The 136,103-nt window shown below is 40.2% G+C and overlaps 8 protein-coding genes across 10 annotated transcripts in view; 3 read left to right on the forward strand and 5 right to left on the reverse strand.

Annotated features, from left to right (window-relative positions):
- The first annotated feature begins 10,199 nt into the window (after positions 1-10,199).
- On the forward strand, positions 10,200-28,449 carry pan2 (poly(A) specific ribonuclease subunit PAN2). 2 transcript variants are annotated; one of them, XM_033629786.2, is made up of 26 exons: positions 10,200-10,317; positions 10,775-11,080; positions 11,190-11,359; positions 11,504-11,624; positions 11,762-11,839; positions 11,927-12,197; positions 12,460-12,805; positions 17,166-17,262; positions 17,499-17,618; positions 17,708-17,827; positions 17,941-18,069; positions 18,623-18,822; positions 19,514-19,662; positions 19,813-19,919; positions 20,047-20,145; positions 20,263-20,351; positions 21,788-21,932; positions 22,052-22,189; positions 22,319-22,378; positions 23,215-23,305; positions 23,389-23,546; positions 23,885-24,028; positions 25,853-26,032; positions 26,179-26,272; positions 26,447-26,650; positions 28,127-28,449. In XM_033629786.2, the coding sequence occupies exons 2-26, from the start codon at positions 10,793-10,795 to the stop codon at positions 28,159-28,161; spliced, it is 3,633 nt and encodes a 1,210-aa protein (XP_033485677.1). In that variant the 5' UTR covers positions 10,200-10,317; positions 10,775-10,792; the 3' UTR covers positions 28,162-28,449. The 2 variants fall into 2 exon arrangements, with proteins under 2 accessions (XP_033485677.1, XP_033485678.1); XM_033629787.2 differs by having other exon boundaries at positions 26,447-26,638.
- A 13,285-nt stretch (positions 28,450-41,734) lies between these two features.
- On the reverse strand, positions 41,735-65,578 carry spats2 (spermatogenesis associated serine rich 2). Its single transcript, XM_033629006.2, has 13 exons — positions 65,458-65,578; positions 62,269-62,564; positions 61,077-61,156; positions 58,513-58,621; positions 57,925-57,974; positions 56,563-56,785; positions 55,734-55,916; positions 54,585-54,720; positions 49,908-49,966; positions 44,973-45,082; positions 44,636-44,738; positions 42,214-42,359; positions 41,735-42,131 (listed from the first exon to the last, which is right to left on the reverse strand). Exons 2-13 carry the CDS (start codon positions 62,291-62,293, stop codon positions 41,877-41,879), a joined length of 1,479 nt encoding a protein of 492 aa, XP_033484897.1. The 5' UTR covers positions 62,294-62,564; positions 65,458-65,578; the 3' UTR covers positions 41,735-41,876.
- A 2,297-nt stretch (positions 65,579-67,875) lies between these two features.
- Positions 67,876-73,336, forward strand: pym1 (PYM homolog 1, exon junction complex associated factor). The gene is made up of 3 exons (XM_033627945.2): positions 67,876-68,888; positions 71,626-71,719; positions 72,270-73,336. Exons 1-3 carry the CDS (start codon positions 68,858-68,860, stop codon positions 72,769-72,771), a joined length of 627 nt encoding a protein of 208 aa, XP_033483836.2. The 5' UTR covers positions 67,876-68,857; the 3' UTR covers positions 72,772-73,336.
- A 3,515-nt stretch (positions 73,337-76,851) lies between these two features.
- On the forward strand, positions 76,852-81,377 carry LOC117257785 (matrix metalloproteinase-19-like). The gene is made up of 9 exons (XM_033628108.2): positions 76,852-77,112; positions 78,919-79,007; positions 79,120-79,250; positions 79,342-79,554; positions 79,955-80,200; positions 80,284-80,382; positions 80,485-80,649; positions 80,761-80,888; positions 80,968-81,377. Exons 1-9 carry the CDS (start codon positions 76,996-76,998, stop codon positions 81,205-81,207), a joined length of 1,428 nt encoding a protein of 475 aa, XP_033483999.1. The 5' UTR covers positions 76,852-76,995; the 3' UTR covers positions 81,208-81,377.
- A 1,806-nt stretch (positions 81,378-83,183) lies between these two features.
- Positions 83,184-93,815, reverse strand: LOC117257786 (transmembrane protein 198-like). Its single transcript, XM_033628109.2, has 5 exons — positions 93,592-93,815; positions 90,837-91,127; positions 84,850-85,425; positions 84,041-84,168; positions 83,184-83,885 (listed from the first exon to the last, which is right to left on the reverse strand). The coding sequence occupies exons 2-5, from the start codon at positions 90,982-90,984 to the stop codon at positions 83,736-83,738; spliced, it is 1,002 nt and encodes a 333-aa protein (XP_033484000.1). The 5' UTR covers positions 90,985-91,127; positions 93,592-93,815; the 3' UTR covers positions 83,184-83,735.
- Positions 93,816-118,076: 24,261 nt separating this feature from the next.
- Positions 118,077-124,524, reverse strand: LOC117258671 (thyrotropin-releasing hormone receptor-like). Its single transcript, XM_033629755.2, has 3 exons — positions 124,450-124,524; positions 120,511-121,344; positions 118,077-118,787 (listed from the first exon to the last, which is right to left on the reverse strand). The coding sequence occupies exons 2-3, from the start codon at positions 121,285-121,287 to the stop codon at positions 118,389-118,391; spliced, it is 1,176 nt and encodes a 391-aa protein (XP_033485646.1). The 5' UTR covers positions 121,288-121,344; positions 124,450-124,524; the 3' UTR covers positions 118,077-118,388.
- Positions 124,525-127,680: 3,156 nt separating this feature from the next.
- Positions 127,681-131,426, reverse strand: ocstamp (osteoclast stimulatory transmembrane protein). The gene is given in 3 exon segments (XM_078170435.1): positions 127,681-128,739; positions 128,787-129,786; positions 131,354-131,426. Coding segments are annotated over 3 exon segments (1,419 nt in total). The 5' UTR covers positions 131,392-131,426; the 3' UTR covers positions 127,681-128,358.
- A 3,086-nt stretch (positions 131,427-134,512) lies between these two features.
- The window catches only part of slc13a3 (solute carrier family 13 member 3), a 16,777-nt gene continuing 15,186 nt past the window's right edge, over positions 134,513-136,103 (reverse strand). For both annotated transcript variants that reach the window (XM_033628316.2, XM_078169824.1), the window contains exons 12-13: positions 135,352-135,489; positions 134,513-135,266 (exon numbers count right to left, since the gene is read on the reverse strand). In XM_033628316.2, the coding sequence (XP_033484207.1) occupies positions 135,084-135,266; positions 135,352-135,489 (321 nt within the window). In that variant the 3' untranslated portion in view covers positions 134,513-135,083. The remainder of the gene's footprint in view (positions 135,267-135,351; positions 135,490-136,103) is intronic.

Raw genomic sequence — 136,103 nt, forward strand, 5'->3', positions numbered from 1 at the left:
TTTTTGTCACATTCCTCGGACCATTCCTGAGCAGTTTTTGTGGTGTGGCATGGCGCATTATCCTGCTGGGGGGCCACTGCTACTGAGGAGCACCGTTGCCATAATGGGGGTGCCTGGTCTGCACTGGTGTTTAAATGGATGGAGTGTGTCAGGTGGCATCCACATGAATGTCAGAGCCCAAGGTTTCCCAACTGAACATTGCACTGTAACAAGATGATCAGTGATGTTCACTTCACCTGTCAGTGGTTTTAATGTTTTGGCTGATTGGTGTACATTAAATTAGGGATGGTCATTATGGATCAACTCTACTATCACAGTGGGCTATTTTTAAACTCATATTAATTTCTATTTTTATTTTGTTAGATAATATTGATATAATCATGCTGTATCACGTTTTCTTGGAACTTAATTGAGGAAGTAACCAGATGGGAATGTTTGTTTTTGTTGGTTCAGCAGGTGAAATAAGTACCTGAAAAATCAAGATCACACTGACAATGCAACCCTGTTAAACCAGTATTTCCACAAAGCAGACCTGCTCATTCATTTTCAACATGGCCTGATAGAAACCCAGATATTAATGTATACTGTATACACTGCAGACTGTTAACACCTCATCCAGTCGACTGAATGTTTTGTGCACCAGTTTTTCACCCTGTGTGGCTAAAAACCACAAATCTAATCAATCTACACTTGAACATCACAGTTCATAGTTAATATAGCAAAAGTATGGAATCAAAATGCTGCTGTGTAGATCGTTGTTGTGGAACTCATGAACAAAAATGATGCTGGATGATGTGTTAGTCTTTGAGAAAACTTATCCTAAAGTACAACTAGACTGCTTTTTTCTAGAATAAAAGTTGGAGTACTGAACTGAACTGAGGTTTAAGTTTGTGCAGTGACTGCAGAAAACAGTATACTCAAGCATAATTTGATTTATGACACAAGGGATGTCATGGATGGGGAAAAATGAGTCATGCACAGGAGGCAGGGGAATGAAAACAAAAACACACAGGCTGTTACCGGCACGCTCAGCAGATCGCTTCCCCGTAACACGAGCGCTGTGTAAAGAAATTAAATAAGGAAGTGACCTCATGTATGACCCACAGATTACATGTGCGGGACATCCTGAGGAACTTAGGTTTGCTGAGTCAAGTTATTTATTAAGACACTTTTTTAATGGATATTTTATATTTTATGCATATATTCATTAAAAAACACTGATGGTGTTTTATAATGTACACACATTACAACCAGTAGCATTCTAAGTTTAATCAATTTATGGTGAATTATTCAAAAGCTGTATTTTTGTTTTTTTTACATAACTTATGACATCATAAAATCTCACTAGTGACTTACTGTCAAAATCAGGAACAGGTTTGCTGCCAGGATGGTTTTGACTTGGCTTTGCCTCTGTGTTTTGTGCTTACACAAACACATTTAGAGGAAATAAAAATAAAGGAAAAGTACTGCAAAAGTCAAGAACATAAAAATAGAACAGACGATGACAATTAAGTATGAAAAAGATACTGTCAATATACTAAAACAAATACAGGTGTTTTAGAATGACAGCTGTGCAGGATGTACTTGGAAGCGTTTCCATTTTACTCCACTACATTTATTTGACAGCTTTAGTTACGCTGTGGATTCAGATTATTAATACAAAATATAAATCAACTTAGAAATTATGATGCAGTATTATAAGTTATGCCACTCAGCAGTGAATTAGGTACTAAAGAAATTACGGAATGTAACATTAAAGTGATGAACATATGAATCCATCCATCCATTTTCATCTGTGGGTTGTGGGAGCAGCACGCTGAGCAGAGTACTTTCCAGGCCAGATGAGATATATAGTCCCCAGCGTGTTCTGGGTCCCTTGGGCCTCCTACCAGTTGGATGTGCCTGGACAACCTCTAATGGAAGATGCCCAGGAGGCATCCTGATCAGATGCCCGGACCACCTCAACTTGTCCCTTTTGACACAAAGGAGCTGCGGCTCAACTCCGAGCTCCCTCCAGATATCTGAGCTCCTCACCCTATTCTGAGGCTGAGCCCATCCACCCCACAGAGGAAACTCATTTTGCCATTTGTATCCGTGATCTCGGTCTTTTATCATTCACTACCCAGAGCTCATGACCATAGGTGAGGGTTGGGACGTAGATGGACCAGTAAATCAAGAGCTTTACCTTCTGGCTCAGCTCCCTCTTCACCATGACGGTCAGGCGTATTGCCCGGAGAAGTTTCAGTTGGTTGCAATCTGCAATCTTTACCACTAGAGGCCACTAAATCCTACACGCTGCTTCTTTAAGTAAGATTTTAAAGGCAGAGCTTTTACCGGTAGCAGTTTTTTTTACACTGTGGTGGTGCATCAGAATACTTCCTGGACCACTGCTTACTGTAACCTGTTGATCATCCTGCTTGCATCATCCTCACACAGATGTACAGTAACACTACGCTGCACATCACTGTTCATAGTCACAACATGATATCAGAATAGTTATCACTTCTTACTGTAACATGTTGACTGTCCTGCTTACATCATCCTTACACAAACGTACAGTAACACTACACTGCACATCACTGTTCATAGTCACAACATGATATCAGAATACTTATCACTTCTTACTGTAACATGTTGACTGTCCTGCTTACATCATCCTTACACAAACGTACAGTAACACTACACTGCACATCACTGTTCATAGTCACATCATGATATCAAAATACTTCTTCCCTGCTTACTGTAACCTGTTGATCATCCTGCTTGCATCATCCTCACACAAATGTACAGTAACACTACCCTGCACATCACTGTTCATGCTCACAACAAAAATCGACTCTGACCTAAAGATGGACAAACAGATAAATGATGTAGTGGGAAAGAGCTTCTTCTAGCTCAGGAGGCTGTCCAATGTTAAATCTTTTCTATCACATTCTGTTTTTGAAACTGTAAAGCATGCTTTATGACATCCAGACTTGACTACTGTAATGCCTTGTATGTTGGTGTTAGCCAGGCCTCCATCTCTCGCTTACAGTTAGTCCAGAACCCCGCTGCTCGTCTGCCAACAGGTACACGTAAGCAAGAGCACATTAGCCCTGTACTTGCCTCCCTCCATTGGCTTCCTGTGCGCTATAGGATTGATTTCAAAATTCTGCTGTTTGCTTTCAAGTGCCTTAACAGCTTGGCACCCATCTACCTCTCCTCCAATCAGCTTCTCCTGGCTGTCCCTAAATCCAGGCTGAAGCTCAGGGGAAACCGGGCTTTCGCAGTGGCAGCCCCAAAGCTTTGGAACGAGCTGCCTCTGCATGTTAGGCAAGCCCCCACTCTGCAGGTGTTTAAATCACGCCTCAAGACACATTTTTCTTTGGTTTTTTCAAGCACAGCTTGAGTGATTGGTGTTCTTCATGTGACACTGTGTATGTTTTTTATTTATGAGTTGCGATTGTGAGTTGTTACCTGTTTTTTCTTTTACTTGTAAAGCATTTTGGTCTCAGCTCTGTTGTTTTAAATGTGCTGTATAAATAAATTGGTATGGTATAGTATGGCACAACATATTGAACCCTCCTCATGTAGGTTGCCATATACCTTTATTCTGATGCATTTACTTCATGATGACTGCCAAAAATCATTATCAAATGTAGGACAGCTTGTTTTTCATAACAGTGAGCAATACAGCGTCACACTGCACCTTGCTACATGCCTACATTGATACTGCTCTTTCCTTCTGTTTGTGCAACTTACTTGAACATGTCATTATTCACTTACCTTTCTTGTAAGTACTTTGGAAAGTCTGTGTTTAGATCAGGTGCTAAATACGTTATTTGTGCTGTGACAGGTGCGCTGACGCTCTTCCTGCAGATCTAAGCAGTAGACTTTGGAGTTTTTACCTTCAAAGACAGGATGAAAGGTTGAATGAATTCTGGCTATTGAGTCACTCTGATAATAAACTTCCTTGTTGAGCAACTCAGTACCTTTACGCTGAGCTCACTGCTACTTCCTCTTCCCCTTTAAACATGACATCTTCCTGTTGTTTTTTTTTTTTTTTTGCATTGTATTACTACTTGCACATTCACATTGCATCATCAGAGTGTGTGAGGGAACTGAAGTGTGCAGTATAATAGACACACTGACTGGGAGGAAGTATGCAGGAAGTTGTGGATGTCCAGAGAGCGGCAGGAGTGTTTTAGGAAAGCACAGCTTCCTTCTAATATCAACACATTTGTCTGGTTGTTGTTTCGGAAATTCATTCACAGAAAAGTGCAGTTATTACCTAACTTTGCTTAATGAGGCTTTGTTTATCATGACTGTTTTCAGTGGAAGGAACAAGCCAGTGACATCATTTATGAACCTCAACACATGATGATGAAAGTCAGGTGGTTTGATATGAATATTTTATTGATTCTGCATAAAAAATTACATAGAAATAACAACTGATTCCAATAAATATCAATAAATAAATGCAATAAATATGATTAGTATAAATATGTTAGATAATAATCCCATTGGAAATACAGACCCATGTGTACATGGGAGAAACAAGAGTGAAAACACTGTTGTCGATGCATCATCAGCCACAGAGAGCTGTACGAGAGACTTTGATCAATGTGATCACATAGAGGATGCTTGTACGATTTACAGCTGCACATCAGCAAACATTTCACGCTCTACATTTCTGAGCCACAATGTCTGTGTGATGAGCCGGATCTCCAACAGCAAAGACACGAGCGGCGAGGATGGAGAAGGAGAAGAGTCTGTCCATGGTGTACTGGCACAGATAAATCTCCTTCCAGTGACCTTTGGGCCATGTCTCCCCTTTATTGGTGCTGGACTCCTGTAGAAACGGAAAACAACAGTAAACTTGTGTCCAGTTTTATCTGATAAATGCTGCACACACATTTTTATTTATTTTTTTTTGCAACATTCATTCAGGCGACCGAGCTTACTTTCTGGTGATGTATCACTGCTGTGGACTTCACACAGGAGCTCATGTCTTTGTGCAGTTTGTGTATCGGCAGCTCCACTTCTTTGACAAATTTGGAGCAGCTTTCAAATCCAGCGACCCTCTCCACTGCAGAGATGTAGCTGGTCAGGACGTTGAACATCTTGCCAAGACATGTCTGAGGACAGAGGAAGTGAAAGACAATTAGGAACCAGTTCTTTTATAATGTAAATTGAAGTCTTTTGTAGTTTTCCCTATTCAGTTCTCCTATCACTGCCACAGCAGACATGTAATGACATTAATTTGATTGTTTATGCTCACCGCAGGTTGCTGTTTGAGAGTCTCGGGGTCACACATGTCTTTCGTCTCCATCCAACCAAGGGCGGTGGTGAAATTTAGAACATCTTTGGATCCATTTCGTGCCTAAAAAACAATTTGAAGAAAACATGCTCAGTAACAGTGTCACATTATGTTAAATAAAAGACATTAAGCAGTGAATGCAAGATAAGAAAAAGAGAAAATTTAAAGGCAATATAGCTAAATAAGTACATTTGATTTAGGAAAGATGGTAGTTTCAAGTGAGTAAAATCTGCCCAGTCAACACTTCTTACTTTAAAATTTTTTGTTACTAATAAATTGCTGTTAATAAACACTTCAATATGTGTTACAGACATGCATTATAGTAATATAAAGCACAATTTGAGTTCCCTAACTTTTTCTCTAGGTGCTGTATGGAAAAGTTGTTAACATTATTTTGGGTGTAATCTCCATTAATAATTTCAAATAGTAAATAATTAATAAAAACTACCTTTATTGATACAGATCTGGCGATGTCATTGAGCTCCAGAGAGCTGCTCCGCACAGCCCCGCATGCATCATGCAGAGGGTGTCCGGTCGGAGCGCAGGATGCAGCCCCTAGGAGCACCAAAACAGCAGCAAAAGTCGCGAAACAAAAATCCATGGTGTTGTTTTCTGTGTTAGGTAAGCTGTGTCCGGTCAGTGTGTGTCCTGCTATGAGGTCGTCCCTGGGACTGGTGTGAGTGTTGAGTGGCGTGGAGTCCTTTTAAATGTCGTTCATGCGCGGCAGACCGAACCTGTGACTCAGCAGGGTTTTCCTCTGGGCATCCCTCAGCCTTCAGGTGAGTTCATGACGAGTGCATATCAATATTATCACAGACAAGCAGACTGGGCGTGATGAGGTCAGTCATTACATCATATTAGGTAATTGTCGGTTAACACTGACAAAAAGAGAAGAAAATGACCACAGTGGAAGAAGTACTCATGTTTCCTTAAGCAGGAATATCACATTATTATAACAATAAGTTTCATTATAAGAGTATAACAAGTGAAATACACATCATGCAGAGTGACTTTTACAGTATTATGACATATACATACATTTTTAATGACGGAAACATGTAAAAGTATTTGAATATGAATGTTTTAGATACTTTATTAGTGGTATAGTTCTGCATCATATCATACAAGTCTATCACATGACTTCATATTCCAAAAAACAGTGCAATATTTCCCTCTGAAATGTAGTGGCGGTGTAAAATATCAAAAATCTGAAATATTCAAGTGAAGTACAAACAGTGTTGAGGAGTAATTAGTTAAATGTAATGGAGTAACGTGATTAAATTACAAAATAAATGTGATCTATTACAGTTACTGAGGAAAAATATGATTAAATTAAAAATATTGGTGATGAAGAAGGGGTTACAAACAAATATTTTCTTTTCAGTAAATGCCTTACATGTAGAATATAACAATTTATAATCTCCATTATATTAAATATAACTTTTAATAAAAGTTTGTCACTGTTTTTAGCTTTATTGCACACTTTAAAACGTTTGCAAGAAAAGTAATCAAAAGTAATCAATTAGTTTCATTGCTTTAAAGAAGTAATTAAAATAGCTACATTACTTACTAGCTACATTTCTAACAGGGTAACTTGTAATCTGTAACTTGTTGATTTTAAAAGTTCTCAACACTCAGTAAAAGTACGTCAAAACTGTACTAAAGAGCAGTACTTGAGTAAAGGTACTCAGTTACTTTCTAACACTGTCAAAGACAGTGCTTCTCTGTTGTAATCACAATATTTAAAGTTGAACTTAAATTGCTGTCAGGCTAAAAACAAGGTTATTTATTCTGGTGTAACATATCTTTTTAATTTAATATTTTCCCTGTTTTCCCTTTATCAATGGGGCTGCTTTAAAAACTCATATATTCTTATCTCAAATTATTTAAAGTCATACCGTAATACAACTGACTGTGTGTGACAGAGGAGCATGACACACCAATTAACCTACATGTGTCCTAATCAAGTTTCACATCTATGGCGGCGTCGAGGAAGTGAGATTAACCTTTACGTTTCAGGGCGATAATGAGCTGAATTCTCCTTACAGATTGGACAAACTTTCCATTTGTGTCTGTGATCTGCCCCTCTTCTCTACCAGAGAAAAACCTCTGCCTTCAACTGAATTTTTTTTTTTCAAAGAAAGGAAATGATGATGGGAAGGCGTAACATATTTTAGAGCTTCCTTAATCTTTCCCATGTTTTAGTGGCCTGTGACTAACTCATTTTGCACACTAAACAATTTGAGCAAACAAATTAAGGAAGCAGACTTGTTTGTCATTTATATATTTATTTAAAATGTTTTTGAGGTTGGGAACAGTCAACAAGCTGCTGCTCATTTACTTCTATGGGAAAATCTCTTAAATTCTGTGCATCAATTGTCGTAACTACAAAGGTATAGGTGATTTTTGTACTGTTAAGAGGGGGCTCATTTATAAACGTGGCGTACGCACAAAACAAGGCCTGAATAAGGCGTACTTCTCTTTCCACACAAAATTCATGACCTGATGGGAGAAACTTTGACCCATGCTTATGAACATTTTGGATATGGGAAACTGGCGATGCCGATGAAGAGGTGGAAGCCTGATTGTAGAAATTGTAGAATATTTTTTGTCCCACACCATTTTTGGCTTTTGTCCATACATAAATTTTTAGTCTAGATTCTAGGCACTGTTTTATGAATGAGACCCCAGGGCTGGATTCATCTGGTAGGGGGTTGTGGGGCAAAATTGAGCTGTGGGCCCCTATTAACCCCTCCTTCACATGGCCCTCTGTGTTGCCTTTAATTACCTATCAGTGCACATGGCAGACTCACACTATCACCAGATTAAAGTGTCAATGTTGGACAATTCTGCAAAGTCCTGGGGCCAGATGCATATATAGATTCACGACTAAAACTGTGTGTACAAAGACAGAAATACGCATACGCATTCTTTTCAACAGATTTATAAAGCCATGCATATGCCTGATTCTGTGACTCTGGGTGCACGTGCACGAGCCTCATCACGTACCTGCTCCACCACTCCTTGGATCTGTCAGTGAGAAATATGGCAAAGAAAGGGTGAGGGTTGTGTCACATTGGTGAGGTTCTCCAAAAGGTGCCAGGGCAGCTGTCATTATGAATGGCAGTGGATACTTGTAGCATCTGTACCACTAATGGTGGGAGGCCCAGGGGCAGACCCAGGACATGCTGGAGGGACTACATGTCTCACTTGGCAAGGTGATTGCGCAAGGTGCACACATGCTCACTACACATCCTTCCTCTATGAATACCAGTTGTGTGGGATAAGGTGTACACATGGTTTTTGTGTGTATCTGGCCCAGTTCTGCTTCTTTATGTCCACTGCCAACACTTTTAAAATTCTCTCTTTCTGTAATATCTGCAAATGACGACTCAGGTATGGTTGAGGTTACAGGGAGAAATCATTGCTATGTCAGATAAAATTGCCTATAGGCTCGGTATGATTAGGGTTAGGCAACAAAAGCACTTGATTGAGGTTAGGGAAGGTATTGTGGTTACAGTTAATAAAAACGTGAATGTTTATTGCAGATGACAAGAATCAAACTCAGATCTTCTGTGTTAAAGTCAGATGTTCACATGCTAAATGTCCATTCACCACCTCAACCTCCTCACCTTCACTTCCTGCCTCACTACAAAGGGAGCACCTTGTCCTGTGTTGACACACTGAAGAAGACTTTCTGTTGAAACGTCTGTGTTTCTGGTAACGCCACCCAAGTTGGTTTATTAAATTTACCAAAAGGACATTTGTGAGTGCTGGCTTCTTTTCTTTGTTCTGCTGCTTTTGGCCGTGCACCTGTTGAGTGGATTTATTTTGAGAGTGCTTGCTTCTTTCCTACGTGATTTAGCACAGAAAGTATGGACATACGCTGTGAGGCACAGAATTATCAAATATGCATGTAATTCCTAACTTATGGGCTGCAGGTGACGTGACAGATTCCTTATGTTTTGCCCAATGATATAGGGAACACTACTCTGCCCCAGGTTTGTTTTGTGCAAGTTAGTTTGTGATATTGATTAGAAGGAATAGAACATGCACTGTGTAAGCACAGTTTTAATTTAAATAACAAAGGTTTCAAAACAAGACTGTGACACAGGGCCCCTCCATTAAGCTGTTATCATTTCAGTTTATTTGACGCTTTCATGGTGGTTTCATGCCCAAATATTTTCTCAGTCAATCAATACTGTTACAATTTCCTAAAGCCTATACGGTATATAAATAGGATTTAAAAAATCTTTGATATTTTTGCTTGAAAACTGACTTAAATACCAAATAGTTGGTGATTAATCATCTTTTGATTAACTAATCGATTAACTGATTAATTGTTTCGACTCTACAAATTTGCTTTTCTTCAAATTAACAAATCACCAGTGGTGGAAGAAGTACTCATATCTTTACCACAGTATAAAAGTACTCAATAACGCTTTCTTAGTACAGAGTAGATAGATACACAGACAGACAGACAGACAGATAGATAGATAGATAGATAGCTAGCATACTCTGTAGGAGTAATAATATATATATATATATATATATATATATATCTATATATATCTATATAATGTCTCAGTATATACAGTATAAAGAATAACATGTACATGTAAACAGAACTTTAATGTTGTCAGGGTGGAGTTAATTTTAACAACTTTATATTTTTATCTGTAACAATATATAGTGTATCCTACAAATTGCTCACGTTTTAATCATAAAATCTTAAACTGAAAATTAACCAGCACCTAATACTGTCAGATATCATAAAAATGTCTTCCCTCTGAACATTAGTGCAGTACAATTACAGATAGTTATAAATATAAATAAAGTACCAAAAAATTGTTCTTAAATAGTCTGCTGCGCTTGAGTAAACCTACTGAGTTACACTTAGAAACACTGGAGCTCTTGAACGCACCCTGTGTGCCTCGGAAGTGATTTGTCTTTAGTGTATGTTATTGTTGTGAATGACGCCAGCATGGACTCTGCAGTGAATCGCATGATAAGAAGAGGTCGGTGCAAACTTTCAGTGACATTTCAGTGTTTCTGAAACGCACACTCTTCATTAAAACATATATTTTGGGTGCAGAAACGGAAACAATGTGCACTGCAGCCAAAATAGTGTCTGTCTGGTTAATGCTAACGTTAGCTAGCGTTAAATTAGCTAAGCGCAATTAGCTGATCAAATACAAAAGATGATATACTGCAGCTGTGACCGATGAAACTTGAGCTTAACTTTCTGCTCACATTTTACCAATGAATGCTTAACTTTGGCTTTACATGCTGTTGTTAACAATTAGCCGCAGTCAGCTAAAACGTTAGCTTCCGGGGTTAGCTACTGATAGCAAAGCTAATGCCAACATGAAAGTTAGCTTGAAGACATAATGTAATAAAAATAAATTAAAAATTGAGATATATTTATTAGCTGTGGTGGTCTTATTGTTGACAGCAGTTGTGATTCCTCTGCAGGTTGATTTAACTGTACTCATGATGAACTTTGACGGTCTCGACCCTGGGATGGGTGAGTACCCACCCAGCCTACACGGGACTCTGGAGGCGGGTATGGAGCCCTCTATGGACCCCCATCTCAACCCCAGCTTGCTGCAGGGTGTGGAGCTTGACCCAGAGGGCCTGGCAGTGACAGTGCCCGAGCCTGTGCACCTCATGGAGGGGATGTTTTCAGAGCTCCACAGTGCAGTTTCAGAAGTTGGCATCCCAGTAACTGCAACACATTTTGATCTCCAGGAGGAAATGCTCTGGATGGGAAACCACAGAGTAAGAGCCTGGATTATGATGGAGTATAGACTGCTTCTGAAACATATGCAGGTTGCTTCCAGTATATTGAAAATGCCAAATACTTAATTACTTTTATTATCCTGTGTAGGGCCATGTAACCTCGTTCTTTGGACCTACAATGGGCCGCCACTCTTCTTTCCAAGCACATCCAGCAGATGACATCCGACACATTCAGAGTTTGGAAACAGGCGTCCTGTTCCTGTCCAAGTGTAACCTCAAATGCCACACTCGTGGGGGGCTTGTTATGTTTGATTACCCGTAAGTGTTACAAAGTACTGACTGGGACAAATGTCCTTGTGCTGAGATTGATTGCTGACAACTGCAGCTGTAACATTATTTTTTCTTTCATGAAATTTAATGATTCAAATCTATGATTATTGATAATATCTGTGTGTGTTTCAGGATGGAGGAAGGAGCTGATATGCACAGTCTCCTCATGACTGATAACAACACTTTGCTCATGGGTGGATTACAAAACTATGCTGTTGAACTTGACTTGAATACTGTGCAAGAAACTCAAAAGGTGAGAGATTATCAGGACTCACAACCATTTATACACGCAGCACAGGACCACATGACATCATCTGACACATGACATAAGAATAATATGCCTCAGAGGTAGTGATTGACTGTATCCTTTCTTGTCACGTGTAATTGTAGTTCAGTGTTGAGATACCCGGAGTGGCGATAATGCGCCAAACTGGCCGTTTCTTCTTCTGTGGGCACACTTCTGGCAAGGTAAGGACGACTTGATGAAATCACTTTGTGTAGAATGTTTTTTGTGGTTTACGCAACACTCACCTTCACCCTCTGTTTAAACAACAGATAACTCTTCGGGACTTGCGCACTTTCAAGACAGAGCACGAGTTTGATGCGTTCTCTGGCAGCCTCTCAGATTTTGACGTTCATGGAAACCTTCTGGCTGCGTGCGGCTTCTCCAGCCGAGGACTGAATGGGTTGGCCTGTGACCGTTTCCTCATGGTGTATGACCTCCGTATGATGCGAGCTGTAACGCCACTTCAGGTGCATGTGGACCCCCTCTTCCTGCGCTTCATTCCGACCTACACGTCACGTCTGGCGATCATCTCACAGACAGGTATCATTTGAGAGTTTTGTCAATGAATGTGACACATGCTTTTCATCATAATAACATCAAGATTTATATTGTTGCCTCACACTTACACACCTAAGTGACTACAGTGGAAGTGTTGACTGAATAGTTGTAAATTATTGTCTAAGCTACACGTACCAGCATTCAGTAACATTTCCACCTTACTCAGGTCATTGAGTGAAAATGTTCCCGAATACCAGCACATGCAGCTTTGAAATAATACCCCACTTCCTGTATCTTTGTCCAGGTCAGTGCCAGTTCTGTGAGCCCACTGGTCTTGCCAATGTGGCGGACATTTTTCACGTCAACACTGTCGGCCAGCTGCTCATGAGTTTTGACGTATCGTCCAGCAAACAAGCCTTGGCCTTTGGGGACTCTGGGGGATGTGTGCACCTGTGGTCTGACGCCCCAGAAGTTACATTTAATGACTACTCCAGAGAGACAGAGTTTGCTCTGCCTTGTCTTGTGGACACGCTGCCTCAGCTGGACTGGAACCACGACCTGCTGCCCCTCTCGCTCATCCCCATGCCACTCACCAGTACGGAGCAACTGCTGTCGGACTGGCCTGCTACTCTGGCTACACCCAGCCCAAGGTAACAACCTCACAAGAACTAATGCAAAAATGTACTTGCAAGTAGTGTTGTCACGATACCAAAATCTTTGTTTCGGTACCAATAGCAATATGAATTTCGATACTTTTCGATACTCTTCGGTACTTTTCCTAAGGAAAAGTCCTTTTGGATACAAACCTTTAGAACAATAAATAGTAGGGGTGTAACGGTACCAAAAAAAATCATGGTTCGGTAAGTACCTCGGTGCAGACGTCACGGTTTTCGTAACTCAAATGTTCCACCAAGTTTGTGTTGTCTCGTGTTGTCTCCCTTTGCGAGGCAGACTTTCTCTTGTCTTTTTTCACATGTGCCAGCTGCAAATGTTGATACAGGTGTTGTCTTACACACCACTTGTGCAATCTGTGCTCCAATAGGAACAAGAAAGGCGTTTGTGTGCATAAATGAGTAAAATAAATTAACTAAATTAATGAATTGAATCAATTTCAAAGTACCGGTATTTTCCAAATGCAGTATAGTACCGTTTGGAATACTCTAGTACCGCGGTACTATTTTAGTACCGGTATACTGTGCAACACTACTTGCAAGCATCAACACTAACAAGTATTGTCTTTGTGTCCAGAGATTATTGGGCCTCTTTCACCTCACCTCATTCTCATTCAACTGTTCTTTAGAGGAAGAACAGAATCTAGTACGCAGACACAAGAGCACACTTTCGCACATTCAAGTGCTGATGTGGAAAATGGCTATTGTATTTAGAGCTTTGATTCTCTTCTCCAATCTGATTAGGCCTGACCTGACCTGCAGGGTTCAGGCCAACCAGGCTGTAATTTCTCAGAATTCCATCAGGCTTAAACGGGGTCAGGTTTGTGCCAGTTTCCAGCCTTCTTTTTAAAAGCAGGCATGATAGTCTGTGTAATGTCCCGCATAATGTATGGGGTGTGTCACCATCAACCCATTATAACTAATGAAAATATCAAGATTTATAATTAGATTCAAACTGACAGAACATTAAAATTAGAGGGTCAGTTGCTCACATGTTCGCTAATAGTTTTTATCCTTGTGTTTCTTACAGTACAATGATCATTTTTTACAAAACCTTATGGTCTTTGAAAATAAACACTACACTAACATTTTAGTTCACGTCGGATCATGACTAGAGGGTGACAACACGGGAGTGAATTTTCAGTCCCATCCCGTCCCAATCCCACAAGAATGACTCCTGTCCCATCCCACTCCCGTGTTGTGTTTCAGTTACAGTAAAAAAAAAAAAAAATATATATATATATATCTATCTATAGTACATGGATCACACAATGCCTACCTTAGTTGAATATAAACCCAAATATGACATCTAATGTTGTGTTTTGATGTTTATTGCCTAATTATTTTAGCATTCACTCCACCTTGAAGCTGTTCAGAATGACAAACACATTTGATTTCTGATGTGGTCAGACAACACCTCATAAGAACCAGTTCTGAGAGGGAAAATGTAGTTAAAGTATTACAGTAGAAGTAGTGTTTGGTTCCTCTGACTGATATTATTATATATGGCATCATTAGATTATTAATAGTGAAGCATCAGTGTTAGAGCAGCATGTTACTGTTGTAGCAGGTGTGCAGTTAAGTTGGTCGTATTCGCTCTTTTTGTTGAGATGGTTTTAGAACAACCCCGGTACACCGGCTCGTCCAAATTACTGGGCTGCCCTCTGTCATTTGGTTTAAATCCAAAACATTCCCACACAGGGGCCGTGGCATTTGGTTTAGGAACAAGTTCTATGTCTTTCTCTTAGGTCAACTCTCTGTTTTCTTCTCCGCCTCGTCTCCCCCTCACAAGATCGCACTGTGTGTGTGTGTGTGTGTGTGTGTGTGTGTGTGTGTGTGTGTGTGTGTAGCCCATAGCCCCGCCTTCCCCACAGAGACAAAGACACTCGATGACAAGAGCTTTGAACCAACTCACCTGGCTGCCAGACGGTGCATGGAAGTGAACGCTCTTGTCGTCCAGTCTCTTTGGTGGAGAGAGACTCGCATATCGCGACAGGCCTAATTATGATTCCCAGTCCCGCCCGCTCCCGTTGACTTTTTTCCCATCCCGTCCCAATCACGTGAAGAATAGTGAAACTGATTCCCATCCCGTGGGAATCCCACGGGAATCACGTGAACCGTGGGACTCCCGAAAAAATGTCAGCCTCTAATCATGACATCTGTTAATAGGTGATTGATCATGTTAGAAAATATAAAGGGATGCGATCTGCCTAAGTTGTTAATAACTTAAAGAAGCATTGTGTGAAATAGTCCACCTTCTGTCCCCTTTCTGTCACTCTTTCTCTCTCTTAAACACACACACACACCTTGGAGAGCACAGCGTCACTCGTCTCTGGTCCTGACAATTGTGCTATTATAATATATAAAGTTAGCGGTTGCTGAACTTTGGGGTGGTTGATTAATGCATATTTTTTTTCTTATATCCTATTCTGACGCTACTAAATATGACAGCTCATTTGGTGTTCACTTCGTGTAGAAGCACCTCCACTTACGAACTGTTGGGAGCTTTTTTTAAGTTTAAAATCTGGTGTTCGGCCGTCTTTCAACTTTAATTTGACCATAAATGACTTAAAACTCTCACCTCTTCCTCTTTTGCTTCCTGTTCTTTGGATTTCTTTTTCTTCTACTACCTCTATTTACGGGGCATCTATGCTCTTTCGGATCAACTGGCACACGCTTTCAACTTAAGATAACAATGGGATTTGTCATTATAAGAACACAGGTGCAAACAATTCTGAGGTTTAAGAACAGGTCATAAATCTGACAGAATTTTCTTAGAACCTTTCTTTAGAGCTAGTTAAAGAAAAAATTAGGAAGATATTGGCGAATGAGACCCACAAGAACTTTTAATTACACGTCAGTGAGCCACACTGTTGCACTGTTTGATATGTTCCTTCAGTATGATGAACATGGACACTGTAGTTTATTTTGAGTCCACCCAACATGCACCTTCCTACTGCTGGAAATACTCATCAGTACCACAAATCTGCAGCTGAAAATTGTTCCCAGCAAATACACTATTTACTCACAGCTGTTTTTAGGAAATGATTAAGTCCTTGTTAAAAATGAAACCATATGTTTGTGCCCCAGTTTGAACGCTTTTACGTCTTCAGTAGGAAGCAGTAGGCTTGGGACTCTGTGCCACAGACAAGATAGGGAAGTTGGAAAGTATTTAGGGACTAATGAATGCATTGTGGGTTTTGGTCTTTCCATGAAATTTGATGACAATAGCAGAAATAAAGAATATCAGCTGCTTTATCTTTAAACTGATGATGTGATTTCACATAATGAAACCAAAACAATAAAATGGGATTCATATTCTCACTGCACACCGTTAAAATATTTTAGGCCCAGTGAGAAATGTTTTTATTTCTCTTTACTGCACTCACTGTTGGCTAATTCTCTTGAATTCTCTTGGCCAATTTGGCCCAAATATGAATGTCGACTGCTCCTAACATAGCAAATGATCTAAAAAGTATCTCCTTATTTGATTGTGCTGTCTAACACAATCAGATGATGCTTAGCAGTTTTTGAGAGTCTCCATAGGTTTGCCAGTTTATAATGTACCACAGTCCTGCAATAAATCCTCCCTTCATGAAGGCTGTAAGTCTCAGTTTAGGCTGAAACCATTGTAGATAGCTGTTGCTTCAACTTTTTGGTCATTTGCAGGCTGTAGTTTGTGGTGCTGTTGAATTTCATTGCATCCAGAGGGTTTTCTAATATGGGGTTCCCCTCATTAATGTGAATGGACAGACAAAACATTACAAACACCTCTCAGTATCAGTAAAGGCGGCATGGCTGTTGTATTAAACGGCATATGTTTAAGCTGGGTGTACCTAATAAACTAGCAACTGAGTTTCACTTACAGCATTTGGCTAGCACTTCCCATTCTCTTTAAGGTTTACAATGCAAGGTGTTCCTAAAACTCAATGTATAGACTGATAGAACTTCTCTCACACATTACCTTTGACTGACTAGAAATGTGTGACGGTGTGTTTATCTGCAGAGACTCTGCTCTGTGCTTGGATTTTCTTCTCATTGTGCTTTGTGTGGGACCTTCCTGAGCACAGCATGCAGGTAAGGTGGGGACTTTCTACAAGGTAGCTACCAGGTGCCAGACCGTAAGCAGCACACATCTTAGAGGAAGCTGCGAAAATTGCGGAGACAGTGCCAAAAGACCCAGACAGCAAGGCAAAAGCCAACCAGACACGACTTGGCTTCGCTTTTACTTTTACTTTTGCTTTGTCTGGTGATGTTGTTGAACAATAGCCAACAATTACTGCAAAATATGTCTCCAACTCCTCCCATTATCACGTACAAACACTGTTCTTTCCAACAGACGAGCTCCACCCGTGGACCCTGAAATCCTGCGCACCATGAAGACTGTTGGCTTCATCGGTTATGCAGCAAATCCTCGTACCCGCCCTCGAAACCAGGCATGTCAGGAAACATACACTGTAGATCTTACACTGCTCTACAACAGCCTTGTGTTGCTGTAAAAGCTGTCAAAACACTGAATAGTTAAAACACATATGTTGTTAATAGCTTCATTATCATTAGTGTCATTTTCACTATATTCAGAAGTGGAAAACAAACATTTTTTGTTGTGTCCAGCTTCACATTCATGCACACATTTCAACGATATGAAATCTATTTTCTGTTTTGGTTTCAGGTTCCTTACAAACTTAAAGACGTGGAGCTGGATTATGATAATTACAACCAGGTTCCTGAGTCTCCAATCGGACGTGATGAAGAGCCGCACCTCTACATGGTGCCCAAAAAGTACAGAAAGGTTGGATTTATTTTATTATGTTTTGCTAGTTTATTTTTATTTTGCTGCTGTGGTGTATGAAAATAAGTTTTGATTTTGTGCTGCATCAGGTCACAATTAAATACTCTAAACTTGGACTGGAGGACTTCGACTTCAAACATTACAACAAAACCTTGTTTGCTGGCCTGGAGCCTCACATCCCCAATGCCTACTGCAACTGCATGATCCAGGTAAGACACAAGGACAGTTTTCAGTACAATTTGTTTTTCAGAGATTATATAAAAGTTGTTTTCTCTGACATGTGCAGTGTTATTGTTCTCTTGTTTCTCTGTTGACACATTAGGTATTATATTTTCTGGAGCCAATCCGCTGTCTAGTGCAGAATCATTTGTGCCAGAAGGAGTTTTGCTTGGCCTGTGAGCTCGGCTTCCTCTTCCACATGTTGGATTTGTCACGTGGAGATCCATGTCAGGTAGCTATTTGTTCTTGTTTATCTAAATAACTTCAGGCTCTTGGTCCACATTGTGTTGGAGTTAAGGATGGGATAATATCTAATTTTATAACAGGTTGCCATAAAAAACACAAGAAATTGATCATGATGAATTTGCATCATTTGAATAAAAGTGAATATTGTGTAAAGTGGCATCCAAGGAGACTTCTGGGCAACCAACAATAAAAGAGATTAATCAAGCATTGGCATATTTCATATTTAAAGATAGGATGACATTTGAAATACACTGTTTGAATGTTTGTTTTTCACTAAAAAGAATGCTTACTAAACATGGATGTCTGTCCTATCTGTGATGCAGTAAAATATTTGATTCATAACAAAATGAATGTAAGGTAAAGTGATTCCAGTATGTTTTAATGTCATTTGAAGAGTTTTAAGCATATTTGAATCACAATTATTTTGGCCAGAATCATCATGACATGAAATTTTCATATGGTCCCATGCTCAGTTGCAACTACACATTGCCTTCCATGTAGATTTCCTAATCCAACCTCTCCTATCTCCTCTTTTCAAGGCCAGTAACTTCCTGCGAGCATTTCGCACCATCCCTGAAGCCTCAGCGCTCGGTCTGATCCTCGCCGACTCAGATGAACAAACAGGAAAGGCCAGACTCGGCCGCTTGATCCAGAGCTGGAACCGCTTCATCCTCACTCAGCTCCACCAGGAGACACAGGAGCAGGAGGGCCCGCAGGCGTACAGAGGAGCCAGCAGCAGGTCAGAGCAGCCAACAGACATAAAACCAGCATTTGACATGTCGTCTCCAGGGTCTGGAGGGATGAATCTTTGTAGAAAGAGTAGGGCAGTGTTGACAAATCTTTTCCATTGAAAGTAGTAGGGGTTTAAGTATGTTTACGTTGCATAAATTACATGTAACGTTATTATTTTTCTTACTAACCATTGGTTTAAGTCACTGCATCTCACGACAGAAGAACGCAGCTGAATTTCAGCCGATTTTCACCAAAATCCAAAATATTTCCACAGTGCTGATTTATCCCTTAGTACATATTCATCATCATTCCTCTTGGCTGCTTGTCATCTGCCTACCGCTATCTGATGGTGACACAGACTTCCAAAATTAAAGTAAGGTTATGGACCGATGTTTGATGACACTGGTCATTGATGACTACTGCATGTTGCAGGAGGAGGGGGGGGCGCTGTGGTAGAGGAGCCTTGGACTGCGATTACTCAGAGCACCATTCACGAGAATGAACAATGTATTTCTCGCCTTTTTCCTGTTGGTATGAATAAATCATCAAATTTGTTGCTGGTTGCTTTTTGAAAATAAAATCACTAAGAGAGTCTGAAAAGTCACAAAATCGAATGAGAAGGTAGTCAAGTTGGCAACACTGGTTTAGGGAAGATATTAAGCACTTCTTTGTTTGTGTTGTGCTTATGTTTGATACAGTTCTCTGGGTTCCTCTGGTGAGTCTGCCATCGGAAAACTGTTTGGAACTGAAGTTGAGAACAGCAGTTTGTGTCGCTGTGGCAAGGAGACGGTGCGCTCCTCTCTCACGCTGCTCTTCACCATGCATTACCCTGAACAGAACTCTCAAGGTGAGTTTAAAGTTCACACTGCTGTGCATGGAGTGTCTGTCAAGTACCAAAGCTCTGAGAGACAAATGTTTGGATAAACCGTGGCAGATAAAAGACTGAAGTAGTTAATGTATTCATTGATAACATCCTCATTTCACTTTGACTCATCAGAAAAGATAATTAAGGAATATGACTTTGCTGAAATCTTGAAGAAAAGCATCTGTCTGGAGCAGAGCACTCAGGCATGGTGTGAAAACTGTGAGAAGTATCAGCCCACAGTGAGTTACAGCTCCCATTCACACACATCAGCAGCTCATATTCTCACACACACACACACACACACACACACACACATACATAAGTAGTCTGATTCCACTCTGTGAAACTATCTGTGTGGCTCTTTAGGTGCAGACACGCAACATCCGCTGTCTCCCAGATGTTTTGGTCATAAACTGTGAGGTGAACAGCGCTAAAGAGGCCGAGTTCTGGAAAGTCCAGGCAGAGGTAAATTAATCATTTTGCTTTTATTTCCCTCCTGGAAGTTTTCAAACACACTTTGAAGAATATTTCATGACCTGCCTGTTGTTAGTTACATAAACTGATTTGGGGTTTTCTTCACAGTATGCTTTCAATAAGGCCATGCAGAAGGAAGCAATGGAGCCTGCAAAACCTAAAGAACCCCCGCCCATGCCCACTGAGTGGTGCTTGGAGTAAGAACCCCTTTTAATATCAAATATATAGAGTTGCATTGTTGCAACTCTCCACTTTTCCAATATCGTTTGTTTGTTTACAGTCATTTTATCCTCTCTAAACATGGGCTGCTGGTCCACCACTGCCTTAGGGTGCTTTCAGACCTAGAGTTGTCTTTCTTTGGTCTGAATCAGGGACTAATTTTGTCACAAAGTTGTATACTTGCCTAGAGTTGGTTCGTGTTCTCACAGCAGCATTTACAAGCGGACCAGATAAAATGTCTTGTGCGAGAAAGCTGCTCTTGATTGGTCAGAATTTCCATGTGGGAAAAATCCAGGAAGTAAAGCAAACGTTGAAGAAGAGTACACTGGCAAGATAAATGTGACACTTTCTAATGTCACAATGGAGGGACAACTACACAGGTTGATTTTAGTGCTGCTCATCGTGGACTATATTGCTGTCATTGTTCATTTTAGTCAAACCATACAGTTTGAAAACGAGGCGCGGCTCCAACTAGAAAACAATGTTTTGATGCATTGGATGTGCTGAATGTGCATATTAAAGCAGTACAGGAGGAGGTGCACATTAATAATCCTCCAGGACTGTAACATGCTCATGTTTAACCCAAACAATGTGTCATGTGACTGCAGTTGTTTCAGATCCAGGTCGGAACACATTCTCACCACAAATGAACCGCACTAGAGTTCGTTTGTAACCGGACTGAGACCACCTCTTCAAGAAGGTCTCGGTCTGGTTGTTTTGGTGCGCACCTGAGTGTGATTGCTGTGTTCACACCTGCCCAAACAAACTGCACTTAGGTACCTTACCTAGAGTAAGTTCAGATTTACCAAAGCCACTCAGTAACAGAAAAAAACTACAGATCGAGGTGGTGGACCAGCAGCTTCCATGTTCAGCGAGGTGAAATAACTGTTTTTGTCCGTGGAGTTTGGCTTTGAAGAGAGCATAGATAAGATTTGTCGCTGTTGAGTTCCCCTTCAGGAACAACTGTCTGTTTGGGAAGTGCTGAGCATACCACTGGAAAATGAGACTTGGGTATACTGCATGAGTTGTGTAATTGCGAGAATTTGCAAATTTATGCTTTGATATAGTTTTGCTGTTGTTAAACATGGACCCCTATGAATTTAATTCATCAGAAGTATTCTCAGTTTTTGGATTCTTTGTTCATGGCATGTGTATGCATATTTATATTTTTCACAAATTCAGTGTAACATCGGGTCAGTAATTGATATAGAAATGATTGTTTGGGGGGTGAAGTATTCCTTTAATATTCTAGAACTGTCACGCTTGGCAAAAATTGATTTAAACACTTACCACATAATCAATTTAGTTCATGATTAATTTTCCGTCTTTCAACTAACTTGTTTCAACTCCACAGATTACATAATTTGCATCAGTTGAATGTGTCTCAACACCACTTTACTGTATATCTTTGTAGTGGGGAGGACATATGCAACATGGAGGGCTTCACCTTTGACACGCGGGCGGAGGACCTGCGACACGTCTGGATCCCTCTCACTCTCAAGATGTCCATCAGCAAAAGTCAGGGACTAGAGATCAACAGCTTGTCTGAAGGAGAGGAGGTGAGGGAGGAACATTTTCAACTGATTTCTGGATTAAAACGCTGATTTTGATTCTTTATTTTGGCCTGTGTGTCAAGATTTACATAAAACTAATGAGTCTTTATATCGTCTCTTATCAGTTAAGTGCTGCTGAAGAGGCGGAAGGTGTTTCCCTCTATGATTTGGTGGTCACGGTGCCCCACATCCTGGATGCTCGCACAGGTGGAAACTTGGTTGCACACATCAAAGTGGGAGAGACCTACCATCAAAGGAAAGAGGTGAGTGCAGCTTAGAATAGAAATATGGTCTGAGAGAGAGAGAGACTTCCTTCTGCAGTGCTCATACAAAGTGTAGTTAATGTTTTATACTCTGTGTTTGAAAACTGACATTTAAAATGTTTGTTTCAGGGAGTCACACATCAGCAGTGGTACCTCTTCAATGATTTCTTAATCGAGCCAATTGATAAGGTAAGTATTTGACCGTATTTAAAGAGGACGTTTTGTGCTTTTTCTTATTTTCTGCAATATATATTAAGTTCCAATGTCAGATGTTCATATCAAACTTGGCTTTCAAATAATGAGGTAAACGTATGTAATAGTAATCCATGTGAGCAAAACCTCAGGCTTCAGTCTGAATACCCTGTTTCCTGTTTTGTCTTGTGACAGATTTCGTATGTATGGTTGTCTGTTCCAGGCATGCTACTGCAGATGTTTACATTGTACACTGCTACATGTAGCTACATGCTAACATCAGAGAAGCGTGTAATCGTGGCTGCCAATGTTGTTAATTTCTCCCCAATTTGAAACCGTTTTCCTGCTGGAACACGTGTGGTTGTGTTTAGCAGCCTCCTTGGTGATTTTCAATGGGAGAAAGTGAAGCTGTACACAGCCACACCCCAGATGCAAGTACACTGCTACATGTAGCTATAAGCTAATGTCAGGAAAACCGGTAATCTTGGTTGCAAGTTGAGTTCAGAGACTTTGGTGATTTTTCATGATAGAAAGTGCCACTATTTACTGCTTCAGCCATTCCCCAGCAGCAAGGATGGTGCTCCTAGATACAGAAGATGTGGAAACGCTGACCAATCCGCCTTGGCTTTTTGGCAGGGGTGTATCAGGAGGGACAGAGAGTGAATACAGGTGTTCCAGCACAGACAGTGTGAGCACAGTAAAGTGATTACTGGACAATTGAAGCAAGTAAACGTGTTCTAGGAGAAACCTTAAATACAAGTATGAACCTGAAAATGTGCATAATTAAATACCATGTTTGTAGACATAAGAATATTATGTGTTGTTTGTTAAAGACTGAAGCTGCTCAGTTTGATGTGAGCTGGAAAGTGCCAGGCATTCTGTATTACGCCAAGAGGAACTACCATACCAAATACGACCTCCGCAGTAAGTTTAAGGACGTTTAATCTGGAGACTTTAATTGTAGGTTTGTATTTATGTACCTGCTCATACTTTGCTGCTTGTCTCAGTTAAAAATCCCATAGATGCCAGCGTGCTGCTGACAGAGGCCTCGTTGGCTCGGAAGCAGAGGAAAAGTCACGCCACTTTCATCCCCCTCATGGTCAGCGAGATGCCACAGGCCGGTGACTTGGTGGGGCTGGATGCTGAGTTTGTCACACTCAACCAGGTGAGTGTGGATTGTTATGACACTGTCTGTTTGCCTCAGTCTGTCTCACAGGATGTTTACATGCACACAAGAAATCAGATTTCTCCTGTAATCCAGATTGTAGTTTTGAAACAGGTTTTGCTGACTTGAACTCTGTTAGAAGATGCTGCTTCCTGTTGTTCAGCAGGCACAAACATATTCAGACTTCTAGAAGCTACTTTGTGAAGATGTGAGCTTACTTGTCCTTTACTCAGCGTGGAATGCACGGAATAAAAAAGTGATATCTGTGGTTCTGCTCAGTCGATTTTCATTTCATTTTGATCATTTTTTAATTGTCCATCATGACTGTGTGATTGCAGGAAGAGGCAGAGCTTCGCAGTGACGGCACCAAGTCAACCATCAAGCCCAGTCAGATGTCTGTGGCCAGGATCACCTGTGTGAGGGGTCAGGGGCCCAACGAGGGGGTGCCCTTCATCGATGACTACATCTCGACTCAGGAGCAGGTGGGAGCAAAAAATACATCATTGACATTACCTTTAAAGGAAGTATTAAATGTTGAGGAAACAGGATACACTCGACTAAACTATTACACAGCAATGACACTGTTTCTCGTCATGTCCTCCATCATGTTGCCTTTGCTGTCATTAAACACTGTGTCAGTGCTGATAATACACTCATACACATACAGGACAAATGAGCAGAGAGGTTGATCTGTGTTCAGTTAGTGATGCAGAAGCAGTGAGCATCGCAGACACACATCCTGATCTTTTATTGTACTCAGATCATTATCATTGATCACTTGTCCCTTGTTTGTCCAGTTAGGCTGGATACCTTCTGCTGACTTGACTGAAAAATCTTTAGTCATTATTTATGATGAAAGCTGCAAAGTCAAACATTAAAGCCCTGTGTCCACCAAAGTGGGTTTTTCTTTTCGCAGCTGAAAATGCCAGGTGCTCGTAAAGAAACACCCAACTGGGAGCATAAGAGAACGCTTTTTCAGCTGAGACGCTTTGGTAGCGTGTGGTTGCTATGATTCGGATACCTGCAGAAATAAACATGTTAGTACAAGGTTGAGTACTTGCTTTCCTCTACTGGGACTGAACTTCTGAAGTGACGGTGACGAGCGCAATGTTTTTACCCAAAGTTGAACATTTTTTAACTCTATGCGCTTAGAAAAATAACGCCCAACTTGCAGTGCTCAGCACAGAATTTACACTCAGCGTTTCATCATGCTGCAGGTGTTTGTAGCGCTGTGTACAGACCAGAAATTAACTTTTTGACTAAAGCCAAGGTGACTGGTAGATGAAAAAAATCCACCAGCCAAGTATATTTTCTTATAAGCCAAAATAATAAATTTTCTGTTTGTTTCATTTGTTTCAGTATATTTTCAATGAGATAAAGTATTGTAAGCAAAATTATTTTACAATATGGAACAACATCACTACAGCCTCAGCATGTACTTAAGTTCCCTCTGGTAAGCAGCAGGGTTGGAAATTGGCATCAGCGCCCAGTCAGATACTGGTAAAATATGCAAACGGCTGCTTGATTTGCTTCACTTGCCAGCTGAAAACAATTGTGATCCATTGAGTGGCTGCTAGATTTTAATATCCACCAGTCGCAGTGGCAGGTAAACAAAAAAAGTTCATTTCAAACCCTGGTAAGCAGCGATGCAGTGTAGGGCTTTTATTGTGAAAGAAAAAGTGGAGTGACAGCATGGGAGGCAATTAAGAGCTCACTGTCTTGGTTCAGACTATGGGCTCCCTGTGTTATGATTTCATTACATTTATAAGTATAGGCGCACTGCTAGAATTGTGGCAAGTGATTTTTTAGCACATCAGCTGGTGTCCTGTGCGGTAAACAGTGCCGCAAAGCTGAGTGCTTGAGATGGTTAGTTTCACGGCACCATTTAGACGCATGGAAGTCTGTGTGTGTGTGTGTGTGTGTGTGTGTGTGTGTGACTGTGCCTGACACAGACAGCACAGGAGCAGCAGAGCAGTGGGCCCCTAAATGATACCAAAATGCAGCAGAGACTCGCAGCATAGTGTTTTTTATTACACAACAATTTTTAACCTGCCAGTGTGGCGGATAGCCTTTCAAGATTTACTCGCCAAATGGAAAATCTACCTGCATTTGGCGCTTGGCGGATGTTAATTTCAGACCTGGTAAAGACGCGTTGCTCCAATTGCAAAGCATTAAAAAATGCTGCCTCAGATAAAATACTTTGACGGACACGGCCCCTAACCTTGAAGAACAATGGTGCTTTTTCAAACTTAATCCTGTGAAACTGCTGCTCATGCTTTACCCTTTCTGAATGTTTGTTCTTCCAGGTCGTCGACTATCTGACACAGTATTCCGGCATCAAACCAGGAGACCTGGATGCAAAGATTTCTTCAAAGCATCTGACCACACTGAAGTCCACTTACCTAAAGCTGCGCTTCCTCATCGACACTGGAGTTCGTTTTGTTGGTCATGGTCTGCAGAAAGACTTTCGGGTTATTAATTTACTGGTACGCCATTTCTCAACCTGAAGTCAGATTTGTTTTGTAGATGGATAATTAAAGTTCACAGTTGACTGTGTAGTGCGTGGGCGTGCACATTTAAAAGCAGTGTAAGGGAAACACAGGTGACTTTACTGTTTCTTTGTTGTTTTTAGGTTCTGAAAGACCAAGTCATCGACACTGTCTACCTGTTCCATTTACCCCGTAAGAGGATGATTTCTCTGAGATTCCTTGCCTGGTACTTTCTAGGTAAGTTAAAGTGGCTGTAATCAATTTTGTTTTTAATGACGCACCTGCAACAGCCATGGCAGGAGGCATTATGTTTTTTGGTTGTCCGTCCAAGATCCCCAGTTGAGAGTCAGCTGTAAGAATCATCGTGACTCGTCATTCCTGACTGTCCTTTTTCCTCTTTGCGGCTCCCAGACCTCAACATCCAGGGGGAAACCCACGACAGTATAGAGGATGCACGCACCGCTCTGCAGCTTTACAGGAAGTACCTGGAGCTGAGTCGCGGAGGGGGCAACGACGAAGTGAGGAAGATCCTGAAGGGACTTTACGAAAAAGGTCGCCAGCTGGACTGGAAAGTCCCGGAATCGGACACAGGAGATGGTCAAGGTAGCCCAAAAAGTACGACGTAACGCTGCATTAGATGCAGGCTAATGATGTAATCATGTGTTTAGAGCAGAGCGGGGATACTCAACATGCTTTGCCCGGGGTCCACTTTTGCAAAATGACAGGAGGCCAGTGGCCAGTTGATAAACATACACTAATAATAATTATCATGGCGCTCAGTGGTAAGAGCGGGCGTCCCATGCAAAAAGACATTGTCCTTGCTGCATTGGCCTTGGGTTCAAATTCAGCTTGCAGCCCTTTGCTGCATGTCAACCCCTTCCTCTCCCCTTTTACTTTTAAATCTGTCCCGTCAAATAAAGGCAAAAGTCAAAAATATTCATCAGTTTATATATTAGGGCTGCACCCAACTAAGAATTTTCCCCGTCGACCAGTTGTCGTCATTTAGGGCCATTAGTTGACTAGTCGCCCGCATGTTTATGATATTAATTTAATCATTAAATGATATATTTTGGGCAGGGCAATACAATGGTTTGAGTTGAAGGTGTGAGAAAGAATAGTATCAGTAACATTGTTTACACTGTGCTACATTACAGAGAAATACAAAACCATACTAATGAACCTTCATTAACAGGCCTATATTTTATCTACAAGTGCACGTCACACACTGAGTGAGCCGCCTGTTAATGACGCTGTGGGCTAATGGGCATGTAGCTACTTCCATGTTTCAGATGATACGTCATGTTTGTAGTCGACCAGTGAAGATGAGTTTACATATCACCTTGGGTTCGTCCTTCACCTTCTCAAAATGATCCCACACTTTGGATTTCCTGCCCAACATGTTATTAACTAGCCTGTGGAATAACCGCAGGTACCAGCCCTGGAAATTAACCTGACAAGGACACTTCCTGTGTCTGTCCTTTCAAGTTAAATTCCCACATGGTCCAGTCATATAGGTTTTGGTGTATTTTGACAAGGTGCAGCTCCTAATAGAGTTTCATGTTTGCTTTGCGACTAAGTGACCAATGAAATTTTGCCAACTAATGACCTTTCTGGTTGACTAACATTTGGTCGACTATTAGGGGGCAGCCCTAATATATAATTAATTGTTGTCAACCTTTTGATGTTTGCCATTCTCACTCATCTTTGCCAAGAGGCAAATCCAGCCAGAGCCAGTCACAGGTCAGGTGGTCACCAGGGGTGTTCCTAGGATTTAGGACATTCAGGTTTCAGCCTGTATAAGGGGTCGGGGAATACCCTCCTACCACTTTTTTTTTTTTTAAACAAGCTCTATTTTCATGGGTTTTTTATGTACTCTGGCACCTTACTTACATTTAAAGTACCAAAAAACATCCAAGTGTGAATCTTTTTTTTTGTCATTGTTACTTACAAAATGGTCGGTGGGCCACCCAGCACCCTATCTTGGAGCCATATTTGGCCCCAGTGTTTTAAGTTGAGTATCACTGGAGTAGAGGCTTTACAGGAAACTGAAACTGTCTGAGTGGACTGAAAGCACTCTCCTTCCTTCAACAGGTGCTGCTGTGTTTCCCTCTGTGATGGGCCTGTGAGCTGCACCCTGATACCTCCCCGCCGGAGAGTCTCGACTGACATCTGCTTTAGTCCGTGTCATATTTTGTACTCATTTGCATTTCTATTTGCATTGTGTACAGTCAGTGTATATGGAGGTCTTTGTTGCCTGTACAGTCCACTTCATCATGGTCACCAAACAGTTTTAATCATGTCAAAATTTGTACTTTTTGTCCAGGAGAGGTTTTCAGAAAAAGGAAATTTGTATTTTATGATTTTGGAGGTTTTTTTAAAAAAAAAAGAAAATAAAAAACACATCAACAACAAAACCCATGCTTTTTTGGTGCATGTAAATAAATAAATGTATCATGAGCACTAAAAGATGCATTGTTTAAAACCAGGAAGTTACATTATTAGCATGAGCATTCTGAAAAGTCTGTTCAAATTGAACAATGTATTTTGAACGTCTGTTTCACATCATTCTGAGAAACGTTTTATGTTATGAATCCTCAGGTACAAATTTGCCTGCTGATTTTCCTGAAAGGTTTGATAACATTTACTGGCAGTGGGTCGTTTCCAAGTGGCGTGATAAAGGCATTAGCATATAAAACACAGACACCCACAGTACAAAGACATAATTTCTTAGTTATTTGCAAATCATTTGGTTTCATCATTTAGTTCAAATGTAGGAAGTTAATGCCACTTCTTTCTTTATTTGGTTATTTTTCACATCCTCTTCTACATCAGAATTATTTCAACATAGGTTGAAAGTTTACAGGGTGTAACAGAATTTATAAGGTCTAACATATCAGAACAATACAACATGGAAATATGCAGAAAAATAAAACACTGAAAATAATTAATGTGAATATCAGCATATCAAAATAAAACTAAACATGGGTTATATAAACAGTAAATGGAAACCAAAATGAGGGCTGGATTCAAAATCACACTGAAAATTAAAGTAAAATGTTTAAATCACAGACGGATCTAGCTGCATGAATTTTATCATGGCAACTCATAATGTGACTCAGTAGCGTGTATGGCCCCTGTGTGCCTGTATGCACTCCCTAGTGTCCTGGGGGATCTCCCAGATCTGGATCAGGGTATCCGTGAGCTCCGGGACAGTTTGTGGCGGTACTTGGCGGCGTCAGATGCACTGATATGTAACGTTCCATAGGTGCTCGACTGGATTTACGTCAGAGGAACGAGAGGGCCAGTCAATGGTATCACTGCCTTCGTTATCCAGGGACTGCCTACTAGGGATGCTGCGATCCGGATCGCGGATCGAAAATATGCTGCGATCCAGCCAAAAAACATGGATCGGATCGGATTGCACTGCAGGGGAAAAGTGCGATACTAGCACTGCGATACTAGCACTCCATTCCACAAATCCGCTCCAGCTTTTCCATCCAGCACTTAAAACCAGGTGAAAAACAGCGTGGATAGTTGAAAAAAATGTCAGTGGAGTGGTTTCCTTCTGAAAAGCGAAAAAGACTGGACTTCTCATCTCGGGAAGTATGTTATTCTCATTTTGAGTAATAGGAGTTGATCAAGCCTTTTCTATTATTCCACATTACAAAATAAGTACTAAATAAAGTGAACCTATTGGTCAGAACAGAGAGATAGAAATATGCACTGGTATTGGCTGTGGTATCGGTATCGGATCGAAAGTGAAAAAGTTGGATCGCAGCATCCCTACTGCCTACACACTCTGGCCACATGAGGCTGGGCATTGTCCTTCACCAGGAGTTACCCAGGGCCCCCTGCACCAGGAGGAACCCAGGGCCCACTGCACCAGCTTAAGGTCTCTGAGGAGTTCATCCTGGTATCTCGCAGCAGTCAGGGTACCATTGGCTATGACATGGAGGTCTGTGCGACCCTCCAAGGATATGCTTCCCCAGACCATAACTGACCCACCACCAAACCATTCATGCTGGATGATGTTACAGGCAGCACAACATTCACCACATCATCTCCAGACTCTTTCATGCCTGTCACATGTGCCCAGTGTGAACCTGCTTTCCCATGTGAAGAGAACGGAGCACCAATGGTGGTCTGGTGTTCTCTGGTGAATGCCAATCAAGCTGCATGGTGCTGGGCTGTGAGCACTGGTCTGACTAGAGGATAACAGGCCCTCATGTCACCCTCATGGAATCTGTTTCTGACAGTGTGGTCAGAAACATGCTCACCAGTAGCCTGCTGGAGGTCATTTTGTAGGGCTCTGGCAGTGCTCCTCCTGTTCCTCCTCACACAAAGGAGCAGATACCAGGTCTGTTGGGTTGATGCCCTTCTGCGGCTCTCAACCAGCTCTCCTGGTGTAACGGCCGGTCTCCTGGTATCTCCTCCATGCTCTTGAGACTGTGCAGGGAGACACAGCAAACCTTCTTGCGACCGCACGTGTGGATGTGCCATCCTGGAGGAGCTGGGCTACCTGTGCAACCTTATTGGGCTGCAGGTACTGCCTTATGCTACCAGTAGTGACAAGGACACTAGCAGAACACAAAGCTAGAGAAGGATCAATCAGGAAGGATAAGGATAGATCAACTGTCTGTGGACACCACATGTAAAACCATTCCCTTTTTGGAGGTTGTCTTGCTTTTGCCTCTCCATTGCACCTGTTGTCACTTTTATTTGCAGCAAAGCAACTGAATCTGATTCACAATCACTTGTGCTTCATAAATAGACAGATTGATATCCCTGAACTGATTTGGTGTTGGACTGTAACCATTAAGTGTTAATTTTTTTGAGCAGTGTACATTTTAGAATTGCTAACCACTAAGCATAGGTGAAATCCTTTTTAAGCCATTTTGACAATTTCAGTTTTGCATCTTTCACAATGTGAGAACGCATTACTGTTAAAGTGAATAACCCTCTCAGGTGAATAACTAACACTTTGGATTTAAATCCTTGTTTTGCACACTAAAAGTAGATATTTTATAATAACTTGGCTCCCATTTTCACTAACCAGAGCCTCTTGTGAGGATTATAAATCATGAAAATATCTCTTGCATCTATTGTTTACTATCAAGCGATGCAGAGTTACTGGAAATGATTTTCATACATTTGTATTCAGTGTGTCCAGAATCATTTGGATCTCGGGGGGGGGGGCAATCGTCTATCCAGCCGTGAATTCCCCTCCTGGTTCTGATGAACTCGATGTGCTTTCCGTTTGCAGCAGCTCTTGCGAAGAAACTTCCTCCTCAGCATTTTGCATCTTTGACGAATTTTTGCATCAGAAATGTCAGATGTCACTTTGTGTTATTCAGTTTCATTTCTGAACTACTGTGCACGCGGACATGTTGCAACATGCATTCAGAACTGATCAGATTGCTGATATATCTGTACAAAGGAATGTGAAAGTTCATGTTTTTAAGCAGCCCCACAGCTGTGAAACACAGGTGAAGAACCACCCAAACTCTGTTTTAAGTAAATGTTGATTGCACAATGTAATGGCTGTAGAACAATGACACTGTTGATGTTTAGATTGGTTTCGTATTAGCCTCAGTTTCAGTATGCAATTCTGTTTGCCACCGGGTATGATCTCCCAGGAAGATGAAGGCTTGATTTATGGCACAAAGGAAGTGCATCAACCACTGTGTAACCAAATCAGGAGGAGGACAGTGTTTTGTTTTCCCAGACAGCTGTCAAGCCTCCAGGCCATGGATGTCTTAAGAGAACTGAACAGTGTTCACGGCGAGGCCTCGTTCATTCCTATGAAGCCAAAGTTCGACTTCCCGGATTGACTACATGAATCTTCCGCATCGTTGGGCCCTTGTAGTAAGCACAGTAGCGACTTTTGTGAGCCACTTGTAGGAAAAGTCTTTTTGGGCCCCACGGCATCATGTGACGGACCTGGCAGTTGTGACTCCACTGTTAGGCCACTACAAAAATTGACCTCAAAGCCTGGCACTTCCTTGTGGTCTGGGAACAGTGGCCAAACCGTGGATTCCCAACTTCTAGGTCCATCACGTGATGCCATTGGGCCCAAAAAGACTCCTCCATAGAATTACATAATGAAAGACATGTTTGTAAATTAGAGGATCCATTTCTTTGAACGTCATATCCCCCACCTGAAATGACTTGTTTCACTATCAGGATTTGATTCATTCAGTTCTCTCAAGTGCTATATCGCCGGCAACTGGACTTGTTTGAGTTTTTTGAAGACCTTTCGCTTTTCATCTTCAGTTCAGGACAGTTCTTCAGAACTGACGAAGCTTCTTGGATGAAAGGCAAAAGGTGTTCAAAAAACTCAAACAAGTCCAGTTGCCAGCGATATAGCTTGTAAGATTACCATGACCTGGATGACTGAATTTTCACCAACATCCATTCAGTTCAATACATTTTAAGTCTTGAAGAGCCGAGTAACTAAATGAGTTTATTCCCCATTTAAGTTAGCGGCGGGCTAAACCAGAGGTTGGCTGTTCAGCTGGCAAAAGTCTCAAGTGCACTTGCTCTCTGGGCCCTTCGAGAAAGAAGATTGGGGTAATGTTATACTCTGTAAGTCCAACTTTTTTGGCTTCATGTGCCACTGAGCAACTTTCATAGGAAAGAGCAAGGCCCCAGCTGCAATGCTATATCCATAGACTGTATAAATAATGGAAGTAGCTGCCGTGAAGGTTTGCAGACTCTGTTTTGAAGCCTCAAGTTCAGAAATTCAGCCACCATCTTGGTTTTTTGGAGCCAGAAGTGACCACATTTGGACGAGAGGGTGGAGGGGTGGATCTGACTCTTAAGACTGTGGCAACACCTCACAGACAGCCTGTCACTCAAGCATGTTCTTTAAAGACATTTATAATTTCCATTCGTTTTCTCATCTCATGTTCTGCACACAGAGTACAAGCTGCTGCCCAATTCATTCATACCTATGTCCTTATTAAAGCTGTTAAATAATGTCAGATGAAGCCAGAATTGGCCCTGAATTATTTTGATTTGCATTTTTGTGCAGATATTTTTAGCGCTTGATGTTATTTATTTTGGTGTAAAATGTTGATTTGTTTATGTAATATGTGGCGTGTTGTATTTTTATGGGTGCAGTATGGGTGTTGAGCCCAAGACAAATTTGCCACTTTGTGGGACAATAAAGTCAGTCTTGATCTTGATCTTGGTCTCAGTGCTACTTTCTGCTGTTAGGCAGATTTATTTCTATTTCATGATACTTAATTTTTCTTGTCTACTCCATTTCTGAGAGAAATACTTTTACTTTACTCCACTACATTTATTTGACAGCAATAGTCATTAGTTACTTTTCAGATGATGTCACATGATGGACCACTGGACCAAACTGTATATAAAAATACATAAAATTACCTCTGCATTAACCAGCTACATCTGTAAAATACTGCTCATTCATTATCATTAACAATTATGTCATATTTAATAATAAGTTTGGGGACCTATTTGTTTTCATGAGTACTTTTACTTTTGATAACTAAACACTTCTGCCCTTTTGACTGGATTATGAATGCAGTACTTTTTTTTGTAACAGTACGGGTAAACAAACATCATTACAACATGTATTATTGAAACTGTAACTTATGTAAAAGATCTGAGTAGTTCTTCCACCACAAACCGCCCTCTCAAACATCATGTTTTAATATTTTCTAAAGGTATTGATGCCCTCTGCTGGTTGAACAGCGGTTGTGCACATGAGTTTAATGTTCACTAACAAAGTTCTGCATTATAGCATTACGACTCTATTTAAAAATACATTTTTTATGTCTGTGTTGTGACATTTTTATGATATTTTTTCCAACATACTGTACTATGACGTTTTTATGATATTTTTTAAACAACATACTATACTATGACTTTTTCTGAAATTTTTGACGACATGCTATAATATGACATTTTTATGATATTTTTTAACAACATACTACACTATGACATTTTTATGATATTTTTAACGACATACTATACTATGACGTTTTTATGAAATTTTTAACGACATACCATACTATGACGTTTTTATGAAATTTTTAACGACATTCTATACTATGACATTTTTATGAAATTTTTAACGACATACTATACTATGACATTTTTATGAAATTTTTAACGACATACTATACTATGACATTTTTATGAATTTTTTTCCGACATACTATACTATGATGTTTTTCTGAAATTTTTAACGACATACTATACTATGATGTTTTTCTGAAATTTTTAACGACATACTATACTTGGACGTTTTTCTGAAATTTTTAACGACATTCCATACTATGACGTTTTTATGAAATTTTTAACGACATACTATACTATGACGTTTTTATGAAATTTTCAACGACATACTATACTATGACATTTTTATGATGTTTTTTCCGACATACTATACTATGACGTTTTTATGAAATTTTTAATGAAACACTATACTATGACGTTTTTATAAATGTTTTAACGACATACTATACCATGATGTTTTTATGGAATTTTTAACGACATACTATACTATGACATTTTTATGAAATTTTTAACAACATACTATACTATGACATTTTTATATTTTTTTCCGACATCCTATACTATGACGTTTTTATGAAATTTTTAACGACATACTATACTATGACGTTTTTATGAATTTTTTTCACGACATACTATACTATGACATTTTTATGAATTTTTTTTATGACATACTATACTATGACATTTTATGATATTTTTAACGACATACTATACTATACTATGATGTTTTTATGAAATTTTTAACGACATACTATACTATGACATTTTTATATTTTTTTCCGACATACTATACTATGACGTTTTTATGAAATTTTTTCCGACATACCATACTATGACGTTTTTCTGAAATTTTCAACGACATACTATACTATGACGTTTTTATGATATTTTTTAACAACATACTATACTATGACATTTTTATGAAATTTTTAACAACATACTACACTATGACATTTTTATGAATTTTTTTCCGACATACTATACTATGACGTTTTTCTGAAATTTTTAACGACATACCATACTATGACGTTTTTATGAAATTTTTAATGACATATTATTCTATGATGTTTTTATGAAATTTTTAAAGACATACTATGTTTTTCGGAAATTTTCAACGACATACTATACTATGACCTTTTTATGACATTTTTTCCAACATACCATACTATGACGTTTTTCTGAAATTTTTAACGACATATTATACTATGACCTTTTTATGATATTTTTTCCGACATACTATACTATGACGTTTTTATGAAATTTTTGACGACATACTATACTATGACATTTTTATGATTTTTTTTCCGACATACTATACTATGGCATTTTTCTGAAATTTTTAATGATATCCTATACTATGACATTTTTATAGTTTTTTTTACGACGTACTATACTATGACATTTTTATGAATTTTTTTCCAACATACTATACTATGATGTTTTTATGACATTTTTAATGACATACTATACTACTGACATTTTAATTATATTTTTTCTGACATACTATACTCTGACATTTTAATGATATTTTTAATGATATCCTATACTATGACATTTTTATAGTTTTCTTTATGACATACTTTATACTATGACATTTTTATGAATTTTTTTTACGACATACTATACTGTGACATTTTAATATTTTTTACGACACATTATATCGTTTTTATGTTTAATGACATACTATACTTTGATGCTTTTCTAGTTTTTTACTACGTATTATACCATGACCATTTTATTTTTTACGACTTACTATACAATGACTTTTTTTGTGACATTTTTTATGTCATACTAAAACTATGACGTTTTTGTATTTTTTACGGCACAATATACTGTGCCTTCCTCATGAGGTCTTTTATGACATACTATACTATGACTCCTCTATGACATTTTATGACAGTATTGGTGTTTTGATTTCATGTTATATAACATGGTACACTAGGACTGTTTTTTTATTCCATTCTTTATGACATACTACACTATGACGTTATTGTTCCTTTGTTTTATCAAATGATGGAAGTACTTTTTTATGCCATAGTATGTCTTTTCTTTTTTTTTTTTTTTTTACATTTTTCATGACATGCCATATGCTTACTTTTTAAAATTAAATTCATGACAGTATACTATGCAATTTGTATTACATTTTTTGTGAAATGTACTTTGACTTTTTAAATTACATTTTAAGACATACCCTGGCATTTTTTTAAAATCTTTTTTTTCAAATTACATATTGTGCTATGACTTTTACAGTTCCTTTTTTTTTGACATTTTATACAATTACATTTTTATTAAATGAATATATCATACAATATACTATGACATTTTTCCATTAACACAAAACTGATAGATTTTTAATGACATTTTTAGATCTTCTTCTACATCAAAGTATGGTTACATGAAGTCATTGTATAGTATATCACAAAAAAATCACAATGTAATATGCCATATCATTTTGCTCTCAAAGTCAGCTCATCATGAGCTCAGACAAACAGACCTGTCTTCAGCTTTGTGACGAAGCATTTTCCGGTTGATCCAAGAGTGTTTTTTAAAATTGTTTATTTATCTTAAGAAGTAGGAGATTTTTCAACGCATATAGAAATGTTGATGAATCACTGCAGCTGTATAAGTTGATAGCAGCTTCAACTGCTTGTTCACATGGAGTTTCATGAATAGAAACTCTACCTTTACATGTCAGTGTAACTAAAAAAAGAAAAACCCATACACAGTCAGTATTGCAAACTGTTTATTCGTAGTAAATGAAAAGTGTGCAATTCAGTGAATGGGGAGAAAGAGAGGAGAGGGGTGTCGGGGACGGTCGATGTCTTTGGTCCGTACTCTGGTGGAGGGGATGTCAATGAATTGGTGGGAGACGAGAAAAGGCACTTGAGTTTACAGTTGTCTCAGAAAAGTTGTCTTGAGAAGGACACATGGTCTACTGGAAGAATGAATGACCTAGATGTTTTAACCTCCATTTTGCCTAATATGAATATCACATACAAAATGCCCCATGTGAGCACAAAATTATATAGCTACATATATGTATGTACAGTAAGGAATCAGAAAATAAAGTAGGTGGGAAGAAGACGAAGAAAAGGTGAACTGTTGGATTATCCCCTTTGGAATTCTTTACAGGCCGAGGAAAGAAAAAAAAGGCAGCAACTTTAAAACAGGACGAAATTATTTCTTTGGCGATAACCTAATATTCCTACAGTTTGGAATGTAAAAAAAAAAAAAAAGTGGTTTAAGTGAGGCAGACAGAATCTACTCTCTCCGAATCTCGACTGAACAAGTCCAGCACCTCTAACAGTAGAAACATGCTGGAATAACTGTTTCATCATCTGTCCTGCTGCTTTGATCAATTCAAACTGCAGCCCCAAAAACGCCAGTCAGTAAAAATCTCTGACATTACGACATTACCACCTCTGAAAGAATTAAATGAATAGTTTTTATGGAAATACATTTTTTCTCTTTCTTACTCAGAGTTACATGAGAACAGATATCATGTGTCAAGAAACTGCCACCAGCCAATTATTTTAGCCTTAAGACTGGAAACAGGGAACAGCTCACCTGGCTTTGTCCAAAGGTCACACAATCTTCCTACCAGCACTTCTAAAGCTCACAAATTAAGATGTGATATATTTTTCTTTAATATGTACAATATCAAAAGTATAAAAATGACAATTTGCTGTTTTATTGGGGGTTATGTGCCTGACTATTTCTCTGCTTTCAGCAGGTGTCAGGCAACACAAGTACAACTTGCTGCAGACTGTGGGGAGGCGAAGCTCAACTATCCAGTGTTTACAAGTGGGAAAGCTTGCCATTGTCATGTATATTAAACTTGCTTGAACTGTAGTATTTCGTCATGTCCTTCTTTAATTTACAGTGTTGTTATGTAAGAAACAAAAATATGGCAAAAAGAGGATATTCTGGGAGGTTACTGATTGTGGGCAAGAAATAATCTGACACATAAAACCTATTGTAAACAGGAAATTGTCATTTTTGTGCCTGATTTTTTTTTTTAAATTGAGCAACAAATGAAAATTAAACTTTTAATTACTGAGCTTTAGAAGTGCTGGTGGTGTATTTTCTAACATGAGCGGAAAACAAAGCTGTTTCCTAGCCCAGTTTGGGATGCATTTTTCCCCCCTACTATGGCAAAGACATGACCTGTCTTACTCTCTTCTTCTCTGCCTGTGATTAGCTTACCCTGATATTCTTACAACGACCAATCTCATTTCTCATGTCGTAACCTAACAAACCCAACCAACAATGGCAATGTGTACCGGCTTATCAGAGGCAGTGTAGGTCTGGTCATGCCTTTGCCATAGTATGAAAAGAAAATCAGCATTGAGGACTGTCTGATCGGAGACAGTTCCCTTCTTTGAGATGGGGCGGTGAGGTATACATTTGCCAAAACAAGCAGTTACTCTTCATTGTTGAAGTCTTTGTCCTGTAAAACTAGAAAAAAATGTTTGAAAACACTTCTAATAGAGCAGAAATCTCACCTTTTTTTGCTTGTTCAAGTTTTCTAGCCATAACGGGCTGATTATAGTGCTGATGTTTTTCCCCTCCTAGTGACCACAAGGTGCAACAACAAGCCCCAACAACGTTGGAAAATAGACTTCTTACAAGCGACACAAAAAAGATAAAAGTTTCTTGCTTCATCAGAAGTGTTTTCAAACTGTAAGAAAGGGAATAAGTGTACTTCCAAAAATATCAAACTATTAATTTTAGTTGAAACCTACTGATGACAGCACAAATTAACCAAATACTACAAACAAGTCAACACTCCTCTCTCCACAATATCAACTAATATAATAACTGAAGTAAAGATTTTCTTTTAAATCTCAAATAAGAAGAAAAATCTCCCTATGATCAGAAAACCCACGAGGAAACAAAAAGGGGGGATACAACATAATATAAATTCATTGTTTTTCCAAAAGTCTGCTCAAAGGAAGACGACACGTTATGAAGAAAATGCAGCAATTATGTAACAATCAGTCTTACACTACAGCCTTGCAGCTCCACATACTGTATGTACATAACTACAAGAAGAGATGAGGAATCACCAGGGGGTCCCTGTCCCTTTAAATGAGAGCCCACTGCGAGAAAACGACTCGACAATGGGCTGCGTCGAAACATCAGCGATGAGGTATTCACCAGCTTTTTGTTCACAAGCTGTGGACACTACGATGAGACTTAACCCCAACAACAAACAGCCGTGAAGCGTCTACTTGGCGACTGTAGGAGAAAAAGAAAATCTGTGATATCAATGCAACCCTCCAACGCATTCATCAGTTTGATCAGTTTTACGTTCACAGACGGGACAAAGTGAGAATATAAAAAGGGGAAGAAAAGATCTAATTCTCATACATATATTTGTAAGTCGCACATCCGCTCTACAAGTATCGTCTGTTTAGAAAGCCGTCATGATGCAGACATCCATGTCTCTAGAAAGGCAAGTGTGAAGTCTCTCTGTGACTAAAGGCAAGCACGTCATTAATATGCCATCCATGTGCATATAACAACACAACAACACAAGAAAATCCATCTGAATAAACGTCAAGGAGTAAATATAGAACAGCATGTGGACAGTTTCCTTTGTCGTGAGTTTTAACATGTCATATAACAGTATTCTACAAAAAGATAATGAGCCCTCTCTTTGTTATAAAATAATGGACAGCGAGCCAACAACAGCGCACATGATAACCGTTGGCCAGCGGGAGGGCGATACATCACTGCCTTAGGCAATAGTCAAAAGGAAAAGCTCGACATTTTGGGAAATGCTCTTTGTTGAATGAGAAGACTGACACTACTCTCATGTCTGTGTGGTAAATATGAAGCTACAGCCAGCAGCCGATTAGCTTAGCATAGCATGAAGACTGGAAACAAGGGGAGCAGCTAGTTTTGCTCAGAGTCACAAATTAACCTGCATGTTTTTGGACTGTGGGAGGAAGCGGGAGGACTGGGAGAACATGCAAACTCCACACAGAAGAACTTCCCCACCACAGGGTTTGAACCCCCCACCCTGGGTTTGAACCAGGAACCCTCTTACTGTGTGCTAACCACTGCACAAACAAGACAGAAAGTGTTAATTAGTGAACTTTGGTGAGGCTGATTTTGTGACATTACAACTGGAATCAAAGCTGTTTCCAAATCCAGTCTTTGTGCTAAGCTAACTGGCTGTTGGTTAGGGATGGGAATTGAGAAGTCTGAGCCACTGGAATCATATGCCTCTGGGTGCATCAATTCCTTTCATCAAAGCCTGCATATTTTTCTGACAGTTGTGCAAAACAATGATGTCAACTCATGCGCCTACGCTGCTGGAAACAAGAAGGAGTCATAGCGGAAAGGAAGAGCGGTCCAAAGCGTGACTTCATTTCACAAAGAAAAATGACGACGGTGCTGCTTGTAATGTCAAAAAACTATAATTTCAAGTAACTGGAAAAAACAGCAACATGCTGAAACGTCTTTCTACGCAACATGGGTAAATCCAGGAATGCCATGTATTTGACACTCTCCACACGAGTGTCACTACTTCCCAACTGAGCAGCACGTCTGATACAGAGGGTAAATATCCTGTTATAATAACAGCGGATGCAGGCAAGCTTAGCAAATTTTTTCTTTGGCTATGAAGCCTATATGAGCAAACATTCTTTCATTTCATCCACTGTAGATGATGATGACAGAGAGACTGCTCTCAGGCTACAGCCAGTTTGACTCGTCCATCAGCTCCCCCTTTCATGCTTACTGCACAGGGAAGGAAAATGAGCTAAGAAAGGGTGATCGAGTGTCACCGGTACATTGACGCTGAAAATCTGTCGGCCTACTTTTTTCCCCCTCACGTAGTGCTCATCAGGAATCAATAATTGGACCTATAAGCAGAATTGAGGATAGTATTGGTATGAATGAAATCTCATTAATTCCCATCCCGACTGCTGTTGACAGGTTTAATTTAGCACACAGACACGAGCCTGGCATCCTTCATCTTATCCAACTCTCTGCAAGTGGAAATGAGCCAATCCCCACATCGAACTCTTCCTTTAAGAGGGCAACTTCTGTGTTCACAGTTACTCTAAAACACATCCTAGTCCTAGTGTTAACATGTTCCCTATGGTTTATAGCAGCCATATGAAAACCTCTGGATTACAGTTTGATATGTTTTTACCTTCATGTAAAGATTAACGATAGTCTGTAGTGTTGATTGCAAGTCTACTCTCCTGATGACAAGAATCTCTGTTACTGCTAGAACTACTTTTGCACTTTCACTACGCTTTCCATGGTGAAGGCATTGAAATGGTTCTGGGAGACGAGAACTAAAAAAACAAAAAAACATCTGAGGTGCACATCAGAGAGCTGACATAAGCCACAGCAAAAATAGAAATAGTACTAAGAGTTCAACTTCAATAGTGCACAAGTTGTTGCAGGAAATCATGTCGGTCTCTTGCAGACAGCTTAACTGCAAAAAATAATAGCAGGGACTGAGGAAAGCATAGCAATGAGATCTCTCGAAGGGGGCCTAAAGATAGAAGCTGTTACCTTAACAGGATGAGAGAAATGGAAAAGGAAGAGCGATTACAAAACAGTGAGAGCTTTTCAAGTTTGAAGGATGAATGGGTTGATGTGGACAGGTGGCACTACAGCTCAACTGACGGAAATATGTAAACTTGTATTCTATTCTTCATTGAGAGGAGTTAGTAGAGGGGAGGATGCGGAGGGGATAGGGAGGCTATGGGGGAGGGGAGTGCGAGGGTTAGGAGATGGGTTTTGATTGAGCACGGGATTTCCAATGTCAAGGGCAGTGCGTCCGAGGAAGCCTTTGGGGCAGCCCGTTATGAGAGGGTCGGTCTTGGTTGTAGGAGGACGTGGAGGAATGGTGGGGACCTCTCGAGCTGTGCGAGTGCTGTGAAGGACCAGAGGAGCCGCCGTCACTCTGGTAGCGGTGGTTAGCACGACCGGCGTTCCTGTCGTGGTAGGAACCGCCGTTATACCTCTGACCCGAGTGATACCCTTGTCCCTGGAAAGTGCGCCTGTTACCTTGGAAAATCTGAGAGGAGAATTAAAAGTCAGTGAATTATTTACACTGCTGAATTTAACATCTTTATGGTCTGAATGTTTCACCAGCTGACCTGTTTGTTTGGTGGAGGGCGGTTTTCACTGGGGGCGCTTTGGGTCTGGGGGGGAGGAGGAGTTTCCAGCAGGCTCGGGCTGGTGACAGAGGAGGATGTGGAGCTACAGCGGGACCGATTTGAATAGCCTGTACGTGGATGGTAAACTGGAAAAGAAACAACAAGGTAAACACCAACAGTACAACCTAGGACTGTCTCATGAACCACGGTCATTAAATTATCTGGCTAACTGCGCTGGGTAAAACCCAGAAAAGCTCTTTTTTAACCTGGTCTATATTTGGGATTTGAAGGGGTTCTGGGTTTTAAGGCCCAGATTTCACTGACAACTTTGAGAAATGTGGTGAGATCTTTGATCGTCAGTCAGAAACTGTTGTCTTAGATCATTCTGCCAATTTAGAGCCTGTATGAGAGGAGAGTAAAGGTGTATTCACACCAAATGCAAAGCAAATTTTGCCTGCAGCATGATTCCATAAAAAGTTACAGCAAAGATGCGGAGTGATGCAAATATGCATGCATGAGTTGAAATGTTTCCTGTATAAACAAATTTCTGCGACGCTGCGTCAGAAAGCCTATCAAGGTTGCGATCTGGTTGAGATTCTCCTGACATTACCGAAGAATCAGAAATAGGACAAGCTTATTTTTGCCGTCTGTGGGCACCTGGAGCTCAACGACTCAACATCAGCACTGTACAGAGACGAACAAAAAAGAAGAGAGCTTGGAGGTTTGTTGAGGGAAGACGTTGGATTACATGGTAAATTCTGAAATTATATATTTGTGACCCGAGTAAGCTGTTTTATTGAGTTGCCTCTTAGCAAAATGCTGAGTTATTTAAGCTGGGTTTTTATCACAAAAGGATGAAAAGGCAAAGATCGAAGTGGGGATGCGTTGCCGTGGAGAATATGAAAAATAACAGAGTATTCCCGTCTTGGTTCACTTTGCTTCAGAGCGCAGAGCGTCCATGTTCATATCACTTTAATCTGCTATCAATTATACTTTACTACGAACCAAGTTAGCACTGACGTTAGTATTAGCTGCCTTCCCCAGTGAAATATCACAACTTATAGCATAGCTATTGAGGGCAAACATTTGCGAGTATTGTAACGCTCCAGGGCCATACTTGATCGAGTAATGCAAGGTGAAAATTTGCTTTGTGAACACACCCTCAAGGTCTAGTGTGTAGGATTTAGTAGCATCTGAGGTTGCAGACTGTTACCACCTGAAACGTCTCCCATGTGCCAAGCATGTCGGAGAACTACGGTGGCTGATATGAAAACACCATTGGCCCTATATAGAGCCAGTGTTTGATTTAGGCCATTCTGGGCTACTGTAGAAACAACATGGCAGACTCCGTGGAAGAGGACCTGCTCCCTATGTAGATATAAACAGCTCATTTGAAGGTAATGAACACAACGATACTTATTTTTAGGTACCACACTTAACATATTCCATTCCTAAATCCTACACACTGGACCTTTAATAAAGGCTTGTGTGTCATGGGATGAACTACAATATTTGTTCTATGAATAAAGAGGGACTGGAGCACAAAGATTGATGAGCAGCCTTTAATAGCGGAATCAGAACTTTTTGCACTATAAAGGCTGCAAATTAATCAGTGTGCTCCAGTCCCATTTTTTCCCCTGTGAAGTTTGCTGTCCTCGATATGAGAAGCACCTGACGGAGCTGCATGCTGCTGGAAGAGAAGCTTTTTCCAAGTTATCACACACAGTCTTTAATTAGCCAAGCTGACCAGAGAACTTAATAATCGTTCTGTATGAGACAGATCTCTGCTTTAGTTCAGCAAAGTTGGGTGAATTCTGACTACATGAATAAATGAGTAGGTACTCTCCAGTAACAATATTGATTACCTGTCTGTTTTCAAAACCACACAATGCCAATGTGTTACTTTAGGACACGTTTCAATTTGTAAAATATGCAACCAGAGGGAGATCAATGAATCTGAAACACTGCTGAGAATATTAAAAATATTCCTGTTGACAATATCTAGTGTTGTGCCAATGCTTGACACATTATTAAATGAATTTAGTTACCAAAAATAAACACTAAACACTTAGGGTGCTAACAAAAAGTTTCTAAAGGAAAAAATGCTCCTTAGCTTTGTCCACTTCCTCTCTAAGTCATTTAAATTGGCACACACTGTGGCCTTATTTTGACATGTTATAATAACTAGCTCATTAGCCACTGTGAGTGTATTTCCAGTCTGCTGACAAACTGCTGTAACTGTGGACATGACCTTTTAAAACGCTGAAACTGAGCAGCAGAAATGCTTGCTGTGGCATTTTGTGATTTGTGGGGAGGGTGTTCTGTATCATTTAGGATTATTAAGATGTGGAGGGGAAATTATTTTCAGAAATTTTCACTCTGAACACAAATAAAAAGGAAGATTAAACAAATGATAAGGTACCTGATCCAAAGCCTGTGATGCTCGTCTTCAGCGGCTCAAGATCAAATGTAAATCTTACAGCTTTTCCGAGGTCCTCGTCATATTTACGCTCGCTCACAAAGTGCTGCAGGAAAAACAAAGACAACCGATAATAATCATCAGCAATCCAGCAGCTATGTTTTCTTTCAATTATTTCTGCTTGTGGTTTGTATTGATTAAGTCAACAACATCACTACAAATGAGCTTTTTAATTTGCTTTTTAATTGTGACTCAACAATTATTTAGTCGGCCATTGACTCAAACACTGTGACAAAGAGACAGACGAGGCCAAAGCGGAGCAGCAGTATCGTTGAAATACCTTTATGTCTGCACGCAGTTCAGTCAACTGCTCCTCAGACATGGACGCCGACTGGTCTGTCAGCCGTCTGAGCTCCTCCGCTCTCTTCTGCCGGGCGTCCAGATTCATCACTGAAACACAACAAATATGAAGATAAATATGAACAAAGGTGACACTGTCTTATGAAAACAGCAAGAAGACCTTTCATCTTTCTTGTGCATGGTGTCTCTGTTTCAGAGTGCAATAAAAGTTCTGATAGTTCGTGTCCCATGAAGAGTTAACTCTCTATGTAATGAATTATCTTCATGAATACGTCTTCCAGGGTTCCTGGATTGGTTAAGTTTTCTGACAACTGCATCAATGCATACATGTTCAGACAAGCTGATTATCTGACTACTTGTGATGGTATGTGAATATGTGACTCAAAGATACTGCCACATATTTTTCCAAACTAATCTGGTTGTGTATGTCCAGATTTGGTTCAGTTATAGGGCACTTGTTGGGGCAGAACTGTTCTGCGTAGGAGTGTTTGTTCAGTCACACGCCAGCATCAAGCTCGCTGTAGCCCGCACTCTCTCACACAGTGGTAAACATTTTGGCTGCCTGCTTCAAGTGCCATATAAAACACTCTTTGTATGATCATTTTAATTTCAGATATTCGGAATTTTACATTTTTAAAAACAGAATAGGGGCAATAGTCTGGAAACATACATGTTTTATACCCTTGTAAATACTTATGTAGCAATTACTAAAATTGCTAAAAATCAAATTTGATATTTTTCCATACTGCGTAGGAACACTGGTCTTCTACATGTCAACCAACAATAACAATTATTTTCATTACTGATTAATCTGCCAGCGATTTCCTTGATAAACTGTTCTGTCTATAAAATATAAGATAATGTCTTTCAGTTTCCTAAACCCTGAGGAGGTCATTTGTCCAGTCAATCTAAACCTGAAGATTTTCTCTTTACTGTCACATACAAGAAAATCAGCAAACTGCTGGAATTAGAGAATATTTGGTATTATGACAGAAAAATAACTTCAGTCATGCAAACAAAGAGTAAGAAGATAGACTGATTATCAAAAAAGCTGCAGATTATTATTATATAATTATTAGAATTATATAAAAGCTTTCTGTCTGTTTCTGTGCTGCTGAAACTTCCTCCAATCTCAGTAAGTTTCATTTTCCCCGTCAACACTCAGCTGTATTCTTTCAACATGACAGGTACAAAGTGCGGCTGACTCATCATCTAAAAGGTAAACAAAGGCAGAAGTTAAAGCCATTTTCACATCATGATACCGTGTACACGGCCATCAAATTTTAGGATCACCTGACACAAAAGCTTGATTGGGTTAGGCCTGACTGATCCATATAATTTAATGGTCTTTCATGCTTTTAGGCTGTTTAAAGTCCTCCTTCCAGAAAGATGATATTTTGTATGAAGAGTCTGTTTTGTACAAGGAGAACAAAATACTGTACAATAGTTCAACCAGACTGAAAACTGAGGGGGCAGACAGAGACAAAGATCCCTCTGAGCAAAAGTTCAATAAGAACAGAAGAAATCACCAGTGGCTGGTTAAAGAAACTGGAAGCTTAGCATCAAAATTTGGCAGATGTAAGTATGAACAGAATCCTGTTTCAGAATCAAGTGCACAATAAAGCCCATAACAAGATGGAATTATTAGGCAACATATAGCTTTGGCAAAACTAATCTTCAGAGGGTTAGCACTGTTGGAGCATCAGCTGAACACACTATGGCTTAATCACAGTTTAAACCTATTCAATCTAACCACTGAGTAGACCGCACAGGGCCCAAAGAAAAACAGCTTCCCGAAATATTTAGAGCCACATTAAAAGCCACGTAGGTTCAACAATGATTGAGGGTCACCAACGCTTTTCTTGACTGGCAAACAAGAATGTAATTAAACACTGTGGGGACATCAACTACATTCTTCTTTTGGGCGAAAAACTAAATGTCAAAAATACATTTGGTGTCTGAATTATACAGTGGGTTTTTTTTTTAAATCTAAAAATGACCAAAGTCATTTCTCCTGTCCTCTGTCCTGCTCCCTCTCTCTCTCCCTGTGATGTGATTCACTGCATGCAGGTAACATTAGTGCAGGTAGAGAGAGGAGGGGCTGTTTGTGTCAGCCAGCAGTTTGGTTTAAAATAATTTGCCCAATTTTAATATAAGTGGCAAACTAAGCTTAACAGTTAGCCTACACACAGACAGCTGACATGTTAGCTCATCTGTAACAATTCGCTATTAGCTGAACTAGCGTGCTGTCCTTGTGTAAAACAGAGTTTGCAGCAGTGGATGAAAGACTGGACAGAGCAGAATGAGATATTGTTGTTTAAATATTGTGCACTGATAAAGAATTGGCTTTGTGTAGCTGCCGTCAACTTGCATAATTCTCAAATTATCTTTAATTTTAATTATCTTATTCACTATCTTCACTCCGTGTCATGTGGGTGTGTGTGTGGTTGTGTGCAGGGCGTAAAATTAACACCCGCCAGTGACGGGTAAAAAAATGAGTTTGGCGTGTAAAACAAAAACACACACCCTCCAGTGGCCAATGGAAAATTTTGAATTGCATGTCTGGTTTTTTATGTGCTTCGATCATTTCTGCCACCTGTGTCAGACTATTTTGACCCTCACGACTTACTGTACGTGTGCCGGGAACGCATGACGCCAGCTACCGGAAATTGTTTCCCGGGCATTCTATGGTAACTTCTGAGCAAGATGTGGCGACACATTCCTGGCGTGAAGCCACCGCCAGAAAAGAGGAAAAACGAAGACGAACATGTTGGACTTGGACAAGAAGAACAGACAGACAGATGTCCCACATCGTTTTATTTAAAAATAGAAACTAGACGAGGCTGGCCAGCCGCGGTCATGGCTGACCTACGGCCCCCACACCAACACGATGAGCTGCAGTCTTTGCCGCAAGCACGCCAAAGAAACACAGAGGACAGGGTTGGATTTTCCTAAAGTTGGATTTTCATACTAAAAACGTATGGTAATTATTTTTAGTCAAACAAGGCATAGGCCCGTTTCCACTGAAGAAGTTCCTGGTACTATTTGGGGGGCAGGAACTACTACAGGAACGTCCTCTCGCTCGGCCCTCTCAACCGCCGTGTCTCCACTGAGAGAGCAGAGTAGGAGGAAGGTTCCTGTAAAGTAACGGGCTCTGGATGTGACGTAATCGTTGTACGACCATTTTGGCCGGGGGACGTAGGGACGCCATTAGCCGATAGCGGTGTCTGTAATAACTCACTAAATGGCCCGTGAAGAAAATATTTTTTCCAGCGGATGTCTTAGTTACAACATGATTGAGCTAAATGGAGTAGTTTCATGTTGTATCCGACGGGAGGCTTTTAACAGATGATGTCCTGATGTTAGCTTTGATGCTGCTGTTAGCTGATGCTTTCTAGACATCGTGATTTCCCATAACTGAATAAATACCACACATAAACACAAAACTGCTTTGCTAGCTCAATCATGTTGTAACTAAGATATCCGCTGGAAAGAATATTTTTTTCACGGGCCATTTATTGAGTTTTTTTTACATGGTGGCGAAAGCTATATGAACGAGCTAACCCTCATCTGCTGAGTTTTAAAAATGCCGGCTATTGTGTTGCTTTCTGTTGACATCACATCCCTCCTTGAGTATATCCAATCAGCACCAAGTAATCCCCAAGCCCCAGCCGGGAGTATTTCGGGGCCGTTCTGAGTACCTACCCCGAGGCAGGGACTTGTTTAGCCCCCGTAAAAGTTCCTGAATTCTGTCCTTCGGGGGTGGTTCGGCGGTGGAGACACGCACCAACGGCCCCGGCCCCGTAAAATTACCCCGAAGTTCCTGCGGTGGAAACGGACCTCATGATTTTTTTTCTTTTGGCTGGTGGCTTTTTGGAGGTCACTAGCCAATGGCAGATGAGGTAACAAGTTAATTTTACGCCCTGGTTGTGTGTTTATGCCCTGGCACAGAGCGCAGGTGAGAGGCTGCAGGGTGATAATGAATTAAACCAAAATGTTAAAAAAATACCAATAAAAGTACCAATACCGTCAGAGCTTATCAATACTACGGTCTTTGAAATTTTAGGGGGCTTAATTAATACCAGGTTTCATTACCCATCCCTTGTGATTTCTGTGTTGAGATTAATTGTCCCTCGGAGTGGACAGGAAAAAAACACATAATTAAATATCCTACTCAAAATCTTCTTTTTGCCAATTATTTTTAAGTGCACTCAGAGTAGAGATCCACCATCACAATATTTTTGTGTGTCTGAAACATAATTGGGCTCTCACAGGCTTAACTACACTGAGCACATCCTGTTTTAGTTTGTATTATTTAATGTTTGCCAGTTGTTTGTCAGATCTGTTTATCAGTCACATCTCTTCCTGCAGGAGATCAAAAAGTTACAAAGGGAAACCATCAGTTAAACAGAAGTCTAATACAGGAAGGAGATTAGCAGAAGGTAAGTTTTGAGAAAACCTGGCTTTTGTCATGTTGAAGAAATGCTCGAGTTTCTTTTGCTTTCCTCTCAATTCCCCAATCACCTTGCACAAAGACAGCATTGAGTCTCCCTTGACACCTGACACTATTCACTTTTTCCAGGCCTGGAACACACAACACTCTACACTGAGAGGACAGAATAACAGAGAATGGCCTACTTGTACAAATATGCAGTCTTGCTCTGTCATGTTACATACACACACACACGGTGGTATGCTCTAGGTATATCTGGACCCTGAGGGCGCCACTGCAGTTTTGAAGAAACTGGGACACAACAACCTCTTTTGCTACCTCTCCGGAAGTGATTTAGGTCAGATTCTCCAGGCCCTTGAGTCAGGTGATCATTATATGTGAAGAATACCAACAGCTCCCGGGTGGTAAGTGACAAGCAGGTTTTTGGTAAAAAAAAAAATTTAAAAAAAATACAGTACTTACTGGACTCTGCTTTCACTTTGTCCATTTCTCCCAGTAGAGTCACTTCTCTGTCCATTAAACTGTAAAAAAAAAAAGAGGAGTAGGAGGAGGAGGGGTCATTTGTCTTTACTCACTTCGAGATAAGAAGAAATATCGCGGGCGCTGACTTTGCACTGAGATTACGATGCAATTCCAATAACACTAAACAAAGATGCAGCTCCACACTGGGATCAGGTAAACAGCTGCGTTGCTGAATGACAATGCAAAACAGCAAGTGCAGTATAAGTCAGTAGTTAAGCATTAATACATAACAGCAGGTCCTATACTGTGTAATACTAGCAGTTAAACACACTGCAGCTCTCCCTCGTGCTGTAGATTAATACAGGGGCTATTTTCAAAAGATAAATCATGACCATGAGTGTGTTATTGTTATTATACCACAGTTTAATTTCTCAGCAGCTACTAAGACACAAATGTGAAAGGTAAAATATTGCTTGTTTTACGAGTGGGCTCATTTTATTTTGTGGTAGCTTTTAAGCCCCCCTCCAACATATGCCATTTTTATGATATTTCATATTTTTTCGAGTCATTTCCTGACAATGTTGATTAGCCACGCTGTTGGCTAAATATTCTTTGACAAAAATCTTAATTATGTGCTCAAATAGGGCTGTCCCAAACAGCGTTTTATTGGGCTTCAAATTTTAAGCTATAATTACCCCTGAATACTTGAAGCTTCGACGGGAAGCATCAGCACCTGGGGGTACTAATCACATATATTCATACAGAATAATCAACCGTTAATTAGAACGCTCTCTGATAGAGGCAGCTGTGGACTAACACCCAGGGAGAGTCTGAGTGAGATGGAGGCAACTACTTGGAGGATTAAATTAGCATTAAATGGAGACATGTCAGAGTGAGGGGGCTGCCTATGAACAGGCGCCCTGGGCAGTTGGAAGTTCGGTGCCTTGTTTAAGGGCACCTCAGCAGTGCCTAGGAGGTGAATTGGCACCTCTCCAGCTACCAGTCCACACTCCACATTAGGTCCAAAAGGGACTTGGACCGATGAGCCTCCAGTTCCCAAGCCAAGTCCCTATGGACTGAGCTACTGCCACCTCCAACTTAAAACAATACTAGTGTGGGCAAATTTGTTGCTGACCAATTGGTTTTTATGTAGTTAGCAGGTATTAGCTCTTAAAGCTCACTTGGCTTGTTTCCTATATTACGTGAATGTGGCTGTCATCCTGAACGTCTGTTCAATTCTCAAACTCTATATGTAGAAGAGGAAGGAATAGTCAGATGTTTGTACTGAACAGCCAAATCCAATCCTCAACTGACATAAACAGTGGACCTCTGCAACATGTCTATCCTCAGTGCAGCGGCAGCCAAACGGCGCCTTGCCTCTAAAACAACTGGCAGCTGCAGCAGGAAGAGACAGTAAAGAAGAGGGCGAGTCGAAGTGTTGTCTTGTCTGATAAACAGTAAAATCATCATCTTAAGTGCCATATCACTGTTAACCAAGCTACTGTAGCTGCAATCTTGTTACCATGGTAATGGATTATGTCCAACTTCTTACCACACCTCCAGTCTCTGTTTGAGAAACAAAGTTAAACAGGAAGTAACACTGCCTGGGGGGATCTTTAAGGCCTCAGGATACTTAAAACAAAGTGTTTGTTGGATCATCTACAACCACCTTTTTGGACAGCAAAAAAGGATTTGACTCTATTTGACATTTTTATAATTTTCCAAAAAGACAGTCTGAGAGTCGCACCTCGTTATGCAGCCATTGGCCAGGTGTGCAGAGTTGAAACGGAAAGCAGGTTTTGACCCTCTCCCTCAGGCTGTTTTTTTCCCCTCACTCTTTACACAAGGACATCTGTCCCTTCTTATGTACAAACAAGTGTAACACCACAAATCCCTTCAAGGAAGAGACTGTCTGAAAATGCGTGCCATTATCCTAATTCTTAAGACTTCACAGCAGTGTAATGCAGTCAGAAGGAGGCTATGACATAGTACTGGATACTGGTGTCCCAAGATGGCACCCATTTTATCCCAATAAAGACTGGTTACTCTGCACCAAAGATTTTTTTTTAGGTTTCTTCAGATGACTATGTTTTTTGGCCTATCAAAATTTTAAATTTAATGGATCAAATTCTGATAATACAAAAGGTAATTTCGAGGTGTTTGAGTCTCAGAAAAATAGAAAAAACTTCTTCTCCATTTTGCAATGTTTATGCATTGAGGTTAAAAAAGCATTTCTGGAAAAGTGTGTCTAACATAATCCTTCTACTACCTGAGGCCACCACACCAAAAATCACCTCACAGCTCAGTGTTGTTCTTCAGGGCTTGGTAAACACTTTGGACCGTTGGACGACACAGTATTTGACCTAGTTCAAGCATGCCAAGCCCTTAACAGTCATGATCTCTCTCTGATGCCTCTGGAAAGTGGACATCATACAGGTAACTAGACTGTATGTTTGACAGCTGGTAGGTGTAGCTGGCATTAATTTGGCTACACCCATGACAAACAGATCATTCATTAAATATTATCTGTGGCTGACTTCCGATTACTCAGATGCTCAAGGCTGATAATGATATGATCTATTTTTTCCCTGAAGAAATTCCAATGATAGTTTGTGTATCTTGGCAGGTGGCTGTCTGTAGGTTACAGTTTTCAGAGCTGAAGAGTTCTACCATCCTCACACAGCACATTTAAATCATTGTTTTCCTTCGTCTGCCTTTCTAAAAAGCTAAAACGTGACACACAGGAGTTTTCTGAGTATCTACTTCTGTACCGAGTGGTTAAAAAATGAGCACCTTGCAATTTACTGAAGATAAAGAAAAGATTCTTTTATCAGTATTCAACAACAATGTGAGTCTCAGCCACAGAAGTGTTGTCAGAGCCTCGCGGGAGCTAAAGGTGTTTAACACTTACAGAACAATCAGTATTTTATCTCTGTTAAAGTGATACAGTGCTCAACTGTTGCAAGCCAGCACAGTCGTGGAGGGGAGCTCAGAGTGGAGCTAAGTGGAGATCCCGTTCAGCTTATCGACAGGAAACCACAGTGTCATGTTTCAGCTTTTAGGGAGAGATCAATGACAGATCTCTCTGTGAGAAATAAAACACAGACTAATAATACTATAGTTAATTAAATATATGTATTTGGAGAATGCATACAGTGCAGACACTCCCCTCGAGCTTGTGTTTTTCTAAATCAGATGCAAGAAGTTAAAAGGATAGTTTGGATCTTCTGAAGAGGGGTTGCATGAGGTACTTTTCAATAGTCAGTGTATTACGCAGAGGACGTCAGTTGGCACAACCTCAGTTTGGAGAAGCAGGCAGGAGTACACAGACACGGTAGTTAAGCAATGTACTGCTGTAGACCAGGGCGGCAACAAGAATATTTTCACTGCTTTACCTTGCGATGTTAAATTACTGTTCTTCTCAATAGAATCTGGCTTTGAAAAGAGCAATATAACAGCTTCAGTTGCCCGTCGGAAATAACTGTCTGATGTCAAGGTAAAGCAGTGAAAATATTCTAAATATAGCAAACACTTATTTCTATTTTTAGTGGGACTTTTTTGAAGCGGCTAAAATGTGTTTTGCTTCTAACCCAGTCCACAGCAGTACATTGCTTAGCTTGCATGTCAGTACTCCTGCCTGCTTCTCCAAACTGGAGGTGTGCTGACTGACGTGCTGTGTGTAATGCACCGACTACGGAGAAATACCTCATACAACCCCACTTCAAAAGATCTGAACTATCCCTTAAAGGTTTGGAGTCAAATATGCCAATCTATGATCTTCTACAATTAATTAGCTGGAGAGTGACTGAACTCCTGCTGGAGTCGTCAGCAATTCTGAAATTCTCACAAGACCCATAAATAAAGTGATCTCATCCTGCTGACTTATCAGGGCCTGCATTGATTATTACTGCTAAGAGGAAAACCTGGATTTTCTCTTGCAGATGTGAATGGAGCAACCCTGTCCCTTGAACTGTGCTTGTTTATGAGTATTAGTAATCTATACAGCAAGCGACTACTTAAACTAATAAAATGACTCACAAAATTATTCCAGTATAGCTTTAGTTTGAAGAACTGCGACACTCTAGTTAGTCTAAATATTTGACTTGTCACATCAGAGGCTCTGTTAAAGCTACCAGAGGTTCACCATATAGGACAGTCTGTCTCCTATTATGCAAATCTCTGTCCCAGTGTCATCAAGCAGGACAAAGGTAAGACAAATGCCCTTTGACACACTGATGGTACTGGAAAACCTGTACACACCCACAGCGCTCTAGTAAACAAGAAATATGACCTAAAGAAAAAATATCATGAAACACAAATATCCCTTTTCGACCAAATAGCTCCTGGAACTTAAGACCTGCAGGGACTAAACTCAGGAACCGGATGTCACTTTCGAACATTACTGTTTGCGTTTCCTGTAATCAAAGCCCTGCAAACCCAGCCCCTTAAGTTCCTGAACCAGTACTACCACTGGGGTATGAACATTTTTTTAGCATCTTGAAGTATGACACGGGAACTTCATTCAGACTCTGACTTCCTCAAAAGGTTATTGTGGTGGCAACACCCTACAAGCATTCTGTTACACCTCCCTTTTCAACATGCTCAGATATTTAAGTCATCTTATGATTCAGCTGTAGCCAAGACCAGAGGCAAACTTTAAAAAGAAAGTGTTCTCACCAGCTTTGGAGCTCAGCAAATGTCTGCTTCATCCTCTTGATTGAGGAGTCCATCTCCTCCTTGACCACCATCCTGTAGCGAGTCAGCGAGGCGGTGCATCTCTGCAGGTCCTTCACAGAGCGGTCAATGTTGGAAGCTGATGGGCAGACATTAAACTTGACTTAGGCACATGTTGAAGAAGAAGGTCTACCACGGGATGGGCCGGTGTAAAAATGTTCAAACTGGTTTGACATTAAGCCACTGGACCGGACAGGTATACTGGATGTTCTTAGGTGTTGCATTTGACTCAGCAGCTAGTTCAGGGTGCAACATAATGACACTGTGTCCTAACTGCAAATGAGTATTGGACTATTGTGGTGCATCATGTAACATCGGCGCTCTCTGTCACACTGAATCTGTTAAATATGCACCTCTATAAAAACATGTAATGTTACTTAAAATAGTTTTTTTATTGTTATATTTACTGGAAAGTAGGCCGTTATAGGTAACTCCTCATTTCAGCTTCTTGAGTCAGCTGTTCCTTGTCCATCGTGGTGCTTTTAAAGCGAGCAACAGGAATAAATAGAAACAGGGCATCCGACAAAAGTTTAGCTTTTGTCAGCTTCAAATCCAAAATGTTGCCATATTGCCGCAGGATTCGTTTTTTGAGAGACTAACTCTGCCTTGTCTCCTCTCGTCATCCCCCAAAACACATGAACTTTCTAGTAAACAAACGCAACGTGTGCCGTTTGTAGCCTCTCCCATGTGATCACCTTCACGTTGCCTGTGCTCAGCTCACAGCCTGTCAGACACTGGTGGCCCTGTTAATTCGTTTATGATATAATATGTATATCACATCGTCACACTGCTTGTTACTAACGCAATACAACAAGTTTGATTCAGCGCCATGTTACTTCGGCACAGGTTGCTGATGTAGGCTGCTTTTTAATTTGCCAGAATGTGTGATATGTTGATTTGCTTGAAATCAAACTGGTTTGTGTGGACCGGCAAAACCAGAAATTGACCCAACCCTAAGTGCTACCATATTTTGTCTCAAATTAAGTTTTACCTGTGCCTTTGCGACAGATCATGCTTCATTATTAATCAGTGTATTCTAATGAAACTGCTGAACAAGATAATTTGGGTTACAAGAGGTACAAAGTGTCTTACCCATCTTCTTGGCTCCTGACGATCCTTGCTCGTCAGTGGTGGGTGGTAATGAGGTGGAAGTGGGTGGATGTGAATTTGAGCCCGGCCTGTGTCGGTTCTTGTTGCCTCTGGGACCCTGGTGATTCCTCCCTCCTTGTTGTAGGGGAGGACTTGGAGCGCTACCTTGACTTTCTGCTTCTGCACCTGCGAGAAGACAGATGACTTTGAAACAAATAAAGTAAGTAGTTTCCAAACTAACTTTCCCCCAAAAACTGCTTAAAATAGAGATGAGCCAAATTAGTCCACAAGTTGGTCAGCAGCAGAGTATTAGGACATTTCTCTAAAGATTTTCCAAGAGCAAAATAAGTCATCAAAAATGTTTTCTGACAATTAAAAAAAGAGAAAATGGTGAGATTTGATATGATGCCTAAAAATATATTTGACAACAGATTCTGAATGTATGCAGTTACACAGGTCTCACTGAAAAACATTTGATTCTTATTATAATTGACGCCCCCTCAAACTGCTAGATGAGGCCATCTGTTCTGCTGTTTGTGGGCAAGTTTCATTCATTAAAAATGTTACCTAAGAGTGAAAGCACTAATTTCAACAGATGAGACCTTCAAGTCCTGCTGTTGGAAATCAGCACATGGAAACGTAACAGATGCAGTACTGTCATTATTCATATTAGGAGACCCAAAACAATTAGAAAATACTACTACAGCTGTCAATGATGTGTCATCAGAGAAGCAACGTACTCTGACACAAATAAAGAAGAAGTAAAAGTCTGGTTTGTAGTTAAAATGGTCCCTGACTCAGCCCTTTCTTCAACTGTCAAAGCTGTGATTACCGGTGGTTTCGGATGTAGCAGGTTCTGAGTCCAGCTCGGCTGCATCCAGGGAGGCGGAGTCCAACTGCTCACTCAGAGAATCAAGTGACTCTCCATCCATTACTGATCCGTTGGCATGAAAGCCGTTCACCTCATCCTTGCCCTCCTCAGGTGAGGCGGCCTCAGGTGGAGCAGGCTCTGCTGAAGCCTCTGGCTGAGGCTTGGGCTTCTTTTTCTTCTTGGGCTGGACATGGAGAGATCAGTGTCAAACCTCTTTGTTCAAATTTTCTTTGTTCATTACCTTTATCCTAATCAGTACAGTGACAAGAACAATGTCAGTGCACACTGGGAAAGAAAAGATTTAAGCATAAGCTATTGGTTGTTGACAATGTTCACATCTTTAAACTTCACTATTTGAATGAGCCGAGACTAAAAACTAGATTAAACATGTTTGATTTTTTTGGAACGTCAAGAGGAGGAAAACACCGACTTTAGATAGCTCGGATTGACTTTTGTGACCACCTCACACCAAACGATCAAGATTTCGGTAGTGTGCACCATTATTTTTGTTATGACACTGAAAGTTTGCAACAGTGAAATCACTTGACAAGTTGTTTGGTGTAAGGCCAGCATAGTTAAAATGAAAGGAGTCTCTGTCTGTCTTTTGATTTTCTCAAACAACGTTCATCCGATCGACTTCACACTTGGCGGGTGTTTTGCAGAGGAAGCGAGGAAGGGCAGCGTCGAGTGTGAGCTCTTGAGATCTACGAGACATATTTATCACTGGTGCATTATGTACACACTGTGTAGTGTATTGAGAGGGGACCCCTTTTAACTTATACACCACCAAATGGCATGCTGGGTACGTAACACTCCGTTGTTAGCTACAGTACATTTAACAACTTATGAAAGAGAAACCAGAGAGACCGGAGATGTTACATTGTAGGAAACTCAAACTGTTCAAGCATCAGCTATGCAACTTTTGGAATGAAAGCTTTTGTTCCCAGAAATAGCCGAGCTTTAAAATATCTGTGAGACCTTTTGCACCAGAATGACGTGTATAGTCTAGCAATGCTGGGGGGACGCAACTACGTCATGGCAGGTGTTTTGTTGAAGACCTAAGAAAGCACAGTGACAAGTGTGAAGTTGTTTGGATGAGCTGTTCTCGTGAGAGTTGCAAGCAGCAACACCTGACGCTGAGCAGTCGGCCTGTTCTAGAGAGCCATGTTTTGTACGTGCAAGGCACGTTTTGTTTACAAAACACCTTGGACATCTGATATTAAGAAATACAGGAATTATTTTTAAATACTTCATAACAAGGGCTGACATGATTATGCTTACTCAACACAGAGACATTCAATATGCAGGCTTTCAGGTTCTTACCTTCTTTTTGCCGGTGACATTCCACTCCTTCAGGATCTCAACTGCACTGCCTGAGGCATAAAGCAAACAATAATGCCGAAGGTACACAGTAACACATGACTCACTTAAAACCTTGTCGTACCCATCTCAATATCTAAATGCCCTAAGGTGTTGTTTAGATGCGGCTTAATAAAGAACAAAGCAGTGTGATGTACGTGGGAAAACCTTCTTGTTCTATAATTAAACCTGCAAAACTAAGAGGCATGCAAATGACGCTTGCGCCTCTGAATGCAAAGCATGGCATGCATGAAAAAAATCTTTTCTCAAGGTCACGCTAAGCACAAGCAAAGTGGACAACTTACAAGGTCTGAGTTAAGTGCAGGAAACAAACAAGGTAGTGTTGGGAATGTGTGTATAATTAAAGGGGCATCTTCAGGGTGTTTGTAGAAGTAGGCAGATAAGGTGCATCACATGATACTAACAAATATTTTATAATATTAAAAAAAAAGCAATACTACTTCCTTCTACGGGAAGCAGTATTTGTAAATCAGGAAGCTTTGAGGGCCAATAATTTCACACTGTTGTGGTCAAACAGTGACGTCTCCATACCTTCTAAGAAAGCTTGAACGGCCTTATCAACACAGTTCTCAAAATGCTGCAAAACCAGTACAATCTCATTGTTACTTTTGTTTGGGACGACGGCCCTGACGGCACTGATCTGCAAAAAACAAACAAAAAAAGAGCACAGAGTGTGAGAGAAACAGGTTTTGGTATCAAATAACAATCAAAGTAATTCAACATGTACTGCAAATTCACAATGGAAGGTGTTTTAAAGGGACAGCTCTCTCCAAAAACAAAAACACATATTTTTTCCTCATACCTGTGGTGCTATATTTCAGTCTAGATTGTTTTGGTGTATCTTTCAAATCAAATCAAATCAACTTTATTTATATGGCACTTTTCATACAACAGTAACACAAAGTGCCTCACAGAGGTTAAAAACAACAAAGATCCAAACAGAAAACTAAAAGAAAAGAGAAAACCCAACCCTCCCACCCAACAAAAAGCTATTTAGCTCATAAAAGTGAGTTAGTAGCTAGGTAAGAATGGTCTAAAACAGAGACATAAAATGCATCAAAACTAAAACCTATAGGCTAACTAAAATAACAAAAGATAAAGGTTAAATGAGATAAGAACGTAAAAAGAGGAAGGGTAAGAATATAAAAAATAAATAAAAAAAATAGATAATAGATGGATAAATCTGTTATAAGAGAAATTTAAAATAGATAAAGAGATCAGTTAAAAGCCTGATTAAAAAGATGAAGATGTATCTTTGTGTAATGCACAGTTCCTTCTGAGCAGTGATACGGTTGGTGGATGTTGTTTGTTAAAAAGAAAATAGTTCGTACATGAAACTGCTCACATCAAGTTCTGTGGATTATGCTGAGTAACCAGGTCGTGAATTCTGGAAAGAGACATTGCTGTTGAGTTTTTTTAAAAATTTATTTTTTGGGCACTTTGAGCACCACAAGCTGAGTGACATCTAGTTCCATTATATTGAAGAGAAGGCAGACATCTCTACAGCTGATAGCGTCACAACTTGGCAACTCGCACCAACAAAATCTAGACTGATAAACAGCACTACAGGGGACCGAGAACCCTTTGAGGAACTCAGTGACTGAATGTGGTTCCCGTATGATTAAAAAAAATAGTACCTACTTCACTGGTGCTACTTTCTAATTGCTCAGGGAAGGATTTGAGGGTGAACTGTCCCTTTAACATATAAATAACATTTGGCTTTAAGGCAAAACCTTGTACTTTTGCTCTTATTAGTATGTTTTTAAATACAGTGTTATTAATGTGTCTGTTTGTAGTCTAAACAAAGCAGCCGCACCAATGCAAATATTGACAATTACAATTATTTATTAATTTTTTTTGCACAAAAGGAACAGAAATATTTGTTTGCAGGTTATCAGCTCTTATTCTTAACTACTACTTAGGTTAAATGTTACTCAAATACCCTTTTCCGACCAAACTTAGCATTCGTATGTGGGTTATTTAAACACGGGAAAACCCAATACAAATAGATGATAGCCTCCTTTCCCATAGTCAGCAGATGAGAGCTGTGTGAACGGCTTTACAGTAGACGAGTGTGCCTTTCTGTATGGACTTTTTTTTAAACTGGTCCTTCAAGTTCATCGTCAAGGAAGGGCCGGAAATCAGGTTTGTAAACAGTAACGCAGCATGGAGCCCAGTGATAATACTACAGTGGTTATTTCTTTTTAACATCTCTTACTTATTCAGTCTCTCTCTCAAAATTGGTGCCAACGAATGTGGAGCAATGTTCGAGCGCTGCCTGGGCGAAACCTGTCACTGCATTGTGCTGGGTAAAGGGCTAATATTAGTGCATCCACAAGGGTGTTGTATTTCCATCCTTGCCGATGGATGCCGATTGGAGCTGGAGCCGATTAATACCCGTGACTACTGCAGAGTCATTCAACTCCTGCGTGAATGCCCACTGTAACCTTTTCCATTAAATAAAAATGCCTGTTGTTAGCAGGCATTAGTGGGTTTTGGAGCAGTGGGAAAGGGGCTAAAATGTTCTTTAAAGCATTGAAACCCCACAAAAAAAATTAAAATTACAAACCCAAACCTTCCATGAAATCATTACGACACCAGTGTGCTGCCCCATTTTCCTCAAGTAGTTCCATTATAGATTAACAGCTTTAAAGAGGACAAGGCTCGTCCAGAGATTATATAATGATACACTTCAAGCAAAGTCATTTTTTCAAGGGATTACAGGTGTTGAACATCTGAATAACTGTTTCAGACACTGATAAATTAGCTCCTATTGAGACAAGACTGCCTCTAAAACACTGCATTTTTCCTTTTGCAATACTATTACTGTTGTTCACGCTCTGACAACTTGCCCTCTCGTGTTTGCTGTTGCCAAAGCTGCTGTGCAGAGCCCACAACTAATGAAACTGAATGTCAAGGCTTAGGAGCGAATCCACCAACACGGAGTGGAAATGTTTAACTTCAGGAGCAGATTAGAAGCCCTTGGTTTAAAAAAAAAAAAAAAAGAAAAAAAGAAGTGATTTAATGTTTCAAATTTAACCCTTTACTAAAAAACCTGCAGGCTCTCTGTGCCGGTAATGTGCAGTGTGTATTACCTTCTCCTTCATCCTCTCAGCTGTTCCTCCCTGGGACATGGCCATTTTTGAGCGAGTATCAAACACCACCCCTGACGTATCTGGAAAAATATAACAAAGAAAAAACCCTCCACTGTCTGTTCGGCCTGGAATTGTATTTGCAAACCACAGTAGAACGTCATTTGCAAGGCAAAACAACCATCAGACGTATTCTCAGAGATTCCCTGGGAAGAGTTGGCAGCTAAGTTTTTAAATACCAATCATTTTACAAAGGCAGATTTGTACTTGTAAGGCCATTTGCTCTGTTTAAAATAAAAACCCATTTTTATCTCCATGAATAAATCAAAGAAACCTATTAACACATTCTCACCTAATCAAATATGCTGGTAAATAAATCAGATTTGTTTACTGAAGGCATCATTTGTATAAAATTCGACCCACAAAGAGAAAATGTCGACGTCAGCATCACTGCACATTGTACTGTGGAGGTGGAAGGACGTTTTATTTAGGCGTTAAAGCACACCCACTTCAGTTACCAGCATAACCAGTGAGCACTTGTGAAAATGAAAAGAAACTCATCACATCTGTGCCTGAGCAGTCTTGAATCTGCATCTGATTTAAATGACTAATAACCACTGAAGGCTTTCAAAAACATTTTTCAAGAGGAACAAACTCAAGGAGGGATTCTGTCATCAGACGCAGAATGAAACCGGCTGAGTAAAGGTAAAAATGTTTTTTGTTTTCAATGGGAGGTCTGATGACATTTCTTTTTAAAACTGATAAAAAAAAGCCTGCAGCTGAGTATAAAGAGTCAGGATCCAAAGTTAATCTGTGGCCATTTAAAGACAAGACAGGGAAAAAATGCTGGCAAAGCGTTCTTGAGAAAATGCCTTGTAAAAGTTGTTTTCCTCATGCACAAAAGTAGGTTAATGTCACTTTAAATGTCCACAGCCTTTCCCTAATGACTATTCAGAATTACTCAAAGTACTGTGGTCTGTGAAGACATTATAATTCTAACTTATTTTACACACATTTATTTAGTAATGTATCTTCCAACTATGATCTCCCTGCAACTTAACCTTCTTCAATTACATACTGTAGCCATTGAAACACAAATGACATACTGTGTGTTTGATTGTACACTAAATTTATACAATAAAATATGTTTCATTGTGCTAATTTCTTTCAAAGCATTAATAAAGTGCGCACATACCCTTCTGGCTGTTTTTCTTCGCCATGTTGTCACACAGAAGTATTCAGGAAACGTTTGGTCGTGTACTTCCTCAAGACTCAAATAACGCTTCAAATATGTTTATGGTGTTCAAACACAGGTTCCAAGAGTGGTCACTTTCACTTTGAGTTTTTCTTGTTAAAGAAGATGCCAACCAGGCTCACAAATTGGCAGGAGGGCTGGAAGAAGGAGGTTCAGATCAGGCCTCAGTTCAGGCCTCCACCGTTTAGGCAAAGATTCAGGTTTTCCTCTCGTTTCTCCACCAAGCTGATCCAAATCTGTGGGGGGAGAGGAGAGAGAAAAAGTTTTAAAATGGTTCTGTGCCATGGAGTTGAATGCAGGAAAGTACCAAATCAAAGTTACTGTAGCCATGATGTATGAAGCAGAAATGCAGAGATACCAAATCTCCACTTTTGTAACATCTGAATATGAATGCAAATGAAATCCATTTCCTCTGGCTATGAAATATGAATGAAAAACAGACTTCAGTAAGTTATTGTCTGTCTGGCAGAGCATTCTCGAGAAAAATCTGCACTTAATATTGTCCTTGGCAGAAACACTGCATTTAGTTAAGGGGAGAAAGTTAGTAGGACTAGAGAGAATCACATCTTTGAGGGGTATTTCCTTTTTTCTCAGCTCTCTGCTGGAGTAGTGGGTGATGATGTTGTAAGGGCTACACAGAATATTTACCATGCCTTCACAGTCTGGGTCCTCTGAATGGGCTGATGGTCACTGTAAATCAAAGGATTTGACATGGTGACAAATGTTTTTTAATAGGCATGATCAAGAGGAATGTTTCCTACAGCCAAACTCATAACCGATGGCACAAATAGTTTTTGATGATGGGCCTTTGGAAACTGTTTTGCATTGCAATGTGCTTTTAATTTTCAGCACTCTTTTTGTTACAGTGACTGGAGCTGCAAATTCAAATGAAACTGAGAAAGATGACTGAGAGTCACACTGCTGAGTCTTGAAACAAAAGTCTGCAAATTATTGTACAAGCAGAGAAATACTGAGGTTAAAGATGCATCACAATAAAAGACAAATGTTGCCATTTCTGCACTTAACACAGCAGGAAAAGGGACACGTGGAAGTCTTGGTTTGTCTTGGAATTGATGCCATCACCATGCTGAATAATCATTACTGCCTCAAAATCTCTTGCTGACTGATGCAATATCAGAGTCTGCTTCAATTATGTCCCCTCTAGTCTTAAAAGTGCATCAACCAGACCTCCAGCATTCTGGATTCATTTTATGGGCCAGCTGTTTCCCAACTTTTAGGTTTCCCTTTCTGACTCTGGTTATCCAGAAAGGGAAACTTACAAGCTGTACAAACCCACACCCTGTTGATTAGGACTTGGCATGCCACACAGTCCTGGTTCCACCACACCTCTACAGACGTCAGACGACACATAAGCACAGTCAACAAGTGACACTGCAGTGGCCACTCATGCACAACACTAGGATGCATGATGTTTATCAAGAGGGATGGTGCTTGAGTCTTCGAGAGAGAGAGCGAAAGCCAGGTGCACTTGTGATGTAACTCAGAAGAAGTGCTAACTCAGCACTTAAATAACACTGGTGACTGAAAAGTTTGAATCAAATGAGTTGATAAGATTTAAAAGAAGGTGGACATGTGACACATGCAAGTGGAAACCCAGAGGAACTCCTGTCACGTAACACAGAGTCAATCTCAGGCGAGGCTGCAGTAGCATATTTTTCATCACCACAGCCAAATAATTTCTCCTCCTGACAAACTGGGAGCAACCAGGTGTCTTTGCAGTTAAACATGGAGCAGTTCTCAATCCAGGGTAGAAACCTATGCAATATCCTTAATTAAAACAGGTAACATTAAATAGTAGCAAGCTAATCAGATAAGAGATCCCTGTCTTCACATGCCAGTGGTTTAACCCTCATCTTAAAATTATCATTATCAAAATCTGATTTACTGCCAGGTGAGTTTTCACATACAAGGAATTTGCTTTGGCATTTGGTGCATGGATAAGAAACATCAATAAAAATAAGAAATAAAATAAACATTTTTATAAATACTATTAAAAATACATATACTGTAACTGTATTAGGCAGGTATTAGGCCAGGCAGGAATTTTCAAAATTATATTCTAGGGGATGTGCAAAGATTCACTGTATTAAGAATAAGAAAAATATGCAATTATATATTCTCCTAAAATAAGATAAGGTTGAACTTCGTGTATCCTGGGGGAAACTGGGATGCAGCTGTTGCAAAACAGAGTTAGGTAACTGCAGATAGGAAGTGTCCAATGCATAAGGAGTGAAATGACAGAGCAGAAAAAGCAAATGTATAGCAAAAATAACCTAAAATAAAACTGGATGACAGTAAGGTTCAAAATATAGCAACAAGAACAACAAAAAAAGGTGACACTAAGGTGCAAATAGGTGCAAACCAATGCATACAATGACACAAACAGGTCACCAGTATGACTGATAAATATAGTATGGTTGCTTATTAATTCATATCTAATCAGGTCTGTGCAATCTGGCTTGCTGACTGAGTCAAATTAGCCTCCTGATTTTTTGCAAGATAGCTGAAAAACATATCCAGATGTCCAGAGTTTCCTACAATCTCAGGAAAAATAAATACCTTAGCTCAACGACTAACGTTAACCATCAATAGCTAACTTCGTGTTAATGTTAGCTGCCTAACCCTGTTTAATTCCCTATGAGACGTGGCTGTTTTAAATGTCAGCTAATCCACATTTTGCTAACTCTGTGCTGGTTTCTTCTGACACACAACAGGGTCTCTCCGTTCAGTGTTTCTCATCTAACATATTTGGCTGAAGTCCGGAGGTTACGTTAACGTTAGCTTGCTAACATTACCTAACGCTGTGTGGTTAGCTTTGCGGGGCTCTGCGTTACTGACCGCAATTTATTAGCAATTAACGCCACATTAACAAAACTACACCGGCAATGTCTGAATGCAGCATCAAGTATAGACGCCTTCTTTATGGACGGAGCTTTGAATGCAGCCTTAGCTAGCATGCAGCTAGCAGACTGCTTTTATTATTCAATGCTGTAAAGCTAGCCGCCTCTTAGCTACACAACTTAAACAGCTAAGCTACCATTAAAGCGTTAGTTATTATGTTAGTTATGAGCTCAATGCGTTAGCAGATAAACGTTATTTGATACGTACTTGGTGTTGGCAAGAAAACTGAGCAGTAGATTCTGGAAACGGGTTACCGCAGCTTCCACCGCCAGCCGTCTTTAATGCCAAGTAGTCTGCTGTGGGCAATTTTGATCGACCAGACTCCTTCGGGGTTGCCAGGTTGGAGTCCAAGAACCTCCCTTTTAATACAAGCAGTTCTGCAGACGCAAAGAAAAGGTTTCCAGACGCTACTTAAAGGCTTGGGAACCACGTGGACAATTTATACAGTGGTGGAAAAAGTATTCAGATCTTTTATTCAAGTAAAGCAGTGTAGAAATACTTGGTTACAAGTAAAAGTACTGCATCTTAAATGTCACTCAAGGGAGTGTTGGTTACTTGTGAGAAGGGAGGGGGTGGTGCAAAAAAGGGGGAGGCATGTCAAATCATTAATAAGCACTGGTGAGGGACTTGTGTTTTTTATTTTGGCTCAGGGAAGGGGCATACAACTTTGAATTACTGTATTTTATATTTATTTTACCAAAGGAGGGCCTGTGTTAAGGAGGGGCGGTAGCTAAGTCCGGATAGGGGCTGGGAGTCCCTCATGTCCCTGTCCGCACCTGATATGGAGTGTGGACTGGTAGCTGGAGAGGGGCCAGTTCGCCTCCTTGGCACTGCCGAGGTGCACTTGAGCAAGGCACTGAGCCCGAACTGCTTGGGGCATCCATCCATAGGTAGCCCCCTCGCTCTGACATCTCTCCATTTAATGCATGTATAGGTCCTGTTTGTGCATGTGTGTCTATTTCAGGCCTGTGTGTATATGACAAAAGTGAAGAAACTGAATTTCCCCTCGGAGATTGATAAAGTGTTTCTTCTTCTTCTTTTTTTTCTCTTCTTCTTAACATAAAAAAACCCAAAGTCACAGCCCTACGTTGCATTATTCAATGCACTGATGTGTACATTGCTTTAATATTGCAGCTGGTGAAGGTGAAACTAATTTTAAGTACTCATACTTCTTGGTAGAATTTTGAATTTGCAAAGTGACGAGTAACTAAAGTTATCAAATAATTGTAGTGGAGTAAAAGTACAATACTTCCCTCTGAACTGCAGTGAAGTAGAAGTATTAAGTAGCAGAAAATGAAAATACTCAAGTACAGGTACCTCAAGATTGCACTTATGTAAAGTGCTTGAGTAAATTAAAGGTTCAGTTTAATTTAACATTAAACGTGAGTATATGGAGCACAACAGCAGACTTACATATGACATATAAAAATTGGATTGATTGATTTCATGTACACCTCTTCAGTTCATGACTTTTTCAGCATGGTCAATCAAAAACTTACATCTTACAGAGAGTATTTCCATTAATGTTATTGTTTATATTGTGATTTTGTGGTATTTGTACCTTTATTATCATTAAATACTGTGTTATTTTTATGATTACCCACTTATTTTAGCTATTTATAGCTCTTTCCGCCCTGCATAAATCTACACACTTTTGTCAGACAGTAATTCCCCTCATGATCTCTGTTTCCTGCCTTTATATGTGAGTACCATTAACTGTTAAATACACAAGTACTCTTCTTTCAAACCACTGCTACTGGCTGCATTCAACACTGATGGCCTTAATAGCATTATCTATAGCTGAAGAAGAGATGTATACAGCTCTGCCTCTGTAAAGTAAGAAAATGTGTTTCACTGACTAAAAGTTACATGTGCACATTTAGAGTTATGTTTGATTAATATCTCAACCAGAGTTGCTTTTTAAAACACTTTATTTTAGAGCTTCCCTCTTTTTTAACTATGACCTTTACCACTCCAGCCTCATGCGCATTTCATAAAATAAACTGTCTGTAGAAAATCAAAAAGCCAAAAATGTAGATAGAGATACGAGAATAACTGATCATTTTTGTAAAAGAAGCTTTATGTAAGTGAAAACATCAGATCAGATAGTGCTACAGTTCACCAGCTGTAGAGGACCTTTACAAGGATTCATCAGTTTGTTAATGATGAGATGAGATGTCAGAGATGGGGTGCATACCATAAATGAAAATAAAATGGACATGTAATCACTGAAGATGCTTCAGTGGAGTTGTATCTTTCTGGTTCTATGTTATTGTCCTCTTTGACAAACTGATACAGGGCCAGTAGTCTTCCTTGACAATCTTAATTTTTGAGACACTCTTTGGGTGACACACGCAACTATTTTAGCTGTGTTTATTAATGAGGCCTTGTTTGTCAGATCAGAGTGAGAACTGGGACAGAGAAAATGGGTTCACAGATTTCTGCTTCTGTGTCTCGTGTCCCAGGACAATCATCATCAGTCTTATGCAGTATATTACGTTGCAGAAAATGATGAGGCATTCACAAGTTTGTATCCTCAGTGCAGTAGCCTATATACTGTACAATGTGGTTGCATTTACCTTCTACACATAAACAAAACTTTTATAACTATATCAGACGTTTTTTTTTCTTTCTTTTTTGATCAGACCAACTTTCCTCAGAATTTAGCCTAACAAGGTGGAACTTTAAGACTGTGACAAACTGATTATCTTGAAACATGTGGAAAAAGACATCAGTGAAAATTTATGCCTACCCTATCTTTTGAGTTCGCTCCAGAAAATGGTCTCAGTGGAATTATACATATTTTTTGTTTGTTTGTTTGTTCTGGAAGTCAAGAAACTATAAACTAACAAGATGGAATAGTGGAATATAACTTCAGGGACACAGTAAAGTAAAATAATCAAACAAACATGACATAAAATCGAGCACATGCACCAAAAAAAGTATTAAAAGTCATTTTAATGTGCAATATTCTGTGTTTATGTGATAAAGAAGATCTTAATATACAATTTGAGATATCTGTTATACATTTTTACACATATTTAAAGAAAATATGAGAAGTAATTAATGGGGACGGAAATGTTGCTCATAATAGAAAATATAGTAGAATAAAACACTTAGTTACATTACAGGGCAATGCTGTCCACTTTTACAAGCTGCTGAAATGAGTCAAATGATTGTTTTACATCAAGTGTTAAAATACCCGTTGACTGTTCAGATCCAAACCTGGCAACCCATGATCCACGTCGTCATTTCCGAAGTTGAAGAAAAGGGTTCGCACGGTTTGTTTCCTCGCACCGCCCGATCTCTCTCTCTCTCTCTCTCTCTCACACACACACACACACACACACACACACACACACACACACGGTCCATCCATCCATCCATCCATCCATCCATCGATGTCTAGCATTAGCTGTCCTGTGCTTCGTCTTCACCGTAACACCAGTCCGTAGAAGCTGCCATGACAGCTCTCACCTCGAGGGAAACAACAGTTGAAGAAACTGCATTTCGCTGCTGTGTTGGATCCGACTGAGCGAGGGGACGTTTGGTGGAAACCTTAAGTCACCGACCGACCGAGGGGAGCGGAGCAACACGTTACACCAAAATGGCAACCCCCTATGTGACAGATGAATCTGGTAAGGCTGATGCATGTGCCAGACCTTTCTCCAACTGGAACAAAACCCGCTGCATTCAACAGAGCCAACAAAACCAGATTTTTATTTTGTCATCTGCAGTTATAATCGCCAATAATAACATGTTAAAAGACGTCTTTGATTCGGATGTTTTGTTTTGCAGCTAACGTTAGCTAAAACGGCTAACGTTGGTTAGCTTGTAGCTATCGCACTTAATCAACGTTAGTGTGAAAACACCGTGATATACCCAGCTATATTAACACGCTGCTTATAAAAAATCGTTTAGTTCTTGTATAACTTTAGAGCTATAGGATTTTCAAATAGCCACTTTGCCTTTTGCGACACCGACCTGACAGTTGCTACATTAGCTAGCTAGCATTAGCTGCTTTGCTATTTCTGCTGTGATTATCAATGACCACTGTGTTCATGTTGTGATATTTTAATCACAACACCAGTTACTATTAACGCGATATTTTCTGTGTGAAATTGTGTTCCTTTATAACTTTTCGCCTTATTTTTTGTCTCAGAAGAGAAAATGTAATTCACATTAGTTATTAATGTGAGTTATTATGATGGTAAATCAGGGCTAATCATTTACACATTCACTAACTAACGTTACAACAGTAATATAAGTTCAGACTACTTTAACACCCAACTGTGATTTACTGTAGTAATTAGGACCAAAAACAGACAATATTCATGTAGGATTTTTACACTATGATTTATAGACAGATTACTTAATTAATATTGAGGAGAAATTTTACTGTTACAGCAGCCCAGTGTTTTGAAGACAATATTTTAAAAAAGCAAAAACAACAAAACAAAAATCCCCAATACTTATTAACTGTATGTAATACTTAGAAGCAGTCACTTACGGAAAAAGTGGGAAACTATTACACTGTACATATGTGTGTGTGTGTGTGTGTGTGTGAGAGAGAGGTGGATTAAGTGCAAGTGATGCAAAATTAAATGCAAATTATACTGTCAAGTTGCAGTGCAATGGGATCACATAATTAAATTTAAGAAGGTGAAAGCTGTACGAGTCCAGTGTGATGACATTATATAAATTGTGATATAGTATATTTTCAGGAAAATCAATTGAGTAACAGTTAAAAGATAGCATACTCCAACATGACAAATCAAGGAACAGCACCCTGTTAATGAATACATGATATAAAAATACAAAAATTTCCAAAAGCAGTCTTGCTCATTGGTTTGTAACTTTGCCTAAAATTGGCTAACAGTGGTTACCAGGGATTTTTTTGTTTGTTTTTGTGTCCACCAGCCTCTGTGGTTGGTGGATTTAAAAAAATCTTCCAGCCACTAAACAGATTACTATTGGTTTTTGGCTGCTGAGTGATGCACGTGTTGCATAACATATCAGTGGTGAGCAGTTTCACCTACGCAAGAAAACAGATCAAAGATTTTACCAAAAAAAAACCCCTGAAGAATGAGCAAAGTTCATGTCACAAAAATATTTAAGTTCTTTCCTTTCCTGTCAGTCATGTCATAATCTCTCAGTTTTATGTTGTGACCCCTCTGAAGAGTTCAGCCCGCAGGTTGAGAACCGTTCTGGTCTGATGTACAGAAAGATATGGAAAGAACTTCTGTATGTATGGTGTTACAATAGGCAGTTGGCATGTTCTCACAATATAATTAAAATAATAGGATACCTGCTTTCAGATGTTCTTATTATATCAGTTTATTTCTCAGCTGTAAAACACAATTCTTTGTCCTTGTACCTGAAAGTGCTGTGGGTCTTTAGGCTTTTGATAACTGTAATGAGAGTGTGAGACTGTGTGTTTCCATGAGGGGATGGATGTTACCACACACACACACACACTCTGAACAGCTTGTCAAACTAGTGATGGATGGATGAAGCTTTGGAGCTTTCTTTGTGTTTCTGCCAGAAAAAGATGTAAAGCTTTGGGGCTTTAAATTCAACATGCACAGTGACATCTGGTGGTTTGAAAAACTTACCGCAGCCCGTCGCCTCATTGATTTTATACTTTCAGTCCCTCCAGTGTGCAATAAACGCCCAGGAAGCCCATGTGTTATTTATTAAATCTATAATACTCTTGTTCAGAGGTGCTGCATTAAATGCCCTTAACATTGTGTAATATGCTACAGTAAAATGATTTATAAACATGTTGTCCATAAAGCCTACACATAAAATATTTATTGACATGAATTATTATTATATTTTATTGGTGCAAATGTTCCCAAACCTATCATAAGTTCTTTTAGTGAATTTGACCATGTGATTGACCAGAAACTTTCTGGCTAACATGTTCATAAAGTTATCTCCCAGGTAGCGGTAATGCATCAGTTATTTAGTGCAATGCCAGCTAATATTTAACAACACAGTTTTGTGGTGATTTAGAGTTTTAAAATGTTCCAGATGTCAGTGTGATGATGATGTGTATGTGTTCTGCTTTATATTCATGTGGCAGTTCATTAAATCAGCTTGATGGGCCCGTGGAGCTGCACAGCTTCCACTTCATCCAGTTATTTACATTTACACATTTACATTTGACAAAGACCTTACACATTAATGCAGAGAATGCAGTTTTGACCAACCTCCAAAAGAATCGAGCAAGCACTGAGGTATTTTCTATGTCATGAGAAGAGTCAAAGCCAGCCCACAGCTGATGGGATGAATTAAAGACATTAAAATGTTCAGTTTTATTCATGCAAATAAATCTGCACACTCTAAAATGTTGCACCTGTTGCTCTTCAGGGAAATACATTGCTGCCACTCAGCGACCTGATGGAACATGGAGGAAGCCGAGGCGGGTGAAGGATGGTTACACCCCCCAGGAAGAAGTCCCAGTGTAAGTGCAGCTGGAAAACTTTTGAATATACATTGTTTATGCTATTGTTTAAAATATAGTCATAAAAATCTCAAAACATGTTTAATATTACTCCTAATACTTTTCTTGTATTACAGATTTAAATTCTATTGCTGCACTGTAACGTTAAAATGTCACTATCACGTGATACACATAGACCAGGCCAATATCGCGTCAGTGTCAAGGTTATAATTAATTAGGTATTTTGAAAACTCCGGTTCAGACAAGGTCGCAAAACAATTACTGACATTTCCATTAAGTAGATGTTTGTTAAACAAGAAATAAATACATACAGACTTGTCAAAATGATCATCCAAACACATCAAATCAAATTGACATCTACAGGATCTTTGATTTTCTATCCCCCAAAAAAGAGCGCAGCCTCAACGCTTTGTGAAGTATCTGTATGTGCTGGTCTGGTCTATAGATGTAAGCAGCGTGTTGACGACAGGACTGACTGATGTGTAAGGAAGTCATTTTTATCTTCTCACTTCTGTATTTAATCCTATGTTTCTGTCTCTTGCTCTTTCAGCTATGAAAACAAGTTTGTGAAGTTTTTTAAGAGCAAACCCGACCTGCCCCCTGGGATGAGCCCGTCCGACACTGCTCCGTCAAAGCAGCAGCAGCAGAAGATCCCCGGTTGCGGGGACAGCGAGACAGCTGGTCTCTCAAAGTCTGCCAAACGCAACATGAAACGCAAAGAGAAGAGAAAACAACAGCAGCACCAGGACGGGGACGTGGACTCGGTGAGCGACGCTGTCGAGAACATGTCCATTTCAGAGAGTGGCGAGTCTTCAAACAAGACAGAAGAAGCGCTGGTCTCCGTCTCGTCTCCCAATGATTCCTCAGCAGCAGCAGCAGCTGAAAAGGCCAAGAAGATCAAAAACCTGAAAAAGAAGCTACGGCAAGTTGAGGAATTGCAGCAGAAAGTGGACTCAGGGGAAATAAAGGAGCCGACAAAGGATCAGTTGGAAAAGCTGGGCCGGCTTCAAGCCTTACAAGATGAGATACAGCAGCTGGAGCGTGACTCTTGAAGCAATAAAGGAAAGCAGAAGAGTCGGACAGAATATACATACAAACATACTGAAAGACAGGGAAGGGACCTTTGCAGCTTTGTGATCATAGCTTCCATTAAACATATTCTACCTATTTGATATTCATCCTGAACTCTGGAAGTGAACACAGTCCCAGCGCCTTTCAAGCAGAGAGTGACAGGATGTAACGCAGCAGGCGTCACATCTTCAGACCTGACGGGCCTGTTTTCTAGAATCAGATGTCCAGATAACATTAAGACGCCTGCTCGTACGCTCGTATCGACCAGGCTGTTCATTTATAAATATCTTTTAAAGACGTCATCGTGAATTGTTTTGTGAGTGTCTGTCCTTTCCATTTTGTACCTTTCATAGCATCAGGTATTATTACGGTATTACTTGCACATGAAATATTTTCTGTTTAAGAGAATATAGTTTGTTGACTCGTCTGCTCTGAGAAGTAACACAACATTTTTGTCAGTAATTCGATGGCCTCTTGTAGTAGCACTAATGTTGAGCCATTGTCTAAACAGTCATTACATCGATTAAAACGACATGCTGCGAAAAATGTTCATCTCACAGTGCTTTTTATTAGTAGAGTGAATAAGTACTCTGTGGGTGAAGAACTGGGGAGTTATTTTGGACGGCAGGATGTAAACTCAACCCAGTCACCAGAGAAATGTTGCCATGGTATGTTTTTCTAAACCATGAGTAAGTTACATTTGTATGTTGTTATGTAGAGAATACAATGAAAGTTCACATTTCAGCAGCTCTGGTTAACGTGGTCAGATTTAGGCACCCAAATCACTTGCTTATGGTTAGGGGGGGCGGCGCAATTTCCGGCAGGAAAAGCAGCCTCTCTTGGTAAAAAACAACCACTCTTTGGGCCCAAAAAGCAGCAGTGTCTCACTATTACCCTTTTTCCATTGTCGCTCGTGGCCGCACCGATTTGTGTTTCCATTGTCAGTTTAGATGCGCTGTGCCACGCCAAGCTGCGCCAGAGATGGACTTTCTCAGGAGTAGGTCCAAATGCTGGGCCGCCAGCCCTCAAGCGGGTAGCCGTGACTTCTTGCCAACCACAGTCAACCTCGACGACTCCTCCCCAAACAAGCTTGTGTGTTGTTTAACTCTCCTCACCTCTGTCTGCAGGAGACCAGAGAAAAAGGTGTTTTTAAAAGTAAGAGTTTAGTTTCTCTCCTGCGTCCTGTTTTTACTTTAGATATCTGCTTTATTTTACCGTTTCATGTTTGCTATCCGCCGCATTAGAAGTTGTGTGAAGATGCTGCTCAAAAACTCAACACCTCCTTTTTCATATTGACAAGCAGTTTTGTTGTTTGTTGGTCTGCAGCTTTGCAGACGTTTCACCCACATGACAAGCCATCCATCATCTCCCCCACCTCCTGATGACAAAGTCAGTTTATATACTACATTACTTTAGAAACGTTGATATGATAAGTATGAAACGTGTAACTGTATCACATTCATGCTTTGCAGAAAGCACAATGACAACATCTGGTGACTGGGCTGTAGAAAAGCATCCGTATTTTGGTGCCATTAAATATTTTAGAAACAAGTCGCCCACCTAAAGGATGAGGCTGGTGGTTTTGTATACCCAAAGCAATGATTAATTGATGCTGCTGACCTTGTCTCTGCAGTCATAGGCGGATATATTTTACTCCTCTGTGCCAGAGAGCTAACAAAGTGTTAAAGTAAGCCACACTGTTGTTCCTTTATTATAATCAACATGGCCAGTATAGTTAGTTTGGGTTGATCCCTTTTACACCGTCCTGCTTCTGTAAATAATCATGTGAAAACTAAATGTGTATTAATCCGCAGCTGAAAATAGCCCCCAACAAATACACTATTAATGTCTGTCTGAGTAATGTTTGCTAAAAGCTACAGTGCCCCACTATTTTAGGGAATGACGGAGCCTTACAAAACTAAACTAAACATTCACGACGTGTTCTGACAGAGTGATGTTTTTGGTAGAAACAAATAGACAATTAGAAGTATATAGAAGAATAAAGAATGTATCCTTTCAATAACTTTTCCTCTTAAATTTCAGCAAATGTTTTTTCTTCTCAGTGTAATGAAATGAAATAAGGTGACTTTTGCAAACAGCTTCTAGACTAAATGGAATTCTTGCACTGGATTGAGCCTGTGAGGCGCTCCAGCAAGTTAGTTTTGCACTTTTATAAAAGTTGAGTGACTCGCAAAAGACGAGAATGAATTTAATCTGTGAAAAATGGATCAAGTGCCCCTCAAAATACTATACTTACAATAGTGAAGTATACTTTCTTTGCAGTTGATATATAAGAAATCAACATGCTTTACTGCTTTATTTTAACAGGCAATGATAAAATGCACCATTGCACATCAAGTTACTGTGACTTCAGAGCTGCCAATTAAACTTCACAAATTAAAGCAAAATGGTTTTCCAAATATTTTGTTTTTGGAGATTTTTTCTGGAGATGGTTCACCACCATAAACTATTTAAACTTTAAACCAGTAGAGTGTCCCAAAACCCAGGAATGAGTTAGCATTTTCGCACCCCCGGTTCCCTCGTCTCGAAGGCAGTGGGTTTTTGGTTAGATGCCTAAAATAATGTCTGTGGTTAAGACAAGCTCATGAGACATTCACATTTTGTTCCATGGCTTAAAATATGTCAGTAAATACCCCAATCATGAATTTTGAAGCTTTTATGTGTCTTAAAAAAGGCAGTTGCTAACAAGTGGCTAAATTAGACTACAGAATATCATCACACCGAACACGGCTTTACAGCTGTGCTGTGGGGGCGAGGTTAAATCATGCGACTGTGGTGCAGTTCGGTTATAGCCTAATGTTAGCTTTTTACTTCTGGCAATGGCATTTAGGGCTTCTAAAATCATAAAAGCAGTTTTAATTTGTGAAGATTATCTCACTAAACAAAACTTGTAAGAATCATAAACGTTAGTTTGCCACAGATCTTATTTTCGGCACTAAGCCAAAATCAAAAGGAAAAATCCCAAAGGCTTTTTGATAAGGGGAACCAGGGCAATGCTAACTTCCCTGCAGCACTCTATTCCCTCTCCTTTGTGCATTGCATCATGGGAGAACACAGTAGAGCATTTTAGTGCAGTCTGGGATTGGGACATAATTTAATATTTTGCTCTGCTCCAGATGGGTCAATGGAATCAATCAGTGAATCAGTAATTGCCAGTGTTGCAACGACACAGAGCTGGTTGAAAATCTGCCTTTAAGTTTAAGTTAAGTTTAAGGTGGCAAAGGCAGAATCCAGGGCAGGAAACTGTATGTCTGCAAAGAAAAGATGCTCTTGATGATGAGCTATCAGGAACTGTCCAGTGTTTCTTGGCGTTAAAATTGAACCTGTGCTTAAATTTAGTACATATAATTGCTTTAAGCACGTCTGAGTCTCGCTCCCATCTGTCCACTCATTTTTTATGAGCTGCATCTCACAGTGTTTAAGGAGGCGTTCTCTGTCTCCATTCAGAGGACGATTTGTAGCGATGGTTACACGGGGGCGTCATTGTTTTTCCTTGAATGGGCTCCTACATTGTGAACAATATAATTAGCTGTTGTCTGGTGGAGGAAGTGTGGTTAGTTGTTTTCCTCATAGAGCTGTAACCATGAGGTGAAAGAATTTATGTGAAATATTGTTTCACAAACATAAAGCAGTATTTCTGGTACGTCTGTCACACTAATTCATGTCGTCTGGGAAATTATTCACCTGCAAAGTGTTGCAGCTGGATTAAATATCAAGAAAGTTTCACCACAGTGACATAAGTGGTTATAAGTCATCACCTTTAACAGGCAGTGGGCAGATAATCTCGTTTTTTGGAGTTAACACTGAATTAATTTGCTTCCTTTGACGTAAACAAAATTACTCAGAAGTTATTCTTAAACGCTTCAAGACAAATGGCTCTAAATGATGGTGTAAGAAGGCGTGAACAGGCTGTTAGTGTCGGAAATATGTATTGGTTGGTTTTGGTCATCCACGCATCACATTCTTGTAAAAGGTTTATTATGTGGCTTTGAGGCCGTCCTGAACAGACACTTGATGGTATAAAAACTGGATCCCCAAACTAAGACAACAGCCTCAGCCCTGACTCAGAGGGGACTAATACTCTGAGGATGGATGTAGATGGAGGAACGGCAGTCTCCAGAGATGCTTAAAACAATCCAGAACTTGTTTATTATTAGTTGAGAAGTTTTTATTTCCCCATAGTGATGGAAGAAGACCCAAACTGGAAAATGGAATATAAACTGGAGTTAATGGTGCTTCTTGTGCTGCTGATCACAGCTTCATCTGTCGGCCTGAGGAGAGAAGAATTTACTGAAGCAGTGGTAAGAAACTTAAGGAAGATGAGATGTTGAAACATAAATTCGTCCTACAAAACTGTAAAAACAAAACCTGTGATCAGTTTTCAAGTATTTCTTGGAGGTAAATGTCCTGATTTAAGTCTTTATCCATCTTTTTTTTTACAGTTTGAAGCTGCCTAATAACACTGATTGCGATTATGTATAGGATACATCATGATAAAACCAACGATGGTGCAGTCTAAGCTGTCCATACTGCAGGAAGTTAATTATTTATTTTGGTTGGGGGGATGATTTTGGCTATAATAATGTATCATGGCTGTTGTTGAAAGAACTGTAGAAGAGATAATTTGTGGTGCAGCCGGTAATGCCAACAATTCACTTTGATGATATCAGTGCTGCCTAGCGTTTCATCCAGGGCACCAAAAACAACCCTGTGACAGGACTTGTTGCATCTTGCAAAAGAAACTCAAAGACATTGTTGAGACTTTAGTGTTTTTGAAAGGGTGTCAGTAAAATGGCTCTCTACAATCATACAGCCTACAGTTATTTTGTAGATTAAGATTTTGCAAACAAAACAAATGATGACAAAACTAAGTTCTGCTGTAGATTTAACTACCCTGTAAGTCGTTACAATCAACACCTCAATCTGTTATGACATTAAAGCAGTGGTTCTCAAACTGTGGGGTGGACCACCTTTGGGGGGGCACAGAGCCACTGCAGGTGGGGCGTGGATGACCAGGGGATAAAACACAGAGTGAAACAAAGTTGAATGAATATCATTTATGTAGGTAAAATAAACAAACAAGAGTTTACTAATGCAATCATGCTGACCTTTATTTGACTAAAATTCAACATAGATTCTTTTTTATTAGTTGCTTCCCCAATTATTGGTAAGGATCGATAAAAAAAAATGGGGTTGTGTGTGGGGGCATGAACTTTTTTTGGCTTACAAAGAAGGGCATGATAGGAAAAGTCTGCAAAGTAGCCTACCTACATGTAAATGCATCAATATCTAGATGAGCATTCAGAGAGCACAGACCTAGGGCCAAGTGCCCTATCTCACACTGTCAACAAAAGTGAGGAATAATTTGTGTATCCACCCTGTGATTCATATCCCCTGCAAAATGTATGGGCTCCTCCTTGGCCCACACTACACCCCTCCACTGAGTTTTATGAATATCAGGCCACTGTAGTTTTTCTGTAATCCTGCTGACAAACCAACAAACAAACCAAACTGAAAACATGAGTGATCATGATAAATAATATAACAATGTCATAGGAACTATTCTGCTGAATGAGTACTTTTACTTTTATAATCTTTATGATTTTAATGATAATCATTACTCATAAAGCACTTTTAAAACCAGAGTTACAAAGTGCTTTACATGTCAATAATTAAAAGAGACAAGACATGAAAACACCAAGTTTTCAAAGAACTGATAAAAAACAGGAGTATATAAAACCTAAGGAAATAAAACACAGTTTAACTGAACTTAAAACTCAGGTAAAATCAAGAAAGGCTCTCCAATAAAAGTACGTTTTAAGAAGGGACTTCAAAGGGATCACTGACTTGGCTGACCTGATTTCCTCGGGCAGACTGTTCCAGTGACTCGGGGCCCTGACAGCAAACGCTCAGTCCCCTTTAGTTTTCAGCTGAGCCTCTGGAACAGACAAAAGTCCTCTGCCCCATTTAGGAACATTTCATTGTTAAAACGTCATAGCACTTTTATCTATAAGTAAAATTTTGATTGCCATACTTGGAGTATTTTTACAGTGTGGCATTGAAGAAATACTTCTTCCATCACTTTACAATCAGTGCTCTCTATTCAGGCATATTTAAGGAAGTACGGCTATCTGCACATCCCACTGGACAGTAAAGGCCAAAACCATCCAGCTGAGGAGATAGTGGAAGCACTTAGGTGACCATTTTTCATTGTCTTTACCACTTTGTGAACTCAAGCTTAACATATTTCCCTCTGTTTTCACCTATACCCCAGATTTATATGTTTATTTCTCTCCTTTGTTTGTCAGAATCTTTCAGAAAACAACGAACCTTCAAATATCAGGAAAACTAGATTCAGCCACTCTGGCGATGATGAACAGACCTCGGTGTGGACTGGAAGACTCTTTCAATAACAAATCTCTCAAATATAGAGTCATGGGTGGGAAACAGAACTCTTGATATACACTCAGATCCTGATTTTTACTACAATATTGCTTGGTAAGTCTTGTGAATATTTCCTGATTGAACAGGCCACTGGCGTAAGAAGATGCTGACCTACAGGATCTACAATTACACCCCTGACTTGGGTCAGAGTAAGACCCGTTTGGCCATCCAGAGTGCTTTTAAGTACTGGAGCGATGTGTCACCTTTAAAGTTCAAGGAGCTGCAGCGAGGAAGAGCAGACATCAGGATCTCCTTTCACAGAAAAGACAAGTCGTGTCCAGTTCCCTTTGATGGACGAGGTGGGAACAACTTTCTTGAAATGTTTGCCATTCCTTTAAAAGTTTTGTGATCTATGGAGTCCCATTACAATGATGGAGTATAATGATCATAATGAGTGACTTCCTAGAATGGCAAATTAATGACTTAGTATCTCAAAATAATAAAAAACTTCCTCGAAATAATGATTCAGTATCTCAAATTAAGGAGTTGGTGTCTCAAAATAATGAGAAACTTTTAAAATAATGATTCTTAAAATTAGATAATACTCAAGATAATGTGTTATTTACTTAAATTAATGGCTTTCCTATCTTTAATAAGGGACTTACTATCTTTAAATAATGATTTGTATCTCAAAACTTTTGATGGAAGCTGGCAGACACTTGAAACGATGATTTGAAGAATTCTTGCTTTATCTTTAAGGTCATGTTTTGGCCCACGCTGATGCCCCTGAGTCAGGCATTGTGCATTTTGACGAAGATGAAGTGTGGACAGAAGGAAAGAACTCCGGCTCCAACCTGAGGATCGTTGCAGCCCACGAGATAGGCCACGCTCTCGGCCTGGGACACTCACAACACTACAGCGCACTGATGGGACCTGTTTACAACGGATACCGCTCAGACTTCAAGCTACATCCGGATGACATACGAGGGATCCAGGCTTTATATGGTAACATCAGAGTAGAGCCACATGTCAGTGTGTGTGTGGTCTTTGAAGTACAGTTTATACAAGTGCAGTGTTGTTTCTTTTAGGAAAGCCGGGGAAGACTCCTCCGCCCAGAAAGCCAAGTCACATTGTACCAGGAGGTATTCCAAATCCTTGCAAGGCCACTCTGGATGCAGTGATGCTGGGTATAGAGACTCTGGTGCCTTTAGGACAGAAATAAAACATGTCTCTGTATCAGTAATGCATTAACTTACAGCTCTGTTTTCTCCTGCATTGTGTCCCTGCAGGTCCTCTGCGGAAGACATATGTCTTCAGTGGTCAGTACGTGTGGACGATGTCCAGCTCTGGCTACAACACTCCCGTCCTGATCTCTGCACTGTGGAAGGAGCTGCCAGGGAGCCTCAATGCAGCTGTTCACTCTCAGCGGACCAGCAAATCTTATTTTCTGAAAGGTGGATTCATTTCATAATTTCAAAAATGTCTCACCAGATTGTGATGTACGAAGCTGACAGGATTTTAGCTGGCAGTTTAAAATGCAATGCACTCCTCTTTTTCATTCAAAGATGACAAAGTATGGAGATACTCAAGCTTCAAACTTGACCACGGATTCCCTAAACGCCTGGCCAACATCCCTGCTAATATTGATTCAGCCTTCTACTTCAATAAGAACAAAAAAATTATCTTTTTCAAAGTAAGTGCAGACACAATATTTCCCTCAATTTATCATGAGACATTTATTAAATATCTGTTTCATTTACTGGTGATTTCAGGGCTCTGGATACTGGCAGTGGGATGAAATTGGCTTGACAGACTTCAGCTCATATCCCAAACCTATTGGACAGCTCTTCCATGGGGCTCCCAGTAACACTGATGCTGCGTTCACATGGACAAACGGCCACATATACTTGTTTAAAGGCACTCAGTACTGGCGTGTAAACCAGCACCACCGAGCAGTGGAGAAGGCCTACCCTCTGAGCATCGCCGCACGCTGGATGCAGTGTGACGACTGAGCCACAAGAGGCCCCGGGGATTCAACACAAATGTTACCCTGTAGAATGATTCAGTATAAAAACAGAGAGATGCTTATTTATTTGAAGGAATTAGAGTATTATTATTTTTTGGAGACACAGGCTGCATGAAATCAACACAAAGAATATGTATTTTTTTGTTTATATTATTATTTAAAAAGTAGTTATTCACATACATGCAATAGAATTGTCTTAGAAGACAAACTAAGACTTTGTTCTGTGTGATTCAGTAAGATTAAATGTTGTTATCCACTGACAAGGTGTTTACAATGGCTTTTTCACATCAGACATTTTGACTGTCGTTGTAGGAAAAGCACAGTTGTTGTTAATAATGTTAATGATTGCTTTATTATTATTTACGCCTGTGCTTTCCCCCAGTCATGTCTTGCATGCGAAAAGCCTGTTGCAAGGACTATTGAATAACAGTAAGCACCCGCACACCTGCGATTCACCTCAACCAGAACCATATTTAAATCGACATCTGCCTCATTCTCATGTTAGTTTTGTTGCAGCTGTGTGAAACAACTCACATCTTTGAATTCTTATCAGAACATCCTCTTAAAGCTTCACAGCTATAAAGTCCTTAATAAACGTCGGTTCTTAATATTTCTGTTTTAACATTTCTTTTGCAGAGAACAACCAGAGTTGAAAATTAAATGTGTAGGCTGTCTATTGTTTTCAAATAAACTAATCAAATGAAACTAAAATGAATACTTGTGTCACCTCTGAACAACTTCAACCTCAGCCAGAGCAAAACAAATGAAACTGAGAACACTCGTGTGGGTGTGCAGGGACTTGTGGCTAAAAGAGATTTTTTTTCCAAGATGAAATAACACCTGCTTCCTCTCAGTACACTCAGTGGTTCTGCTGCTGTATTATGACAGCTAATGTTAGTCAGTGTTAGCAAACTTGGATTTTGTTTGTGGAGTAACTGCCATCACTGACTGTTCAAGGAGCGGTATTTAGGACAGCTGTGGCTCAGGAGGTAGAGCGGGTCGTCCTCTAATTGGCAGTTAGATCCCAGGTTTCTCCTCTGTCTGCATGTCGAGGGATATCTTTGGACAAGATACTGAACCCAAATTGCTCCTGATTGGTGTGTGAGTGCATTTATACTGATTTGCACCTTGGCCACTGGTGTGTGAATGGGGGTGAAAAGGTGAATGTGACTCCGTTGTGTAAAAGTGCTTTCAGTGGTCAGAAGACTAGAAAGGTGCTGTACAATTCAAGTCCATATTTAGGATTAAGTGGCATCTAGCAGTGAAGTTGCAGATTGCAATCAGCTGAAAACCCCTCTGCTCACTCCTCCCTTTCCATACGGAGTTGAACCTATGGTGGCCTTCAGGTAACATAAAAACCTGAAAGCATGGACATATAAAGAGAACTTGATACAGCTTTAGAAGCAAGGCTCTGTCAGTCTTATGAAAGTTGCTGAGTGGCACATTAAGCTAAAAAAGTTTGACTTCCTGGGTATAAAATTACGCAGATCTTCCACATTGTTGGGCCCATAGAGCAAGCGTACCAGAGATTTCAGCTGGCCAAGCAGCTAACTTCCCTTAAATAGGGATAAAATGATTTAATTGTGCAGCTATTCTAGACTTTTGAAATGTTATCAGACTGAAGTGATCAAATCCCAGTAGTGAAATGAGCCATTTCATGGGGATTGTGATGCTCGAAGAAATTCATTCAGTGATTGACAGACGTCTCTTTTACGATGTAAGACGTTGTAAGTGGCTGCAATGTCAAATTGGCTTCAAAGCCCAGCGCTGTTACTTGGGGCTTGCATGCAAGGTTCTGTCTTGTGTTTGGTATGTCCAATCTGGGCTACTGTAGAAACATGGCGGTGCAACATGGCGGGCTCCATGGAGGAGGACCTGTTCCCTATGTAGATACGAGATACTCTTTATAAACTAACACAAGTATTAGTAGTTTTGGGTAATTATACACTAATGAAAACATAATCATAAGTATTTTATTCCATTTTCTGCCAACAGATCCCCAGAAATCTACAGATTGCTCCTTTAATTATTGCTTTTGGTGTAACACAGTCTTGCTATCAAGCTGTCTTATTCCTGTTAAATCAATGATTTATTTGTTTATTGTCAAACAATTCCTATTTGTTTTAATGTATATCCTTATTTTAATTGCAATATTTTGATATGACTTAATTTTTTATAACAGTAACACTTGAACTTCAAAAGAATTGCAACCCAATCTAATGTAGACATGTGGTACATTGTAATTGGAGAACAAAAGATTATTATGTCATCTTGTGAAAGAAAACAGCTTGACACAACACAAAGCGTCTGTGAGATAAACTGCTGATGATCATGAGTCTGATGACTCTGCATGTTGTGTTGCTGTAATTCGGGGGATGATCTCCGAGCATCTCAAATCACACCGTGTGCATGTTGATGATTATCTGGTGAAGCTGGTTGAAATGTCTCCATGTAAGTGAACATCTCAGAGGAATGTTCAGTTATCAGTGTATGATAATACAGATATTTGCTCCTTCAGACCGTGAAAACAGGCGAGGCAGCAGTCAGAGGCACCATGGAGCCCGTCTCAAAGTCAAAGTCTATCAGAGTGTGTGTAATGGTGCTGATGCTGCTGGCGGAGGAGCCTGTTCCCATCTGGCGCTCCTGAAGGCTCTGGAGGTAACTCTGAAACAGGAGGAGGAGACACTGTTATTGCACCGACCGTCCACTGTCATTTTATGTGATGAGGCTATTTGTCAGGCTATCAGAGGGAACCGAGAACACTGATTGTCATGGCTGCACTCCTCTCTGAATGATTCATTTGAATCTCAGCCACTGACCGGTGCCAGGACGTCCCCAGCATAGCGTTTCAGTGTTGGAGGCCTGCGCCGACGGGGTGGTGGAGGTCTTCTTCTTGACTCTCTGTATCTGTGCTTCTTAGCATGTTTGTTGTGTTTTTTGTGCGCAGCTGGGAAGCATTGAAAGGGGAGAAAAAATAAAGTTAATGGTGGTTTTGAGCTCAAATTTAAAGTGACAGTTAATTCCTCTTACTTGTAATGTTGTCTATCAATCTAGATTGTTTTGGTGTGAGTTACAGTGTGTTAGAGATATTGGCTGTAGAGATGTCTGCCTTCTCTTCAGTATAATGGAACTAGACGTCACTCAGCTTGTGGTGCCCAAAGCACCAAAAAATACATTTGTAAAACTCAACAGCAATGTCTCTTTCCAGAAATCATGTTTGTCAGCTGTTGCTGCTGGTCATTTGACCATTTTTTGGGGCTTATTGCCTCTATTTGATGGGACAGCTATAGTGTGAGGGGAGAATGAGGGCCGTGGGTTGGAATTGGACCCTGGTCACTGTGACACGGACACAGCCTTTGTACATGGTGTGCCTGCGTTACCAGGTGAGCCAGTAGGTGCCCCTCATGTGACCATTTTTCACCTAATTGAAGGTGTCTGATCGTAATAATTTAGAAATAATGTGTAAAATGTTTCTCTGCAAAACCTTTAATGAGATTTTCTGTAAATGTATTGTTAGTGCACTTTATTTGCATTATGATATTTTACTCTAATCTAATGATTTCAGGCTGAACTTGCCCTTTAACATAAAATTGAATGCATCCGTTAGTGCAGATTGAATTAAACTCACCTTCTGTGTGTGATACTCCTTTGGCAGTAAACCTCCATTGCACCAACACACCTATCAGACCCAGAACAGGCCATATCCCAGTGATTGCCCAGTTAAACCAGCAGAGTGGACGTGGGACGCCTTGACAAAACATATCATACACCTGCTCCGGCAGCCTAAACGTCCCCACCAGGTAATCCACACACAGCATCACAGTGGTGGCTCCAAACACAGATGTGTAGACAATGGTGAACAGTTTCTGCCACTGAAGTGTGAAGAGCCCAGTGACGATGCTGGCGGCCAGTACGACACAGAGAGGCAGCCACACTGGAGTGAGGCTGTGAAACTGTCCAATGACCAGCAGGATGGCGAGGGAGAGCAGGCTCCCCAGCTGCAGGCCGCTGAGCAGGAGTCCTATTGTGGACACCAGCATGGTCATCAGCCCGCAGAGCACCCCCACGCCCAAGCCAATCCCTGCCTTTGTCTCTGACCCCAGCTGGGCATCCAACAGGGGCTCTTTGTGGTACAGCAGGAGAACGGCTGCTGAGCCAAACATGAAGCCAGAGAAGAACATGACCATCTTGAAGCAGCGGTATCCTGAAAAGAGCAATGAAAATTAAGTTTAGATGGGACTGTAAAACATATGGTACCATATAGTCATCCATATGTACAAAGGTCCATGGTGTGTTACAGTAGTAATGTGTGAGCATGGGCAGATTATGAGACAGTGGGCCCCTCAACAGACATGAAGAAAGCCCCACACACCTCTTCGACAAAGGAGGAAAACACATCGACTTTGTTTAGCCTCTTTTTGTTGTTGTCTTGCATCTCTTTGTAGCCATTACGCATCTCTCTGTAGTTTTGAGTCCCTTTGTGGTCATTTCAACACTATATGTGGTCATTTTGAGTCTTTCTGTAGTCATTTAGAATTATTTGTAGTTGCCTTGTATCTCGTTGTAATCATTTTGTGCCTTTTTGTGGTTGTTTTGCCCCTTTTCATAGTCATCGCGAGTCTCTTTGTGTCTCTTTGCAGCTGGTTTGCATCTCTTAGTAGTCTTTTTGTGTCACTGTTCAGTTGTTTCATCTTTTTTTAGGTCATTTTGACTTTTTCGTGGTTGGTACGTATTAATTTGAGTGACATTTTGCATGTCAGGGGGGCCCCTGTCCCTCAAACTCTTACATTGACTGGATTTGTGGAAATGCATCAAGTTAATTACTGTATTAACCAAGCTCTGTGAGAAAAGTAATCACTGTGGTGCTTGTTTCAAAGGTCTGACTCAGGCTGCACAAATCACTCACTGATATCACTTCATACTCAGCTGTCAGCTCAAGTTGAGAAGCCCTGAAACCGGTCAAGTGCTTCTGAGCGAGTCCCCAGGAACAGCACCAAGGTCTGAGGCCAATTAGACATATTGGTCAAACTGTGTAATTACAACTTCCTGGTGCAACAGGGGTCCAAAAACATTTTTCTCACACACAGTAACAGGAAATGGAGCAGCTGAAACATGGTGGATACATTTTTTGAGCATCACGACCGTCTCAAAATGACATCATCAGAATTTGATCCATTTGGTACGGTAACATTTGGAGAGTCTAGAAGAGCTGCACAATTAAATTACGTTATCCCCATTCAAATTAACAGAGGGCCAAACTGTAACTTAGATGGCCCAGCTGGCTCTGATGCGCCTGCTCTGTGGGCGCTGGGGCTGCTGGTGGATTCACCAAGCTCTGGGTTACTGACCTGGTGACTTAAGTCAATTAAAATATGACTTCCTTTAGTGAGTGACTCATACAAACTTGAGTCAGTAAAAAGAGTCAAACCTTCCATCCCTATATTAAAGTATTTTATGATTGCTTTAAATGAAAGTTTCAATATGGAAAACTCTAAATGCAAAGAGCCAAACTGACTTGCCGTTTCTTGCTTTTAAACACAAAATACTGTCTTCACACACAAAGTGCAGAACACAATGTTCTCTGCCCTCAAAATAAAGCCACTTCATATTAGCACAAGTTTTTATGCTTACTACAAAGTGTACAGACCACTGACTCACTGTTTGTAAGCATTCCATTACAGCATTATTGTAGTTTACTGTGTTTTAATTAAAACTTATAAGTTAAGTGATAGAAATATCTAAGGTTTGGGGTCTTGAACTGAAACAAACTTTGTGAAGGATGCTGAAAAAAGTAAACTTATTGAGTCAAAAACAATCACAGTCATCATTTAGATGCTAGACTACATCATTCATATTACAGTAATACAGCACATTCACTAAATAAAATGATCAGCGTTTCCCAACTGGTGGGTCGCAGTCCAAAAGTGGGTTGTGAGTCCATTCTAAATGATCCGCAAGTGACGTGCGAATGTTTCAAGTTTGTAAAAAACACTTTATTTTGAAGTATAGCAAATTTCCAAATCAAAGCATTTATTTTGAAGTGCCGTTCCTGCTGTACAGTGAGTGAATAATGGACTTCTACAACCGCACACTAGCTTGACGACACAAGCAAACACACAAGCAGTAGCTCAGTCCATAGGGACTTGGGTTGGGAACTGGAGGGTCGCCTGTTCAAGTCCCTGCATGGACTGGTAGCTGGAGAGGTGTCAGTTCACCTCCTGGGCACTCCCAAGGTGCCCTTGCCCCAACCGCTCCCTCACTCTGACATCTCTCCACTTAGTGCATGTATAGGTCCTGTTTGTGCATGCCTGTGTGTAATTGACAACAAGAGTGAAAAAATTGAATTAATAATTAATAAAGTATATATAGTGCCTGATGCCAGAGGTGCCCAAGCACCGGACTTCGACGAGACTGAGACCGAGTTGCATGGCCAAACGCAAGCATGCAATGCTTAAGTTATTAAACCCTGTGGACCTTGAACCGATGACTTATGAGAAATCTGGACCCCGTGGCTGGACCAGCTGGGAACCACTGCTCCAAAACATTTAAAATCATGATCTCTGCATGTATTGCACATTTTTCTTTCACTGCAATTTGAATAATTTTGAGGTTATGAACATGCAAACCTTCATTTTATGAAAAAGAATTACTGTTTTATAACATTATTTGATATTAGCAGTTTTAATTTGAGCCATAATGAGTTTTATGATGTTTATGAGACTTTGAGGCCAATATTTGGAATATAGCATTTGGAGTTTTGCAAATTATAGTTGTAAAAATTGTGAAAATTGAGCCATTGAGCAACTTGAATACACTGTAAATGTGATGAAGTACAGCCTGCTTTTAGTTTGGATATTAGCATATAGATTCTGAATGTCCTCACTGACCTAAATGTAAATGCTCCAACACTGAGAAGCAGTTTCATAACACTACAGTACTCTGACAGAATTTTAACTGAAAGCTGCTTGGAAGACCCTGCTGATGTTGACGGGTCACACATTGCTGAAATTCATTTTGTAAGTTAATTTGTTACAGTTTTCATGTCCAGCTCCATCAGAACTCAGAGCTGAGACAACTCCGACAATGCTCCGTCCGCCTGCACCACTGACACTGCTGATTTTCTTCAAATGATTAATTATTTACAGTCTTAAAATTCCTTATGCAACACTGCGAGAGTTGCTGCAGGAGCACAGGCTTCAGGGCAGCGTGTGTTTACATAATGTCACATGTTTCGGGTCCACAGGTCACACTCCTCCTAATCAGGCTCACAGTTTGTATTTATTGGATTTGTGTCCACATATTTTCTCAGTGAAAACAGAAACAGAAATAAAACTTTGTTGAACTCTTTTGCCTCATATTGCTTTTTTGGGGTAAATCCTCCTCACAGCATTATTACCCAATATACAGCTCTACAAACTGCTGTTACACAGAAAAACAACTTCACTGTCAGAACTCAGCGCTGAAAGATGCACTCAGATCTGTTACTTAGGTAGTAATACCACAATGTAGAAATACTCTGTTACAAGTAAAAGTCTTACTTTCAATTTTTTTTTACTTAAAGCAAAACTAAAATGACTGGATCATAATTATTGAAGCATTAATGTGTTCATCACTTTAATGTTGCAGCTGGTAGAGTTTGACCTTACTTTAATGACTTTATACACCGCTGGGTAGCTTGTGAATTTCCCCTCAAGGAACAAGCAAGTTTTATCCTAATCTATAATACTGCATCATCATTTGACTCTCTGTTGGTCCGCTGGATCTGTAGCAGACTAATTCATCAGCCAAGTGGCTGCTCCTACCACAAAGGAGTTCAATCCCCCCAAAGAGCAAATATGCGAGCGCTGTGCCGGACTGTCATGGTGAAGAGACAGCTGAGCCAGAAGGCAAAGCTCTCAATTTACTAGTCTATCTATGTCCCAACCCTCACCTATGGTCATGAGCTCTGGGTAGTGACCAAAAGAATGAGGTCACGGATACAAGCGGCCAAAATGAGTCTTCCCAGAAGGATGGTTGGGCTCAGCCTTAGAGATAGAGTAAGGAGCTTGGACATTGGAGTAAAGCCACTGCTTCTTTGTGTCGAAAGGGGTCAGTTGAGGTGGGTCATGTATCTGATCAGAATGCCCCCTGGGTACCCTCCGATAAAGGTGTTCCAGGCACATCCAACTGGTAGGACACCCCGGGGCAGACCCAGAACATGCTGGAGAGATTACATATCTTGTCTGGCCTGGGAACACCTTGAGGTCTCCCAGGAGGAGCTGGAAGGCGTTGCTGGGGAGAAGGACGTCTGGAGTACTCTGCTCAGCCTGCTGCCCACACGACCCAACTTCGGATAAACGGTTGAAGTAGGTTGGATGGATTTATTTATTGATAAATATTTACCTGCCTCAACAATGTCACACCAGCTGGCACTGTTTTCATCATGTCTGTGTCATCATGGCAAAATGTGGTCCTGGTGACACCATTTGAAGAAACTACCGCAGAAGCAGTTTTGGGTATTTTGTGTTTGGTGTTTATATCATCTGTCAGTCTGTCTGTCTGTGGACAGATTTTGTCATTGTGATAAAGTCACAACCGTGCAAGATGCAGTCACAAAACAGGTGTGCAACTGAGATTAAAATGAATGCTGAGTTCGAAGATGGTAGTGGTTCGAGCAAGGGAGCTGGAAGTAGGGATGGGGCCAAGGTGGCAATCTGAATCATTTCCAAGGGCCCGCTCTCTCTACGAGCTCCTCCACCCCACGGGCCCCAGTGCAACCACACTACCTGAACTGTCTAAATGTACACCCCTGATAAACGTTTCTAAAGTAATGTGGTATATAAGCTGACTTTGCCATCAGGAGGTGAAGGGGATGTCAGATAACGTGACACCTAGGCGGGGGGGCCTGCCAAGTTGTAGACTACTGTTCAAGAGCAACAAAAACTGCTTTTCCAGCGGGGATAGTGCCATGAAAAGTGGTTGTTTTTTATCAAGCCATCGCTGTGTTTTCTGCTGGGATTGTGCCCCCCAAACCAGGTATTTTGAGCCAAAACATGATCTTTTCCTAACCATAACCAAGTGGTTTTTGTGCCTAAAATGAACTACACCTTAACCATAGCATTGTTGAAAGTATTCATGTATCTGCTAATAACATATCTGTGGTTTGCAGAAACAAACAATGTCAACATTTTTTCTGGTGATTGGGTTGACTATACACTCTGAGATGTCTTGGGAGTATAAAGCTGCAGAAGTGCCTCAAAATTATATTTAAGTGTATTAATTGAGTAAATGTACTTTCCACCATTGAAACTAACATGAGCTTTCATCAGGTTTAACTTTATAAAAGCAGTGTGATGTCACACATTACAACAGGTGGCACCTCATTAATGCTGCCCGTGTCAAATTCAAACAGAGGCCTCCATCTGCCTCCTCCAGCTTTGTGCTTATCCACCCTAAAACCCTGACAGCTTTCAGACACCTGCCACTGCCGGTTTAAGCCATCAGGTGAGCTAATAAAACATTTAGAGAAACATGAAAACAGTGAACAGCAGGGACGTGTTGAACTTAAAGTAACCCGTCCTCACTGCTGTAATATGTGTATACAGGTAATATCAGTCCTGGTGTTGTGATACATACCGAAAAAGGTGTAGATGAGGCCAAATGAAAGGCAGACGGAGCAGACAACAGTTGGGATGACATCATACTTGATATTAATCTCAAGTGTACATATGTCCACCTCAGCTAAGCCGGGCTCCTCGGTAACATAAAGTGAAGTGACTGCCATCTTAGAGGATTATCACTGCTGTTGCTGTGCAGGTGGTCTTTGTTCATTGACGGGGGGAAACTGGAACGTCCCCCATGTGGCGTTCAGGAAAAGAGGAAGCTCCCGAACGAAGAACTTGTACCAAACGGTTTCCTGTTGTGCACCTGCAAAAAGCAAAAGTTATGTCAGTTTCCATGGCAACATAAAGTCAGCTCCACTCAGTTTGTTTTCCAGGCTGATGACCTGAGAGCTCAATCTTCACACCTCATGAACATCCTGGGAAGTAATCCTTCAAAATACTACTTTTATTCAATTTGAATTCATGTTGTTATTTGAGTGTAGACATGAGAGGATGTGGCTCTTTCTCATGTGCCAATTTCCTGTTCAGGAACCAGAGAAGGAAACTGGGGATCCCCTCTGAGTTCAACGTCTCTCTTTCCTGGTTCTTTTGTTTACGAACAGGATACAGATGAGGAAATGACCTTGTGGCTCGTGGTCACCGTCATACAGGTTTATTGTTCCCAGCATGTGGTTAGGTACTCCGTTTACTGAACAATATGACAAAAACAAACCGCTGACAAACAAGCAAGTGGTGAGAGAAGTATTCAGATCCTTTGTTTAAGTAAAACTAGAAATACTACAGTCTAGAAATACTCTCTGATCTCTTTTTAACCTACAATAATATCTTGATTTAAGTGCTAATTATATTTTGTATCATTAATCTTACTAAAAATATAAATGCAGCTAAACAGTACTCTTTGGCTTCTAATCATAGGTGAACTTATTTTGGTGCTGTACGGTGCCCATCTTTTAAAAGGTATAGGTGCTTGACCCTGTCTCCTAGAAATTACGTTTGTATGTAAGTGCTTTCTTAATTACGTTGTTGTGGCAACATAGTTGCTGCCCGTATTATGTTCAGAGACAACCTTTCTTTCAGGTAACAAAACACTACATTCATGAACCACTTATGTACCACTGGATGGAGGATGGCAGGTGTACAAAATGCAGGATCTTGGATCTTGAACTTTGGGTTTGCATCCAGACTTCTGTCTCAGTTTAGGCAACAAAAGCACTTTAAGTAATTTTAGGGAAAGATCATGAGTTCGGCTGAATGTTACTAAACAAAGTAATAAAAAAAGATAGTAATGCTGGAGTCACTACGACTGGATACTGTATTGCAGTTTTGGCGGAGAACAACTGAAATATGTTGTCAGTGAACATTTTGCTGATTCATTCAGTATCAACTTTCGCGACTTGCCAGATGTGTTACTTTGCAATGTTTCCTCATTATGTTAATACAAAACATAACTTGCTCAGCATTACATTTTCCTTAAAACATATTTGCTGTTTCTAATCAGTTGTATTTAAATGTAATTTCGAGGAGACATGGCTGAAGCGTTAAATAGTGCTATAAAGAAACATTACAGGTGCCACATAACACTATATTGTTTTTACATTTTAGCCTGGGGGACCTTAAATGATACCAGATAACACCATGGACAAGTCAACATGCTTCTAAATTACACTTTTACATAAAATATATATGATTATTAATCATTTCGTACAAACTGTTGGCTTAAAAGTTTCAGAATCCTGTAGTAAACATTTACAAATTATGATTCAAACCTGGAACATTTCTATGCACATGGGGCAAAACAGGTGATAGCCACTGCTTTAACTTATCTTTTTTTCTGGAAATACATAGTTTGTAGGCTATTTTAATAAAGTGTTTTTATTCCTTCCCCAGTACACTAAACTAAACTAACTGAAAAACCAGTAGAGAACTTTCAAAGTACAATACACAGGGTTAAAAGGTTCTTTATTGGTTCTCCAACTTAGTTGAGTTTAGTTTTCTGGGAAAAGAACCAGTAGAGAACCCCTAAAGAACCATAAAGGGGCTTAAAAAGGTCTTAATGTGGCAGCAGTGCTCTATAGCATCTTAACCCACAGTACAGAACGAAAGAGGAACTATCATTTTTCTGTAATGAAGTAAAAAGTACAATTTTTGCCTCTCACCTGTTGTGGGAAAGTAGCATAAAGTAGTACTTTGAACCGCTGGTGACAGCTTTGCCTCACTTATAAACTTCAGCAATTCAATATGAATTATTTATTTCTCATCTGAAGGACACTAAAACCAACTTAATGAGTGAATCACGTTTACAGACTCGTTCTGTGTTGGCTCACGGTGTAACGTCTGTCTAGCTCCAGTGTTTAATACTGTGAGGACTTTGAAAGCTGTTGAGGCAGATCTCACGGTCAGCAAATGGAATTAGAGGAGCTTTAGCAGGTGAGCCATCCTCCTGTCTGTTTATCTTCACTCTGTGTCCTCTCGTAAAGGTGAGTGTGAAACACAAAAACACTTACACTTTCTTGTTGGTTACAGGAAAAATAAAACTTATTGAGTGCCGTGTAGAGGATGAAAAGCTCCTGAAGTAATTCCTCTTTTATTGGTTTGGTTTTGTGAAATTGCACTTAATGAAAAATTACTTCTGTAATGTCTTTGTGCAATAAAGTGACAGTATCACCTACAAGATCAAAGGATTTCCTAACAAAATATGTAATAAAAAACAAGATAAATCTCTCTTAAATAAAAGCATGACATGAAGAAATAACATATCTGTGGCCTACCTGGAATAAGGCATATCTTCACAGAGAAAGTGTGAGCTTCAGCAGAGAAGCAGTCTTCTGTGGTAGTTTGTCACATTCCTGTAAAGCCAACAGGGAGCTGTCAGAGTCTGTGTGACTGTGTCGTTCCCTCTGTGAGCTGTGGGCGAGACTCAACGTCCGACCTGTGCACATGTGAGCAGCTGACGCCTGACTCTGAGAGGGGGACCATCTGCTCCCAGTGACAGTAGGCGGCTGCTGCCAAGTCCAAGGCCGAGCCAGCTGAAAGTCCAAGCTCTCACTAACTAACCGTGATCCTACTGGAGCCTTGACTTTGTCTCTGCATCAGCACGTCAGAGCTATTATTTATTTCACTCCATGTGGCACTTTTAATTAAGGTTAACGTCAGCCAGAGGTAAAGGGATATTACAGTGGAGCCTCTTCTGACCCCTAAAATGTCTTTTTTTCAGGGACTTTCCTGAAGAATCTCATTTAATCTGCTTGTTATTGGACAGACTTTACTAGGAAATTAATGTACAGGGTCTGTGAGGAATAACTACAGCTATTCTTCATGTCTCGGGGTTTTAGCGTTGTCTAAGGGAGTGTCAGTTTTCATGAATTTATGACCAAATACATGCAAAACTAATGCTTTTCCCATCAGCCTCAGTTCCACTGCATCTGATCCATTAATAAAATCTTTGCGTGTCAACCAGCAGTGGAATGTTACTAAGTAAATTAACTCAAGTACTGTCAGTAGTATTTCCATTTGATGTTTATGCAACTTTATACATCTACTTCGTGTCTCAGAGGCAAATGTACTTTTTACTCCACTACATTTGTCTGACAGCTTTAGTTATTTACTTACTACAGGATACATTTTTCATCCACTGAATGTATCTCAAAATTTCATAATGTTGAATGAACTGAGGCCCCCATTAGACAGAGCACATTTTCATAGCATGGGGCGGCTTTTTGTAATGGCTTTCAATGAGAGTGAAGTATTAGCTGAGTGCTTCCTTAATGTGTTGGGAAAACTCCTTCTTCTCCTAGTATTTTGGGGCATTTATTGGCAGACATGGAATACAATAATCATAACCATGTTTTTATTAGTTTATAATCACCTGAAACTGAGAATCGTAGGGTTTTTGTAACCTTAGAACCACATACAGATCGGCAGTACAATGGCTGTAAGGAACAAAACATTTAGGCTACTGGGAACAAGCCTTCACAAGTTAAGGGGGGACTCATTCATTCATATCTTGAAGTGAGAGTTCAAGAGACCCCTTTGAAAATGGCAATACAAGTTGTTCCCTGCACCGCTACAAATATATGATGATCTTATAGAATATGATGCTTTGCTGTAGATTAAACTACCCTGCTGCATTTAAAGGAATCAGAAATAGCACAACTTTCAACATCTACAGCAGCAAAAAGTTCTTCAGCACAAAATACTGCTGTGCAAGTTAAGCTAATGCACCAACAATAGTCAATATCTGTCAGGAAGTTTAGAACAAGGCAACAAGGAAGTGATCCAGACATACAGGAACAGGTCAGTGATTTATTAAACAAGTGCAGATACAGTACAAAAGCTTATAGGCAGATTTCAGGGTTAAGGTTGCAGGTTCAGGTGGTTGGAAGCAATATTGACAATCTGGCAGGGAGTGAGCAGACATACTGAAGGGCTGATGAGAAGACCGGATAACAGTTAAGCTATTACAAGAGAGTCAGGTGACTTGGAGAGGTGGGAAAGTCTGAGGACATCTGGTGGATGAATGGAGGCAATGCTCGGAGCTGGGGAGAGACAGAACTGAGGCCTTCTGCACACAAACATGGATATGAAAAGGTAGCTTTCTCTATGTGTTCTGGCATTTTGTCCAAACACTGAAAAAAAAGATGTTTTGTAAAACCACGACCATGCCGATTTGGAAGGCATGTTTTCTTTAAAAATCTGCAGTAAAAGAAACACAAAACACGACCATTTAAGATTGCATGCACCTCCCCTAAGCCAAAATAAAAAACATAACACCCTCCCCTCTGCCTTTTTGCACCACCCGCCCCCCCTCATAAATAACAAACAGTCCCTAAGTCTCCTTAAACTCAAAAGCTTATGAGCAGATTTATACATGTGTTTTCAGTCGCGCATGAAAGACTTCACATCCAGTCGAGGGTTGAATTATGGCACAAACACAACAGCAAATGTCACGGGGGGAAGGAGCAGATTAATAATGACAGCAGAGATTGTGATAACTGCAGGGACACTGAGCTGCAATAAGGTTGATAGAGCCGCTGAAATGGAGCTGTCTGGAAGAATTACGCTCCTCTTGTGAGAAGTGTAATAAAGACAGTACCAGCTCGTAGTCCTTTCATCAGTCAGATACGTCGTCCTATTGTCTGCTTCAGAAGATCAAAGGAGAGACATGCTTTTTAAAAGTTTAGAGATCAGGTAGAAACTGAAAAACTGTACTTTGTTAAGAACGGTGGAGAAGTTATTTGATTTATTTTTAGCCACGCTAGAGGCTCTAGGGATGGCAATGTGTGTCGGTCAGTCAGTCCATTGCTTTGGTTCAGACTGAAATATCTCAACAGCTATTACAATGATTACCATGAACTTTTGTACAGATATTTCTGATCCCCAGGTGATGAATAAAGTCCTACTGACTTTGATGATGATGAGTAGTTAATGACAAAAGACAAATAATTATTTGATTTGGAGTCACTTTTGGATGTTCAGTGGTGCATGTCAATTAATGCTTGTCACACGTATTGTGTCTTTTCATCAGTTTTTACAGAAAATGTGCCTAAATAAACCAATAAACAAAACACTTCATGTGGTAGGTTTACTTCCTTGTGTTTAGGCAATAAAAAATGTTGGAAGGTTCAGGACAAAAGAATTTCTCTGCCCAAAAAGCTCACCTAGCAGAGTGTATGCCCCATACAGGCTAAATCCTTCACAGTGGTCGGGGTTTGAGTCCATCCCGTGGCCCTTTGCTGCATTTCATCCCCCTTCCCACTTCTTTCCTATCATTCTTTGGATGCACTATCAATAAAGCAATAAAAAAAATAAAAATAATAATCTTTTAAAAAAAGTATTGTTACTAACCTCATGCAACATACGTCATGTAACATATGTCACGACTATAGCATGCTACACATACTAGCACTCTACATTTGTATTAAAATAACTCGATAACTGAGGAAGCCTCATGGATGAAAGGTGAACTGTCCAATTGACCTGCCCCGCCCTCAAACGCAATGAGCCAATTGCAGTGAGTATAGCCATTCCCATACACTCGGATATTCTCTGCCTGGACGTTCATTGAAATGTATTACAGAAAGTCAGTTTTTTCGGTTTTATGAGCTTTTTCAGAGATTTGAAGTTTAAAAATGGTCAAACGGTGTGCATGGGGTACAAGCAACTCCGACACAAGGTATCCTGAGAGGCTGGGCGTGTATTTTTGTATTTTATACCCTTTCCTAAACTACATGTGTGTCTCCTTTGGATAAAGTTGTGTGGTAACGTTAGACCACAACATCAACTCAACGTGAATAAGATTAACAATGATGTCTACATCTATTCTAAGGTAAGTCAACATTGTGTTTGAGCCAACATATTGTCACTTTGCTGGAAAGAAATATTAAGTTATCTTTAACATCTCCAGCTAACGTTAGCTAAAGTTAGCCTAACGTTAGCCTAACATTAGCTCCTAGCTGCGTTGTTCATCATGTCACCTTGTTTGCTGGGAGTTCATTAGTCTATTTTGTTCTAGTTTTGTACTTTGGTGATCGTACATCATTGTTAGCTGTTGTCCAAAGGGCTCTAGTTAAGCTAACGTTAACTTCTGGATCTTAGCTTTATTAACTTATCTGTAATTGCAGAGATAACAAAGGTTGGCAAACGTTATGCTGAATGATTCAATGTAAATACTGTAGCACCAAACTAACAGAGAGACGCTCTTGGTAAAGATGGTAAAAAGGCCGTTATCCTTTTCTCATATTCTGAGCCAAAAACCTTAACTTCAGTGGCACTTTAACTTGTTGTCTTTGATGGTGACGGCAACGAGGTGTGGTTCACAAGCGTACACTGTGACCTGTAAATTTTGGCTTGTAATTTAAGCTTTTCATCGATCTTTTCAACAATAAAATGATTTATACATCCCTCCAATGCGTAGTTTAGGCCCTTTTGGTTACTTCTCAATGACATCTAATTGTTACTGTGACACCTGCCATAGCACTGGTCACTGAATGTTGATATTTTGTCCAAGTGAGTGGAGGGGGGGCGTGGCTTAGCCATAGGTCAATTGCCTACGATATAGCCCTAAAGATAACTCGATTGCCTTTTGTTTTCACACAGGAAACAGACAGTGGGCTCCCGGGTGAAAGTCCAGAGTTTGTATGACTCAACCACCACCCCTCCTGCCCAATATAGACTTTCTTGCTCTTTATACTACGGTAGTTGCCACCAGTGTTACAAACTGCTGCTGTTCCGTGCCTCTCGTACCACCACACAAGATGCCTCTGTGTGTCAGTGCCTGACGCCAACATCACTGACAATGCATCGTTATTTGACAAGTTAGGAGTGAGAATGGGCTGGATGTTTGTCAATTTAAAAGAAAACTTTGCAAGCCGAAACTGATGAAGTATAAGACTTTGAAAGTACATAATTAGAACACCTACACGTTGTGTAAAGTGCAACACACACCGCCGCCATACGCCGCGCATCAAAACGCCCGCCTCCATTATATTCTCATGGCAGCCGTAGTATCAACTCCGGTTGTTTCAAATTTTTAATAAGACGACTTTGATAAGAAACTCCAACTCACTCGTGAAATCCAAATTGTTGTTGCCTCAAAGTTTTTCCTCTTCTTCTTCCGTTACTAGCAGTTGGCAACCGTTGGCAACTAGTGTAGGTACAGCCACCTAGCAGGCTGGGGTGGGAGATACACGTCGACGGTGCTGCTGTGCGCCGCTGCCAGTGTGTGTTGGGGGCGGCACTTGACGGCCACAGTGCCGCGCTGGCGGCGGTGTGTGTTGCACTTAAGTGATGTCATAGCTTTTTCCTCTTGCTGAAGCGACAATGCTGTTTGTTTCATCCTGTGACATAATCACACGAGCAATGGGTCTTGCTCGTTATTTAACTTCCCAGCTGATGTAGCTGGGATGTGAGCTGCACGTAACATTGTGTTCTGCCTGAACTAACGCTATGCTCAGTGTTTAGGAAAAACATCATGGTTTGGCTCAACATTCATACAGGAAGTGAACACCAGGCTCCTGGCTTAAATTTTGGTGTCTGTTGGACCCATCCACTGCTCCTTCCGCCCCATCTAGCTGAACTTTCCAGCCCCATAAGTTACGTTGTTTGCTGGCGGCCTTTCAAATTGACCATGAAGGATGGCTTTTCTTGTCGATGTCTAACCTGGATATCACTGACCAAGCGGTGGTATTTGACAACTGTAGAATGAGAACAGGTTGCCCATGGGGGACACCAAGTGGGGCAGGATTTCGCCTCTTTAGACTCTTGTTTATAAATCACAAGTTTAAAAAATCATGTTCAATTTTATTGTGTTATTTCTCTATTGATCTAAAATTAATTTCAAAGGAAGCAATGTTTCCTAACAGGAAATTATTGACTTATATAGTATGATAGCTTTTTAAGGGGTGAGAGTACAGTAGAGAAAGATCCTCCCCTCCAGGGATATATAAAATTACACCTCAGTATTGATGCCCCCGGAAATACAAAACCATAGGGTTGATCGATTGATTAAACCTCCCTGTGTGCGATTCTTTATGACATTTTTGATTGCAGAGCAGAAAGTATTGATCACGACTGACCATTTCACGTCTGTACATTAAACGTGTTTTTCACTTGAATGCCTTAAAGAACCATTAAAGGGAAGGTTTATTGCATATAACAGCTGAGATGACACACACACACACACACACTGGCTTAGATAGATAGATAGATAGATAGATCATCTGCCTATTTATAACACAAATCTGACAAAGCTTCAAGCCCATCAAATGAACAACATCAGCCCTTTCAATTCCAAATATTAAATAATGTTTGCATTAATCAGGCAACAACAATACAGTTACACTGCAGGGTGCTGACCAGACGCAACATGTTGGCCCACTTTTGACATTTGCACGAAATGAATCAATTATGGTTATGTGTTGTTGTTCTTGCCTCAGGCTTTTATATGTCCTGAATAAGGGAGAAAGGAATTCAAATGATATGGAAAACTGTACTCACTTTCATACAGCACGCTACATGTTCCAATTGTTTCCGTCCTTAAAAATTCATCTGTGTCATATGAACCATTCCCAAATGTTCACACTTTTGATAGAAAATACAATACAGGTGTTCAATTAGTGAATCTTTGCAAGAATTACAACACACAATTCCTTCGACACTTCAGATAAAACTTTAAAGATAGACACACTACATAATCAAACACGCAGCTTTTACACAGTGGTGACGCTATCAGCTAGAGATATGGAGAGTCAGGCTTCTAACACAGAGGAAGTATGCATGAACACTCTGTCACAAGATTAACAGTCACAAGTGATTCTTAAAGAAGTACTTCCATTTTCCTCTGCTTCACATCATGCAGCAGTACCATATAGGACACTTTTACATTTAATGAGACAGAAACATGCAGAAGCATGTATGTAGGGAAATTTGTAGTGAGGCACATTTGATGACTAATTCCAATACATGGTGAGAGTTTGAATTGAAAGTAACAAGATATTTCCAGACCCCACAAGTAACAGCAAAGGGGGCTCCATCCAATTCAGACAATTGTTGGAGAAAATGTGGCTCACAAACTGGAAACCACATTCATATTTTTTGGTCCTGCCTCAAGTTAAGCAAGTTTTGGAAGGATGTGTTAGACGCCCTGAGACCAGTGTGCCATCAAAGTATCCCCAGAGATCCAAGGATGATTCTCCTCGGGGCAATCCCTGAAGGGTTTGAGGGGAGCAACATATTCTCACTCTGACCTCGTCATGTATCGACGCTTTGGTCATGGACTTTCCATGTCCACATACGATATGCAAGGTACCCTGGGTGCGTTGGTTGTTGACATCCTGGGACACCATGTCAACTTCTCTTCTTTCAAGATACACAGGAAATTTACTGTTTGCTGTCTCTCAAAATAAATGCACTACATAGGTACAACACTGCCAATGGATATTTTTTGCCTTCAACAACAAACATGGTTGGGTTTAGGAAAAAAGAACAGGGTTTGGCTTTAGAATCTTATGGGATGCAAACTCCGCTCTCGTGGGTGAAAGTTGGTGTTTGTTGGACCCGTCCACCACCACTCCCACATGCCCCATGCGGACTTTGGGCTCCTTAACTTTTTCCATGTCCCACCGCGTTTCCCCCTAATGCCGCTGGGTGCCGTTAAACTATAATGGCAACCGGTCGCGTATCATGCCAAGGTTTGGGTTTTTTTAAAGATATTTTTTTGGGCATTTTTTGCCTTTAAAGGACAGGACAGTTAAGTGTGAAAGGGGGAGAGAGAGAGGGAGAGACATGCAGCAAAGGGCCACAGGCCGGACCCGAATCCGGGCCGCAGCGGCAACAGCCCTGCACATGGGGCGCCCACTCCACCACCAAACCACCAACGCCCCGTATCATGCCAAGGTTAAAGGACGCCTTTTTTCGTTCGTCTCTGATGCCACAAGTCACTGCCCAAGTGTTGGATTTCGATGACTTCAGAGTGAGACTGGGCTCAGGGGAGAGCAAAATGTATCTATTACAAATCCTCTTAAGGGGTGCAATTAAATGTACCACAATTAGACGGTTGAATCCTGAACCTCCAACGTACAACATATCTGGATTAAAAAATATTGGGACTGTATGAGATGGAACAAATCACATATGCATACAGGCTGCAAAGACCAAAATTGATAAAGAGGTGGAGTCCTGTAATGAGTTTGTTCTCTTGAGTGTACATGTAGTCAAACAGGTATGTTTGTATATATACACATATACACATATATACACTTTTTTTTTTATTTATCGTTGGTATCTCATTTTCTTTCTTGTTCCTCGTGAGTCTGAATCTCAATAGGCCTTGAACACTTCACCATACTTGTCTTAAACCTGGATAGATGTTACAGCAGCTGAAAACTAAGTACTATGCGAGCTATGCAAAAATGGTATTGTTTGTATAGAATGCTGAAGTTGAAATAAAAAAATGAGTTCAAAGAACCATGTAGAAACACATATACCTCATTTTTGTGACCATCTCAGCATGTCTTAGTAGACTTTATTTTGATTTTTCATTCAGAGGAAAAGGTGTACAGTTACAGCTGACATCTCCTCTCTGAATCCCACCTTCCTTTCCTCCCAAGGTCAACATACATACATGTACATTAAATTTCTGTCTCAGATATATTTTAGTACAAACAGACCAACCAACATACAGAAAAAAGTCTTAATCAATACATTTCTTCCACAGGTTTCTTTTATACCTATATACACACAGTTTGGGCTTTCTGCACACTTGATTATTTGAATGACTCATGTAATGTAACATGCAGACACTAATATTGACCGAAAACCAAACAAGCAGTGAGGCCTCGGGAAAGTTCAAAGTACATTGATAACCACTAATCAATATCAAAATGTTTGTTATGATGAAAGCTTTGCACATCTACTGACACTTTCATTCACGTGTGTGCTTTCTTATGACCCACGCTTTTATGCTGCATCCACATTTATGAATTAAAGTCCGGGTAAAGTAAAATTAAAGATTTTGGTCTAAACTAATTATACACATTAGAAAATAGTTGCTGAAAATATGAAAAGACTGGGAACCCATTTTTGTGTTTAGGATTTTTTGGTCATGCCAAAAATGACGGCTCAGTGGCACACCGGAACCACACAGAGCATAGCATCAGCGTGGTTTTTCTTTTATCCCCTGTGTGTGAGTGGTGAATTCGCTACGTTCAGCAAGCTCTCTGTCATATAGTTCAGGAAGGACCCAAATGCAGAACAGCAGGCAGGTTGAAGGTTTAACAAAAAAGCAAGCTTCAATGCAGCTGATAACAAAAAAACAACAAGACTAATGCACAACAGGTGTGAAGGGAAGACTCAGGGCACAGGGAAGGACTAATGAGACTGAAGGAAGACAGGTGTGATAGAAAACAGGTGGGAAGACAGGCGGTAAAACCAGACATGACACATGAGGAGAGAATCTACAAAATAAAACAGGAAACAGATTAAAACATGAACAAAACAACCCCCAAAACAAAGTCCACAAGATAACAGAGTATAAAAAAAAACAGGATCATGACACTCTTGGCTTTTTCAGTCAAATAAGTATATGAATAAAATAATCTGTTAAATGCCACAATCCTATGAACACAAGCAAAAATAGCTGTCACAAATGTACATTTCAGTTTGTCAGATCTCTCTTGAATCAACTATCCAGCCCAGCAGTTACTGCTCACTGCTGTGTGCTTTGTACTAATGTTAGCTGCGGAACGACAGTCTGTCACTGGACATGGATGTACAGATACAGCTGGACACAGTGCGGAGGCATTCATTCCTGTGAAAGTTGCTCAGTGGCACCTGAAGCCAAATGAATTCAGCTGCCACATGTAAAATAACTCAGATGATGCGGTAGCCCATAGAGCAGCAGGCGTGTTATAAACTCCTGCCGCTACTCTGCTAAAAAGGCTTCATGTGGCTCTTCTAGACTTTTCAAGTGTTTTTTGAATCATGTTGACCAAATTTTGATGGTGAAACGAATCATTTTTGGGGGTTGTGACACTCAGTAAAATGTATCCACTGATGAACAGCCATGTAAATAAAGGGGGAAAAGTTTTTTTGGGCCACGTGGCATCATTAATTGTTAAGGTGAATTTGTACTTGTGCGTCAGCTCTATGCAGAGCCTACGCTGTAGCCTGCGCACTTGGCCTAAGCTGTTGTGAGCATTTATACGTGTGCGGTGGTGTGTCTGTGTCACTCTGCAGTTACACCTCCAAAATACTGGTTGGCAGCGGAGGTTTCTGTGAAGTGCTGTAAAGTTTCGTTGATTCAAAACACACCTAAAATACACATTAAATATGGCTTAATAGAGACAATTTCATGTCATTTCAGTTCTTATCTGTGAAATAAAATAAATAAAGGTTAATTTATATTGAGGGAATTGGTTTTCAGCTTACAAAAATAGTGTAGTTACACACCTCCAGGCTATGTAAGGGCTATTTGACCAAGAAGGAGAGTGATGGAGTGCTGCGGCAGATGACCTGGCCTCCACAGTCACCGGACCTGAACCCAATCGAGATGGTTTGGGGTGAGCTGGACCGCAGAGTGAAGGCAAAGGGGCCAACAAGTGCTAAACACCTCTGGGAACTCCTTCAAGACTGTTGGAAAACCATTTCAGGTGACTACCTCTTGAAGCTCATCGAGAGAATGCCAAGAGTGTGCAAAGCAGTAATCAGAGCAAAGGGTGGCTATTTTGAAGAAACTAGAATATAAAACATGTTTTCAGTTATTTCACCTTTTTTTGTTAAGTACATAACTCCACATGTGTTCATTCATAGTTTTGATGCCTTCAGTGAGAATCTACAATGTAAATAGTCATGAAAATAAAGAAAACGCATTGAATGAGAAGGTGTGTCCAAACTTTTGGCCTGTACTGTATGTCAGGCTACAGCATAGGGTGTAGGCTCTGAGTCGTCATAGAGCCTACACTGAAGGTACAGCGCTCTTCCTGGGGACCTGGTCACGGCTACAGGGTTAGCTGAGTCTGTTGCTTTGCAGTGGCTTGAGTGGCTTCAGCAGATGCCCCTCGTGTATCAAAGAAGAAAATGCTGCTTATTAATATTATATACTTAGCAATGTTTTTAATAATTCAAATTTGGCTGGGTAGTTAATGACATATTTTTCTGTGGTTTGAAAAACTTACAACACATTCTTATTTTTGCTCTACCCGGACTTTGATACAAATCTTCTGATGTCTTTCAAACATCACGCGTCTGGATTACACCATTCTCTGTTTAGATATGTTTATATTTAATGTATGAAATATCAACAAACATCAGCTCAGAGCAGCAATGGATAAAGCGCTCAGATATTTTACTTTACTCAAAGTCTGCTTACAGGTTTTACTGCATATGTTAAAAAAACAGTTGTGGCTCCAGAGGGAGCCGACCAAACTGTCGGCAGTTACAGCTGCATTGTGGGTAATATAGGCACCAAGTTTTAACAAGGATGAATAACGAGTAGGCTATAAAAATATTATATCTTCAGTTTTGCTGCATCAATTTCAATCCTGTTTTTCCTATTTTGAGTTTAATGTGAGTCTATATATTGTGAGATGCTTTGATAGAAGCAGCTTCACCGCTCCAGTAAAAATTATCCAAGCAATGATAAAAAACCTCATGGATCCTTTAAACTCATGTGAAAGCTTTCATCCAAGCTAAATGACCACAAAGAGCACAGCTCGACCGTTTTACGTCACCTTCATGAATGAAATACTCTGTAAATGTCAGTGAACAAACTCAAAGGAGGTTTTGTGTTCACCCCCTGTATACATATATGTTTGTGCACATATACAGCTGCACACATCGTCTCTACCATCACTTTAATCTGCAGTACAGGATAAAAGCTCAGGCCGTCTCATAGCAACCTCTGCGTAACCTCCGCACTGAAGGAGGTCTCTGATGCTAATAACCTCCTGATTCTATATGAAAGGTTCAGCAGAGCAGGAAGAAACTCAATACATCCAGAAATATAGTTTCTATCCAGCCTCAGTGTGTCTGTTTTCACACAGTGTGACAGTTGTACTGCTTGTGATATACTGAGATGAGCAGACTCCCTTTAGGATTAAAGCCATGGCTGTTTAATGAAGTCATAAATACAGCACATTGAGGGGTTTATTATGTTTACCACAAATACATTCAGAGTAATAAATAAAGGATTTTCTATTCCAACACAGTGGTTGTGTCACACTTCACTGAGCGAGCAGTTATGTTTAGTTCTTTATTTGTGCATGCAGTAAAATGAAATAACAGAAAAGATATACAATAACTTGAGAAAATGCACAGGTGGTATGACAAAAAGAAACGCCTAAAAAGGAACCCACACTGAAATTAAAGACAGATGTATGCTTGATACCAATTTACAAACAGACATACATATTTTTTAAATATCTAAAAGAAAGAAAAGAATATAATTTCCATGCAAGAGATACCAGAGATAAAAACAAAACGATTCTGAAATTTTATTTTTAAATGAAGTATTCTTTAAAAAAGCCATCATTCATGCCAAAGTAGTTAAGATAAGATAAGATAAGATAAGATTAGATAAGATCATCCTTTATTTGTCCTACAGCGGAGAAAATAACAAAATGACAGCAGCAGAGGGACACTGCAAACAGGAAGCATCAGTCGAAAAACATACAAAGCAATATATAGGTATGTAAAATAAGTAAACTGTGCAAAAACAAAGAGCGATATAATAGGCAAACACTGTAAAACACAAAACATAATACGTAAGCATCAAAACATGCTAACATTCTGTTTGTTGTTGTAAGATAAGATAAGATAAATCTTTATTGTCATTGTACAGTCATACTTGTGTACCACAGCACAACGAAATTGGAATACTGTACTTTGGTGCAAAAGAAAGCATGCAGTATCAACGATAAATAACAAGATAAAATAAAATATATGAAGAGTAGAAAAATATATACAAAATATACAGTTAAGTGTGCTTTGCATGACTGCTGCTCTATCTTGATCATTTCTAATTGCTGTAGTTAATGCTATCTTTATGTCTGCACATTTACAGAAATGTTGATTACTGTGCCTTGTCCTCATAAACAAAATAAATAAAAGAAAATAAAAGAAAAGAAAGAAAAGAAAAGAAAAGAAAAGAAAAGAAAAGAAAGGGTGGGCAACAATAAGGGTGGACCTGGAAAAAAGCTAATTCATTCACGTATAGCTGCCTTGTTTACTCCATCGTGAGTGTGAGTTGAAATTTCTTAGACTTAAACCCTAACTAACCCTGACTAACCCTAACCCTTGATTTTGCATAACTGTTGTCTTTTTCGTAGTCCTTATGAATTCTCCATCACATATTTCCTTGACCTCATGACGTTTTCCATTAGGGTCAAGGTAAAGTGGTTAGGAGAGGAGAAGGAGCAGGTCGAAGAGTCATTTTTGCTCAGGAAGGTTCCTAACTGAGTGAAAAGAACCTCGAGTATCTAAGTGGCAGCCGTGATAAGAGCTGGTTGCATTCTCCAAATTCTAAAGAAAAGGTATGTCAGTGCTTCCTTTGTTATTTCCTTTAGTTTACGATACACTGGACCATCCTTTGCAAACGGAAAAGACATGATGTCGTCCCAAAATTCAATGCAACAGCAACATTTAAAGTTACCATCAAATAATTACAAAGCCTAAGACAGTCAGATTCTCTGATAGCACAGAGGTGGTCTTTTCCTGTCCTTCTGAATCCTCCACATCTTTCCTTGACCTCATGACGTTTTCTGTCAAGGTCAGGAAAAGGGGTTAAAAAAAGACACATGACACATCCCATGTTATTGCTATTTGACTACAGCTCAGTTGTTGCCATGGTTTGTGGCTTATGAAGTGATTGTAGTCGACTATCTGTTTGGTGGTGTCGGATAATCTCCTGAAATGCAAGTTTTTAGGGTTATTTTAACATTGTGATCTAATGATTCACATATTATTGGAGATATCTGCTGTTGCTATCGTTGGTGTCACAGTGTTAAAATAAGCTAAAAACCCCCTACATTATAAGGTGATTTTCCAAAAACACTGACATACTGCTGACTTCAGTATCTTTGTAAGTATAATTTACACTCTTGGAATTCGGACACTGGAGCAAAAGAAGATACACTTAATGATTCCCTGAGGGGAAATTCAATTTTTTCAGTCTGTTGTCATATACACACAGGCCAAAACTACACATACATGCACAAAGAGGACCTATACATGCATTGAATGGAGAGATGTCAGAGCAAGGGGGCTGCCCATGAACAGCCGCCCAGGGCATTTGGGGTTTGGTGCCAGTCCACACTCCACATTTGGTCTGGACCTGAATCACGACCCTCTGGTTCCCAGCCCAAGTCCCTACGGACAGCCACCCCAAGTAAAGGGCTTATAATATTGTGCATAAATTCAGACAATCAGTATTCTGACATTTGATAAAATGGCTGAAAATAAAGATAATGCCATGAGTTACATCGTCATAAGCACCACACAACAGAGGCAAAATCCCGGAGGCGACATGTTGGATGCTCTTTATTGTCTTCTGTGGGTCTTTATAGTCTATATAATTACAAACAGGTGAGGGGAGCAAGATCATCCCTGTCAAAGACTCCTCACAGTCAAACCCACACAGGTGTTATCAGTTATTCTGGCTGATTAGGCCTCTTCTTCATCACAAGCTGGTGCAAGAAAAGCTGAGTGAGGTGTCGGTCTGAGCGCAGCCTGAATACACACACAGTCTGAGAGGAGCTTTAATCAAGCTTGATAAGTGAAAACACCTGTGGAGCCTTTCAGCAATACTCTGCTGGTCCAACAGGAATTAAAACTGTGAGCGTATATTTGAATGTATAATGGCTGGACTTTGACATTTCAGTTATTTAAATACTGAACATATTTTAGCATAATTTCATAGGAACATGTTGTGGTTAAAGGAGTTATTAAAGAAAGCACAAATTCACCAGCAGCTATTAAAATCTGTAATGCTCAGTGTCTTAATTCTGCATCAAATCAAGACAAATTAAGATAATAATCTGTATTTATCTGAAGACAATACTGTTGCTAACAAGCTGCATTATCCAGGGATGAAAAATCAAACCAGCACTGAGGTGCCAAGAAGTGCAGTTCTTTGAATGGCCACTTGAGGCTTTTAAAATGCCCAACAGATATAAACAGCCTGGTATAAAAAATGATTTTGGTTTCTTAAATGACAACTGTACAGGGGTGAATTTTTATACAATTCCTCTTTTTTATATTTTAGTAAGGCTTAAAGTTAGACATATTGGAGGACAGGGCCACTGACAGTGCATGGACTGTATAAATGATGAATGCAACTACCATGAGATCACCCACTGGTTTATGGATTCCCATTTTGAGGCCTTGAGTTTGGCCCTTGGTCTGTCGCCATCTTGTTTTTTTTGGAGCCAGAAGTGACCGTATTTGTATGAAAGGCCGTTGCTGTGAAGGAACAAGGGGTGGATCTGGTTGAGAAGCCAAGGATACTGTCAGCAGACAGCCTGTTACTCAAAGCAGCCTGCCCTTTATTATGCGTAACTTTAAGCCTTCATAAAATGTAAAATGTTAAGTTATATCAAAATTCATCCCCCCTACAGCTGTCATGAACATGAAAATCAGCTAGAGGGGATTGATTCTGTTTTGGAGCCAGCCTCAAGTGGTCAGTCAAAGAACTTTAGTTTTTGGCACTTCTGTGTTGGCTTCATTTTTTTAGGCTTTGCGAGACGTTGCTACAATCTATAGCTCCTTTTACACAGTCTATTCAAAGTGGTAATTCCAAGTCGTTATAACGTCTCACAGTTTTTGATAACAGGTTCAACTGTGGAATGGGGGGACAAAGTTATCTCACCTTTAAGCTGAGGACAGCCAGGAGGACAGGACCATGGACGGGAGGGTTTTGACGTTTTGACGACATCTTATATATGCAACTCTCTGCCAGGAGATTTAAAAAGCAACTAGGAGCAGGACCAAGAATGGTCACTTCTGGCTCCAAAAAACAAGATGACAACTGCCAAAATGCCCACCTAGAGGCTTCAAAACAGGAGTCCACAAACCAATTTGTGTCGTCACGGAAGCTTTGTCCATTATTTTATACAGTCTGTGGTTGTGAATTCCCTTCTGATCACTCACCCAAAGATCTGAGTTAGTGGTGGCCTTGCTCATGGTTGAATCCCACAGAGCTTTTGTACATGTCACACAAAGAAAATTACTTTTATTGGGTACAAAAAAGCATAGTTTTTCAGGGTTCACTCCAGCTTTTCACATCTTGAAGGGATTATTTAGTACAAAACAAAAGAAAGATAAAAGCATTTTCAACAGATAAACCTCCTTCTTTTATGCTAACTTTTGCTTTGTCAGTACTGTAATAAGATATTCAGTGTGCTTAAACTCATCTCCTGCCTCCCTGCTTTGTGTCTGCTCTCTGCATCATGTAGTTTTAGTGAAGGAGTCTTTAGAGTAGACACATTCATTCAAACACAATACAATTAATGACCAAAAAATAATAAACAGTCTCTTCGATCAGTGTAATGAGCTTCCTGAAACAACTCAAACCACCGTGGCTGCCCTTTGATTATTTGTGTTGATACTAAGAGGACGAGAGCTCTTGACAGCTGCAGTGGATAAATTATTCATCCTCAGAACAGCTCTTTTTGTTTTGTTCTCTATTATCAAAACAGGATTAAAATACATTACAATAGCTGTTACTCATGTATGATTTATTCATGATCTTTAAATAAAGCTTGTTGTGGTGTAGCTACTGTCTGAGATTCATCTGTGGTAAACATTCACTAGGATTTACTTCATTTCATAACACTGATGTTTAAATGGTCTGCTGATCTAGCCTAACCTGGCTGTAGCTTCATATAAATGTAGTCAGAGAAAAAAGGTGACCACTGGCCTAACTGCCCATACCATACCATACAAAACAGCCTCAAAGAAACACTGATTTGTAACGTGAAACTGCTTATTTCAGTGTTTTTTAAATCACTGGTTCTGTTTGAAGGAAGAGACCTCTGCGGATAATTTGGCTCCCGTAAAAACCACCTGGACAAAAACACTGAAGGAACTCCATCCTGGAGAAGTTTCAGCTGGTTGCAACGTGCAATTCACACCACTAGACATCACTAAATCTCCCTAAGTCTTACACACTATTTCTTTGAATTGTTAAACAATGATACATACAACACAAATTACTTTGAGAAAGAAAGCTGATTTTCTAACAAGTCCTCTTATAACTCATACGACCACGTAGAGGAGAGCGGGCCACAACATAACATGGGGTAAATTGTAACATGAACTTTTTAAGTGGTTACAAAGCATTTGTCCTTTCATGCTTCCAGCCAGTTGACCACAATACTGCCAAACAGTGACTTATGTGAATTTCTTTGTAATACTTGTTTTTGGATTACTAAACTGTCTATGTGACTCAAGTGTTTGTTCCTTCCCTCTAATACAACCCACAAGACCATTTCCTAAATTAGCACATGTATGAGGTAAGTTAAGTTTAGGAAAAGAATCATGACTGGACATCATCACTTTATGTACTTAAATTCCTGGAAAGTTAACTTTTTCCAGAGATTTAAGGCTTTAATCTAAGAAACAGTTAGTCAAATGTGGTAGAAACCTAAACTCAAATATCTGGACAGACACTAAAGGTGTGACAATGCCAGCCACTCAATGCAGAGAAACGACTTATTTTACAGCAACAACTTTGACAAATAGTGGCAGGTTGGCCTATTAAGTCATGTTGTTGGACAGCATGCTCTGCTTTGTAATGGCAGTTTTAAACAGGAACTCGTCAAGTGGCAGATTTATTCAGTGTTCTGCAGAAAATAACCAGCAGGGTGATGTCCAACAGTGCTCCCCGCCATACTGCAAAGAAATAATTCAACAATTCATAAACATTTATGATTATTTTCCACAAAGCTCACACTGAAAATATTTGACATTACAATAAGTGTGCTTTTTTGGTCTGGTGAGAGAAGTGCTTTTCAGTATGAATAGGTTTTCTTTCATACAACAGACATGCCTTCTTATTTTGCACTAAACCTTACTTTAAACACGCTCACCAGCAAAAAGTGAAAGTAAAAGCCCACCCTGGATTAACTCTCATTTGGTGTTTCACCTCACTGTACTTGTGTTTTTCCAGTGCTGTGTGGATAATTGCCGCTCACAGTCTGGCGCCTCACCTGAGCGCTGTGGGGTACACGCCCACAAATGTCCTGCGCAAAAGAATAAAATAAGGAAATACAGCAAAGGGCAGAAAAACACACCACCACACACTTTGAGTGGGTCCTAAGTGTTGACTGAGAGGGATTACTTCTGTATGAGTCTATACATTGTTCTTTTTCTTTTCCTTAAAACCCTGCATAGCATAACCTATCTTTAGTGATGTGTAGCCTACTTAATTTGAAAGTCAAACATAATTGAGAAAATATTAATGTGTTTGTTTGCTTTTATAAGAAAACATTGCCACAGTTCAGTGAATTTCATCAGAGGAACAGTTTGACATTTAGGGAAATACTCTTTTTCGCTTTCTTGCCGCGAGTTAAATGAGAAGGTTAAAGCCACTTCCATGTTAGTTTGTTAAGTATGTAATGTGACATTACACATAACCTAGTCTCTATATACAGACTCTACATTCACTGAATGTAGAGTCTGTAGGCAAACCCAGGAGATCTTGCCTCCAGAAGAAGAGTGGAAGAGCCCTGGTTTCCTGTGCTAGGCTGTTTGTAGTCCGCGTGATATTGACCAATCACGTTTGAGCCGGCTGCAGTTGTTGCCAGGTTAAACGGTCCGTGCGGTGAACTAACGAGGCGGAACATAATTGCCTCACTGCAAACTCTGAATCCATTGCAATGGTTCAGCATATTTACTTATATATAAACGGAAGTCGGAAACGGAAATTCGCCTCCTCCGCCCAAATCAAACTGGAATGCCAAAAAATCGGGGGTCCGCCCCCAGAGGCTGTATCGCCGTCTGCCGGAAGTCAGACGCTGAATACAGCCGATGGGTTCCGAGAATGCACGTAACCTAACCTAACATTGTCTTTTAGGCCTACATGGATACCGATACAAATAAAAACAGATTTTTTTATTTTTTATTTTTTTTAAATTCATCCCATATAGAAAAAAATTCCGGGTTTACATGATCAGTTGTGAAAACGATATCCCTGTTTACCCGAAAACCTGCCATGCCAGTAGGTGGCGATACGCCATATGTCAAACACCATAGAAGAACATTCTGTGCATACACAGTGATTTGTTTTCCTCTTGGCACTAATGATAAAAACAATGATAAACTACATTTTAACCCTATGTAGCACAGTTAGCTGCTATGCACTTACTAATATTGGGCACAGCAGACGTCTTTCTGCGCTGATGTAGCGGTGATGTTGATGCAGCAGTGCTAAGTTCATTTGTAAGCTCGTAAGTAGTCCCACAAGTGCTAACAAAATGTAAACAATCCGGCATATATCGCCATTGTTGTTGTGGCTCCCAGGCGCCTCATGGGCATGCGCGAACTGGGTTGCATTGTCATTGTTTTCCAAAATCTCCGTCTATCCTGTTTACACGTCTCCATAGAAAAGGATATTTTTAAAAACTTTAACTTTGGAAGCCGTTTTTGAAACACCGGTTATGTGTAAATGATAGGTGCAAACGCAAAGATAAATATCCGTTTTCAGAAATATACGGAACTGTATAAACAGGCCCTTAGTGTCACATGGACATGCACCCAAGTCTCCTGAGTCAACATCCTGTGTTTTTTGACCCATCCACCCACCTCAACCACCTCTTAACAAGGACTTTGGCTGAATCCAAATGTCCGCACTTCACCACACTTGCAGACTTGCAGGCTTGCAGACTTTTCGGACGTGTTCCCTGGAAGTCTGGGAGTGCTGAGGGCTGTCCAAATCCAAAATTCAACCAGTCCACAAGGGGCCTCAAGCAGACTTACTGTAGGCTTTCAGAGAGTCTGCTAGGGGTGCAGACTTCACTGATTTGAAAACGCACAATTCATTGCAACTGCCAGAAAAAAACATATGAATGTATAAAATAGTTATTATAGATAGGCCTATTAAAATGCTACTTGAATTGTGTAGGCCAGAAATAATATTCAACGTCATAATGATACAGAAATATGTATAAGAATAGGCTGTAGAGGGAATTATAATACATTTTATTATTGCAGCCTATCAGTGCAGTGTAATAGGCTAAAAAAGGGGCTGAAAAACAACAAAACAAGGTCCTTTAATAGGTCACTAATTTCTGTTTTTTCAACCATTCACACCTATGGCCAATTTAAAGTCACCAGTTAACCTGCATGTCTTTGGACTGTGGGAGGAAGCTGGAGCGCCCGTAGAAAACCCACGCTGACACGGAGAGAGCATGCAATTTCTGCACAGAAGGGATCCCCCACCCCTGGATTTGAATCAGGAACGTTCTTGCTGTGAGGTGACAATGCTAACCACTGCACCACTGTGCCGCCAAAGAAAGAATAAAGAATAAATACTAAGAAATATACTCAGCAAGCACCAACAATCCTTCAATTGAAGCAGTGGGTATCTTTCTTTGTGACAAACAGCAACACAAAACAGACCCCTCCCCCGTAGAAACAATATATTATTGATCATGTTGTCACATGTAAGAGCTCAAAATAAAAAATATCAACCGCTGCTGGAGCCACGAGCAAATGTTACGCTGTAGGTCTCTCTGTGAGTGTGTATTTCTGCCGTCGGTGATACTTTTCTCTCGACCTTTGTGGCACCTCTTTCATCATGAAAACTCCATGAATGAAATTTATCAGCACCATACGGCCTGCACAATATCCAAAGGGACTATAATGCTTTTGTACAATATTCACGACGTGACAGAGAACATGTCCCCTCCATTAGAAAAACACAGACAGGGTTGATTATTGATAATAACCTCACTCTATGGACACCTAACCAGTGACGTGTTAGAGAAGCTCCTTCTCTTAATGACACATGTTTTTCTGTTTATTGTATACATTTGATTACATGCTAAGGTGTTTAGCCTTGAGCATGAATTTTTCAATTTAGATCTGCAACAGGAGAAAGGAAAAACAAACAAATGTGTGATATGCTCAAACAAACATGTTAAGATATAGACTGATTAATGCAAACCAAAACAGAAGAGAATTATACTGCAAACGTGTGCTTGAAATGTTCCATCTGCTGATCTCTATTCAGGCTTTTACTAATGCTGTACAAAAACATGTGTTCTACAGTCCCAATTCAGTTTATGTAAATCTACATTAAACCTCCACTTTCTAAAGGAAACACTGGATGAATGCTGTCATGGTTTATTTTAATTCCACACACACAGAACGCTCATGAATAAAGAGAATGTATGCATTTATTAGGGCTGTAAAAGGAATCCACATGAAACTACAAAGCCTGTTTACAAAATGTCAAACATGCACAATAAACTGAATAGATAAATACATAAAACAGATAGTGAAAGGGATTTATACACGGGTCTGGAGAGATGGACGTGTTGAGAGGCAGAGACGTGCAGCGATGATGAGGACAACAGCAGTAAGACGACAGAGACAGCTAACTTGTTGGCAACGATTAACGTCACAATATTTTATCCTATAATGCACTTGCTGTCAGATTTGTTGCACGTCAAAAAGACAGCGTTAGTCTCATTCTCTGACTCGGCTGATGTTTTGAATTGGAACTGATTTGTTTTCCATCACAGCCTCCATAGTTATTACCTCCTGCCTCCCAGTTTGGCAAACTGGAAATCTAATGATAGCAACTTTTCCCATACCGCAGAGTTCCTCCAGAGACAGAAAATATTTCGGTGATTTGGGGCTGAGGGATTGTTATTGTTTTGTGTTTTGGATACTAAGTAAATCTGGTTTCTGGACAGTTTCAAGGAGTGAAATAAGTTATTTCATGTATGAAGAAAAAAACATTCTTACTGAGATCTAAAACACTCAATATTAGAGCACAAACACACAGGTGTTTTTAATTACTCTGGCCAATTAGACCTCAAGGGAAATCAGATGGAGCTATTCTTGTAATTGCACAAAGTCATTAAACTTTATTGACTTATAAAGGTCAAAGTGCCAGTGTAATAAAGACAGACAACGTGACAGCTTCCCAAAAGTGAAGCCAAAACATTTACAGCGTAAGTCAAAGGCCCCGTTCCTTCCATGTAAGCAGATCGGACTACAAACTGGTACCCGTCAAACAGTTTTTTCAGCTTTTATGTAGCTCTTACCACACTGTTGTTTATTGTTGTTTAAGTGTTCATTTTCTGCTAGGTTTAATTAATTTGATGTTATAAAAAGGGTGTCTGACGTTATGATTGTGAGCTCTGTGTGCCAATCAGTGGGCTTGTAATCAATAGCGCTACTCACAGTTGGTCGGACAGGTGTCTGAGCAGAAGCTCAATACTGCTGAAATTGCTACTGTATAGATTCTGGCTCCGATCGATGTCACTAGCGTATAATGGCAGCGACTGTATCTGGGATATTTTAGCTTCATTTGTACTGTAGGAGAAAGACATGTTGTTTTTTGTTGACATGTTGACCTTTGCTGCATCTGGCTGTCATCTCCCTAACATCAGTACTCCAATAAAGGCATTAATAGCCCAAATGATAAGAATTATTAAAAAAGAAAATAACAGTAACAGGTGTAACAAATCTAACAGGTGAGTGAAGGAGATGTTAATCAGTGTGTAGCCCACACAGGTCTGAGAGGAGGTCAAGATAAGTGGGAACATCTGTGTAGGTGAGCATGGCTATAGAGGCTTCAAGTTATGTGGGCTAGTTAGCCTAGCAAAATCCAAACCATGCTAGTTTTCAGCTGTCTAGCTGGTCAGCTGTTGACCTACTGTATATGATGCCATGCTTATAATAAATAAGACTAATGCTGTGTCTCAAATCACACTTAATATTTTGAGTGCATAAGTGTGCTCACACTGAGAGGTATGATAAAATGCAGTGCACTATGAGTACCCGGGTGGTGCACTCAAAACAGTCAAAAAGTTGAGTTTGGAACGATAGACACTTCTCGCCCTCAAACCTTGCCATCTTGGCTACGTAGTGGAAGGGGAGGGACCACTTTTCATACTGGAAATGGCATCCGAGGACGAACGTGAACGTTGCTGCATTGTACAAATGTAATGTGTTTTTTGCACTAAGCACCACTATACTGTTGTCGGGTATAAGCCAGCAGTATGACTATTGGGTTAATTCAGCAGTCTGTAATGATTTGGTAGTGTGAACGATAACGCGAATGTTAATGGTAGTTTGCTAACTAGCTAATTTGCGGTCGTCATTTGCAGTAAGTGCACAATGGCCATGTTTGGTTTGAGACAACACTAGCCTGTCAAAATTCGTGCACTACGCCAATAAGTACAGTACATAGTGCACACAGTATACTACATGGAAGTGTACTAATGGAAGTATGTGATTTGAGACACACTGTAAAAGTCTACAGGTATGCTAGCAGCTCTGTGAGCCTGTACTCAGGCATATTGCTGCTATGAGCTGAATGCTAACACCAGTATGCTAACATGCCCAAACTGACAATGCTAACATGCTGCTGTTTAGCAGGTTGATCATGTTTATGATCTTAGCTCAATGCGTTAGCATGCTGACATTTGCTATTTAGCACTACATACAAAGTACAGAGGCTGATCGAAGTGTCGTCAGTTTTGCAGATATTTGGTTTGTAAACCAAATTATGGTACAAATTCCAAAAAATACTTCACCCCCAAAATGACCGTTTTTACCATTTTGTGTGTTCAGCTCAATTTGTAAAAGGAACTTTGTTTTCTTGCATGCCTCCTGAGAATAAAACAAAAGTCCTGTTTACAAACTCTCACAATGCCTGCATTCAAATCTCGTTCCCCAATCACATGCATTTTTGCAAAAGAAACATTACAATATAAGACTCTTCCACCTATGACTAGCGTGGCCAGGTTTGCCTAAGCACTTGTGTGCATTTGAGCTTCAGCTGAGCAGAGTTCAAACGCATACACTTGCCTATGCACACTACTCGGCCATGCATGGCACTAACCAAAGGCAAAGGCAATCCAGCGAATATGCCAATTGTCAAAACATTGTTTTAAAACTTCGAATCTCAACTATGATGGTAGCACTAGAAGAAACATCAGGATTCATCATCTGGGAGTTATGAATCAGTACAAAATGTCACGACAACCCATCCAACAGTTGTTGAGGTTTTGTGGTGCGTGGCTAAAAAATTCAATTGTCAATAATACTCTAATTAATATTTTAATTTATTCATAGAAATGTGGTTCTTTGGCTTCACCAAGGTAAACCTCACCAATGAAACCTTTTAATTAAATACCAGAATAGTTTGGTGGATGCAGCTTGATTAAACCTCTCTCTGTGTGTTGTTGTCTGTACTGTAAATATTGTCTTGTTAAAATGAGATTAATGTACAAACAAGTGTTAAAAGAAAAGATAAATATTTGACTGTGTGATTATCAGTGCTGTTGAATTGTGTGTGATACAGTTGAGTACACTCCAGCCTGAGAGTGTAACCATTAAAAAACAATGAGTGTACTTGTTATCTAGAGACACATTACGCTGACAATTTGTTTAGTTCAGTGTTCTGGACCAAAAAGTCTGGACATAAATTCAAAATATGCAACCACAGCATCTTACGTGTCACATTAAATATCCATTTTTCCCAGTCATTCTTCTTTTCATGTGAGTACAATATTTCCAAAAACACTTCAAAGAACCACTTGTTTATGTGTAATGGTAATGCACATGATGATGCACATTATGTCCCAGGGTGAGGTACATTAAAGCCTGGTCTCACATGCTATATTTACAACACAGTTACAATACTGATGAAAAAGTACCACGACTACCACACCACAAATACAACCTGCAAACAAGAGGAATATCTTCAGATGTTGGTCAGTAAATACTTTTTTTTTCTAACAGGTGGAAATAACAGCAACATTAAACATTAAAACAAAAGATTTTTACAGATAATTTCCTAATTCTAATGAAGCCAACAAACTCATCAAAGCTTTTATTAAGAAACACTAAACGTGCTTGCGTCATCATCTGTTTCGTTGAGCCTCTTGTTGGTGTGGCCGCTCACGTCCTCCTGCTCCGTGACCAGCTCGTTGCTCTCGTGGGACGAATCCTTCATCACGCTGTAATACATCGGCACGTTGTACTCCACCGCCTTCTCCTTTTGTTGCCAGTTGCACTTGCAGAGCTTCTTAAACGCGACGCGAAACTTCTGAGACATGAGGTTGTAAATGATGGGGTTGATTGCGCTGTTGGTGTAGATGCACATGCGACAGAAGAGCAGGAACCAGGTGTTGGTGTAAGGAGGGTCGATGAAGGAGTTGACCACCACCAGGGTTCGGTAAGGCATCCAGAGCAAGGCGAAGAGGATGACCACCACAGCCAGCATCTTTGTTATCTGTTGATGCAGAGACAGAGACAGAGGAGCAAGGAAACATGGAACAAGAGAGATGTATAATGTGGTTTTAATGAGGAAGAATAAAATTATAATGATCTTTACAGGCACATGTTTGACATCATGTCAATGTTGAAGAAGATGTCTCATAGCAAGAGTCTACTGTTATGCTGAGCTCAGCTTGAGGCTTTACCTCAGGACACAAATTGGCTTTGCCTGGGATAACAAAGGCATGACCTGCCCTACTCTCCGTCTGACTGGCTGATTGCCTTTGTTGGTTGGATTGGTTAGGGTTAGGACAAGAATGTCAGGGTAAGCCAATCAGAGGCAGAGTAAGGCAGAGTGGGTAGAATTGTCCTTGTGCCAGCTGTGCTAAATGCTAACATCATTATGCTAACATGCCAGCTATGACAATGCTACAGCCTAGGTCATGCTGCTGCAGAAGGCAAAAACGTTTGTGGCTGTTTCCTGCACAACCATATTTAAGGGTGGGGTAAAAAGGCAGCCGTCATGGAAATGGAAATTGGTATAAAGTGAAGACAGACAAGTTTTTAACTTATTGCTATAAGGTAAATGTTGACTGTACAGTGTAATAGCTGTAGAACGACACCATCAGCGTTTAGATTGGTTCCCTATAAACTTTGCTTTCAATTTGTAATTCGAATTTACTGCACAAGTATGTCAACAATTGTGCAACCAAAACAGGAAGGAGATAGAGCTTTTGCTTTCCCTGGTACTTATTGATAGCTATCCTCAGTATTGTAAGCCATTTGCTGAGTTGCCTCGTAGCGAAATGCTAGTAAATTATGTTCCCTTAAGTAGTGTTTTTATTGTGAAAGGTAAAAATGGAAGAAGTGAATCTGTAATGGGCTGCCAACAATGCAAAGCAATAAAGAATTTCCCCTCTTGCTTCAGACTATGGACCTTCTGTGTTATTATCTTTTTTAATTCTTATGATTTTCGAGTGTATGAAAAGTTGTCTGTCTCAACTTAAAATAGGGAGATAATGGTGTACAGTCTCAGTCAGCTTTTTTTGGAAGGCATTCCAAGTGTTGCTCTTGTTTGTACACAGAAATAGTGCTGTCAAACATGAAATCAGCAAGGTTGAGACTGAGAGAGAAATTCAAACCCTATTTTTACTTCCACAGAGCCGGCTAATTACAGTTAGAAGCAGGTGCGAAATGACTGTGTGTGTGTCGGACTGTCGGTTTTGTAAAGTTCAGAAAATTGCCGTGCACAGCCTCCAAATTCTGATGTCAGAAAACTGTGGTGGTTTCGAAAGCTGTTCAACCATCTGACCATCAAGAAGAAGCATACTGGCAGCTTAACATGCTGATGTTTGGGAGGTATACTATGAACAGGAAGTAAAGCTGAAATTGATGGGAATATCATCAGTTTTGCAGGTATTTGGTCATAAGCCAAAGTATTTGACCTGACAGTGGTACTGGAGGAAAAGTCAAAGGATCACCATGTTACTGCACTTTGGTGACTTTCTGAATCAAAGACATTGCACTCAAAACCGGAAATGTCATCCTCATGGTAAAGCTAATGGAAAAGTAAGGGTATCACTAAATTCAGTAGGGTTCATCCTCTGAGAACCATGAACTTTTGTACAAACCATCCACCAGTTGTTGAGATTTTTTTGACCATGTTAAAAAAAGATAAATTTGAGGGAACAATCAAGATTTGGAAATGAATGAATCGTGTGTATCAGCCTGTCCAGTACCTGTTTCCTTGCAGAGACTGCACCCTTGTTGGCCTTGTTAGTGCTGTTGGAGTGACCCTGGTGAACCGACCCTCCTCCAGCTCTGTCGTTCAGATGCGAGGGCAGGGGGCTCATGAACAAAATCCTGGCGATGAGCCCGTACAGCACAGTGGCCACAATGAGAGGGATCACATAGAACAAAGTGAAGTCCAGAAAATAGATCGGCATGTAGAAGCTCCTGGAGACGCGGTAGCCACAAGTGACGACCACTCCATTGGTGTAGACGGTTTCATCTGTGTCCACTAAGAAGAACCACATGATGCAGTAGAGTGAGGTGAAGATCCAGACGGCAGCTATGATCCTCTTGGCCCGGGAGACGGTGCATATGAACTGTGCCTTTATGGAGTGACAAATAGCGATGTATCTCTCGATGGTGAAGGCTGTGATGGAGCAGGACGACACGTTGATGCCCAGATACTGAAGATAAGTTATACACAAGCATCCCGTGTACCCGTATATCCAGAAGGCTACAACATCAGAGATGTTAGGCAGCCCTGCCGCCAGGAGCACGATGAGGTCTGCGATGGCCAGACTGACGAGGTAGCAGTTAGTCGGGGTCACCATGTGTTTAGTGCGCAGCACAACCAGCACCACCATAATGTTCCCAGCAATCCCAACTACACAGATGAGTACTGTCAAAAATATTGTTATGACCTGCTCTTCAAGAGGGTTCAGAGGTATTTCTGTCAGATTTAAAACCTGAGTGGCATCTTGAAATACGGTTGTGTTGTTCTCCATTGTGTCAAGTCCTGCAGCCACAATTCAGTTGATCTCCAGAGGCACAAAACAAGAATCCTAAAGACAGAAATCGAGAGAAACAATAGGTAGGGACTGTGTGAAAAGGATTTGGCTGTGGAGGGGGTTTGGAAGGATGTAGGTTTTGTTTCAACATTGGGGAAGCACATATGAAATGGGGGAAAAAGCAAAACACTTCCCTGCATTATTCATATTGATCCTTGGGCTGATCCCTTGACTAAGGGACAAAAATAAAAACTGAAACGCCCTCTCTAAATTTTTATGGTATGAACAAATCAAATGATAATCTAAAAACAATGTGAAAGACATCGCGTGTACTGACAAACCTACAGAGAATTATCACCTGAATCTGCAGCTTCCCTCAGCTTTTTGGACCTTTATAGTGAGCTGGTGTACTATTTTGGTTCACTCTCATTGCACCGCTCCCATAGCATCATTTTAAGCTTCATTAGGCAGCTGTTTTAGCAAAAGAAGCTCTAATAATCCCCTGTGCACTACCTGCTCAGCACCAAACAGCAGACAGACACAATAAGCGACTATCTAGTGAACACAGTTGAGCATTTATCAGCTAAAGAGACAGATATTTCCCTCAGGAGTTGGTGGAGACCAAATACAGAGCTCAAAGAGAGTGCTGTCCTGGTTCAGTGGTGGGACAAGGTCCTGACATTTGGACATCAGAAACTCAACACATGAAGACAAAGGAGATGCACTGCTGTGACTAGTAGTCGCCACATACAGGTGCTCTTTGGATACTTGAGGTGCACTGTGTTTATATCATCTTGTGAAGGGCTCATTTCAGGAGTGAAGTGTACTCTCAATCAAAAAATATAAAATGTTAGTCTCTTTCAAAAACAATCTGAAACCCTCTTTTCTTGATTGTTGGTGTTCCCCAGTTCTTCTGGGCTAAAACATTTATTTCTTCTTCTTCGTTTAATTTTTACCAGCATGACAAGACAATACTAACACATTCCAACTTGGGGGTACAACAACTTCCTTCTTGTATCACCCATACCTGTCCACACAAAACAAGGGCAGGTAGGAACCAACTGGCTTATAACCAAGGGAACACAATGACTCCACTTAAATGCTGCACATGAAAATACAAATGAAACAATATACAAAGTGCTTTAAATGACAATGAAATGATAATTAACCAGTTACTGAATATATTACTACTTAAATATAAATAATGTACCTAAAAACACAGTAACTTAAGTAATAAAAATATAACCCCAAAATATAACGTGTGCAGTAATTATGGTTACAAATCCAAGGCACACTGGAGTTTAAATTAAAATGCCTTTATTTTACATGGCAATATAGATTAAAAAGACCAACGCATTGTGACTCACAGGTCATAACGGATCTCACAGTTCTTAATAAGGGTCATGACCCTGTTGCAACGCCTTGGTCTTTTTAATCTATATTGCCATGTAAAATAAAGGCATACACATTTTTGCACAAACCCTACAGCGTGCCTTGGATTGTTTTTGAAGGAGGCTTGCATTTTATATTTTTTGATTCAGAGTATACTTCATTCAAGCGATAAGCCCTTCACAAGATGGAATAAACTCCACACATATATTTAAACACAAACTGAAAACTCATTTGTTTAGACCGCACCTTGGTCAATGAAATAGCAATCAAGCAAACAATAGCTTTCTCTGTTACTGTTTTAAAATGTAGTGCTTGGAGCAGTTCATATTTTCTACAGCTGATGTACTAGCATGACTCTTGCAGTTTTTGGGTTGTATCCAGTGGTTGATTGCACTTATTGTAAGTCGCTTTGGATAAAAGTGTGAGCAAAATGACTGTAACGTAATGTGGGTAATGTGATTATTGGACTTACATTCATCAGGTGGCCACAAACAAGACTGAATGATAATGTTGCTCCTGTAGGTGCAAACAAGCAACTGTTTGCCAACAAGTTCTCCAGTCAACCATGGATGTATGAAGAGAACTGGATACAGTGATTTAGGCGGGGCCCTGTTCTTTCCTATGAGAGTTGCTCAGTGGCACAGGAAGCCAAGATAGATCCTCTGTATTGTGGGGCTCATAGAGCAGGTGCATCACAGACTTTTGTGAGCCAAGCAGCTAATTTCTGGTTTAGCCCTTCGCTAACTTGTTGAAATTATTCAATCGCGTGACTTTTAGACTTTCAAATTGTTATCAGAATGAATGGATCAAATCCCAAGAGTGAAACAAGTCATGTCACAAGGGTTGTGACACTCAAAAAAATGTATCCGCTGATTTACAGACGTCTCATTCCCAATGTATATCTACAGGAAAAAGCTTTTTTGGGCCCAACAGCATCACATGATCATCACCTAGACATTGTAATTCCACTGTTAAGCCACTATGAAAATTGGCTTCAAAGCCCAGCGCACCTCCTAGGGGCCTGATATCAACTCAGAAAGTGATAATATGTCAGTGTTGTCTTTACAGCTTGTTTCTGCTGCCCCCAAGTGGCCAAAAAAGCTCTCATTCTTCCAATAAGTTATTGCAGGTTTAATATATTGATGAGTTTACACAACAGCTTCCAAAGCTCACATTAAAAGTGGAATTGGTAATTTCCAACTTCATGGAAAACAACAAAATTATGAATATTCCAGCCACACTCCAGAACAAAGAGATGCCAAATAAAAGGTTAACCTGAATTTTAATATAGGTCAACATTATATTTAACTTTCTATTATGATGCAGACTAAAGTAAAGGGTTGAGTGGGGGTGGGGGAAAGTGACTGCTGGTAGTTATAACATTTAATCACTAACATCCATAAACATCCATGTGTATTCTGTTTCTCATAACTGACATATTGGTCCCATTAGCAAGTTGACTGTGAAGGGAAAAGTTAAGCCTTTGTTTTCCTCTGTGAATGATAAAGTGTATCTTAACGACCCACTGTGCACATAAAGCCATGATTTTTTTAAAAAAATGAAAGACCATCCCCTGCTCTCCCAAAAAACTCAGACTATCCCTGCAGCAAAAAGATTTAAATGCATCACCGTCCCTCTTTACATCTCTGTATAGAAGGAATAATTTACTAAAACATTTACAGATGATTCAGAGGCAGAAAATCAAAGTGTGCGAGGGTAAATAAACATGAAACAAATGTTTTTAAGAGAAGAAAAGGGGCAGCTTACCATCATTTGCAAGAGGCGGCTCTCACTCTGGCATGGCAGCAGTACTCAGGTGCACGAATGAATGCTCATTCTTTCTCCAGAGCCCCACCAGTCATCCACGTCTCCCTCCCTCTCTCCCTCTCCCTGTCTTTCCAGTGCACCCCTCCCTCTCCTTCACATCACACACCATTACATCCACACTGCAACACACTGCCTTGTACAGCCACCAACTTAGAAATCAATTCCACCTCCCCATTCAAGCTCAGAACGTCATGTCAACGACTGAGGCCATGGCTGTGACCATAAGCCCTGTAATTATTGAGAGAACAGAGGAGGTAGCCTGCAATTCAACACATCATCCACTGCAGTGTTCGGCCATTGAATTAAGATGGCACTAATTACAAAGCAGACCTTTTTTTGCCACTAGCAGACATCATTTAGTTAACACTTCATCTGGATTTTCTGGTTTCGCACAAATTCAGAAGTGTAGAATTCGAAAAGTCTCTCAAGGCACTAATAGGAACACACATCATAAGATTAAGATTCATGCTATTCCTTTGAGGCAGATCTGTGAAAGCTTTCACAGCCTCCAGCACTCTGATTGTACGGTGGATGCTGATACTATTAAAACCTGCTCCCAGTGGCTGAAAACATTAAGTAACATCAAAACCGATCGTCCAGAAAATCCTTTCTCAGAGCTACGATAGATTTAAATAGATCCTAACAAACCACTCTGTGCTTGGAAAGCTCTTTAAACCTCTTTCTGTGGACAGGACTGACAGTGTGAATGCTAATACATGACAGATGCATACATTTTCATCATTTCAAATAGTTTCAGAACGCTCAGTCCACCAGGCTTCCTCTAATGAATAGATAACAGCTTCAAAGACGACGAAGAAGAAAAATCCAGCAGAGCAGTTTCTGTCCAGGTAATTGTTTGATTGATCTGCTGCATGCTAAGAAGCCCATCCTGCATTGTGTCCGAACAAATATGATGATTAGTGCTCATCTTCATGCTGTGCATCCAAAACTTGCTTATTTATTTTAAGATCCAGCTGAGAACCAAAAGTTTCTAAAGGTACTAAACACGCCAGGCTGAATTTTAGGGTATTGTATTTAAAATTAAACCTAGAATATTTAGATTTTTCAGCAAGAATAAACATCATCTGTCTTCAATGTAAGCTGGAACACCTGGTTTCAAGCTGGAACAAGCTGATACAGAATATACACCGTGCCATACTCTCAGATAGGGTATAAGTTGATATTGTCTAACCTTAAAGCTACTATAAGAAAGACAATGGGAAAACTGGATGTTAAGAGGTGCATTTTATTTACATTTTAAGAATAATCAGTTTTTCAGTTCACTGCATTTCCAACAATAACAAGCCCAGAGCTGTGACACACACAGTAAGCAACACACTGATGTGAGAATTCATGATAACAGAAAACACATGAATAATTTATGATTCCTGTGTATCATCTTTAGGCTGCCGAATTCTGAGTCAACCACGGAGTGGACAGAAAGTCAGAATTAAAAATAGATGATAAAGAGGTGTTCTATTATTATTCTGGGATGTGTCTTAAAATAAACTCCTGAGGGCTCATGGGAGTTTTAAGCAGGAGGCGATAAAATGCAAAGGACTTTTTCAGAGAAAGGAAGTGATTTTTTTTTTCTTTTCTTTTAGTAAGGGCAAATTGATTAAAATAGGCTGGTGAATTATTGGATGTGGATGTTCATGAAACAGATTCATTTAATCTATTAAAGTCATCTAGGCCAATAAAATATTAAAAAAATTAGACAATCGTTTGCTGTTCATTTCCTGACAGGAGGGGTCGTATCACTCACTGTCTACAGCACCATAGTGGCATCTAGTGGGGCTGAGGGGTAAAATAACACACAGGTTTATGCTGAGCCACACAAAAGAAAGACAACACTGCACACATTGTACAGAAAATATACAGTAAAACATGAGCCCTGTGACATTTGGGTTGAAATAAAAAAAAATGTTGGCAGACACACAAACAAGGGGGATGCAAATTCAGCAGACGTGGTGGTACGTCTATAAAAACCACAATGGGCTTGAGTGTAAGCGCCTAAGAAAGATGTTGTTGGGGGCTGACACGCCTGCACAGGAAAAGGTGTTATTACACAGGATGCTCTATCTTCAGTTTTGCAAAAACAGAAGCTTAAACAGCATAAGAGCAGTGAATGATGAGTCCACTGACACCAGCAGCTCTGCAAGGCTGAACTTTGGCACAGCAGCACTGTGAGTCAGAAAATATCAGCAATCAATCAAACAGACTATTGACCATGATCACCATCTCAGTTTGGTGTGTCAGCATGGTGATCAGCACTAAAGACAAAGTACAACTGATGAGTTTTGCAGATATTTGATCATTAACTAAAGTACTGGATAATGAAATTTTGACCTGATGATGGTGCTAGATTAAAAGCTAATATACGAGCGTAGTTATTACACTTCATCCTGAAGGGAACATGAATGTTTTTACAAAAGCTAAGCAGCCCATCCATTATTTGTTGAGACTTTTCACTCACAGCCCAGTCACCAGAAGAAAATATTGGCATTGTGTTACATGTATGTTACTATGTACATTTAATATATATTATATCGACTTTTCTGAAGTGACATAGTTCTGATGACATGTATATGAGCTGTGTGATGCCGCTCCCACTGCCTTTGAGGATGTTCCAGCCAACCTCATCAGGTGGCTGAGGTGGGAAGGTCATTACCTTGATTGAGCTCACCTGGGCCTATCAGGCTATTAAAGCTCCTTCATGTTTTCACTCACTTTCTCCCTACAGTAGACATCTATCCTGCCGCCACTGTTTTAGGTTTACTGACTTTGCTGACCTGGTTATTTAAGTTAATCTTAGTTTAACACATTATGCCTGTTTTAAGTCTTTTGTGTGGCACATTCACTGAGCCAGTTTGGGACAGCTGACTTTGTCATTGTGAAGGTGATGGTGGATAGTGTGACACCTATGGCATGACTGCTGCCAAGCTGCAGTCTATTAAAAACCAGCAAAAGCAGGTGTTTTTTAGAGACATGATGCTGAGACATCAGCGGCATTTCCAGCTGTGATTGTGGCATCAAAAGCAGGTATTTAAAGGCAAAATATGATCTATGCCAGCCCAACCCTAACCCTATCTATAACAAAGTGCTTTGTGCCTAAACATAACCACACATGAACCACAGTATTGTTAAAACATAAGGAAACAGTTTGACCATTTCCTCCACATAACAATGTACAAGTGTTACATGTCCCTGGTTTGCAGACACCTACAATGGCAACATTTATTATGGCGATTGTGTTGAGTCAAAACCACAGATATCAACCTCATTGTGGTGCTAGAGGAAAAGTCAGAGGATCACTAAAGTCAGTAAGATCCATCCTCTGGAGACCAAACTATATCTGTAGAAAATGCCACAGCGGTCCATTAAATAGTTGTTGAAATACCAAAGTGGCGGACCTGGAATAAGATCTCTTCAGGGTCCCACATGGTCACCAGATCAAACACATGGAGAGAATTCAGATGGAAACTTATTGTACGCTTCTTTATAACATCTCATATAACATGTAAATTTGATGCTTCTGCGGGTAGTGTTTGCTGGAGGGTATGCAGAGAGGTGTCGGCGAATTATGTCCATTCATTCTGGGCATGTCAAAAGCTTATGACCTATTGGGACAACATATATGTAACGCTCAGGGATAGCACTACTTGGAGTAATACCAGATAGTATTTAGGGACGGGCGTATTTACTTTAGCTATCAAATGTATCACTACTCCGTGGCTGGATCCAGACCCCCTACTGACAGGCCAACATTCCCATCCCTGAAGCCAAGCAGCTAGCATGAATAAAATATCATCAGTAAATTGGATAAGCATTGCCAGATCCGGTGAATGTTCACCCAACCTTCACATAAATCATCTCCTTGTGCTCCTTTTTATTCTGCTTCACTTGTATTTTCTCCATCAAGTATGCCATCCTCCTCTCCTCCTGCTCTCTGAAAAAGGATGCAGAGATTTTCTTGCGCAGCCGTCTGGCATAAACCTCGAGGAACACCAGAGAGTAGCTCATCAGCCACAGACATCCCAGCAGGAGTGTGACTCCCAGGTTGGGTGCCGAGGTTGTCACATCACAGAGCGATGGCTCGGGATCGAAAGTCCACTTGTAATCCCTGTGGAAGTTTGTCAGCTCCCGTGTGACACAAGACTGTGGGATGATACAGAAGGCAGGGGGGAACCACTGCACCTATCAGAGGATTAAAAAATAGAGATGAAAAGCCTTAAAAGTAAGGAAGCAAATACTGCAGGCACAGTAAAATGTCTTACCTTATAATCGACACTTATGCTGGCAGTTGTTGGTGGAAAGTCCAGAATCCACGGCAGAATCGCCTGAACTATATGATACACAACATGATCCAAGGCTACTATTAAAGCTATTGCGATGAAATATAACGTCACCAGAACCAGTGATATGAAACAGGAGGTACATTCCTGACTTGTTATTTTGCAGCTTGGGAGACAAGTTTTATCTTTAGCATTATGATTCGCTCTCTGCCAGAGCTCTTTGGAGATGTGGCCATTATCAAACTGAACTGATGCCAGATAAGATTTCAAGTAGCGTGCAGATTCAAAGATTAGTAGAGCAACAAAAATGGCAGCAAGGATCCGGTTTGACAGCAGTTTGTATTCTTTCAGCAGGTTCCTGGCATGTGAGAAATTGACCTCTATCTGCCCAATCATCTTAGTAAACCTTCCTCTGACTTCTGACACATCAACATGTGTGAAATGATCCAGCTTCCTCAAGTTGGTGACAATGCTCAAATCTTCCCTCCTTGCTTTGATGGTTTCCTCAACAAGGTCTTTCTTTGCTTTGTTCAAAGGTTCAGATGAGTTTAACAAAGTCTTTGTGAAACCCTCAGCAGTACACTTGAGGATGCGAGTGACCGCCCCTACGTTCACTGAAATATTAGGGATGACGTTCAACACTAGAATCATGACAGAGGCTGTGATGAGGAGTTTGCGTCCCTGTTTGGTGCAGACAGTGGGTAGAATCATGGTCAGCACACAGCGCAGAGGGTGACACAGGAACGAGACCAGGAACATGGCCACGCTGTAGATGCAGGCGGTCTGAATGGACCCGTCATGGTTGTATTTGAGAGTCTTTGACAGCCAGTGATGAAGCAGGCCGCCAGTGACGATGGCGAGTGTGAAACAGAGAGACAGCTGAGTCAGTATGTCTCTGCCAGAAGGTGCAGGTGCAGAGTAAACATCCCAGAGGTAAAGCAGGACAGATTTTAAAATCTGTCTGCAGGGTCCTGCCCTGTTCCTGAGGAGAGAAAACACAACCTGAATTAAGTTACAGAATAGTTTGACATTTTGGGAAATATTTGCTTTCTTGCTGAGAGTCAAGCCCTTAGGAACAGCGCCAGTTTATCATAGTAGCCAAACCTTGGAATTACAACTTCTGGGTCTGTTATATGATGTCGTTGGGCCCAAAAAGACCTTTTCTCATTAACTTAAATATGAAAGAGACATGTGTTAATCAGTGGATACATTTTTTTTTTGAGCGTCACATCTCCTGCAAAATGAATCGTTTCACTTATTGGGATTTGACCCATTTGGTCTGATAACATTTCAAATGTCTAAAAGCGTTGCACAATTATTTATTCCTATTCAAGTTAGTGGAGGATAAACCCAGAAGTTACCTGCTTGGTCGGCAAAAGTCTCCAGTGTATTCGCTCTATGGGCCCAATGATGTAGAAGATCCAGGTCATATTATAACTGGAAGTTGAACGTTTACGCCATTGTGCAACTTTCATAGGACTGAACGGGCCCTTGCTTGCAAGGCTGTATCATGTTCTTTTTATACATCCATGCTTTCACATTTTTAGGTTACCTGAAGGCCACTGTAGGTTCAACTACACACTTGGTAGGAGGTGTGGGGGTGAGCAGAGATGTAATTCAGTGGCTTGCAATCTGCAACCTCACCACTGAATGCCACTTAATCCTAAATACTGCTCCTTTAACTGGGTGGCATAATTAAGTTCGGGCTGTTTTGAGTGACAGGCTATCTGCTGACATTGTCCTCAGTCAGATCCACCCCTCACTCCTCCACAGCTCCAGCCTCTTGTCCAAATATGGTCTTTTCTTGCTCCAAAAAGGATGACTTCAGCCGTTATGACGTGAGGGTGGTATTGATCCTTTCATGTATCTCTTGGCAGAATAAGCAAATGAGCAAAATTCCCCAAATTCACGCTATTACTTCAGCTATGAAGGAGGTGATTAGCTTAGTGTAGCATAAAGACTGGACTGGAGGAAACAGCCTAGCTCTCCCCAGAGTTCAAAAAATAGGTTTAACAACATCTCACAGTTTTACTAATCAGCACAGTGTATGTTTGTTTAATCTGTGCACAAACAAATGCAAAACAAGAATTTGTAGTTTTAGGAGTCGTCAGGTTTTTTATTTCTGTTCTGTGCTGTGTCTTCCCTGTTAAACCACAATTAGACATTTCCCCTTTTGTAACTTATCAAGAAAACAAATAAACTTATTTCCCCAAAGTGTCTAACAATTTACTTAACTCCACCAAATGAAAAACTCAGAGGGGGGACAGTTTTGCACAAGATACTTTCCCACATGCAACTGATCACCTTTAACCACTATAAGACTATGAAATGAGTAATTAAACTAAACATGCCTTTGTCAGTCATGTAGACCCCAAAAGTTATAAACCACATACCATTATACAACCATTATAGGACTAACTAGATGGATGGATAGATATATATATCCATAGACAGATAATTTAATTTGTAATGTCCTTTAGGAAATCATTGGACCAATAAGGCCCTATTAAAAATAATTAACAATAGTTAAAATAACTAACCGTTCTTACCTGACAGGCGCAATAATACTCTCTCTGATGAACTTCATTCTCACTGTGAAAATATGAGATGAAGGAGGGCTGGGAATTGTTTCAAGACTGAGCATTCAAAGAGGAACTTCTCACAACAGTCACTGTCATGTTGGTATTTGTGGGTCGCCTACAAGTTCTCACGTGGGAAATGAAAAGACAGTTGTTCTCCATGTAAACCATACATGACACAAAATCATATGTAGAGGCATGATGTAATCACACACACACACGCACGCACATACAATGTGACAGGGGTCACACTCTCAGAGTGACATAAGATCTGGAAATTTCATGCAGTTGGTATTTGTTTCACTCAGCTCACTGAGTGTTATGTTGATGCCAGTGTGATCACGGATAATCTAAATCAGTGCTTCCCAACTGGTGGGTTGTGGTCCAGAAGTGGGTCGCGGGTCCATTCTGAATGGACCACATTTGACTCACAAACATGAACTGACTTAAAACTATCATGGTTACATGAACATGAATTAAATCAAATCTTTTAAGCTGACTTTTTAACTAATTATTAGCTTATTTAATGAAATTAATTATTTACCTCCATCTCAGATGAAATATTATGGAAACTGTCACACAAGGGACCCTCCCCTGGCTCTTTTTTGGATAAACAAGCTCTATTTTGATGCTTTGTAGGCACCCTGTTGCCCACTGTGAATCAGCTTATTTCCATTGTGAATTAGAAAATAGTTGAAGGGCCACACAGCACCCTGTCACAGGCCACATTTGGCCCGTGTGTCACAGCTCAAATTTCTTAGGTTTTGTTTTTTTAAAGTTCATTTCTTCATGTCGTTTCCTGTTTTACTTTGAAACTCACATCTCCTCTCTTTTCAGATCACTTCACTTCCTGCCCCTGTGTGTTTTCCCTCCCTTTTGATGACTTCACCTGTGTCTGATTGTCTGTCCCGCCCTGATTAGCCTCACCTGTGTCTCATTATCCTTTAGAGTATTTAGTGTGTGTCATGTTTTCTCTCAGTGCCAGTTCGTCTTAGTTTCTTGTGTGTCTAATGTCCAGGCTTTTGTTTCCCAGTGTCCTTTTCCAGAGGCCCGTACTACGAAGCCACTTCAATTTACCCCGGATATCTTACGTTATCTGGCTTAACTAACCCCTAACATTGGCCATCTGGATAGCTGGTATTACAAAGCTGGTTATCAACTACCTCAGTTGACTCTTGGTTTTCCTATTGTCTGTTGATTGACACAGCCTCTGCCTCATCCCTGTTGAATTTGGTTACCTTCACTGACTGTCCTTCTGTAAACTGAACCTACCGTTTGACCAGTAAAAACTGTTATTTTACCTGAACTGTCTCTATAATTGTGCGTTTAAGTCCTCTCTTACCTCAGGCTGCTAGTTTAGTTTCACTGCTGTAGCATGTTTACATTCTTTCCTCCAGTTTGTCACACAAATATAAAACTGTTGACAGATGCATTTTTTCCACCTAAGTAACAAACTGCAAAAAGAACTATCACCCCAGATTTGTTTTATCATGATAGAAATAAATAAAAAGATGAATGAATTAACATTTGTTCTGCCACCACCAGTTGTTTTCAGCTGGGTGTCCCGTTGCTAGGAGCAACCACGACTGGCAAAGTCCTACAGCAGATTAACTGACATTGTGTTGCTAGTGGCAACCGCCATTTCCAGAGCTCCACGGCAGTTTAACAGACACTGTTACATGCTGTCAAATCTGTGACCAGGCTAAATATTGACAGACATTTTTTATCTACTGCCCAAACACTCTTGAGAATTATCAGCTGTTGTGTGATTGCTGATTTGTTATTTAGTAGAATTTAGTTTATGATTAGCTTGCTGCTAACCAAGGCTAGCTGTCCTGAGGTAATGTGTAGCTAATGCAACATTCTAAGTAACTTTTGGGATAACAGTAGTCTACTCCTTTTTACTCTTGTGTGGACTCTGATTATTACTGCTGGGATTTAATGTTCTTCTTTAGCTGGTGGTACTTTTTTCATCATGACATGACAGACAGTGATGCTACTTTGTTATGAAGTCTATACTTTAGTGATTGTGGTTTCCTTGTTACTGTTCTTGCTGAGGCAGCATGGTGGTTAGCATTGTCACCTCACAGCGAGAGGGTTCCTGGTTCAAACCCTGGAGTGGGGGAGCCCCTCTGTGTGGAGTTTGCATGTTCTCACCTTGTCAGCGGGGGTTTTTTTCCGGGTACTCCAGCTTCCTCCCACAGTCCAAAGACATGCAGGTTAATTGGTGACTCTTAATTGTCCATAGGTGTGAATGTTTGTGTGTCTCTATGTGTCAGCCCTGTGATAGTTTGGTGACCTGTCCAGGTTGTTCCCCCACCTCCAGTCCCGCTGTGACCCCCAACAGGAAAAGCGGTTATGGAAAAATGTATGAATGAATGATTGCTGTCAGTCCTGCGTTTGGTGCAAAATTTACTATCTTTTCTCAGGACTTTCATCAGACAATTAAGGACTGTCCTCCCCCACAGAGCCCCACAGGACATTATATATTTCATAAACACTCTCAACAACACACACACACACACACACACACACAGTATCTTAATGACTCATGTACAGAGGTGAACAGATTTTAGGATGTGTTTGAAATAAGAAATCTTTTATCTCACTAGAGAAAAATAGGATTTAATGTGAATTGTGAAAAAGGTAAATTACATTTATTATCACAACTGAAAACTCTAAGATATTTCTAATCTGCCTTTGTATTCTCAAAACGCAATAACATAAATCAGATTTGGTTCAGATCAATGGTTGTGCAGACTGCTGGGTACATCCTGTCCTGGTGTGTGGGGTTTTGGTTGAGTATTTTATAACACTCAGTAACGACCACAGCCTTGCACAAGTTAACCATTGTTGTGGGCCTCCTGATTTCAGGCAGTTTACTACAGCAAACAAACACTGTTAGGAATTTACAGCTGTGTGCTCTCTCATGGCTCTCTTAGTGTCTGCAGAGGCAAAAACATGTTAAAATATGTGTTAAATCTGCAGCGGTGCAGCCACAGATCATCAAAGCCTGAGCACTGACAGTCACGCTTTATTGTTTCTATGCAAACACAACTTAGCAAGGTCCTTCTCTTAACATTAAACCTCTGTGCAATCATTACAGGCAAATACAGAGACCACGTGCAATTCAGTTATCATCATACACATTTATTTGTAACAGCAATTACAAATTTTACACATTCATTGGTCATGATTCATACTCTAATATAGAAAAGATTTAAAATATTGTTTATGTGCTATGGCTTCAGACAGGCACCAATAATACATAAACAACAAACATGATCTCGCAGTGATTTTCACCAAAAATATATATTTTATAAGAATTATTCACAGAGGTTTTTCCTATTCTTCCAGCAGAGGTCAGTCCAGTAGCGTCAGTGAGAACAGCATACTCTGCAGACTGACAGTTTTAGAATATGTATAAAATACTCCAGAGCTCTGGCTGTCTCTGTTGTTTAGCTTAAATATCTCTCCCGTCTGGTTTTAAGATGGCAGAAGGTGAAATAATATAGCTGGTTTTTAAATTGTTGCATCATTTTTAACAACACTTAAGTATCACAAACTCATTAAATTCATCTCAACAGGTAACAGCTGAAGGTCCCAGTGTTTTCTGATATTTTGGTGACATTATAGACATCTACAAACCCTGTGTAGTGTTGAACTTTGTACAATCTTCTGATACTCAGTGGGTGAATAATCAGAGCGTAGCATTGAGCGACTGGACCAGTGATAGATGCACATCAGGAACAACTGCAGACTTATTGGCTGCTTGGGCCCATTCTGGAAACGTGCCCAAGTTAAACATGGCAACGCCCCAAGTGTTCATGGCCAGAGAGACTGAGAGGATGCCCAGGATGTTCATCACGATGCCAGTTTTCACCTGAGAAAACAGGACCAGAAAACATGAAGATGCTGCAGTGATGATAGATAACAATATGTGTCAATGTCTGATGTGAGGGTCTCACCATGTCTTTGACCAGGAGATGCCCCGAGGCAAAGGCGATGGAGTTGGGTGGTGTGGACACTGGCAGCATGAAGGCGTATGAACATCCTATTGTTGCAGGCATCATGAAGTACAGGGGATTCACTGAGACATGCAAAGCCTACAGTGATGAAGACAAAAAAAGATCAGCATATTCTTAGGAGAGGATGTAAATCATTTCATACCTTCAGTGGCACCATTATTGCAAACATATTTCATATGGAAACTAAACTTTTTTTCTTTTTTTAGATTATATTTTGGGCTTTTTGCCTTTATTGACAGGACAGTTTCAGGTGTAAATGGGAGAAGAGAGAGGGGACGACATGCAGCAAGGGGTCGTGGGCTGGAATCGAGTCCATGGCCTCTGCGGCAAGGACATTGCCTTTGTACATGGGGCGCCTGCTCTACCTACTGAACTACTGGGTGCCCCTGTACTGGAATTTCTATCTTTGTTACCTTAGAAAATCTAAAATATTCAATACCATTTTCATTACCATAGAGAAAAGCTGACATTCAGGGAATACAAGTTTAAATTTTATGAAAAGATTAAGACAACGACAGCTTTTCTTGGTTAGTAGCAGAGAGCAGCACCAATAAGAGAGAGCAAGACTGTGCAGCTGGTACAGATGTATCAGTACTGCTGAAAATAAGTATTTAAAAAGGTGTGAAATATTAAGTATTGATATTTATTGATAAATCAATAGTTTTGACAAAACTATCTTGACATCAGATTGA

Source organism: Epinephelus lanceolatus, chromosome 8 (assembly GCF_041903045.1).
Source record: "Epinephelus lanceolatus isolate andai-2023 chromosome 8, ASM4190304v1, whole genome shotgun sequence".
NCBI classification, from domain to species: Eukaryota; Metazoa; Chordata; class Actinopteri; order Perciformes; family Serranidae; genus Epinephelus; species Epinephelus lanceolatus.

Coding starts and splice junctions, on each gene's coding strand:
- LOC117257786 (XM_033628109.2), bottom strand. CDS start 90,984: ATGGCAGTCACTTCACTTTATGTTACCGAGGAGCCCGGCTTAGCTGAG. Junction 85,426..90,836: donor CCTCATCTACACCTTTTTCG/GTATGTATCACA, acceptor TGCTCTTTTCAG/GATACCGCTGCTTCAAGATG. Junction 84,169..84,849: donor AGGAGTATCACACACAGAAG/GTGAGTTTAATT, acceptor AATGCTTCCCAG/CTGCGCACAAAAAACACAAC.
- spats2 (XM_033629006.2), bottom strand. CDS start 62,293: ATGGCGAAGAAAAACAGCCAGAAGG. Junction 61,157..62,268: donor GAAGAAAAACAGCCAGAAGG/GTATGTGCGCAC, acceptor ATATTTTTCCAG/ATACGTCAGGGGTGGTGTTT. Junction 57,975..58,512: donor CGTTCAAGCTTTCTTAGAAG/GTATGGAGACGT, acceptor TTTATGCCTCAG/GCAGTGCAGTTGAGATCCTG.
- LOC117258671 (XM_033629755.2), bottom strand. CDS start 121,287: ATGGAGAACAACACAACCGTATTTCAAGATGCCACTCAGGTTTTAAAT. Junction 118,788..120,510: donor CAGTCTCTGCAAGGAAACAG/GTACTGGACAGG, acceptor CTGCATCAACAG/ATAACAAAGATGCTGGCTGT.
- pan2 (XM_033629786.2), top strand. CDS start 10,793: ATGATGAACTTTGACGGTCTCGACCCTGGGATGGGTGAGTACCCACCC. Junction 12,198..12,459: donor GGCGATCATCTCACAGACAG/GTATCATTTGAG, acceptor ATCTTTGTCCAG/GTCAGTGCCAGTTCTGTGAG. Junction 17,619..17,707: donor TGCCCAAAAAGTACAGAAAG/GTTGGATTTATT, acceptor GTGCTGCATCAG/GTCACAATTAAATACTCTAA.
- pym1 (XM_033627945.2), top strand. CDS start 68,858: ATGGCAACCCCCTATGTGACAGATGAATCTG. Junction 68,889..71,625: donor CTATGTGACAGATGAATCTG/GTAAGGCTGATG, acceptor GTTGCTCTTCAG/GGAAATACATTGCTGCCACT. Junction 71,720..72,269: donor CCCCAGGAAGAAGTCCCAGT/GTAAGTGCAGCT, acceptor TTGCTCTTTCAG/CTATGAAAACAAGTTTGTGA.
- LOC117257785 (XM_033628108.2), top strand. CDS start 76,996: ATGGAAGAAGACCCAAACTGGAAAATGGAATATAAACTGGAGTTAATG. Junction 79,251..79,341: donor TCTCAAATATAGAGTCATGG/GTGGGAAACAGA, acceptor CTGATTGAACAG/GCCACTGGCGTAAGAAGATG. Junction 80,201..80,283: donor AGGGATCCAGGCTTTATATG/GTAACATCAGAG, acceptor TGTTTCTTTTAG/GAAAGCCGGGGAAGACTCCT.